The 144,179-nt window shown below is 39.1% G+C and overlaps 1 protein-coding gene across 1 annotated transcript; it reads right to left on the bottom strand.

Annotated features, from left to right (window-relative positions):
- Positions 1 to 6,165: 6,165 nt before the first annotated feature.
- On the bottom strand, positions 6,166 to 8,047 carry LOC117027912 (protein FAM133B-like). Its single transcript, XM_033116023.1, has 2 exons — positions 7,345 to 8,047; positions 6,166 to 7,182 (listed from the first exon to the last, which is right to left on the bottom strand). The coding sequence occupies exons 1-2, from the start codon at positions 7,970 to 7,972 to the stop codon at positions 7,088 to 7,090; spliced, it is 723 nt and encodes a 240-aa protein (XP_032971914.1). The 5' UTR covers positions 7,973 to 8,047; the 3' UTR covers positions 6,166 to 7,087.
- Positions 8,048 to 144,179: the final 136,132 nt, after the last annotated feature.

Raw genomic sequence — 144,179 nt, 5'->3', positions numbered from 1 at the left:
CTTGGGCAAGATTTAAATGGTTCCAGATTAACTGTTTCTTCGATGCCATCCTCTGTATCCACAAATTATGGAAGTGTGGGCTACTCCCAACACAGCAAACTCTTCCCAGCTACCAAACCTTCCTCCTGTGAGAGGTTTTTGGCATGAATTGGACACTGGGCCATTGTTTCTCCCTGAAATTCCAGGGAACACATTTTAAACACTCCAACTGGTACTTTTGAAACCCTATCATAGGCTTGAGGTGAATAACAGACACCCCAACTTATTTTTTGAGTGGTATACTAAGAACACAGTTATCTCTAGAAAAATTCTGTCTAAAATCCTTCTTTTCTTAATCTCCAATAATCCAAATCTTATGTCCACAATGAAGGTGAATCATCAGATTGGTTTTTGGAACCCATCTTGAAATCTCACAATTCACTTTCAATGGGGGTATGTATTGCCTTATGATTTTGGATGCAAATTTCCTTCGATATTTTGCTCCAGTAGATTATTTCGAATTTAGGGAAATGTTTTCTTCCTTAAAACTGTCACAGTTTGCAGTCCCTGGGAAGCAGATGTTGAGACAGAGTTAGGAGTACAGAAGTTTCACTGAGGAGTAATACATGCAAGGGAAAGGAGGAAGCAAGACTGGGCAGGGGGAGCCGTCAGATTGTGATAAGACCTCTCCCAACACGATAGAGAGTTCCAGGGCAAAGATTGCCCACTCCAGGAGTCCTGCATTGGTGAAGATGGCTAGGTCCTTTACCACCTATTTGCTCGGTAAGTTGCTGGGGGCTGCCCCAGAAGACTGAGCACTCAGCTACCACATCCTTACTCAGTAATTGACCACAGCCAATGATTGTCATACACTGAGAAAGGTATTACTTCAGCTTTGAAAGCCAAGGTGAACCCTGATTAAAGCTAACAGGTGGAGGCTGTCAGTTAACGACATTTTTCAAAACTGGACAGCATGTTCTTTCTTGAAAGGGAATCTGAGGGGCATATCTCTGTATCTGACATAAAACCCAATGTATGTAATCTGAAAATGAAATCAGATCTTTTGGAAATCTTACTCTGTCTCTCTCTCTCTCTCCCCCAGTTCTAGGATGCTTTCCTGTGATCCGAATGTGGCTCCCTCTCCCACTTCATTCAGATCTTTCTCAAAGTCACCTCCTCAGAGAGGTGCCCCATCATCCCTCTGTTTTAAATAGCACCCATTCTTCACTCTCTAGTTCCTCACTTAAGTTTGTTTTTTTTCTACACTATTCATTCACTACCTACAATTATATTGATTTCATCATCGTCTTTTCACCACAATGTGGGGTAGGGACCTTATCTGTTTTTTTTTCCTCAGTACTTACACATGATAGGTGTTCAATAAATATTTTTGAAAAAATAAATAAATGAATCTGGATCACTTGACCCTCTTCTTGTCTGGTCTCCTTGATCTGGCACATAATGGAGAGGGGTCTCCGGTCACATGGCTGAGTTCTTCACACAGTGCTGCTGCTCTGGGGGTCTTACCTCTACCCATGGCTTTCAGTTCTTCCAGCACTGGTCTTCAGCAGGAGTTCCTGAACACAGTCTGTTTTATAATATGCTACTTTCTCTGCCTCGTGGTGTTAGCAAAGTGGTAAACATAGGGAAGACCTCACTTTTTTTTATTCTCAACACTATCAAACAATGTTGATCAGACTTTTCTGAAGGCCCAGGCATAAGGAGGAAAAATAAGAACTGAAATATTTCATGTATCTGTCACTGTGATCCAAAGGAAAATATCTTAAGTCCTTTGTTATGGTCTGACTGGGTTCCCCCAAATCCATATGTTCAAGTCCTAAACCCCAATACCTCACAGAGTGATTGCATTTAGAGATAAAGCTTTAAACATGGAATTAAGTTAAGTGAGATCATTATGGTAGGCTCTAATTCAAGATGACTGAGATTAGGACACAGGAACAGAGGGGTGACCATGTGACAGCACAGGGAGAAAGCAGTCATCTATAAGTCAAGGAGAGAGTCCTCAGAAGGAATAGCCCTGCCCAGCTGACACCTTGATGTAGGACTTCGAGCTTTCAGAAGAGTGAAAAAATAAATTTCTGTTGTTTAAGCCATCTAGTTTGCGGTGATTTGTCATGGAAGCCTGAGCAAACTAATACACCCTTCAAATAAAGAGAAACCCCAGTTCCTGGCCTCTCAGGGACACATTCCAGTTCCTGGCCATCTTTCTCTGTTCTCAGGTCTGTCCTTCTGAAAGAAAAGCTTCTTCAACTGCACCTGTACATGCTGCACCTGTACTGTGTGAATTTCCATCCCTTTTAGAGGCCCTGCCAGGCGTTTGATCTTGACTTTGGATTCATCCCCTGCCCCTACCATGTGTTCTCTAGGACATTATAATGTGCAGCAGCACACTTCTGTTTTTTTCCAATAAAATTTTATTTATGGTCACTAGAATTCAAATTGTGTATAATTTTCATGTGTCACAAAATATTCTTCTTTTGATATTTTTCATCCATTTAAAAATGTAAAAACTTTTTTTTAACTTACTAGCTGTACAAAAAAAAACAGACAGCAACCAGATTTGACCTGTGGGCAGTAGCTTGCTGATCTTGAACTAAGCTATCAATTAAGTATAAAAGTAGAACATGCTTATTTTCAGACACAGAAGAACTGACTCAGAAGGATGACCTACACACCCTTTCCTAGGAAGTTACTTGATGATGTACCCTAGCAAAATAGGGAGTAAACCGAATGATAGAAAAGTTAGAATTCAGGAAAGAGAAGACCCTGCCCAAGAGTACAGTGAAGGGATGCCATTAGGCAGCTGGCCTAGACAGCAAAACATCAGACTGGGGCATTAGAGGAGAAGGCACCAAAAGCAAGGTTTCTGGGGTGGTGGTAGAAATAGGGCCACAGAGTGTGGTACTGTCCTTGAAAATATGGAGGAACTTAAGAGGGCAATAAAGGCAATGAAAAAGTTGTAAAGTAATTAGAAAACACCAAAAAATTTAAAACAGTAAAAGAGCTGAAATATAATTACCCTATATTAGTTGGCTGTAAGTAATAATTATATAGTCATAACAGTGCAATACTCACAACTGATTTTCAACGTTGAGAATCAAGGTATGGAGAAAATACGTAAAATTATAAAAGACCATAAATAAACCTTGACATTACAAAAGTTAAAGTATGCTGGCCTGTATAATATGGAAGCCATTAATTAACTACTGAAATTTAAATGTTAGTTAATTAAAATGACATGAAATTAAAAAATTCAGTTCTTCATAATCTGGGGAATCACTGCATAAATTCTGTAAATGTGTAACCACTATACACCTGAAACTAATATAATATTGCATATCAGCTGTAATTGAAAAATAAAAAAATTTTGAAAAGAAAAAAAAAATTCAGTTCTTCAGTCACACTAGCCACAATTCAAGTGCTCAATATCACTTGTGTCCAGGGGCTACCATCTTGGACAGCACAGATATGGAATATTTCCACTAATGCAGAAAGTTCCATCAGAGAGCACTAGAGAATTTGGGAAGTAAATAGAGAGGTTCAAGGTACTAACTGACTCGGTAAGGAGTCAGGAGATGTATAAGCAAGAAACCAAAGTGTAAGCATATTGTTTACAAAGTCACCCAAGTAACTGACAGAAGCACTAAAACTGAAGATTTAATTATAACGGGAAGAGGATGGAGATGAGGGTGTTCTCAAGTGAGCCAAATCCTCATCTCTTGTTCTCTGAGGTTAATGTCTGAAATTGACAAAGAAAGAAGAGCGTGAATACAGTGTATAGAAATCACAAGAAGGAGTAAAAACAGAGAGCTAAGTTGAAAGCTGTGATCAGGTCAGAGTGGAGAATGTGGCAGCAGGGGAGCTGCTTTACCCTTAGCCTCCCTTACCTATATCATCCCAGCTTCCCCAACTGTCTGTCCTTCCTCAAGGAAGCATTCCCCATCCCTCAGACTAAGCTATTCCCTCCTCTGCTAGCACAGTATTCTGTACATATCTCTATAGGAACTTACCATATTTCATTATAATTATGTTTATAAGCACATGCTCATGTGCCTTTTCAAGTCCTTGTCCTTAGAAGGGCCCATGTTTGGTTTAATGCTCTGGTGTCACCCTTTCAAAATTTTTAATAATCCAAGAATGAGGGCCCCATGTTTTCATTTTGAACTGGACCCTGCAACTTACACGACTGTCCTGTTTATAAGTTTGGCTCCTAATTGGACTGTCAGCTCTTGGAAAGCAGGAATGGAACATTTTTGAAATTTATATCCCAATGAACCAGTATAGGGCCCTCAGTAAAGGGCTGTTTGCCTAACAGATGCTTATACTTGTGAGGGCTATAATTTTATACTCTAAGATCCAAGAACATAATTCATCTTTCAGAAAAGCTATGATTTGTGCTATGCCAGAAGTCAAACACCAACTATAAAATATCTCTGACCCTCTCTGGTGCCTGAAATGCCATAATAACAGTTTTATTCTTTTTTTCTATCATGTCGGTTTATATTTTTTGATATTTTTTTATTTTTCAATTACAGTTAACATACAATATTATATTAGTTTCAGGAGTGATCACCCCAATAAATCTAGTACGCATGACACCATACATAGTAATTACAATATTATTGACTATATTCCTCATGCTATACTTTATATCCCCATGACTATTTTGAAACTACTAATTTGTACTTCTTAATCCCTTCAATTTTTTCACCCATGCCCCTGAACCACCCTCTCATCTGGCAACAATCAGAATGTTCTCTGTAACTATGAGTTTGTTTCTGTTTTGTTTGTTTGTTTATTTTGTTTTCCAGATTCCCCATATAAGTGAGATCACATGGCATCTTTCTCTGTGTGACCTTTTCCACTCAGCACAATACCTTCTAGGTCCATCCATGTCACTACAGATAGCAAGATTTCATTCTTTTTCATGGCTCAGTAATGTTCCATTGTACATATGTACCATCTCTTCTTTATCCATTCATCAACTGATAGACACCCAGGTTGTCTCCATATCTTGGCCATTGTAAACAATGGTGCAATGAACATATGGATGCACGTGTCCCTTCAAATTAGTGTTTTGGGTTTTTTCAAATTAACACCTAGAAGTGGGATTACTGGGTCCTTCTTTATTTCTTGTTATAGCCTTTGTTTTAAAGTCTATTTTGTCTGGTATAAGTATTGTTACCCTAGCTTTTCTTTCGTTTTTCATTTCCATTTTCATCAAATATCTTTTTCCATTCCTTTATTCTCAGTCTGTGTGTGTCTTTTGATATGAAGTGAGTCTCTTGTAGACAGCATATGTAAGGGTTCTGTTTCTTTATCCATTCAGCCACCCTGTGTCTTTTGATTGGAGCACTTAATCCATTTACATCGAAAGTAATTGTTCATAGATATGTAGTTACTGCCATTTTATTATTCATATTTTCACTTTTTTTCTACTTCTTCTCCTTCTTAAAAAATTCCCTTTAACATTTCTTGTAATATTGTTCGGTGGTGATGAACTTTTTCAGTTTTTTATTTTCTGGGAGGCTCTTTATCTTTCCTTTGATTCTTTTTTTTTTTTTAAGTAAAATAGGTATTTATTCAGCCTCTTGTCATGCCAAAATGTTTTGTGCATATATCACTATAATTAGCACACCCTCTGTAACAGGCAAAATTGTACATCAAATTATATGTCATGTTACCTGATTGTATAAAAATGTAAAGTGAAAATGATTTATCAATTCCTTATAACATTACTAGTAAACAATTCAGCAGGAGATATGAGGCACAAAATCTTAGTAAAATGACAGAAAGCGCAATAATGTAATTCTTATTTAAGTTTAACTTGTCATAATTTGTTATGATATACAAAGACAAACTTTTAAAACGTTATATTTACTAAGATTCTGGCAACAGCTTTATGTAACAAGACACAACATACCAGGCCTGCCTCTGAACTTGTTTATGGTAAATAAGTTGCAGCTTCAATATGAAGCTGTTCCAAAAAAAAAAACAAACAAACAAACAAAAAAAAACCCAAAAAGGCAAAAACCTGCTTTTCACATGCTAAGGTTATCTTGGCAAGAATGCCATTAAATGCAGTAAGGAATTTAAGATAGCAAGAATAAAACATTAACAAAAGCTAAACATTACAGCCTAAACAAAATTCATACAAAAAATAACTATTACTGGTTACATAAAATTTTCTTGACTGGTTACAACTTAACAGTATAAAACATGCATTTTAAGAATCTTCAGCTATCAAGTTCAAAAAAGTACCAGTGTCTATTTGAAATGACTCCTCTCCAAAGCCAAAGTGTAGTCAAAATTAATTCAAATGTTTTAACACATTCTAATGCTAAAAATCATTCAGTATTATTGAAGTGGAGGTAAATCCCAGAGCTTCTGGGGCTTTCTCCTGCTGCAGAGGCTATACCTCTGGTTTACTCAAGGCAGCATCCGACAGGGTCCAAGGATGTCACTAAGCTCAATAAAAGGCAAGACTGCTGTACCCAGCTCTTACCTCCCTGTGAAGCATGGCTACTGTGTCTGCAAAAACAGGATGTGTGAGGATAAAAGGCACGCTATTCTGCTAGCTAAAGAAATAGCAAACCAGCCCCCCAACCCTAAAAGCTCCTTCCCCAGGTAAGTATACAAGGGAAAAAACATTAAAATACACTTATCTACAGAGTAAGGATTTTCAAATATCAATGTAATCCCTACTTCAAAAATGTTAACTAGTCATCTAGTCATATCTGATGATATCTTAATGATATATCCAGATTCAATATCTGACGATTTATCATTACATTACTTCTAGTCAAAAATATTAACTTTATTCCCAAATATGAACCACTAGTACGACTGCAGTGTATTATCTCCCAGAGTTATTAAGCAATGGAAGAGAAAAAGACAGATATTCAAGCAGCAGGCAACTATTATGGCCCTTTCACACAGCGGCATCTGAATGGCTACTGAATAGTCCAGGAATAATTCTAAAAACAAGAAAATTCATGCATTTTAGTAAATATGCCATAATTTTCACAGTTGAAATCTCCTCAGACATTGCACTTTCTTTATAAGAGAATCCTGATTTTTCTTAATGTTACGATGAGCTAGGACTTGAACTAGCAGTCTTCTTTTTCTTTTTCTTACTGTGTTTCTTATGCTTCTTTTTCTTTCTTGTTTTTTCCTCACTGCCGAATATCACTACGGTCACCTTCGAAGTGCCCCCTTGGGAAGCCATGCACTGACGCCAGCGCCTAAGCCACCCTTCAAAGCAATTTTGGAACTCTTTTTCTGGAATGGCCATCAGAGTTGTCGTCGTATTACCCTTGATGTCCTGAATGTCATCAAAATGTCTTCCTTTCAATATTTCCTTTATCTCCTCAATATAATCTGATTCTGATGACTCAGACGATATATGTTTATCTTCAGGATACATCTTTCTCTTTTTGCCGAGTCCTTTAATGTCCTTTTCTCTCTCAGTTGCATCCTTTGACTTCTTTTTCTTTTTAAAGCTATCCTTACTGTCTGATTCAGTGTGTGACATGGAGCTTTCAGAAGATTTATGGGAACGGTTCTTCTTTTTCTTTTTCCTTTTTCCTTGTTTCTTATCCTCATCTTCAGAATCTGAAGAACTGCTGGAAGAATCAGAGCTTGATGAAGAAGAAGATGAATACCTACCAGATTTCTTCTTTTCTTTTTTCTTTCTCTGTCTTTTTTTGGATGAGCTCTCACTTCCATTTAATAATTTCTCTCGGTGTCTTTCTAGTTCTTTCTTCCAGTTCTCATTCATTTTTTCTTCAAATTCAGCCAATGCCTTGGAGCCTTTCTTTTTCTTTTCTAGTTGTTCTTTCACTTCTTCCCAGGTAGGCCTTGGTCGATTCAGATAATCTTGGATCGTTGGCCCTGAAGACTGGATTGGACCCCTTGATCTGGCCATTGCTATTGGGTTCATATAGGCCACCCGATTGTCCCGCTTCCCCATAGTGCTGGACTGAGCGCACAATCTGGTACCGAGGGAGACCAGGCCAGTGGAGCGGCCGAAACGGGCCCACACAGGTCCTTCTGTCGACTCCTCCTTTGATTCTTAAATGATAGCTTTTCTGGGTAGAATAATTTTGGTTGTGGGTCCTTGCTTTTCATCACTTTAAATATTTTGTGCCAATCTCTTCTGGCCTGTAAAATTGCTGTTGAGAAATCAGGCGACAGTCTTAAGGGAGCTCCCTTCTAAGTAACTAACTGCCTTTCTTTTTTTTTTTATTTTTATTTATTGGGGTGACAATTGTTAGTAAAATTACATAGATTTCAGGTGTACAATTCTGCATTACATCATCTATAAATCCCATTGTGTGTTCACCACCCGGAGTCAGTTCTCCTTCCATCACCATATATTTGATCCCCCTTACCCTCATCTCCCACCCCCACCCCTCTTACCCTCTGGTAACCACTAAACTATTGTCTGTGTCTATGAGTTTTTGTTTCTCATTTGTTTGTCTTGTTCTTTTGTTGTTTTTGGTTTATATACCACATATCAGTGAAATCATATGGTTCTCTGCTGTTTCTGTCTGACTTGTTTCGCTAAGCATTATACTCTCAAGATCCATCCATGTTGTCACAAATGTTCCTACATCATCTTTTCTTACCGCTGAATAATATTCCATTGTGTCTATATGCCACAACTTCTTTATCCATTCATCTATGGAAGGACATTTTCGTTGTTTCCATGTTTTGGCCACCGTAAACAAAGCTGCAATGAACATTGGAGCACATGTGTCTTTATGTGTAGATGTTTTCATTCAGATTTTTTGGGTAGATACCCAGGAGAGGGATTGATGGGTCATATGGTAATTCTATTCGTAATTTTTTGAGGAACCTCCACACTGCCTTCCATAAAGGCTGCACCGGTCTGCATTCCCACCAACAGTGTATGAGGGTTCCTTTTTCTCCACAGCCTTTCCAAAACTTGTTACTATTTGTCTTGTTGATGATATCTCATTGTGGTTTTTATTTGCATTTCTCTGATGATTAGTGATGTTGAGCATTTTTTCATATGTCTATTTGCCATTTCTATGTCCTCTTTGGAGAAATGTCTCCTCAGGTCCTCTGCCCATTTTTCAATTGGGTTGTTTGTTTTTTTTGTTGTTGACTTTCATGAGTTCCTTGTGTATTTTGGATATTAGCCCCTTATCGAAGGCACTGTTTGCAAAAATCTTCTCCCATTCAGTTGGTTGCCTCTTTATTTTGTCGATGGTTTCTTTTGCTGTGTAGAAGCTTTAAGTTTCATATAGTCCCATTAGTTTATTTTAGCTTTTACTTCCATTGCCTTTGGAGTCAAATTCAAAAAATGCTCTTTGAACCCAAGGTCCATAAGTGTAGTACCTATGTTTTCTTCTATGCAGTGTATTGTGTCAGGTCTTATGCTTAAGTCTTTGCTCCATTTTGAATTAATTTTGGTACATGGTGACAGATAGCAGTCCAGTTTCATTCTTTTGCTCGTGGCTTTCCAATTCTCCCAGCACCATTTATTGAAGAGGCTGTCTTTCCTCCATTGTATGTTTTTAGCTTCCTTGTCAAAAATTATCTGTCCATATTCATCTGGTTTTATTTCTGGATTCTCAATTCTATTCCATTGGTCTATGTGTCTGTTTTTCTGCCAATACCATGCTGTTTTGATTATTGTAGCCCTGTAGTACAAGCTAAAGTCAGGGAGTGTGATACCTCCAGTATTGTTGTTTTTTCTTAAAATTGCTTTGGCTACTCGACGTCTTTTGCGGTTCCAAACAAATCTGATGATTTTTTGTTCTATATCTTTAAAAAATGCCATTGGGATTTTGATGGGGATTGCATTAAATCTGTATATTGCTTTGGGTAATATAGCCATTTTAACTATCTTGATTCTTCCAATTCATGAGCACGGAATGTCTTTCCATTTCTTTGCATCTTCTTCAATTTCTTTCAAAAATGTCTTATAGTTTTCAGCATATAGGTACTTCACATCCTTGGTTAAGTTTATTCCTAGGTATTTTATTCTTTTTGCTGCAATTGCAAAAGGAATTGTTTTTTGTGTTTCTTTTTCTGAGATTTCATTGTTAGTATATAGAAAAGCAATGGACTTTTGTACGTTGATTTTGTAGCCAGCAACTTTACTATATTCGTTGATTGTTTCTAATAGCTTTTTGATGGAGTCTATAGGGTTTTCTATATATAGCATCATGTCATCTGCAAAGAGTGATAATTTAACTTCTTCATTCCCAATGTGGATGCCTTTTATTTCTTTCTCTTGCCTGATTGCTCTGGCAAGGACTTTCAACACTATGTTGAAAAGCAGAGGTGATAGGGGACAGCCCTGTCGTGTTCCTGAACGTAGAGCAAAGGGCTTCAGTTTTTCACCATTAATTATGAGATTAGCTGAGGGCTTGTCGTATATGGCCTTTATTATGTTAAGGTTTTTTCCTTCTATACCTATTTTATTAAGTGTTTTAATCATAAATGGATGTTGTATCTTGTCAAATGCTTTTTCTGCATCATTTGATATAATCATATGATTTTTGTCCTTTATTTTGTTTATGTGATGTATCACATTGATGGATTTGCGGATGTTGAACCATCCTTGTGCCCCGGGGATGAACCCCACTTGGTTGTGATGAATGACTTTTTTTTTTCTTCCTGCTATGAGATTATTTCTGATCATCACATTTTTTTAAGACTTCATTTTTCAGAGAAGTTTTAGGTTCACTGCAAAATTGAGAAAAAGGTACAAAGATTTCCCATATACCTCTGTCCCCACACGCATAGCCTCCTTGCTCCATGATCAACATCCTTCACCAGAGAGTACATTTGTTAGAACTGACGAAACTGCACTGATACCTCATAATCACCTAAAGTTTATGGTTTATCTTAGGTGATTATCATATTTTAAGAGATACAAACTGGAGTATAGCCAGAGATGAAACACCAAAGAGGTGATAGAAACCAAATAACTTGAGGATTAGTTTAAGAAATTAATTTATCCTAAAGAATAGAAGGTTCATGGGATACATGTTGTCATATTAATATACTTTGAAGATCTTTAAACCAAAAGGAAGATTGCATTTTTCTTTATGGTCCCAAGTGGCAGAACTGAGGTCACTGAAGTAGCTCTGAATACACAGACTTTGCCTATTTGTAAGGAAGAGCTGTTTTTTTGTTTTGTTTTGTTTTGTTTTTTAATTTATTGGGGTGACAATTGTTAGTAAAATTACATAGATTTCAGGTGTACAATTCTGTATCACATCATCTATAAATTACATTGTGTGTTCACCACCCAGAGTCAGTTCTCCTTCCATCACCATATATTTGATCCCCCTTACCCTCATCTCCCACCCCCCCAACCCCCTTACCCTCTGGTAACCACTAAATTACGTTCCCCAGATTAATTTTCAAAACCCCGTGGCCATCTTGTGGTTACTAATTGTTTTCTAATCCACTCACCTTCCCCCTTACCCCCACCCCCCCCCCGCCCATCTAGCAACCCTCAGTTTTTCCTCTTTGTCTCCAAAACCGTTTCTGATTAGTTCATTCACTTATTCTTTTCTTTAGATTCCGCATATAAGTGAGATCATATGGTACTTATCTTTCTCTGTCTGACTTATTTCACTTAACATAATGTTCTCTAGGTCCATCCATGTTGTTGCAAATGGTAAGATTTCTTTCTTCTCTATGGCTGCGTAGTACTCCATTGTATAAATATACCACAGTTTCTTAATCCAGTCATCTACCGATGGGCATTTCGGTTGTTTCCATGTCTTAGCTATTGTGTATAGTGCTGCAATAAACATAGGAGGCATAAAGATTTTTGAATTGGAGTTTTGGATTTCTCCGGATACCTAGGAGTGGAATTACTGGATCATAGGGTAGTTCTATTTTCAGATTTTTGAGATACCTCCATACTGTTTTCCATAGTGGCTGCACCAATCTGCAATCCCACCAACAGTTCACAAGCATTCCCTTTTCTCCACATCCACGCCAGCACTTGTTGTTTGTTGATTTATTGATGATAGCCATTTTGACTGGGGTGAGGTGGTATCACATTGTGCTTTTTATTTGCATTTCTCTGATGGTTAGTGAGGTTGAGCATTTCTTCATATGTCTGTTTGTCATCTGTAAGTCTTTTTTAGAAAAATGTCTCTTCAAGTCCTCTGCCCATTTTTTAATTGGATCGTTTGTTTTTTTGGAGTTGAGTTGAGTGAGTTTTTCATAGATTTGTGATATTAATCCCTTATCAGATATATCATTGGCAAATATCTTTTCCCATTCAGTAGGATCCCTTTTTGTTTCATTGATGGTTTCCTTTGCTGTGAAAAAACTTTTTAGTTTGATGTAATCCCACATGTTTATTTTTTCTCTTACTTCCCTCGAGCGAGGGTGTATATCAGTAAAAATCTTACTCCGGGTAATGTCTGAGAAGTTTCTTCCTATATTTTCTTCTAGGTATTTTATGGTTTCAGATCTCATATTTAAGTCTTTAAGCCATTTTGAATTTATTTTTGTATATGGTGTAAGAAGGTGATCCAGCTTCATTGTTTTGCATGTGTCTGTCCAGGTTTCCCAGCACCATTTATTGAATAGACTGTCTTTACCCCATCGTACATTCTTGCTTCCATTGTCGTAGGTTAAATGGCCATATAGGCATGGATTTATTTCTGGACTCTCCATTCTGTTCCATTGATCTATGTGTCTGTTTTTATGCCAGTACCATGCTGTTTTGATTACTGTAGCCTTGTAGTATAATTTGAGTCAGGTATTGTTAAACCTCCCACTTTGTTCTTATTTCTCAAGATTGCCTTGGCTATTCAGGGTCTTTTATGGTCCCATATAAATTTTAGGATTGTATGTTCTATTTCTGTGAAAAACGTCGTTGGTAGTTTGATAGGAATTGCGTTGAATATGTATATTGCCTTAGGCAGTATGGACATTTTAACTATATTAATTCTTCCTATCCATGAACATGATATGTGTTTCCATCTATTTATATCTTCCTTCATTCCTTTCTTCAGTGTCTTATAATTTTCTGAGTACAGATCTTTTACTTCTTTGGTTAAATTTATTCCCAGGTATTTTATAGTCTTTGGGGCAATTGTAAATGGGATTGTTTTTTTAATTTCTCCTTCTGATGTTTTATTATTGGTATATACAAATTCAACTGATTTGTGAATATTAATCTTGTATCCTGCTACTTTACTAAATTCATCTATCAGCTCTAATAGCTTCTTGGTGGAGTCTTTAGGGTTCTCTCTATATAGCATCATATCATCTGCATATAATGATAATTTTACTTCCTCCTTACCAATTTGGATGCCTTTTATTTCTTTTTCTTGTCTGATTGCTGTGGCTAGAACTTCCAGCACTATGTTGAATAGAAGCGGAGATAGTGGGCAACCTTGCCTTGTTCCTGATCTTAGGGGGAATGGTTTTAGCTTTTCCCCATTGAGTATGATGTTAGCTGTGGGTTTGTCATATATGGCCTTTATTATGTTGAGATATGATCCCTCTATTCCCACTTTCTTAAGGGTTTTTATCATAAATGGCTGTTGGATTTTATCAAATGCTTTTTCTGCATCTATCGATATGATCATGTGATTTTTATTTTTCAATTTGTTAATGTGGTGTATCACATTAATTGATTTGCGGATGTTGAATCACCCTTGCATACCAGGGATGAATCCCACTTGATCATGGTGTATGATCTTTTTAATGTATTGCTGAATTCTGTTCGCTAATATTTTGTTGAGGATTTTTGCATCTATGTTCTTTAGAGATATCGGCCTGTAGTTTTCTTTTTTTGTGGTGTCTCTGTCTGATTTTGGGATCAGGGTGATAGTGGCTTCGTAAAAAGTGTTTGGGAGCCTTCCCTCCTTCTGGATTTTTTGGAAGAGCTTGAGGAGAATAGGTATTAGTTCTTTTTTGAACGTTTTGTAAAATTCACCTGTAAAGCCATCTGGTCCAGGGCTTTTGTTTGTTGGGAGATTGTTGATTACTGATTCAATTTCCCTGGTGGTAATCAGTCTATTCAGGTTTTCTGTTTCTTCTTGAGTTAACCTTGGAAGGTTGGACGCCTCTAGAAAATTGTCCATTTCTTCCAGATTGTCAAATTTGTTGGCATATTGTTGCTCATAGTAATTTCTTAAAACTTTTTGTATTTCTGCGGTGTCCATTGTCACTTCTCTTTCATTTCTGATTTTATTAATTTGGGTCCTCTCTCTCTTTTTTTTTAATGAGTCTGGCTAAAGGTTTGTCAATTTTGTTTGTCTTCTCTAAGAACCAACTCTTGGATTCATTGATCTTTTTTATTGTTTTTCTGGTTTCTATTTCATTTATTTCTGCTCTGATCTTTATTATCTCCCTCCTTGTGCTCCCTTTGGGCTTATTTTGCTGTTCTTTTTCCAGATCCCTTAAGTGTGAAGATAAGCTGTTGATTAGTGATGTTTCTTGTTTCTTTAGGTAGGCCTGCAAAGCTATGAATTTCCCTCTTTTACTGCTTTCGCGGCATCCCATAGATTTTGGGTCATCGTGTTTTCATTTTCGTTTGTCTCCAGATATCTTTTGATTTCTTCCTTGATCTCCTGCTTGACCCATTCATTATTTAGTAATAAGTTATTCAGCCTCCATGAATTGGTGTGTCTTCCAGTTTTTTTCCTGTAGTTCATTTCTAATTTCATAGGATTGTGATCAGAGAAGACATTTGGTATGATTTCAATTTTCTTAAATTTATGAAGACTTGTTTTGTGGCCTAACATATGGTCTATCTTGGAAAATGTTCCATGTGCGCTTGAGAAGAAGGTGTATTTTGCAGCATTGGGGTGAAATGTTCTGAAAATATCGATTAAATCCAAGTGGTCCAATGTATCATTTAAGGCTGTTGTTTCCATATTGATTTTCTGTCTGGAAGACCTGTCCCTTGTTGTCAGGGGTGTGTTGAAGTTCCCTACTATGATAGTGTTACTGTTGATCTCTGTCTTTATGTCAGTCAGTAAATGTTTTATATATTTAGGTGCTCCTATATTGGGTGCATAGATGTTTACTAGGGTTATGTCCTCTTGTCGGATCGATCCCTTTATTATTATATTGTGCCCATCTTTATCTTTTAATATGTTCTTCATTTTAAAGTCTATTTTGTCAGATATAAGGATTGCAACTCCAGCTTTTTTCTCATTTCCATTTGCATGAAATATCTTACTCCAACCCTTCACTTTCAGCCTGTGTGTGTCTTTTGTTCTGAGGTGAGTCTCTTGTATACAGCATATACAAGGGTCTTGCTTTCTTATCCACTCAGCCACCCTATGTCTGTTGATTGGAGCATTTAATCCATTTACATTTAAAGTGATTATTGATAGGTACAGAGTTATTGCCAGTTTTAAATTTGTAGTTAGGTTGTTTTGATCTTTCTTGTATTTACAGAAGTCCTTTTAGTATTTCTTGCAATGCTGGCTTGGTGGTAATAAATTCCTTTAGCTTATTTTTTTCTGGAAAGCTCTTTATCTCTCCATGAACTTTCAATGATAGCCTTGCTGGATAAAGCAATCTAGGTTGTAGGCCTTTGTTTTCCATTACTTTGAGTATCTCCTGCCACTCCCTCCTGGCCTTCAATGTTTCTTTAGAAAAGTCATTTGATAGTCTTATGGGAGTTCCCTTGTATGTAACCCTCTGTCTTTCTCTTGCTGCTTTTAGGATTCTCTCTTTGTCTTTAAGCTTTGCCATTTTAACTATAATGTGTCTTGGTGTGGACCTGTTTGGGTTTATCCTGGTTGGAACTCTCTGCACTTCCTGGGCTTGTATGTTGGTTTCCTTCATCAGGCTGGGGAAGTTTTCGGACATTATTACTTCAAATATGTTCTCAATCCCTTGCTTCCTCTCTTCACCTTCTGGTATTCCTATGATGCACATGTTGTTGCTCTTGATGTTATCCCAGAGGTCTCTTAAGCCATCTTCATTGTTTTTTATTCGTTTTTGTTTCTGTTGTTCTGTTTGGGTAATCTCTGCTACCTTGTCTTCTAATTCGCTGATTGGATCCTCTGCTTCATCTAACCTGCTGGTAATTCCTTCAAGTGAGTTCTTTATTTCGGTAATTGTGTACTTTAGTTCTAACAGATTGTTCATTATGATTTCTCTATCCTTCTTTATGTCACCTCTAAGCTCCTTAAACATTCTTATCATCAGTGTTCTGAACTCTGTCTCTGATAGGTTAGTTACCTCTGTTTCATTTGGTTCCATTTCTGGAGGTTTCTTCTGTTCTTTTATTTGGGACATGTTTCTTCGTTTCCCCATTGTGGCTGACTCTCTGTGTTTGCTTCGATGTATTAGGTAGATCCCCTAGAGTTCTCAGTTCTTGCTGAGTTATCTTATGTGGTATGAGTCCTTCATATTTGACTTGCATACTTCGTTCTTCTCCTCTTCGTGTGCTGCAAAGGTGACTCTTGTGTTGTGTATATTGTCCTGTTAAAGAAGATCTTTAATTGCTTTTCGCTTTTGAGTAGGTGGGGTTGACTCCTAGGCTGACTAATTGTGAGACTTGCATCTGCTCACTGCATGGCGTTCTGCCGCATGAGGGTTGACCCCTAAATGTGGTTTGGCCTCTATGGGCTCTTGTGCCTGTAGAGAATTCCCTCTGGGTGTGTGACTTGTAGGTCAAACCCGGTAGTACTCTGGTTTGGTCTGGAGTTAGCCTCTGGGTGTGTTGAATCTTGTGCCTCTTAAGCTGGGCCCTGGTAGGGCAATTTCAGAACAAAGCAAATCACCAAGCACAACAACAACAACAATGAAGAAAAAATGAAATACATTCACATGTAAAAACAACCGGCAACCCACACTCAACACAGGCAAATATATCAAAGATATAAAGATAAAGCAAAACAAAAGAAAAAAAAAGCAGCACCAGTCTTGGCTTAAGCCCACCAAGTAACCTCCAGATTGTCCTCTGCTGTACCAAAGAGTCCTCTGTGTATTGTGCAGGTAGAGCCGGTCACCTGGTGGTCACAGTGACATTGGGACTGCAGATTAGATGAGTGGGGCTGAGGGGTATGGATGGTAGTTTCTACAAAGTCAGTGCAGTTTCTGCCCTTGCCTGCACATATGTGCACTGAGAGTAGCACCACCAGCCCTGTGTCCAGTTCTCCTGAGTCTTAGGGCACTTCTTCCGTGTTTGTGTGTGTGTGTGTGTGTGTGTGTGTGTGTGTGTGTGGCGGGCAAGAGATTTCTGAGGTGCTGAAAGCCCAGAGCTGCATCTGCTGCCTACTGCTGATCCCTGGGAGTGCCTCTACAGTTGTAATTGCCCTGCCCTAGGCAGGCCAGAAAGGGTGGGGGCTGGGGATGGAGGGATTTTCTCTCTCCCAGGCCAGCCGTGTCACACTCTTCCCGCAGGCCAGAAAAGGTGGTGGCTGTGGGCTGAGGAGTCTCTTCTCTCCTAGCCCAGGAAAAATCGCACTCTTCCCAGCCTCTTCCCTGGTTCAGACCTGCACGCCAGTCTTCCCAAAGCCTGAGCACTAAGGCTGCTCTGTAATCTGACACTACTCCTCAATTCAGGGGCCAGTTTAAGTCTCTCAAAGGGCGGGGATATGATTGGAAGAGCAGGGGGAGGGGCCCCGTGTGGAGTTTGTGTCCTTTGTCTGGCCTAGGGCCCAACTGGAGGTCTCAGCTGAGGTTATTGCCTCATATGCTGGATATGCTGCTCCCTCAGCGGGAGAGATCAGCTGTGGGACGCAGGGAAAGAGCCCACTTCCTGGCTTTTGTGTTCTCTGTTCCGTCCTGGGATCCCCTGAGTCTCTGCAGCTGCGGATGCCGGCTGCGTTTTCACCGCCGCAGATGCGGGCGTGTTTCCACAGCCGCAGATGCAGGCCGCGTCTCCACAGCTGCAGATACGGACCGCCTCTCCACTCTGCTCCCTTCCCTCTTCCCATGCTCACCCAATTTGCCCACCTTCAAGTAATCCTTGCATGAGTCTCTTAGCTGTTCTGGGTGAGGAGCAGAGAGTCCTTTGATGGGTTATAGATGTCCGTGTTGTGATAAGATCCAGAGGAGAATTGAAAAAGTGCGCCCCACTGCCGCCATTCTTATGACGTCACCTAGAATCATTCATTATTTTTTCCTTTATTTGGTTGAGTCCATTTGCATTTAGGGTGATTGTTGCTATGTGAGGATTTCCTGTCATTTTATCTTTAGTTTTCTGGTAAGGCTGTGTCTCCATTGTTTCTTTGCCTTTTTGTTGTTGTCTATTATTTCTGTGTGGTGGTATTCTGTGATGTTTCCCTCTGTTTCTTTTTTTTATTACAGTATATATTTCAGTTCTGGATTTTTTTTGAGTGGTTACCCTTAAATTTATGTAAAAGAAAGTTTGATATTTAGAGTATGCCATTTTCTTCAGCACACTTACTTTGTCCATTCCCATATTCCGCTTCAGGCCTTTACTCTCCCCCTTTTTATGTTGTGGTTGCCATAAATTGTCCCTGTTGATGGTGGTCGAATAGCCTCCTTTAGTATTTCTTGTAGAGCAGGTCGTGTATTAGAAAATTCCCTCAGCTTCTGTATGTCTGGAAAGGTCTTTATTCCTCCTTCATATCTAAAGGATACCTTTGCTGGATATATTATTCTTGGCTCATAATTTCTCTCTTTCAATAGTTTGAATATTTGGTTCCACTCCCTCCTGGCTTGTAGAGTTTCTGCTGAAAAATGTGATGATAATCTAATGGGATTTCCTTTGTAGGTTACCGTCTTCTTTTCCCTGGCTGCCTTGAGGATTCTTTCTTTGTCATTGATTTTAGACAGCTTCAATACAGTGTGCCTTGGAGAAGGCCTTTTGGGATTGAGGTAATTATGTGTTCTATTTGCTTCTTTGATTCGAGGATCCAGTTCTGTCCACAAGTTTGGGAAGTTCTCATCAACAATTTGTTTGAATATATTCTCTGTTCCCTTCTCTCTTTCTTCTCCTTCTGGTATGCCCATTGTTCTTGTATTGCTCTTTCTGATGCAGTCAGAAAGTTCTTGTAGAGTTCTTTCATTTTTTTTAAGTCTCAAGTCTCTTTCTTCTTCCATCTGTGTAATTTCCAGGTTTCAATCTTCGATGTCACTGATTCTTTCTTCCATCTGGTCAACTCTACTACCTAAGCTGGCTATTTCATTCTTAATTTCTTCTATTGAGTTCTTAATCTCCAGAAATTCTATTTGGTTCTTTTTTAAAATTTCAATCTCTTTCGTAAAATGTTCATGTTGTTTTTTGATTGCGTTTCTGAGTTCATTAAACGGACTTTCTGTGTTTTCTTGCATCTTGTTGAGCTTTTTCAGAACTGCAATCTTGAATTCTCTGTCATTTAAGTCACATATTTCCATATCTTTAAGTTCCTTTTCTGGAGAGTTTTCACTTTCTTTCTGAGCTGTCTTGTGGCCTTGGTTATTCATGGCAATTACTGATTTATTATTTCTCTTCCTAGACATCTACAGGAGTGGCTTCTGCAATAGGTTGATAGGAAGAAGTCTTTCTTTTGTTTTCCAGTATTTGTTGGTAGAATGTTTTATTTTTCTCTCCGACAGCAGCCTTCTTTTCTCTCTCACATGGTAGTGCTATGTTTTCTCTGCACTATTCCAGCTTCTCACACATTGGGGGATTCCCTGGAAGACGGGCTTCTCGTCTGTTATTAGTTCTCATGGGTCACAGGGTGCATTTTCCGTGGGTAATGCGGAGGTGGGTATGCAGAGAGCTTTTGAAGTTCCAATGCTCTTCCTGAACCAGTGTAGTGCAGGGGATCCTGCCGACTTCGCCAAGTGTCGTGCGGGGTGTCAGGCGGGGTCTCTGGTCCCACTCCCCACATAAGAACGCAGGACATGGTGAGGCCAAAAAGGAACACCCACGGAGCCATAGGTAGGGGAGTCATACCACTATACTCTCACTGGTGGCTGGGTTGGAGACACAGGAACCAGGAGCAACACAATTCTCAACCCTCACTGTGCCGCTTGCAGACTCAGCCACCATCTTCTTGCTAGCTCCCCCTTCTTTTTTTTCCTGCTAGCCTAGCCACGGCAGTTATATTCGTGGCCAATGGCTCACTGGTTACAGCTGACGGCCAACTAGCCACAGCTGCTGGCCATTTGATCACAGTCGATGGCCATTTACTACCTGAGCCAGCACCTTTCTATGTGAGGCCGAGAGCCTGGAAACTGCTTTTTGGGGCTCTGTCCCCACACTCCACCCCTACAGGGTCTCGCCTCACAATCTACGCGACAAGCGTCTTCCGCGAGGGGCCCTGTGCGAGGAGCCTGGAGGTGAATGCTATTTCCTGGACACAGCCAAGCTCTCTGGTCACAGCCAGGGTTTCTCAGGGCACCACCAGTACTTCTGGGCACAGCCAGACTTCCTGGACTTCTTAGGGTACCATTAGTCTCCCCGGGCACAGCCAGGGTTTCTCAGGGCACCACCAGTACTTCTGGGCACAGCCAGACTTCCTGGACTTCTTAGGGTACCACTAGTCTCCCCGGGCACAGCCAGGGTTCTTAGGGCACTGCCACTCTCTCTGGACACAGCCAGACTTCCTGGACACAGCCAGGGCTCTCAGGGCACTGCCACTCTCTCTGGACCTCTCAGGGTACCGTGCTGGAACAACAGCGGCTCACAGTCAAGGTGCTTACATATTCTCAATGGTGGCCGGTCAAGACACAAAAGCAAACATCCGCCAGTTCCACTACATGGTGGTATGTTCCCAAACAAACAGTCAAGTGGTCAATTAAATTAGGGATGGAAGGCAATTCCCCATAGTCCGTAGTCATTTGCCAGGGCTGTCCTGGGGGTGAGGGATGACCTTGACCTCACCCTCAGCTCCCACGGAGGACTCAGCAAGCCATTCCTCCTGGGACTACAAGTCCTGCATCCGGGCTGCCTCAGCAAGCACTTCCCAGCCCACAGGGCCGCAAGGACCTTCGCTTTCTCCGGCCTCTGCTGGTTGGGGAACCATCCACGTCTTCCCACCCCTCCACAGGGTTCCAGCTCTCAGGCAGCTGCTCCTCCTGGTCTTCCTGCAACTGAGTGTTCGTACGCAGAAACTGTTCCACCGCCCTTCGGAGGGCTTCGGCCGACACCGTACCCTGCTCGCTGCGCCATGTGTAGTGCAGGGGATCCTGCCGACTTCGCCAAGTGTCGTGCGGGGTGTCAGGCGGGGTCTCTGGTCCCACTCCCCACATAAGAACGCAGGACATGGTGAGGCCAAAAAGGAACACCCACGGAGCCATAGGTAGGGGAGTCATACCACTATACTCTCACTGGTGGCTGGGTTGGAGACACAGGAACCAGGAGCAACACAATTCTCAACCCTCACTGTGCCGCTTGCAGACTCAGCCACCATCTTCTTGCTAGCTCCCCCTTCTTTTTTTTCCTGCTAGCCTAGCCACGACAGTTATATTCGTGGCCAATGGCTCACTGGTTACAGCTGACGGCCAACTAGCCACAGCTGCTGGCCATTTGATCACAGTCGATGGCCATTTACTACCTGAGCCAGCACCTTTCTATGTGAGGCCGAGAGCCTGGAAACTGCTTTTTGGGGCTCTGTCCCCACAACCAGATTCAGAGTCCATATGTTTCAACAGTTCTGTTTACTCCTGCATGGATCCGCCCAGATAGGTGGGGTCAGGGGCGGGGTGAGTTGTGAGAGGTGGCCCAGAGCAATGGCGGCGACCACCACCACAGCAGGTCCTGCTTCCACAGCTCCCTCCCCTTTGCCGGAACTAGTTGGGCTGCGAATCTGTTTCTGCGGTCCACAGTTCTCAGAACAGCAAATATTCTGTTCTTTTGATCTGACACTGCCACTGTTCCCCTTCTAGCACTGGGCATGTGGGGGCGGCGTGAGCTCTGGTAGGGTAGGATGTGCGCGGCTAGTCTCAGTGCCTAAGGCTTCCGTTCTCTGCGGCAGTGAGGGCTTAAAGCACTGTTTTCAGCCTTCTTCCCTCAGTCTTTTCTCCGAGGTCTCTGGTGTGAGCGTTGGGTTCAGCCGTGTTATATGCTGTTCCCTCAGCCCTGTGGGCCATAAACAGAGCCGTAGCAGTTCGAGTTCTTCCCTCTCCCGCAGCTGTGGTAGTTCTGGGATGCAGTGAGCTCAGAGCACTGAGCTAGGTCTGCGTCCTTAGCCCGCGTGGCTCCATCTCCACACTTTTCCCTTCCCTCCTCCCCCGCTTGTGTGATTCGCCCACGTTTAGGTGAATTCAATAGTGGGCCTCTTCGTCTTGCCTGTCTGCTGTTCAGGGAGTCCTTTGTGGAGTTATAGTGTTCCATTTGTTGTAAATTCCAGGGGCGATTTACAGAGGCTCACCTCACACCGCCATTTTGATGACGTCTCTTTTTTTCTTTTTTTGGAATAAATTGATTGGAGTGACATTTGTTAGTAAAATCATATAGGTTTCAAGTGTACAATTCTATAATATATCATCTACTCGTATATATTGCATTGGGTGTTCACTACCCAAAGTCAGTTCTCCTTCTGACACCATATATTTGACTCCTGGTGCCCTTTTCTACCTTCCTACTTCCCTCCATTCCCTCTGGTAACCACTAACTGTTGTCTGTGTCTATGAGTTTTGTTTGTTTATTTATCTTGTTTGTTTGTTGCTTTAATGTTTATAGTCTACATATGAGTAAAATCATGTGGTTCTTGACTTTTTCTGTCTGACTATTTCTCTTAGCATGATAATCTCAAGACCCATCCATGTTGTCATAAATGGCAGTATTTAATCTTTTCTTATGGCTGAGTATTAATTCCATTGCATATACAATGGTCTGACAATTAAGTTTGCGAACTTGTTGCAATGAGTTGCTAACCTTTTTTGATATCGGATGGATTATTCATTATGAATTTGTACTAACTGGACAGTTAACCAAGTTTACTATTTTGAAGTGCTGAAAAGGCTGCGTTAAAAAGTTAGACGAAAATGACCTGAATTTTTTTCAACAAAAAAGGTAATATGATGATAGCTCTGATCACCATTCCAGAAAAAGAGTTCCAAAATTGCTTAGAAGGGTGGATTTGGCGCTGGCATTGGTGCATAGCTTCTAAGGGAAGTACTTCGAAGGTGACCATAGTGCTATTCAGCAATGAATGTAGCACTTTTTCTAGGAGGAGTTTGCGATCTTAATTGTCACATCTCATATGACAATTTCTCAAGTTCTGATGCCCATTCCAGAAAAAGAGCTCCAAAATTGCTTTGAAGAGTGGACTAGGCACTGGCATCAGTGCATAGCTTCCCAAGGGGAGTACTTTGAAGGTGACTGTAGTGATATTCCGCAATGAAGTATGTAGCACTTTTTCTAGGATGAGTTCACAATTATAGTTGTCAGACTTAATTGTATACACACACACATACACACACATTCATCATTCATCTATTGTTGGACACCCATTTTGCTTCCCTACCTTGGCTATTGTAAATAATGCTGCAATGAACATCAGGGGTTAAAGTACAACATGGAGAATGCAGTCAATAATATTGTAATAATTTCGCATAGTGACAGATGAGTACTAGAGTTATCGTGGTGATCACTTCATAGATAAATAAATGTCAAATCACTATTGTTGTGCACCTGAAATTAATATAATATTGTATGTCAACTATACTTTAATAAAAAAGAAAATAAAAGAGTCTTAAAGACAAAAAAAAAGAGAAGAGATAGCAAGCTCCAATGCACAAATGCTTTTTTTTTTAATTTTTTTATTTATTTATTTTTTAATTTATTGGGGTGACAATTGTTAGTAAAATTACATAGATTTCAGGTGTGCAGAATTGCACACAAATGCTTTTGAAGTCTCTCCATGTGTCACATATGCTAATGTCCCATTGTCCAGTGCAAGTCATGTGACCAACCTAGATTTAACAGGTGGAAAAATAGACTCAATCTCTGGATCTCAGGATCTGTAATGTACCTTTCAGGGGCATGGATGCTGGGAGCAGAAAAAATTCATAGTCCTATTTCTAATCTACACACTATACTATTCATTCCCTGGAACCCCCTTAATAGGAAACAGTAATCAATAGCTACTGGTATAAATTTTAAATTAGATTTCAATGCATTGTAGGATTGGGTGTTCATTTATTCTTTTGTGAAAATGGAGTCATTTTAAAGAAGTCTGAATCAAATATATAGAAGATCAAACAGCTCATTTTTGGGGTGCCTAAACAGATAGTTTGACAATAACAACAAAATACGTACATACATACATACAACCATATATTTTTCAGTATAGGTAAAAACATAAAAATTCAAATTTTGTCTGAAAATTGGTAGATGTACTGGCAGACCCCACTGGAACTCTTTTAACTTTTTCTGACTAGCCAGAACTATTAATAAAGCCTGTTTATCTATCTTGTACTTTTTCTTTTAGTTGGCTATTGTACCATATCATGGGTTCTTCTCACTACTCAGACTTGAAATATGGAGCAAAAAAAGCAGCCTTTTTTTTTTTTTTACAGCTTTAACAGAAGAATTAAAGTTACACAGGATGAGTGTTGTCCCCTGAGTATTTAAGTTTTTAAAGAAGCAGAACTTCACATCTCTAAAATCGCCTTCAAGGATCTTAATTTGTCCATGCAAACACCCACACAATGGGATTTTGATGCTTTTACTGTCAATGAAGTTTAAAAATATGTCTTCCAATTCCAATAAGGCTTCTGATTGCTTTTCCTTCTTCCTGTAAATTACATGGATTCAATGACATGTGATCTCCCTCTTAGAAACATTTAGTACTCTGGCACAGCAGCCTATGCCTTGGCACAGAAGGCCAGAGAGAGCACTCTCAGGGAGAGAGGACCCCTAACTTCTGTCCTTTCCAAGGCAGAAAGCATCCTAAGAGGGATCTCTCCATCCAGAAGCCTGGAAAACCAGGCCTGCAGCTTCTGTGGCCAGTTGCTGGTGGCTCTGGGGTCCTTCCCAGGGCTTGGTGGTCATGCTGAATTGAAGGTCAGAGGGAGGGCATCAACTCCTGGTATGTACACTGCTACAGGCACTTTGTGAAAGGACTCACAAATGCTTTAACTTTAGTCCCTTGAGCAAGAGCTCTATGGAAGAAGTTATTTTAATCAGCTTGGCCTGCCATAACAAAATACTGTAGTCTGGGTGGCTTAAACAACAGAAACTTATTTTCTCACAGTTCCGGAGGCTGAAAGTCTGAGATCAGGGTGCCAGCATGGTTGAATTCTGGTGAAGGCCCTTTTCCTGGCTTACAGAGAGCACCTTCTCACTTTGTCCTAACATTGTCTTTCTTTGGTGTATGCATGTGGAGAGAGAACATTTTCATGTCTCTTCTTCTTATAAAGGCACTAATTCTACCCTCATCACCTCATCTAAACCTAAATACCTCTCAAAGATCCCACCTCCAAATAATACAACAGAGCTTTAACATAGGAATTTGGGGTATACAATTCAGTTTGAAACAGAAGTGTTAATCTGGGGTGGGTTAGGAGGGATCAGAGCTTCTGGGGGTTGGGAATCATCACTCTGTAGAACAACACTTTGCTCCCCGTACCCACCTCCAAGTCGTTCAGATTCTGAGGACCAGCCTAAGGGCACTCAGGACTTCAGGCCCTTCCTCCTGCTCAGAACTTCTATCCATGTGCCCCTTCACAATACCACAAGACAGCTACCCAGGAGCCCCAGGGAGGCTGGAGGCCACACTGAGAAGAGAAGGCTCTCCACATTCCTTCTCACTTTCTCTGGAGACACCCCATTATTCATTATTCAGTGACTGTGGCAGACTGTATTTTCCAAAGATGGCTGAAACAATATCTTTCACCCCATGCCCTCTTCTATACCCTGCTCCTTCCCCTTGAACCTGGTGGACATTTTTGACTGCTTCAACCAATAGAATGTGAAGAAAATGATACTGCATGACTTCCAAGGCATGATTATAAAACTGCTCTGCACTTCCTTAAGTCTCTTGGCATGCTCATTCTTGGAACCAGCCATCATGCTCTTAGGAGACTCAAACTAGCCCATGTAGAGACCACATGGAGAACCACGGAGAAGAGTTCTGGGTGACATCTCAGCTAAGATTCCAGCCAATAACCAAGTCTCCCCCAGCCTTTGAGTTTTCCCAGTGGAGGCTTCAGAAATTGGGGAGCAGAGACAAGATTTCTCTGCTGTCTTTTGTCAAAATTCCTGACCCATAGACTCCATGAGCAGAATAAAATGCTTGTTTACATCACCATGTTTGGGAAGGTTTATTATACAGGAATAGTGACTGGACCAGGGATCCTTTCCTGGGATCCAGAATCTGAAGAAAATGTACAGTCCTCTTGCAGAGAAGCAGCATGCTAAGTAGGGTGACCAACCATACTAGTTGCCTGAGACTGAGTAGTTTTCTGGGATATGGGACTTTCAGTGTAAAATCCTGGAAAGTCCTGGGGCAAACAAAGATGAGTTGGTCATCTTAATCGAGGATTAAGCCCCTCCAGGAAAGAATGTTCAGTGCAGCAGATGGATCTTCCCAGGGGCTGGAGGACTTTTTTCCAGCTTTACTGAGATATTTGTGTAATTTTAATGTGTACAATGTGATGATTTGATACATATATATATTGCCAAGTAGTAACCACAATAAGTTTAGTTAACACATCATTCACCTCACAAAATTATAATTTTTGTATGTGGTGAGAACATTTAAGATCTACTCTCTTAGCAACTTTCATGTATACAGTACAGTATTGTTAACTATAATCACTGTGCTGTACATTACAGCCCTGGAACTTATTCTTCTTATACCTAGAAATGTGTATCCTTTGACCAGCATTTCATTTCCCCCGCCCTGTAGGATTTTAAAATGCACAGAAACTGCATTTGGAGCCTTATTTGATGAATGGAAAACATTAAAAAAAATTATTAACCCCTAGGGATTAAGAATCTGGATTGGAGAGTGAGAAAGGGGAGGAATTTAAGGGTGCATTTGTGTGTGTGTGCTGAAGGGGGTAGTTGTCATGGGACAGGAATCTTTGCATGTACTCACTTCTCAGGAAGTTGTTACTCACCTAAGACTAGGGTGAGGCAGGTTGGCACTTACGTGGGTGCAAAATTTAAGGGGGTGTCAAAACACTTAGCAATCAAGATATATAGTATTTAAATGCAATATTTAAAAAAATCAAATTGGCAAACTAGAGCCCAGAGGCCAGCCACCTGTTGTTGTAAATAAAGAACCAGGACCAGGATTAGAGTGAAGCAAATGAAGCAGAGTCAGATCTTGTCCTCGTGTAAGATAGTATTGCTATTTTCTTCATCATGGTGTGTTTTTTTTTGCACTAATTTTGATTTTTGACATTTTTCTAAAAGAGACATACAGATGGCCAACGGGTACCTGAAAAGATGCTCAACATCACTAATCATTAGGGAAATGCAAATAAAAACTACAGTGAGATATCACCTCATACCTGTTAAAATGGCTATTATCAAAAAGACAAGAAACAAGTGTTAGTGAGTATGAGGAGAAAAAGGAACCCTTGTGCCCTGTTGGTGGGATTGTAAATTGGTGCAGCCACTATGGAAACAGTATGGAGGTTCCTCAAAAAATTAAAAATAGAACTACCATATGATCTAGCAATTCCACTTCTGGGTATTTATCCGAAGAAAATGAAAATGCTAACTGGAAAAGAAATATGCACCCCCACACTCATAGCAACATTATTTACAATAGCCATGATATGCAAACAACCTAAGTGTTTATTGATGGATGAATGGATAAAGAAACTGGTATATATTTACAATGGAATATTACTCAGCCATAAAAAAGAATGAAATCTTGCCATTTGTGACAACATGGATGGACCTTGAGGGCATTATGCTAAGTGAAATAAGTATGATGTCTTTTATATGTGGAATATAAATACAACAACAAAATAAAAAAACCTCATAGATTCAAAGAACTGATGGGTAATTACCACAGGTGGAGGTGAAGGTAGCATAAATGGGTGAACTGTTTTTTTAGTTTTAATAAGTTGAATAGAAGAGGGTAAAGGGGATCAAATATATGGTGATGGAAGGAGAACTGACTCTGGGTGGTGAACACACAATGTGATATATAGATGATATGTTACAGAATTGTACACTTTAAACTTATGTAATTTTCCCAACCATTGTCACCCCAATAAACTTTAATTAAAAAAAATAATTTAAAAAGTCAAACTAGTAATTATCCTTGGGGTAGTACAGACTTTGGACAGATGTTTGGGGGTATAAAAATATTGCATTAAGATATTTACTTTAATTGCTGGGATTTTTGGTGCTCCCTTAAAGTTTTGCCCAAGGTGAGTGCCTCACTTGCCTCATCTTAGTCTCCTCTGACACCCTCTACTCCTGCCATTTTCATGTTGTTTAGCAAGTAGCTTGGGTTTATTTGGAAAACCCCATTTCCTTACTGTAGTGGAATGCTGTTCATGGTCCTCTTGAAGACCTCAGACTCCATTTCCTGGTATGATGTGCTTCTCCCCCACCTCTGTGGGCTTTGCTACTAATGACCTGCACCTGCGACCTTCTACAGAGGCCCCCACCTTGGGCTACTGGAGCCAGAAGTGCCTGAAGATTTACATCCCTGGGGTGACCCTTAGCCAATATCTGATAGCTACAGAAGTACAAAAGCCCGGCTAGCTTGACTCCAGACCTACCAAACTCTGAAGAGCAGTTTTTTGCCTCAGAGATTCCTGCAAAATCATCTGAGGCTGTGGCATCACCCAAACTCATGCAGTCTGGCTTGGCTCCTTTCCTGCTCCCTTACTAGTTTCTCCCAGAGGCCCTTCTGCATGAATCACATCTGCCTGAGTTCTCATCCCAAAGACTGCTTCTGGAAGAACGCTGCCACACAATAAAACTTAGGAGCCCTATAGAATTCTTTTTTTTGGGGGGGTGGGGGTGTTCTGCCTATGAAATTACATTTCCTTAACAACTGCACTCGTTACCATGGCAACTCTGAGTCATGGTTACCAAGGCAAAGTGGACTTTCTGAAAATCGGAGAGAGCCACATTCATTGAGTATCATGGTGGTTTGCTTTTCCCCTCTCATTTCTACTTTTTCTCTCCATGGCAGTTGTGTGTGGGCTATAGGGTTCTTTGCTTCTCTTAAAATGGTTCCTTTCAATGAAATTTGCATGAAGTGGATCAGGTGTGTGACAAGAGAGGCCACTGCTTGGCCGCTTCTTGGGTTGCTCAGGAGGGAGCTCCATGTGCCCAACTAGATGCCAGGGGGGCACAGTGCCCACAGATGCAGTTAGACTCTGGACTGAGGCCAAGATGTAAAACAGAACCCAGCACCACATAGCCAGTCTGCTCTGCCAGAATTTTCCCTAAAGTGCCCAGGAAAGGGATTGGCATAGAATGGGTGCAATTGTAGCACCTCAATATGTGAAGCTTTCAAAATGATGTTTCAATGAGGGATGTTGATTTTTCTCTAAGGCACATACATAATTTTTTTTTCAGTTGAAAGGACCTATAAAAAGCATCTAGCTCTTTGCATAAGGCTTTGTCCTCCTTGGTGGTAACTGTTTTTGTTTTTTTCCAGAACATCTTTCTCTCTTCAGGGCAGACACTGTGTGGTCTCCTGCTAAATCAGTCCGCCTTGGCTGGTGGGGAGGCGTGGTGGGTGGGCAGATGCCCTCTTGCCATTTTGTTCCACTGTCGACTGGCTTCTCCAGAGAATAGTGCAGAGGTCAAGGCTGAGAGAATGGAGGCACCTTGCTGGCTTTATTTTTAAAAAGCAAAACACAACACAAACCCCTCTATTATTCTAAAAAGCCTTTCGTTTTTCTGTTCTGCTCTCTGTTTCCATGGAAATGGAGCTAGTCACCAGCCAGTAAGTCAATGGCTATAATGGTTATATATTGTTCTTTGTTCTCTTCTCCAGGGAAGAAAAACACCTTGATTTCTATTTGTCCTTTTTGTCAATGGGGAAGGTACTGTCATTGTAAGGCCCCCATTAGACATTGAGTCATGAATGGGGCCAAGCAGAGGGGAATGTACCCTTTTCTTTCTCACTGTCACCAATCCCTGGAATACATGCATCTAGGGGAGCAGATAGGGCTTGGGGGCAGAGTTGATATAGTCCCCTTAACCTCCAAGTTCAGCCCGGAGACTCAGTAATGCAGGTGCTCCCTGGCTTGATATCCAGCCTTAGCTGTTTGGCTTGTTGTTCTCTTGGGGAAGAAATAACTCAGGGCAGGCCCACATTGAGGCAGAGTAGATTTGTGCTGGTGTAGTGAATACTATAGAACACTAAACCCACCTAGATCCCCTCCATTCTTTTAATGAATGTTGTGTGCCCATCTCTTAGCATCTGTAGGCTTTGCTGCTAATGACTGGCACCTGTAACATTCAGAGGATTGTCCTCGGGCACAAGAGTCACCTCATTTGTACAGCGTTGGTAAATGTTTAGTAACTGGCTCCATAAAAACAAACAAAAAAACCAAATAAAAACCCCAAACCAAAGTCCTGGTTTGTATCATTTACCATTTTCCATGGTGTAAATGCTGCCACTATGGCTCATTTCAAGCAACCAACCTGACAGTACTGAATTCTAAGTTGCAATAATTACCTCTCAGGAGCCAGTACAAACTGGCTCCAGCACACCATTAATTGGAAGGGCCTGGGATTTCAATTCCCATCCCAAGTCCACTGCCAGGCAGCCAATGACAGACTGGTGTGGGAAAACAAAACCCAGCTCCCTTGTCTCCAGGAGGAACTAACTCTGAGGTGCAATTGACACTCCAGAGCTCCTTCTGGGGTTCAGGCTGAGTCTGAGACTTCACATGAAAGTGTATACCTTTGCATGGTTTCCTCCACTCCCTTATTGGCTTCTTCTGGGAGTAGTTCCTTAATGAGTCATTAGCACACAAATCCTCATCTCAGGGTCTGCTTCTAGGAGAAACTGATCTAAGCTGATTGATTATACTTGATGCCAAAAACAGAGAAAGACGCTCCTTTTTAAAAAAATTTTGGTTAAAAGGTGGACAGTGACAGAAAGGAATATTATGGTTACTTTTGGGACTTGTATTTATTGAATTTTAGGGTTCTATGGACTAGGAATTGGAGGATATAATGTAAAGAAAATAATTGGAATCCTTCCTTGGTATTCTCTGAGTGAATCCTGCCATCTTGAGGAAGTAGAGAGAATCAAAAGACTGAAGGCTGGTAAACTAGGGAGTTATATGTGAAGAACATATATCTGAGGGAAAGGGGCTTAGTGGGAATGATGAAAGCAACAACAATAATCAGTATCATTTACTGAGAACTTACTGTGTGCTAAACACACACTTAGTGCTCTACTGACATTATTCAGTAATATGTCTACATAACAAGTCTTTATTGAGCACTTACTATGTACCAGACACTGTTGTAATCACTAGTAATCACAGCAGTAAATAAAACAAAGTACCTGCTCTCCTGGAGCATATACTACTTTTGGAGAGAGAGACAATAAACAAACGTAGCTATAATATGTTAAGAGATACAAAGAAAAATAGAGCAGGTAAAGAATATATGTATATATATATTCTGCTCTATATATATATATATACACACACACATATATATACACATATATATGTGTATATATATGTATATATGTATATATATTTATTTATTTATTTCGAAAGAACCTTCTCTTTTAAAAGTGATATCACACTAACTAACGTCAAAGTGACACAGCTATGTTAGAGTTTGTTTTTTTACACTAACATTAAGTTCATATGTAACTTCATATGACAGAATAAAGCTGACAATCAAGCTGTTAAAAAAAAGAAATGCATTGACTGGGATGAGGGTGCATATTAGTTTCCTAGAGCTGCCATAATGTTACCATAAACTGGGTGGCTTAAAACAAGAATTTATTCTCTCACAGTTTTGGAAGCCAGAAGTCTGAAATCAAAGTATTGGCAGGGCCATGCTCCCTCTGAAGGCTCTAGAGGAAAATCTGTTCCAGGCCTTTCTCTTAGATTCTGGTGTTGCCAGCAATCCTTAGTGTTCTTTGGCTTGTAAACACATCCCTCCAATCTCTGTCTCTATTGTCTCACGACATTCTCTTTGTGTGTTTCCATGGCTATTCTCTTTTTATATGGGCACCAGCTATATTGGATGAAAGCCCAAACTAATGGCATAAGACCTCATCTTAACTTGGTTACACCTGCAAGACCCTATTTCCAAGTTAGGTCATACAGATCTTGAGGGTTAGGACATCAATAAATCTTTTAGGAAGACACAACTAAACTCACAACAGGGTGCTATCTTTACATAGGTGGATATTCTTTCTGACAAGGTGACATTTGAGCAGAGATCTAGAAAGAGTGAAACAGTGAGCCAGAGTGAGCCATGTGATTATCAAGAGGAACAGTAAGTGCAAAGGCCCTGAAGCATGAGCAGGCTTGGTAGAGGCCAGGAGCATAAAGGAGGCTGGTGTTTCTGGAGTAGAGTGAGCAAGCGGGAGGCTGTAGGAGACAAGATTAGAAAAGTAGCAGAGGGCTAGATTGATACAGACCATGGAGAGGACTTTGTCTTTGACTCTGAGAAAGATGGAAGCTATTGCAGGGATCTGAGCAGAGGAAAAATGTGATCTGACTTCCATTTTTAAAAGATCATTCTGGCTTTTGGGTGGGGAATAAACTTAGAGAAGTGATGGGGGAAGCAGGGAGGCCAGTGAGGAGGCTGTGGCAAAACCCTGGATGAGAGCTGATACTAGCTTATACCAGAGTGGTGGTTGGGAAGGTGGTGAGAAGTGGCTGAATTTTGGACAAATTTGGAAGGAAGAGCCCAGCATAGCATCTGCTCATTTAACCCTCTCAGCAACATGGTGAGGTTAGCACTTATTATCCCCATTTTACAAACAAGAAAACCAAAGCTCAGGGAGGTTAATAAGCTTGCCCAGTGTCACTCAGCTTCTAGTAGGAGGTAGAGTGAGGCCTGACGCCTAGTCTGTCCAACATTGGCACCAGTGATCTTAACAACCATGCTAAAAGTTTAACATCCCCTTTGACTTCACCCTGCCTGGCCACGGGTTGGCAGTGTGGACAGTGGGTGGAATAAAGTCTGTAGTGGGCTGAATGGCATGTCCATGTCCTAACTTCCAGAACCTGTGGTTTGACCTTATTTGGAAAAAAGGTCTTTGCAGATGTAATTAAGTTAAGGATCTTAAGATGGGGAGATTATCCCAGATTCTACAGGTGGGCCCTAAATCCAGTGACAAGTGTCCTTATAAGAGTCAGAAGAGAAGAAGACAGACACAGAGGGGAGGAGAAAGACACATGGAGAGAGATTGTAGTGCAGTGCCTACAAGTGAAGGAACACTTGCAGGCACCAGATGCTGGAAAAAATAAGGAAGGAGTCCACCCAGAGCCTCCAGAGGGAGCGTGGCCCTGCTGACAACTTGACAACTTTGTTTCAAATTTGGCATCCAAAACTGTGAGACAATACCTTTCTGTTGTTTTAAGTCACCGAATTTGTGGTCATTCATTACAGTAGTCCCAGGAAACTAATACAGAGTCAGACAGAAGTGAGTTCCTCTTTAGCTCGACTAGTAATGGCTGGGGAACCTGGAGATTATCTAACTCTCTGAACTTTATTTTTCTCATCTCTACATTGCAGGGGATTATCTTCCTCGTCAGGCTCTTGGGAGGGTTAAGTTAAATAATATCTTGAAGTGCTTGTAGGGCTGAAGGACAGAGCATGCTGGACACAGGCTTGGGGTACTGCCCTGTTAGGACTAGGCTGAAGACCGAGCAGATGTCCTCAGAAGGAACAAAAAACTGAACTGAATTGAGATCAAATGAAGTAATCTTAGAGGCCATTTAAGTCTTAGTCTGTTTTCTTGCCACTTTAAACCAACTGTTATTGGAATATATATTAATGATATGCGCTAGTAGAATTAATTACTTCTTTTTAGCTTAAGCAAATTAGTGTGCATTTATATGACAAACAATAAAAAAGTAAGAGTTTTATCTGGATGATACCTGAGTCCCAGTTGTGTGTGCCTGGAGTGGCTGTGATTTGAGGTGATGTGGAGCGTATGAGTCTCCCTGTGCTAAACTGCAAAATCTCAAAAAGTGCCAACATCTCATTCCTTAAAAGCTTTGTGAAGACTGTTGCACATTCATTTGACTGAATGGTCACAGGGAGAGAAGGTTGTCAGCTAAGATGCTGCTGTTAGGAGTCAAATGATTTGATTGGCCTGCTGCCATCTATCAGGAAGCAAGGTCCCCATGAGACTGGGTAAGATGATAGGGTGGTGGTTAGCAAACATGTCCACAAATACATTAACCCTCCTCCCATCAAGAGGTTGAGTCTAACTGCCTTCCCCTTGAATATCGGCTGGCTGTAGTGACTTGCTTCTATGGAACTGGATGCAGTGTTACTTCCCAGTCTAAGTCATAAAATTCAATACGGCTTCTGTGTAGCTCTCTCTCTCTCTCTTTCTGAGGACATGCACCTTTGGATCTCTGAGCCATCATGCAAGAAGCCCAGCTACTTTGAAGCCACCATGCTGGAGAGACCATGTGGAGAAAGAGAGATATGTTTGAGGAGCCCCAGCTGTTCCAGGCCCCAGTTATTTTCAGCCCAGAAGCAGACCCGTGAGCGAGGAGGCCTTTGAGATGCCTTTATTTCCAGGTATCACCTGATTACATTAGAGGCCCTGAGCAAGAAAACACCAAGCTAAGTTCAGCCAAACCCCAGATTGGGAGAGATAAAAACAAATGATTGTTGCTGTTCCACACTACTACGGCAGGGGTAGTTTGTTATGCAGCAATAGATAACTGGAACTGAACAGAAGAGTGTATTTAGGTGATGATTTGGGGGAGCAGTGGAAGGGGAAAGAAAATAAATGGACTATAGGAGTAGAGGGGTTAGGTGGGATGTAGTGCTGCAGGGCATTGCAGCTGGAAAGCTCTGGTTGGACAGCGAAATCAACCATGTTTGTTATTCATTTATTCCTTCCTTGCCTTTCTCCCTCCTTCCCTCCCTCTTTCGCTCCCTTCCTTCCATCCTCCCTCCTTGTCTCTCTCCCTCCCTCCCTTCTCCCTTCTTTCCTTCCTTCTTTCCTTCCTTCTTTCCTTCCTTCCTTCCTTCCTTCCTTCCTTCCTTCCTTCCTTCCTTCCTTCCTTCCTTCCTTCCTCTATGTTTATTGAGACCTTACTTTGTTAGGCACTGAGGATATAGAGAGAAACAAGACCCAGTACCTTCCCTTAAGAAGTTTACAATCTAGTGAGGTAAACTAGGATAACTAACACAATAACCAAGATGTACATGATGTAGAAGTAGCACAGGAAATGAATACTCATTTTTATCTGGGAGGAGGAAAGGGATGTCAGGGAGCCAGGGAAGTCTTTTTTGAAGATCAGAGTTTTGAAGGAAGAATATAAGTAGAGGTAGATTTACTGTGAAGCTAAAGAATCTTAAGTTCTAGGTTGTATGCGATGTCAGAGGGGTAGTAGATGGGGTGAGGGCATTATCACTGTGCTAGGGATATAAATGATAAATGTTTAACTATTACATTGTTTTGTACACCTGAAACTAATAAAAAAAAAAGTTAACAACAAGAACAACAAAAGAATCTTAAGTTCTAGAGGCCCTCGTGTGCATGGACAATTTCCAAGGCCCTAAGATGGGCCCTAGTAATATACTCATATGGTTATATATTTTTGTAAAATTTGAAAGTGTAAGATATTTTAACTATAATTAGTTAAGACCTTATATTAGTCAGGGTTCTATGGAGAAAGTTTGTTTGTTTATTTATTTATTTTAAGGAATTGGCTCATGTGATTATGGAGGCTGAGAAGTTGGCAGGTGGAGACCCAGGAGAGCTGGTGGTATAGTTTCAGTCGGAGTCCAAAAGGCCTGAGAAACAAGAGAACTGATGGTGTAACTTCCACTCTGAAGTCAGGAAAAGGCTGATGTCCCAGATCAAGGATCAGGCAGACAAAGTTCCCTCTTACCCAGCCTTTTTTATTCAGGACTTCAATGGATTGGATGCAGCCCACCCACATTAGGGAGTGCAAGCCGCTTTATTCAATCTGTGGATTTCAAGTGTTAATCTCATCCAGAAACACTCTCACAGACATACCCAGAATAATGTTTGACCAAATGTTTGGTACCTTGTGGCCAGTCAAGCTGACACATACATTTGACCATCACAGACTTCTGTCTCATTTCATTCTGACTTTTACTTTATGACACTTCCTGTCATGTTAGGTGGTGTTAGACAGTGTTGGGGTAGTGTTGAAATTCTGAAGATTCAAGTAAGAGGAAGTTGAGTTGCGGTTACATTTAGTTTGGGTTTAGTGGGATAAAAGTTGATGAGTGGTATAAAGTCACTTCTGTGTATAACTAAGTTACTGCTGTCATCCTGATATAGAAATGGCTTCAAAAAGGACCTATATACAGAATTGCACACCTGAAATCTATGTAATTTTACTAACAATTGTCACCCCAATAAATTAAAAAAAAAAAAAGAATGTAAAAAAAAAAAAGGACCTATACCATCCACTGTATAGACTTCCTTGGCATTGTGATATGGAAGTTCAGGCACTGAGGTTGTATCATGATATGAACATATTCTGTACTTGGCACCAGAATTATGTGAGTCATGTAGGGAAATATTTGTGCTTTGATAGATAACTATGCATTATCTAGGGGACACCACTCTGGATGACCAGTTTCTGATTCTATGGGATAAATTGTAGATAACCAACAGCAAGGTAAAATAATCCTTGCCTAACAACATGCAAATTCTCTCCTGTTTGGTGGTAGTTCAACTGAATTTCATAACCCTGGTAGAAAAACTGGATTATAAAATCTCTTAAATTAAAGCACCTCTGTTCTGATTGGCTCATAAAGATAAAAACAAGCACTTATGTAAACTGAATATTCCTCAAATTACCAGAAAAAAAGGAAATTGAACCTTTAAAACTTAAATGTGCTAGGATAAAAAATTCTTATACTAACTCAAAAATGTTTAAGAATCCAATTTCTTTTTTTTTATTTTAATTAAAGTTTATTCAGGTGACTGTTAGTAAAGTTACACAGATTTCAGGTGTACAATTCTGTATTACATCATCTATAAATCACATTATGTATTCACCATCCAGAGTCAGTTCTCCTTCCATCACCATACATTTGATCCCCTTTATCCTCATCTACCATCCGCCTCCCCACTTACCCTCTGGTAACCACTAAACTATTGTCTGTGTCTATGAGATTTTGTTTCTCATTTGTTTGTCTTGTCTTTTGTTGTCTTTGGTTTATATACCACATATCAGTGAAATCATATAGTTCTCTGCTTTTTCTGTCTGAGATATTGGTCTGTAGTTTTTATTGTGTGTGTGTTGTCCTTACCAGGTTTTGGTATCAGGGTAAAGTTAGCCTCACAAAATGAGTTAGAGAGTACTGTCTCTTCTTCAATTTTTTGGAAGAGTTTGAGCAGGAGTGGTATTAGATCCTCTTTGAAGGTTTGGTAGAATTCACTAGTGAAGCCATCTGGTCCCGGACTTTTGCTTTTGGGAAGGTTTTGGATGACTGATTCAATATCGTTACTGGTGATCGGTCTGTTTAGATTTTCCAGTTCTTCATGGTTCAGCCTTGGAAGGCTATATGTTTCTAAGAACTTGTCCATTTCTTCTAGGTTGTTGAATTTGGTGGCATATAGTCCTTCATAGTATTCTTGGATGATCCTTTGTATTTCTGTGGTGTCCGTGATAACTTCCCCTTTTTCATTTCTGATTTTGTTAATTAGTGTCTTCTCTCTTTTTATCTTAGTGAGTCTAGCCAAGGGTTTGTCAATTTTCTTAATCTTTTCAAAGAACCAGCTCTTTGTCACATTAATTCTTTTCTATTGTCTTTTTGTTTTCTATTTCATTTAGTTCTGCTCTGATTTTTGTTATTTCCTTTCTTCTGCTGACCTTGGATTTCACTTATTCTTGTTTTTCTAGTTCTTTAAGGAGTAACATAAAGTTATTTATTTGGGATATTTCTTGTTTCTTGAGAGGCCCGTAATGATATAAATTTCCCACTTAAGACTATTTTGCAGCATCCCAAAAATTTTAGTAGGATGTATTTTCATTGTTATTTGTTTCTATGTATATTTTGATCTCGCCTCTAATTTCTTCTTTGATCCAGTCGTTCTTTGTTTTTTTTTTTCTTTTTTTAATTAAAGTTTATTGGAGTGAAAATGGTTAGTAAAGTTACATAAGCTTCAGGTGTACAATTCTATAAGGCATCATATATATATCATATTGTGTGTTTACCACCCAGAGTCAGTTCTCCTTCCATCACCATATATTTGATCCCTTTTACCCTCATCTACCACCCCCAATCCCCTTATCCTTAGGTAACCACTAAACTAATGTAGACCCAGTCGTTCTTTAAAAGTATGTTCTTTAATATCCATGTAATTTGTTTTTTCCTGCTTTCTTTTTGCAGTTGATATGCAATTTCAAAGTCTTGTGATCAGAGAATATGCTTGGTATGATTTCAATCTTCTTAAATTTGATGAGGCTGATTTTGTCCCAATATATGATCTATCCTTGAGAATGTTCCATGTACACTAGAAAAGAATGTATAGTCTGATGCTTTAGGATGAAGTGCTCTATGTATGTCAATTATGTCCATTTCATCTAATGTGTCATTTAGGGCTGCTATTTCGTTATTTATTTTCTGTTTGGATGATCTATCCTTAGCTGTCAGTGATGTATTTAAGTCCCCTAGTATAATTGTGTTTTGGTCAATTTCTCCCTTTAGTTCTGTTAGTAGTTGCTTGGTATATTTCGGTGCTCCCTGATTGGGGCATAAATATTGATGACTGTTATGCCTTCTTATTGTATAGTCCTCTTTACTGTTGTGAAATGTCCATCTTGGTCTCTTGTTACCTTTTTCACACTGAAGTCTGTCTCATCTGATATCATTATGGCTACACCTGATTTTCTCTGGGTACCATATGCTTGGAGTGTCAATTTCCACCCTTTCACTTTGAGTCTATGCTTGTCCTTGTACCTGAGATGTGTCTCTTGGAGACAGCTTATGATTTGGTTTAGTTTTTTGATCCAATCTGCTACTCTGTGCCTTTTTATTGGTGAGTTCAGTCCATTTACATGTAGGGTGATTATTGATATGTGCGGATTTCCTCTCATTCTATCTTTAGTTTTCTGGTAAGGCTGTGTCTCCATTGTTTCTTTGCCTTTTTGTTGTTGTCTATTATTTCTGTGTGGTGGTATTCAATGATGTTTCCCTCTGTTTCTTCTTTTATTACAGTATATATTTCAGTTGTGGATTTTTTGAGTGGTTACCCTTAAGTTTAAGTAAAAGAAAGTTTGATATTTAGAGTATTCCATTTTCTTTAGCACGCTTACTTTGTCCATTCCCATATTCTGGTTCAGGCCTTTACTGTGCCCCTTTTTATGTTTTGGTTGCCACAAATTGTCCCTGTTGATGGTGGTCGAATAGCCTCCTTTAGTATTTCTTGTAGTGTAGGTCGTGTATTAGAAAATTCCCTCAGCTTCTGTATGTCTGGAAAGGTCTTTATTCCTCCTTCATATCTTAAGTATATCTATGCTGGATATATTTTTATTGGCTCATAATTTCTCTCTTTCAATAGTTTGAATATTTGGTTCCACTCCCTCCTTACTTGGAGAGTTTCTGCTGAAAAATCTGATGATAATCTAATGGGCTTTCCTTTGTAGGTTACCATCTTCTTTTCCCTGGCTGCCTTGAGGATTCTTTCTTTGTCGTTGATTTTAGACAGCTTAGATACAATGTGCCTTGGAGAAGGTTTGTTGGGATTGAGGTAATTAGTTGTTCTATTTGCTTCTTGGATTCCAGGATCCAGTTCTGTCCATAAGTTTGGGAAGTTCTCATCAACAATTTGTTTGAATATATTCTCTGTTCCCTTCTCTCTTTCTTCTCCTTCTGGTATGCCTATTATTCTTATATTGCTCTTTCTGATGGAGTCAGAAAGTTCTTGTAGAGTTCTTTCATTTCTTTTAAGTCTCAAGTCTCTTTCTTCTTCCGTCTGTGTAATTTCCAGGTTTCTATCTTCGATGTCACTGATTCTTTCCTCCATCTGGTCAACTCTACTACCTAAGCTGGTTATTTCATTCTTGATTTCTTCTATTGAGTTCTTAATCTCCAGAAATTCTATTTGGTTCTTTTTTAAAATTTCAATCTCTTTCGTAAAATGCTCATGTTTTTCTTTGATTGTGTTTCTGAGTTTATTAAATTGCCTTTGTGTTTTCTTGCATCTTGTTGAGTTTTTTCAGAACTGCAATCTTGAATTCTCTGTCATTTAAGTCACATATTTCCATATCTTTAAGTTCCTTTTCTGGAGACTTTTCACTTTCTTTCTGAGCTGTCTTGTGGCCTTGGTTATTCACGGCAATTACTAATTTATTATTTCTCTTCCTAGACATCTACAGGTGTGGCCTCTGCAACAGGTTGATAGGAAGAGGTCTTTCTTTTGTTTTCCAGTACTTGTTGGTAGAATGTTTTATTTTCTCTCTTACTGCAGCCTTTTTTTTTCTCTCTCACATGGTAGTGCTATGTTTTATCTGCACTATTCCAGCTTCTTGCACAATGGGCGGATTCCCTGGGAGATGGGCTTTTCCTCTCTTAATAGTTCACCTGGGTCACAGGGCGCAGTGTCCATGTGGGTATGCAGAGAGCTTTTGAAGTTCCAAAGCTCTTCCTGCACCAGATTCAGAGCCCATATGTTTCAGCAGTTCTGTTTACTCCTGCAGGGATTCACCCAATTAGGTGGGGACAGTGGCGGGGTGAGTTGTGAGACGTGGCCCAGAGCAATGGCGGTGACCATCACCACAGCTGGTCCTGCTTCCACAGTTCCCTCCCGTTTGCCAGAACTATTTGGGCTGCGAATCTGTGTCTGAAGTCCACAGTTCTCAGAACAGCAAATATTCTGTTCTTTTTATCTGACACTGCTACTCTTCCACTTCTAGCACCAGATAGGTGTGGGTGGGGCGAGCCCTGGGAGGGTGGGGAGGGGGTGGCTAGTCTCAGTGCCTAAGGCTTCCATTCTCTGTTCGGCAGTGAGGCCTTAAACCACCATTTTCAGCCTTCTTCCCTCAGTCTTTTCTCCGAGGTCTCTGCTGTGAGCATTGGTTTCAGCCGTGTCATATGCTGCCCCCTCATTCTGTGGGCCATGAGTGGAGCCCTAGCAGTCTGAGTTCTTCCCTCTTCTACAGCTGTGATAGTTCCGGGATGCAGGGAGCTCAGAGCACTGAGCTAGGTCTGTGTCCTGCGCCCGCGCAGCTCCATCTCCACACTTCTCCCTTCCTTCCTCCCCTGCTCGCGCGATTCACCCACCTTTAGGTGAATTCAGTAGTGGGCTTCTTCGTCTTGCCTGTCTGCTGTGCAGGGAGTCCTTTGTGAGTTATTGTTGTTCGATTTGTAGTAAATTCCAGGGGAGCTTCACAGAGGCTCACCTCACACTGCCATTTTGATGACGTCACTCCTCTGCCTTGATCTTTACATATCATTCTACCTGTGTTTCTCTGTCTCCAAATTTCCCCAAGGACACCAGTCATATTGTATTAGGGACCCACACTACTCCAGTATACCTCATATTAACTAATTACATCTGCAATAACCCCGTTTTCCAAATAAGGTCACATGCGTAGGTGTAGGGGTTAGGACTTCAACATGCAAATGTGAAGGGCACATAATTCAATCTATAACAGGAACTCAAAGAAAGCAATGGTCAAAGAGCATTTTATGAATTTGACTCCAAAGGCAAGGGAAGTTAAAGCTAAAATAAATGAATGGGACTGTATGCAACTTAAAAGCATCTGCACAGCAAAAGAAACCATTGACAAAATAAAGAGGCAAGCAACTGAATGGGAGAAGATTTTTGCAAACAGTGCCTCTGATAAGGGGCTAATATCCAAAATATACAAGGAACTCATGGAACTCAACAACAAAAAAAACAAACAACCCAATTGAAAAATGGGCAGACGACCTGAAGAGATATTTCTCCAAAGAGGACAAACAAATGGCAAATAGACATGAAAAAATGCTCAACATCACTAATCATCAGAGAAATTTAAATAAAAATGGCAATGAGATATTACCTCACCCCAGTAAGAATGGCTATCATCAACAAGACAAATAGGAAAAAGTGTTGGAGACGCTGTGGAGAAAAAGGAACACTCATACACTGTTGGTGGGAATGCAGACTGGTGCAGCCGCTATGGAAGGCAGTGTGGAGTTTCCTCAAAAAAACTATGAATAGAATTACCATATGACCCAGCAATCCCTCTCCTGGGTATCTACCAAAAAGAAATCTGAAAACATTTATCCATAAAGACACGTGTGCTCCAATTTTCATTGCAGCTTTATTTACGGTGGCCAAGACATGGAAACCACCCAAATGTCCTTCGATAGATAAATGGATAAAGAAGTTGTGGTATATGTACACAATGGAATACTATTCGACGGTAAGAAAAGATGAAATAGGACCATTTGTGACAAGATGAATGGATCTTGAGAGTATAATGCTAAGTGAAATAAGTCAGACAGAAAAAGCAGAGAACCATATGATTTCACTGATATGTGGTATATAAACCAAAAACAACAAAAGAACAAGGCAAACAAATGAGAAACAAAAACTCAGAGACACAGACAATACTTTAGTGGTTACCGGAGGGTAAGGGGGGAGGAGGGTCAGAGACGACGGTACGAGGGATCAAATATGTGGTGATGGAAGGAGAACTGACTCTGGGTGTTGAACACACAATGGGATTTATAGATAATGTAATACAGAATTGTACACCTGAAATCTATGTAGTTTTACTAACAATTATCACCCCAATAAGCTTAAAAGAAAGCAATGGTAATGGTACTTCAGAAGCAGTGTCATGTGGGGTCTCTGGTCCCGCTCCCCTCACAAGAACACGGAATATGGTGAGGCCAAAAAGGAACACCCACGGAGCCATGGATAGGGGGTTCATACCACTATATTCTTGCTGGCGGGTGGGTAGGAGACACAGGAAGCAGGCTCCACACAATGCGTAATCTACTGTTTGCTTCTCTGTCAACCTGCCAGCATAGCCACAGCAGTTATGTTAGTGGCTAATGGCTAATCAGTTACAGCTGATGGCCAACTAGTTACATCTGATGGCCATCTGATTACAGCTGATGGCCATCTAATAACCGAGCCAGCACCTTTCCACGTGAGGCAGAGAGCCAGGAAACTGCTCTCCTGGTTCTGTCCCCACAAGCAGTCATTTTAAAAGTCTTGCTGTTGGTAGAATACTCCTAAGGGAAGTGAGCTGGAATGCAGAGTTATCTTTGAACAGAAAGGACACAGCTGAATGAATGAATGAATGAATGAATGAACAAGTTAGCTTTGTCTTTGATGTTGACATGATGGATTTACCAGGGACCTGCACTTGGGATGTTATTCCAGGTGGCCTCTAAATATGCTGTTTCAGCTACAATTCCTTCCTTTAGTTCTCTTTGTGAACAATAGCACCCCTCATGAGAGCAGTGACCAGAATGCAATGGGTAGTCTGAGGGATGACGTGCTTACCCAGGGTCAACTGCTGAGCTTGGGGCTGGTGAGCTCCTGGCTCCACTGGCTTAGGCAGGTGGAAGAAAGAGGTCCCAACCTATGAGTCTGCAGGTAAGATTGTTGTTGAAACGCTCATGTTTTCCACAGAAACAGTGTCTCACGTGGTTGTGATTCCACAGTGAGCCCTATTAGCACTATAAGCATACCTGTTAACTAAACTATGGCACTAAAGTAAATACAGTAAGTCTGAAAGGACAGAAAGCCATGGGGGGGGGCGGGAAACAGGAGCTAAAGGCAGAGTATGAGGGTCCTTTCATTTTGCTGGATATGGAGATGGCCCAAGGCATTAAAGATATTGGCCTGGAATTTGCAACAATATGGATAGGCCTACAGGATATTATGCTAAGTAAAATTAGTCAGAGAAAGACGAATACCATGTGATTTCACTTATATGTGGAACCTAAAAAATAAAGCAAATAAACAAACAAAACAAAACAGAAACAGACTCATAGATACAGACAACAAACAGGTGATTGCCAGAGGGGTGGAGGTAGAGGGACAGGTAAAATTGGTGAGGGGGAATAAGAGGTAAAAACTTCCAGTTATAATATAAATAAGTCATGGGGATGTAATGTACAGCATAGGGAATATTGTCAATAATATTGCAAGAACTTTGTATGGTGACAGATAGTAACTAGACTTATTGTGGTGATCATTTTGTAATACATAAATATATTGAATCACTATGTTGTACACCTGAAACTAATATTGTATGTCAACTATAATTCAGTAAAAAGAAATATTGGCCTAGAACACCTTTAATACCTTCCCTGCAACCCCTGACACCTCCTAGTCCCCTTCCCTTTTTCTTCAGCCCAGCACGTGTTCCCACCAGTCTTGCCCTTCTCCTAAGAATGCTTCTTAAATAAAAACTGTCTTTCCCCCCAATTAAATCTCCCAATCCCTCAGTGAATGAATAGCAGAGCCTCAAACAGGGGTTAGGATTAATACAGTTGGATGAATATACTCAAATGCAGCGATTCTCAATATTGGCTGCACATTGGAGTCTCCTGTGGAGTTTAAAAAATTCTGATACCTGGGTTCCATTCAGAGATTTTGATTTAATTGGTTTGGAGTGTGGCTTGGGTTTCAAAATTTATAAAGCTCTCCATGTGATTCTAATGAACAGCCAGAGTTGAGACCACTGCTCTAATGTGAGAACCTTAAAAGAAGATTATTAATGCCTATGAATCTAAATAGGATGAAATGTTAAACTGTGTGACAAAGTGAATTTGATTTTGTTAGCCTTGATATACGATTTGCTGGGGAGAGGGTAGGCAGGGTACTTTGTGTCAATGGGAATCTCATGTGGGTGAGTCAGTGGGGCATTTGGGGTCACTTATTGCTGGAGCAGTGTTCTTAATATATCCCTACATTGCATGGCTTTCATTCTGCCTGTGTTTCTGAATCTGATAATTTCTTAGACCAGCTTTTAGGTGAGTGTGGGGCTGTGGGGACAGAGCCAGGAGTGCAGTTTCCAGGCTCTCAGCCTCATGTGGAAAGGTGCTGGCTCAGGTAGTAAATGGCCATCAACTGTGATTGGATGGCCATCAGCTGTAACCAGTGAGCCATTGGCCACTAATATAACTGCTGTGGCTACGCTAGCAAAAAATGGGGGCTAGCAAGAAGATGGTGGCTGATCTAGCAAGAGTGGATTGCAGTTAGCAAAGGGTTGGTTGGTTGGTTGTTGGTTGGCAGAGAAGCAGCCAGCAGATTGCAGATTCTGTGGCTCCTGCTTCCTGTGTCTCCAACCTAGCCGCCAGTGAGACTATAGTGGTATGACTCCCCTATTTATGGCTACGTGGGTGTTCCTTTTTGGCCTAGCCACATCCTGCAGTCTTATGTGGGGAGCGGGAGCAGAGACCCTGTAGGCCGCTCCACACGACAGGGGCTATACAAGTTTTGATGGGAAGTGTGAGTATATATGGTTGGGGAGCAGGTTTCTGTGGCTGGCTTGTTTGATAGCCAGATGTTTACATTAGGGACTTTTTGAGTAGCCTAAGTGAACAGTGGAGAATAATAAGCTGTATACCTCGGGAGTAAACCAGGGTGGAAATCCCCACTTGAAATCAGAGTCTATCAAATCACATGTCCAGCTATTGTGAAGAGTGAAAAATCGCATCCTCTACAAATGGAATTCAAACTGGATTGGAGCTGGGAATCTGGTAGCAACTACTAGGATAATAAGAATGAGACCTAGTAATGGCAGGTAGGAGCAGGAGGAGTAGGAGGATTAGATTTTCCTCTGCTTTAATTAGCCTCTTCTTCCTTGCTGTGAAGACGGGTTACCTGGGACATTAATTAAATTTGCAGCTGATACCAAACTGGGACTCATTCCAAGGGCTAATGAGACCTAGTATTAACACACAAGAGCTGAGAGAGAAAGAAAACAAGACTCCCCTGAAGAAATACATCCTTTCCCAGCTGGAAGCAGTGTAACCAGTGAATATAGGTCCCCACCAAGAGGACAAGTGAGAAAGGAACCAGGAGATGGTACTGAACAAAGTCTGAAATAAATGCCTGCTTCTAGAACTCTTTATTTTGAATATCTGTATTTGTTTTTATTTTAAAGAATTTCTTTGTTTTCTCCTAAATGTTACTTTTGATGGGCTACAAAGTAATAAGGTACAAAGTAGTGGTTCTCTAAGAGTGGTCCCTGCACCAGCTGCATTAGCATCATTTGGGGACTTGTTAGAAATGGACATTCTTGGGCTCCACTCCAGACCTAGAAAATCAGAAACTGCATTTTAATTGTATTTTAACAAGCCCAACAGGTGATCTCATACTCAGTCAAGTTGGAGAAACTCTGTAATAAGGTGTAATAAGGAATCATGACAGACACTAAAGAAGTAGGTCTTCTCTGGGGGCAGCTGTTTTCCTCAACTAAACATTTGTATTACTAGAACAGTTTCAAAGAATTTTGGGCCTCTTGATATGATATAGTGATTTCGTTATTCCAGCCCTGTCCATGGGGTCTTCCCCCAGAAGTCTGAAAGCAGGAATAGATGCTGATGTGATCTGTATTCATTTAATTGTGTCTGGGTCAGCCCTGATGGTAGAAGATCTAGAAGGGGTCTAGGAGATGACCTTGTACCAGCCTCCCCACCTTCAGGTGAAGGCACAAATAGTCAGTGTCTTGCCTGTAGTCATTGTAGTCATCTGTGAATGTAAAAGGGTGTCACCTGGAACTAATATAAGAACTTCTTACTTGGGCTGAGTTGAGACTGGAGTCCTTGTCTCTTGATACCTGGAGGTGTTTCAGGGGTCTCAAAGTATTTTCATTCCACATGGTCTGTGGCACATCAATGGGCTGATGCACAGGGAGATAAGAAAAAGGTGCTGCCCTACTCAGGCTCTGAGCTTTCCCTTGCTTTTATGACATGACAGATTTCCTCTATTCAGCAAAGGGGAAAACACACACACTTTAACAGAAATACTTAGTTCTGCAGCTTGTCATTACATGTTTATTGATCACCTATTCTGCCTGGCACTGTGGGAATTATATGGATGAATAAGGCTCAGATTCTACCATCAATATACTTATTAATAGGGTGACCATTTCATTTATAACCTAAACCAGGACATGTTCCCGCCCCCCCGGAAACCAGGACATATTTTGAAAGCTGAAGGAAGTGTTGATAATATTTACCCCAGGATAACAGATGTAAACTGAGTAAACCGGGATGTATTGTTACCTTGTTTATACACAAATGGGGAATGTTGAAAAATACAACATCGGTTTTTCAGAGTGTACATGAAATCTGTATGTAACAGGTATACAAAATGTTATGAAAACATGAAGAGGAGGAGAGTCAGGACAGGCTTCCCAGGAGAGTGGACATTTGAATTGGGATTTTAAGTTTGGATAAGATTTCAACTGATATAGTGTTTGAGTAAGTACATGTGCGTGTGTGTGCTTTTGTGCATGCTGTGCACAATGGCAATGAAGTTAAAAATCAAATGTGTGAGGAGAGTGGGGATGGTATGCTATAGCTTGAGAGGAGTTAATTGGTGCGTGGGATGGGACAGTAGAGGGAGTTGAGAAGTGTGAGTGGTGTGTGAGGTCACTGGAGTCTAAAATGTTGGATGGCCATCAACTAGATATAAACAATTTCCTCTAATACATGTAGCTCAATGACTAAGAATAATTGTACAGTGTGTTATTTATAGCTTTTATTTATTCCATGGTTTGGTTGAGGCACCCTCCCTGGTTGCCCTGTGTTTATATCTTTAGAGTGAAAGAAACTGAGTCTACTTTACAGAGCTCAGCTCTGTGTGGCACATGTTTAAGAACTTCATTGATGTCTCTCCATTCTAGCACTGAAGAGTGATCCTGAGCACTGAAGAGTGGGACAAATGAGCTGAACAGAAGGCGCATTTATCATCAGCTCCTCAAGGAAAAGGAAATAAGGACTATTCTTTTTAATGAAAAATTTCCCCTAAGTTGTGTTGACACCTTGGTTTGAAAAGGTGTTTAATCGGAGTAGATTTCTGAAAAAGATCCTTATATTGATGAATGTATCTTCTGATAAAGAGGAAGTAATAAATGGAAATTTAGAATCCCTTCTCTTTTCTTCCAATGATTTTCTCTTTTTCTTTTTCTTTTTAGCATGTATCAGTATTTTTTATTGCCAAAACATGTCAAAACATGTTACGTTGTATGTATATTCCATATTTTATTTACCCATTTATCGGTTGATGGACATTTCTGTTATTTCCAGCTTTTCTTTATTAAAGTTTATTGGGGTGACAATTGTAAATAAAGTTACATAGGTATTCTGTAATACATCATCTATATATCACATTGTGTGTTCCCCACCCAGAAACTGATTTTCTTTTTTTAAAATAATTTTTAAATTTTTAAAATTACAGTTGACATACAATATACTATTAGCTTCAGGTGTACAACATAAGGATTAGACATTTATAACTTACAAAGTGATCACCTCAATAAAACTCATCTGACACCATACATCAATATTACAATATTATTGACTATATTCCTTATGCTATATTTTACATCCCCATGACTATGTTGTAACTACCAATTTGTACCTCTTAATCCATTCCCCATTTTCACCCATCCCCAAGCCCCCGCCCATCTGGCAATTCTCAAAATGTTCTCTGTACCTATGAATTTGTTTGTTCATTTATGTCGTTTTTTAGATTCCATATATTAATGAAATCATGTGGTATTTGTCTTTCTCTGACTTATTTCACTCAGCATAATACCCTCTAACTCCATGCATGTTGTTGCAGATGGCAAGACTTCATTATTTTATATGGCTGAGGATTATTCCATTGTATATATGTACCATCTCTGTTTTATCCACTCATCTATTGATAGACACTTAGGTTGCTTCCAAGTTTTGGCCATTGTAAATAGTGCTGCAATGAATGTACGGATGCATATGTCTTCTCGAGTTAATATTTGGGGTTTCTTCAAATAAATACTAGGAGTAGAATTTCTGGGTCTTCTTTTGCCTCTTCTTATGGCCTTTGTTTTAAAGTCTATATTGTCTGGTATAAGTATTGCTATCCCAGCTATTCTGGTTTGTTTGTTTGTTTGTTTTCCTTTTATATGAACTATTTTTCCATTCCTTTACTTTCATTTTTTGTGTGTCTTTCAATCTGAAATTAGTCTCTTGTAGACAGAATATGTAAGGATTTTCTTTTCCTATCTGTTCAGCCACTGTATGTCCCTTGATTGGAGCATTTAATCCACCTCCATTTAAAGTAATTGTTGATAGATATGTAGTTATTTTCTTTTTATTATTCATATATACATATATTTTTTAGATTTTTATTGGGGAAGGGGAACAGGATTTTATTGGGGAACAGTGTGTACTTCCAGGACTTTTTTCAAGTCAAGTTGTTGTCCTTTCAGTCTTAGTTTTGGAGGGCGCAGCTCAGCTCCAGGCCCAGTTGCCGTTGTTAGTTGTAGGGGGCATAGCCCACCATCTCTTGTGGGAGTCAAGGAATCAAACCAGCAACCGTATGGTTGAGAGTGCACTGGCCCATGTGAGAATCAAATCGGCAGCCTTTGGCGTTAGAAGTACGGAACTCCTACCACCTGAACCACCGGGCCGGCCCTATTATTCATATTTTTGATCTATTTTTCATTGTCGTTCTTCTTATAGAAGTACTTTTAACATTTCTTATAATACATGTTTGTTGGTGATGAACTCCTTTAACTTTTTCTTATCTAAGAAGTATTTATCTGTCCTTCGATTCTAAATGATAATTTTGCTGTGTAGAGTAATCTTGGTTGTAGGTCCTTGCTTTTCATCATACTGGATATTTCGTGCCATTCCCTTCTGGCCTGCAAAGTTTCTGTTTATCTGACAGACTTACGGGAGCTCCCTTGTAGGTAACCAACTGTTTTTCTCTTGCAGCTTTTAAGATTTTTATTTGTCTTTAGCTTTAACATTTTTGTTATTATGTGTTTTGGTATGGGCCTCTTTGGGTTCACCTTGTTTGGGACTCTGTGCTTTCTGGGCTTATATGTCTTTTTCCTTAACTAGATAGGGAAATTTTCCATCATTTTGTTTGTTTGTCTGTTTTGTCTTTTTTAATTTATTGGGGTGACAATTGTTAGTAGAATCACATAGATTTCAGGTGTACAATTCTATATTACATCATCTATAAATCCCATTGTGTGTTCACCACCCAGAGTCAGTTATCCTTCTATCACCATATATTTGATCCCCCTTACCATCATCTCCCACCCCCCCCACACCCCTTATCCTATGGTAACCACTAAACTATTGTCGCTGTTTATGAGTTTTCGTTTCTCAGTTGTTTGTCTTGTTCTCTTGTTGTTTTTGGTTTATATACCACATATCAGTGAAATCATATGGTTCTCTGCTTTTTCTGTCTGACTTATTTCGCTTAGCATCATACTCTCAAGATCCATCCATGTTGTCACAAATGTTCCTATATCATCTTTTCTTACCGCTGAATACCACAACTTCTTTATCCATTCATCTATCGAAGGACATTTTGGTGGTTTCCATGTCTTGGCCACCGTACACAAAGCTGCAAAGAACATTGGAGCACATGTGTCTTTAGGTGTAGATGTTTTCAGATTTTTTTGGTAGATACCCAGGAGAGGAATTGCTGGGTCATATGGTAATTCTATTCGTAATTTTTTGAGGAAACTCCACACTGCCTTCCATAACGGCTGCACCAGTCTGCATTCCCACCAACAGTGTATGAGGGTTCCTTTTTCTCCACAGCCTCTCCAACACTTGTTAGTATTTGTCTTGTTGATGATAGCCATTCTGACTGGGGTGAGGTGATATCTCATTGTGGTTTTTATTTGCATTTCTCTGATGATTAGTGATGTTGATTTCTCATATGTCTATTTGCCATTTGTATGTCCTCTTTGGAGAAATGTCTCTTCAGGTCCTCTGCCCATTTTTCAATTGGGTTGTTAGTTTTTTTGTTGTTGAGTTTCATGAGTTCCTTGTATATTTTGGATATTAGCCCTTTATCGGAGGCACTGTTTGCAAAAATCTTCTCCCATTCAGTTGGTTACCTCTTTATTTTGTCGATGGTTTCTATTGCTGTGCAGAAGCTTTTAAGTTTCATAGAGTCCCATTCGTTTATTTTAGCTTTTACTTCCATTGCCTTTGGAGTCAAATTCATAAAATGCTCTTTGAACCCCAGGTCCATAAGTTTAGTACCTATGTTTTCTTCTATGCAGTTTATTGTGTCAGGTCTTATGCTTAAGTCTTTGATCCATTTTGAATTAATTTTGGTACATGGTAACAGATAGTCCAGTTTCATTCTTTTGCTCGTGGCTTTCCAATTCTCCCAGTATCATTTATTAAAGAGGCTGTCTTTCCTCCATTGTATGTTTTTAGTTTCTTTGTCAAAAATTATCTGTCCATATTTATGCAGTTTTATTTCTGAGCTCTCAATTCTATTCCATTGGTCTATGTGTGTGTTTTTCTTTCAATAATATGCTGTTTTGATTATTGTAGCCCTGTAGTACAAGCTAAAGTCAGGGAATGTGATACCTCCAGTATTGTTCTTTTTTCTTAAGATTGCTTTGGCTATTCAGGGTCTTTTGTGGTTCCAAACAAATCTGATGATTTTTTGTTCTATTTCTTTAAAAAATGCCATTGGGATTTTGATGTGGATTGCATTAAATCTGTATATTGCTTTGGGTAATATGGCCATTTTAACTATGTTGATTCTTCCAATCCATGAGCACGGAATGTCTTTCCATTTCTTTGTGTCTTCTTCAATTTCTTTCAAAAATGTCTTATAGTTTTCAGCATATAGGTCCTTCACATCCTTGGTTAAGTTTATTCCTAGGTATTTTATTCTTTTTGCTGCAATTGCAAAAGGAATTGTTTTTTGTATTTCTTTTTCTGAGATTTCATTGTTGGTATATAGGAATGCAATGGACTTTTGTACGTTGATTTTGTAGCCAGCAACATTACTGTATCTGTTGATTGTTTCGAATAGCTTTCTGGTGGAGTCTTTAGGGTTATCTACATATAGCATCATGTCATCTGCAAAGAGTGATAATTTAACTTCTTCATTCCCAATGTGGATGCCTTTTATTTCTTTCTCTTGCCTGATTGCTCTGGCAAGGTCTTGCAACACTATGTTGAAAAGCAGAGGTGATAGGGGACAGCCCTGTCGTGTTCCTGAACGTAGAGCAAAGGGCTTCAATTTTTCACCATTAATTATGAGATTAGCTAAGGGCTTGTCATATATGGCCTTTATTATGTTAAAGTATTTTCCTTCTATGCCTATTTTATTAAGTGTTTTAATCATTATTGGGTGTTGTATCTTGTCAAATGCTTTTTCTGCATCAATTGATATAATCATATGATTTTTGTCCTTTATGAAATGTCTATCTTTGTCTCTTGTTATCTTTTTCACCTTGAAGTCTGTTTCATCTGATATCATTATGGCTACACCTGATTTTCTCTGGGTATCATTTGCTTGGAGTGTCAATTTCCATCCTTTCTCTTTGTGTCTATGCTTGTCCTTGTAGCTAAGATGTGTCTCTTGGAGACAGCATATGGTTGGGTTTAGTTTTTTGATCCAATCTGCTACTCTGTGCCTTTTTATTGGTGAGTTCAGTCCATTTACATTTATGGTGATTATTGATATGTGAGGATTTCCTGTCATTCTATCTTTAGTTTTCTGGTAATGCTGTGTCTCCATTGTTTCTTTGCCTTTTTGTTGTTGTCTATTATTTCTGTATGGTGGTATTCTATAATGTTTCCCTCTGTTTCTTCTTTTATTACAGTATGTATTTCAGTTCTGGATTTTTCTTGAGTGGTTACCCTTAAGTTTAAGTAAAAGAAAGTTTGATATTTAGAGTATTCCATTTTCTTTAGCACACTTACTTTCTCCATTCCCATATTCCGGTTCAGGCCTTACTCTCCCCCTTTTTATGTTTTCGTTGCCACAAATTGTCCCTGTTGATGGTGGTCGAATCATACTAAATACTAAAGGCTTCCTGTAGTATTTCTTGTAGTGTAGGTCGTGTATTAGAAAATACCCTCAGCTTCTGTATGTTTGGAAAGGTCTTTATTCCTCCTTCATATCTAAAGGATATCTTTGCTGGATACATTATTCTTGACTCATAATTTCTCTCTTTCAATAGTTTGAATATTTGGTTCCACTCTCTCCTGGATGGTGGAGATTCTGCTGAAAAATCTGATGATAATCTAATGGGCTTTCCTTTGTAGGTTACCATCTTCTTTTCCCTGGCTGCCTTAAGGATTCTTTCTTGTCGTTGATTTTAGACAGCTTCGATACAATGTGCCTTGGAGAAGGCCTGTTGGGATTGAGGTAATTAGGTGTTCTATTTGCTTCTTGGATTCGAGGATCCAGTTCTGTCCACAATTTTGGGAAGTTCTCATCCACAATTTGTTTGAATATATTCTTTGTTCCCTTCTCTCTTTCTTCTCCTTCTGGTGTGCCCATTATTCTTATATTGTCTTTCTGATGGAGTCAGAAAGTTCTTGTAGAGTTATTTCATTTTTTTTAAGTCTCAAGTCTCTTTCTTCTTACATCTGTGTCATTTCCAGGTTCTATCTTCGATGTCACTGATTCTTTCCTCCATCTGGTCAACTCTACTACCTAAGCTGGTTATTTCATTCTTGATTTCTTCTATTGAGTTCTTAATCTCCAGAAATTCTATTTGGTTCTTTTTTAAAATTTCAATCTCTTTCGTAAAATGCTCATGTTGTTCTTTGCGTTTCTGAGTTCATTAAACTGCCTTTCTGTGTTTTCTTGCATCTTTTTGAGTTTTTTCAGAACTGCAATCTTGAATTCTCTGTCGTTTAAGTCACATATTTCCATATCTTTAAGTTTCTTTTCTGGAGACTTTTCACTTTCTTTCTGAGCTGTCTTGTTGCCTTGGTTATTCATGGCAATTACTAATTTATTATTTGTCTTCCTAGACATCTACAGGTGTGGCCTCTGCACAGGTTGATAGGAAGAGGTCTTTCTTTTGTTTTCCAGTACTTGTTGGTAGAATGTTTTATTTTCTCTCCGACTGCAGCCTTTTTTTCTCTCTCACACGGTAGTGCTATGTTTTCTCTGCACTATTGAAGCTTGTCACACAATGGGGGGAATTCCCTGGAAGACGGCCTTCTCCTCTGTTAAAAGTTCACTTGGGCCACAGGGCGCAGTGTCTGTATGGGTATGCGGAGCGCTGTTGAAGTTCCAAAGCTCTTCCTGCACCAGATTCAGAGCCCGTATGTTTCAGCAGTTCTGTTTACTCCTGCAGTGATCTGCCTAGATATGTGGGGCCAGGGGCGGGGTGAGTTGTGAGAGGTGGGCCAGAGCAATGGCGGCGACCACCACCACATCCGGTCCTGGTTCCACAATTCCTTCCCCTTTCCCGGAACTAGTTGGGCTGCAAATCTGTTTCTGCGGTCCACAGTTCTCAGAACAGCAAATATTCTGTTCTTTTGATCTGACACTGCTACTGTTCTGCTTCTAGCACAGGCCTGGTGGGGGTCGGGCGAGCTCTGGGAGGGTAGGGATGGGGCAGCTAGTTTCAGTGCCTAAGGCTTCTGTTCTCTGCTCGGAAGTGATGGCTTAAACCACCATTTTCAGCCTTCTTCCCTCAGTCTTTTCTCCGAGGTCTCTGCCGTGAGCATTGGTTTCAGCCGTGTTATATGCTGCCTCATTAGCCCTGTGGGCCATAAGCGGAGCTCTAGCAGTCCGAGTTCTTCCTCTCCGGCAGCTGTGGTAGTTCCAGGATGCAGCGAGCTCGGAGCACTGAGCTAGGTCTGCATCCTGCGCCTGTGCGGGTCCGTCTCCGCACTTCTCCCTTCCCTCCTCCCCTACTCGCACGATTCGCCCACCTTTCAGTGAATTCAGTAGTGGGTCTCTTCATCTTGCGTGTCTGCTGTGCAGGGAGTCCTTTGTGGAGTTATTGTTGTTCGATGAGTTTTAAATTCCAGGTGAGCTTTACAGAGGCTCACCTCACGCCGCCATTTTGATGACCAAAATCCATTTCTTTTATTTAGTTCTTTAGCTTCAGAATTTGTATTTGGTTCTGTTCTTTTTTAAAATTTTGATCTCTTTGCCTGTTGATTTTGTTTCTGCATTCATTAAACTGCCTATCTGAATTTTTTTGTGTCTTGTTCATTTTTTTTTTCCCACAACAGCAATCTTGAATTCTGTCATTTAACTTCAAATATTTCCATGCCTTTAGTTTATTCTCTGGAGAGTTTTCATTTTCTTTCTGAGCTGCCTTCTTAGCTTGATTGTTCACGGTAATTGATGGATTATTACTCTTCCTAGGCATATATGGGAATGAATTGTGTAGCAGTTTGTTACGAAGAGGTCTTTCCTTTGTTTTCCAGTAGGTAGTGCTGGAGTGTTTTATTTTTGTCTTCCTCCTTTCCTGCTTCTCACAGTGGAATTCCTTGGTTGGGGGGGAGTCTCCTCTGTGACTAGGTGTCCTCAGTTTCAGGGCACCACTCCCACGGAAGACTGTGGTGGGTGATGGGGTTATAAGTTCCTGAAATCCCTGTGCACTCCTGCTGCCAGACGCAGATCTGCACCGCCTTTGCAGCCCTGGGTACTCCCCTCTGGGATCAGCCACCAAAGGTGTGGGCAGTGTGGGGTTGGAGAGGCCATTAGTGTCATTTTGGCTTTGTTCTCCTCTGCATAATAGTGACAGTCAGACCACAGCTGACTTGCCCATATAGTTACTGCCTTGTCACTGGAATTAGCTTCAGTGTGTGTCTGCCATTTAGATACTGTCTGTCCAGTTCTCAGGGCTGTAGACATTCTGTTGTTTAACCCGACACTGCTACAGTTTTTTATCTGGGGTCTGCTGGTAGCTCTGGGAGGGTTGGGGTGATGGACAGTCTCTGTGGCTTTGTTTCTTACCTGGAAGTGAAGACTGCTAGACCACAGCTGTCATACTTCTGTGTTCAGTCTCTACCCTGAGGTCTCTGCTCCGATTGCTGTATTATATGCTGATCACTCAGGCAGGAATGCTTGGGGTTTCAGATAGTACACCTGCAGCTTGAATCCTCCCTTCTCTTGGGACCTCAGTGAACTCTGAGTTGTGTCCATGACAGTAAGCTCCAGGCTGTGTCTGCACACCCATTTCTGTTCTTCTCCCTTTCCTCCTCCCCTGTTTGCCCTGATTTGCCCACCTTCAAATATTTTTTTTTTAATTTATTTTTAATTTATTGGGATGACAATTGTTAGTAGAATTACATAGATTTCAGTTGTGCAATTCTGTATCACATCATCCATAAGTCACACTGTGTGTTCACCACCCAGAGTCAGCTCCCCTTCCATCACCATACATTTGATCCCCCTCACCCTCATCCCCCACCCCCCAACCCCCTTACGCTCTGGTAACCACCAAATTACGTTCCCCAGATTAATTTTCAAACCCCGTGGCCATCCTGTGGTCACCGACTGCCCTCCAATCCCCTCACCCTCCCCCCCACCCCCCACCCCTTCCGCCCATCTAGCAACCCTCAGTTTTTTCCTCATTGTCTCCCAAACTGTTTCTGATTAGTTCATTCACTTATTCTTTTCTTTAGAATCCGCAAATAAGTGAGATCATATGGTACTTATCTTTCTCTCTCTGACTTATTTCACTTAACATAATGTTCTCTAGATCCATCCATGTTGTTGCAAATGGTAAGATTTCTTTCTTCTTTATGGCTGCATAATACTCCATTGTATAAATGTACCACAGTTTCTTAATCCAGTCATCTACCGATGGGCATTTTGGTTGTTTCCATGTCTTAGCTATTGTGTATAGTGCTGCAATAAACATAGGAGTGCATAAAGATTTTTGAATTGAAGTTCTGGATTTCTCCGGATAGATACCTAGGAGTGGAATTACTGGATCATAAGGTAGTTCCATTTTCAGAATTTTGAGATACCTCCATACTGTTTTCCATAGCGGCTGCACCAGTCTGCAATCCCACCAACAGTGCACAAGCGTTCCCTTTTCTCCACATCCGCGCCAGCACTTGTTGTTTGTTGATTTATTGATGATAGCCATTTTGACTGGGGTGACCCACCTTCAAATATTTTGATGTGCAGATCTCTCAAACGTGTTTGTGTGTTGCACAGGGAATCTTCTGTTGAATTATAGCTGTTCAAGTTGTAACTTCAAGGGGAGAGATCAAATGGGACTCCTCACACTGCCATATTTCTGACATCACTCACTCTGGTGGCTTCTTCTTTATATCCTTAGTTATAGGATTTCTGTTCAGCTAGTCTTTGCATGGCTCTCCAGGTTGATTGTTCTATAATTTAGTTATAATTTTAATGTGGCCATGAGAGGAGGCAAGCACAGCATTAAACTACTCCACTATCTTGACTGGAACTCTCTATCTCCATTTTTATGTTTCCTATCTCTTTGTTGAAGTTCTCACTGAGATCATTGAGCATCCCGATAGCCAGTGTTTTGAATTTGGCATCTGGTAGATTGCTTATCTCCATTTTCTGTAGTTCTTTTTCTGGATCTTTGTCGTTATTTCATTTGGGACATGTTTCTTTGGGACATTTTGGCTGCCTCTCTGTGTTTGTTTCTATATATTAGGTAGTGTTCCTCTGTGTCCTGGTCTTGGTAGAACAACCTTATGTAGTAGGTGTCCTGTGGAGCCCAGTGGCACTGTCTCCCTGGTCACATGAGCCAGGTGCTCCAGGCATCTCTCTTGTAGTTGAGCCTTGATTGCTGTTGGCATGTCAGTGGGAGGAATTGACCCTCGCATTGATTGGTTATGAGGACTGGCTATGAATACAGTGGAGAAGCTGTTGTGCAGGGACTGATTCCACAGAGCCGGATTAGCTTTAGCAGGGTGCCTGTCAAGTCTGTACTTTGGGTGTGTCATTTGTGGAGGTGGTTGAGTGGTGCTCTGGTGTGGTCTGAAGCTGGCCATTGGGTGTGTTGGTTCTGGGGCCTCTTGGAACCATGTCTGGTGCAGGCCAGTGTCAGTTGCTGCCTATACTCTAAACGGGGCCACTTGGTATGAGCTTCAAAGTCATCTGCAGATGGTTGCTACTTGTGCTGAGGTGGGAGGTGCCTGGGAGAGCCTAACCTGGGAACTGAGGCTGGTTGCCACTAGAATGGGGCTTGGGGTTGCTTAGCTAGAGGTATGGGGCATGCTGAGGCAAGATGCTGCTTGTTTGGGGTTTGTGAACCTCTGAGAGATTTTAGGAAAGTCCTTAGCATGAGCCAAGAGAGACTGTTGGTATGGAAAAGCCACTGGAAGTGGCTTGGGTGGTCCCACACATTAGGTGGGGCAGGATCTCAGGGAATCACCAGGGCAGGATGAACTGTGTTGATGGATACTCAGATATGGCATTGTCTGTCTTTGTGAGCAGACTGAGTGAAGAGAGGGCTCAATAAAGGAACAATGATATCTGCCAGCACTTCTGTCTGGGAGAAAGCTGCCCCTCCTGCTCTCACCCTGAAGTCAGACAATTCAGTTCCTCCCAGTACCTCCCTGATGCTTTTGAGCAGCTGCCCCAGCACTGGAGTTCACAGTGAGTCTGTCAATGAATAAGTCTGTGTGTGGGCCCTTTAAGAGGAACTCCTGGGACTCTAGCCACCCTCCACCTCACTTAGCTACAGTCTCCACTGGTTTTCCAGTGGTTTCCATAGCTCCCCAGAAGTTATGGGGGCTTCTCTTCCTAGCACTGGAATCCTGGGTTGGGGGAGCCTGTGTGGAGCTGTGACCCTTGGCTCCTCAGGAGGGACCTCCACAGATGAGAGATCTCTCCTGACTTTTAATTTCCTCACATGGGTGTGGGACCAGCCAGACCCATGTCTCCACCCCTCCTACCAGTCTCAATGTGGCTTCTAATTTATATCCTTAGTTATAGGTCTTCTGTTTCTTCAGACTTCAGGTGGTTTTTGATGATTGTTCTGTAGTTTAGTTGTCATTTTGATGTGGTCTGGAATGAGGTGAGCACAGTGTTTCCCTACTTTGCCATGGTAACCAGAAGCCTCTCTTCAAATGATTTTTCTACACCACTGAAGTTCTCCACATTGCTACTTCTAATGATTGGTTCTTAGCCTTCATCTTTCTAGACCTGCCAGCATTATAGTTGCTCACATATTTTTTGCTTGGCTTCCAATACATCACACTCTCTTCACTTTTCTCCACCCTTAATGATTACTCCTTCTCTTTGTCCTTTTCTGGTTTCTCCTCTTCCCCAAAAAGTCTCAACGTGGGAATGCCCTGAACCTTGACTCTCTTCCATGTCTGTCTTCACTCCTTTGGTGACTTCATCCAGTTGGAAAGGTTTAAATACCATGTTGTCTCCCAACCAATTTTGTGAATACTAGGTTCTATTATCAACCATATTACTAGATAGTTCCACTTAAATGAATAGAGACATCCCAAGTTTAACATGCTGAAACACGAACTCTGTTCTTTCTCATAGATTCTCCATCCAATCCACTGGGTAATACTGGAAGTGTGTTTACCTTTAGAATGTCCCCAGAATCTGACAAATTCTCTCTACCTTCATGGTCACCTCCCTGAGCCAAGCCACTATCATCACTCACTCCTGGATTACTTTAATGGCCTTTTACCTATCCTCTTGCTTCCATATTACCCTCTACAGTGTATTCTCTACGCAGCAGCCAGGAGCTAGGATGATGATTTTAAATGTAAGTCAGATCATGTAACTTGTGAAAACCCTTCTGTGATTTTTCCATCTCATGTTGAGTAAAAACCAAAGCCCTCATTTCCTACTAATTCCTTTGAACTCACTCTGCTCCAATTTCACTGGCCTTCTTACTGTTCTTTGACCACCCCAGGCATGATCCTACCTCAGAGCCTTTGCCTTGGATGTGCCCTCTGTCTGGAATGCTCTTCCTTTTGTTATATGTATGGCTTAATCCACTCCTCCATCTCCTTCAAGCATTTGCTCAAATGCCACTGTTGTGGGTTGGGTTCTATAGGAAGTAGACTTCATGATGATGTTTTGCATGCAGGATATTTATTAGGCAGTGCTCTTGGTATCAGTGTGTGTGGAACGTAAGGTAAGGCAGCAGAAATGGTCAGAGGGAGGAGGTGAGTTGTGAAACAGGCCTACTGACAGCCTTGACATGTCCTACACTGAGCTCTGGAGCTAAAATGGCCTGTTTCAGAGTTGTCCTCCATTGGGCTGAAGAGACCAGTCTTTTTATGCCCCTATTTGATTGGAATTGAGTTTGGCTAAGGTGGCTTTCTGCAACTGAGGTAATCCCTGAAGTGGTTGTCAGCATTTCCAGAAGCTGGGGCAACAACTCTTTCCTTGAAGGGGATCTGGACATCCCACAGTTACAGTCTCAGTAAGTCTTATCCTCTATTTCTATTTACAAATTGTGCCCCAACCTCCATACCTCTAAATCTCCTTTGCCTTGCTCTATTTTCCATACCACTAATCACAGTCTAACAAATGATATAATTTATTTACTCTATTTTTTGTTTATAGTCTGTCTCCCTCAACTAGAATGTAGGCCCCATGAGGGCAAAGATTTCTGTCTTTTGTTCATTAATGTATACTGAGTGCCAAGAATTCTGTCTGGCACTAGAGGACTCTCAATAAATATTGGTGAATAAGTGATGTTTGATGAATTCTAGCTAATAATCGATGTAGTATTAAACATGGCCAGGAGTAAATGCTGAAAATAGGAGATAAATTTTGTCTTTAGAGTTCCTGGTATTCACCGATATGCAAAATAAGAGAGATATTGTGAGGTTTGTTATTTTGAATTTTCTACCACTATTCACAAACCTCTGGTGTTGAATGACCTGTTTCTGACCTATACTTGATTAACTCAGCTTTGGGACCCCACGGGGGAAAAATGAGTAATGACGTGTAGAATTCTGCTGACCCATATGAAGCATGCTTCTTCTAATATTTATGAAGACTGACATTTCATTTATATGAAGCTATTGTTTACAAAGTATATTTTTCATAATGTGCTAATGTTAACAGGCATGGCATGTTAAGATCAATAGATATCTTAACAGTTGGCTCATTAGCCCCTAATGGTCAAAATAATTTGGTAATATGGACAGCAGTTCAACAATAGCAGGGATTGTGATAGGAAGGAAAGAGCATTTAGCAAACCAAAGATATAAATTCCTTTTGCTACCACTGACTGAACTTTCAGATCAGGTCACACGAGGTTTTATTGCTCCTGGCTAAAAGCCAGTGCAAGATTTACAGAGCAAGGAAGAGGCTACCGGTGAGATCAGAGTGAATTACAGAGTTGGCAGGAGAAAGGAATGAAAGTAGAATGTGAGAGGTAATTTTTACAAAAGAAATCATAGCTATCAGTTTTATTTTAAAGTTTTGAAACATTTAAAATTATATGTTTATTTCTAATAGATTCATTAAAGAGATTTTGAAATCTAGAAAAGCACAAAAGATGAAAATTAAAATCGCCCATTAAAAGTCCTGTTAATATTCAATTATATTTGCTTCTAAACTTTTTTCTACATATATATTCAGTTATATTCTTACACTCATACACATACACTCTTAATTTTTTTCAAACCTGGAATGAAACTGGTGTATTTTGACATGATCCACTTTATTTACTTAATATTATATTTTTAGCATTTTCCTATATTATTAAATGTTTGTGAAAAAGACTTCTAATTTATATAGCATCATATGGCATAGCGTGTGTGTGTGTGTTTGTATGTTTGTATGTATCTATTTTTCTTTTCATCAGTCCTTTATTTGTACATTTATGCTGTTGTCAAATATTTGGTATTAAAAAATATTTCATACGTCTATTTGCCATTTGTATGTCCTCGTTTGCATCAAGAAATGTTCATGCTATGGGGTCTTTTGAGAAACACGACTTCTTAATATTAGTGTAATAAAATTTATGAATATTTTTATTGTCACTGTTTTATGTGACTTAGATATTTGATTTTATTTTATGCATCATATCATGTGCATCAACTTTCAACTTGCTTTTTTTTAAAATTAAAGTTCAAAGGGGTGACAATTATTAGTAAAGTTACATATATTTCAGGTGTAAAATTCTGTATTATATTATATATAAATCCCATTGTGTGTTCACCACCCAGAGTCAGTTCTCTTTCCATCAGTATATATTTGATCCCCTTTACCCTCATCTACCACCTCCCTCCCCCCTTACCCTCTGATAACCACTAAACTATTGTCTGTGTTTATGAGTTTTTGTTTCTCACTTCTTTATCTTGTTCTTTTCTTGTTTTTGGTTTATTTACCACATATCAGTGAAATCATTTTTCTGTCTGACTTATTTCGCTTAGCATTATAATCTCACGAGCCATCCATGTTCTCACAAATGGTCCTATTACATCTTTTCTAAACGCCGAATAGTATTCCATTGTGTATGTATACCACACTTTATCCATTCATCTAATGAAGGACATTTTGGTTGTTTCCATGTCTTGGCCACCGTAAATAAAGCTGTAATGAACATTGGAGCACACGTGTCTTTATGTATAAATGTTTTCAGATTTTTTGGGTAGATACCCAGGAGAGGGATTGCTGGGTCATATGGTAATTCTATTCGAAATTTTTTGAGGAACCTCCACACTGCCTTCCATAATGGCTACACCAGTCTGCATTCCCACTAACAGTGTATGAGGGTTCCTTTTTCTCCACAGCCTCTTCAACACTTGTTGCTATTTGTCTTGTTGATGATAGCCATTCTGACTGGGGTGAGGTGATATCTCATTGTGGTTTTTATTTGCATTTCTCTGATGATTGGTGATGTTGAGCATTTTTTCATATGTCTATTTTCCATTTGTATGTCCTCTTTGGAGAAATGTCTCTTCAAATCCTCTGCCCATTTTTCAATTGGGGTTTTTTGTTGTTGTTGTTGAGTTGCATGAGGTCCTTGTATATTTTGGATATTAGCCCCTTAACAGAGGCACTGTTTGCAAAAATCTTCTCCCATTCAGTTGGTTGCCTCTTTATATGGTCCATCGTTTCTTCTGCTATGCAGAAGCTTTCAAGTTTGATATAGTCCCATTCATTTATTTTAGCTTTTATTTCCCTTGCCTTTGGAGTCAAATTCATAAAATGCTCTGTGAACCCAAGGTCCATACGTACTATGTTTAGTACCTATGTTTTCTTCTATGCAGTTTATTGACTCAAGACTTATGCTTAAGTCTTTGATCCATTTTGAATTAATTTTGGTACACGGTGACAGATAGCAGTCCAATTTCATTCTTTTGCATTTGGCTTTCCAATTCTCCCAGCACCATTTATTGAAGAGGCTGTCTTTTCTCCATTGTATGTTTTTTGCTTCTTTGTTCAAAATTATCTGTCCATATATATGTGGTTTTCTTTCTTTGTTCTCAATTCTATTCCATTGGTCTACGTGTCTGTTTTTCTGCCAATACCATGCTGTTTTGATTATTGTAGCCCTGTAGCACAAGTTAAAGTCAGGGAATGTGATACCTCCAGCAATGTTCTTTATAATTAAGATTGCTTTGGCTATTCGGCGTCTTTTGCAGTTCCAAACAAATCTGATGACTTTTTGTTATATTTTTTAAAAAATGCCATTGGGATTTTGATGGGGATTGCATTGAATCTGTGTATTGGTTTGGGAAATATGGCCATTTTAACTATGTTGATTCTTCCAATGCATGAGCACGGAATGTCTTTCCATTTCTTTGTGTCTTCTTCAATTTCTTTTAAAAATGTCTTGTAGTTTTCAGCATATAGGTCTTTCACATCCTTGGTTAAGTTTATTCCTAGGTATTTTATTCTTTTTGCTGCAATTGCAAAAGGAATTTTTGTTTTTATTTCTTTTTCTGAGATTTCATTGTTAGTATATAGGAATGCAATAGACTTTTGTACATTGATTTTGTAGCTGGCAAATTGACTGTATTCGTTGATTGTTTCTAGTAGCTTTTTGATGGAGACTTCAGGGTTTTCCATATATAGCATCATGTCACCTGCAAAGAGTGACAATTTAACTTCTTCATTCCCAATTTGGATGCCTTTTATTTCTTTCTCTTCCCTGATTACTCTGGCTGAGACTTCCAACACTATGTTGAAAAGCAGAGGTGATAGACAGCCCTGTCGTGTTCCTGAACGTAGAGCAAAGGGCTTCAGTTTTTCACCATTAATTATGAGATAAGCTGAGGGTGTGTCATATATGGCCTGCATTATGTTAAGGTATTTTCCTTCTATACCTATTTTATTAAGTGTTTTCATCATAAATGAATATTATATCTTGTTAAATGCTTTTTGTGCATCAATTGATATAATCATATGATTTTTGTCATTTATTTTGTTTATGTGATGTATCAAATTGATGGATTTGTGTATGTTGAACCATCCTTGTGTCCCTGGGATGAACCCCACTTGATCGTGATGAATAACCTTTTTAACGCATTGCTGCATTTTATTTGCTAGAATTTTGTTTAGGATATTTGCATCTGTATTCATCAGACATATTGGTCTGTAGTTTTCTATTTTGTGTTTTCCTTACCAGGTTTTGATATCAGGGTAATGTTGGCCTCATAAAGTGAGTTAGGGAGTACTGTCTCTTCTTCAGTTTTTTGGAAGAGTTTGAGAAGGATTGGTAATATATCCTCTTTGAAGGTTTGGTAGAATTCACGAGTGAAGCCATCTGGTCCTATACTTTTGCTTTTGGGAATCAGATGACTGATTCAATTTTGTTACTGGTGATCAGTCTGTTTTGATTGTCCAGTTCTTCATGGTTCAGCCTAGGAAGGCTATATGTTTCCAAGAACTTGTCCATTTGTTCTAGGTTATTGAATTTTGTGGCATATAGTTCGTCATAGTATTCTTGGATGATCCTTTGTATTTCTGTGGCATCCGTTATAACTTCCCCTGTTTCATTTCTGATTTTGTTTATTAGTGTCTTCTCTCTTTCTATCTTAGTGAGTCTAGCCAAGGATTTGTCAATTTTGTTAATCTTTTCAGAGAACCAGCTCTTTGTCACATTAATTTTTCTATTTTTTTTTGTTCTCTATTTCATTTAGTTCTGCTCTGATTTTTGTTATTTCCTTTCTTCTGCTGACCTTGGGTTTCATTTGTTCTTCTTTTTCTAGTTCTTTAAGATGTAACATGAGGTTACTTATTTGGGATTTTTCTTGTTTCTTGAGATAGGCCTGTAATGATGTATATTTCCCTTTTAACACTGCTTTCCCTGCATCTCAAAAATTTTGGTAGGATGCATTTTCATTGTCATTTGTTTCTATGTATCTTTTGATCTCTCCTCTAATTTGTTCTTTGACCCATTTTTTCTTTAAAAGTATGTTGCTTAATCTCCATGTATTTGTGGTTTTTCCTGCTTTCCTTTTACAGTTGATATCCAATTACAAAGCCTTTTGATCAGGTAATATGCTTGGTATGATTTCAATCATCTTAAATATGCTTAGGCTAGTTTTATGTCTCAATATATGGTCTATACTTTAGAATGTTCTATGTACACTAGAAAAAAAATGTGTAGTCTGATGTTTTAGGATGAAGTGCTCTATAAATGTCAATTATGTCCATTTCATCTAATGTGTCATTTAGGGTTGCTATTTCGTTATTTACTTTCTGTTTGGATGATGTATCCATAGCTGTCAATGATGTATTTAGTTCCCCTAGTAAAATTGTGTTTTGGTGAATGTCTCCATTTAGTTGTGTTATTAGTTGCTTTGTATATTTCAGTGCTCCCTGTTTGGGGGCATAAATATTGATGACTGTTATGTCTTCTTGTTGTATAGTCCCCTTCTCCATTGTGAAACGTCCATCTTTGTCTTTTGCTACCCTTTTCATCCTGATGTCTTTTTCAACTGATATCAGTATGGCTACACCTGATTTTCTCTGGATACTATTTGCTTGGAGTGCCAATTTCCACCTTTTCATTTTGAGTCTATGCTTGTCCTTGTAGCTGAGATGTGTCTGTTGGAGACAGCATATGGTTGGGTTTAGTTTTTTATCCAATCTGCTACTCTGTGCCTTTTTATTGGTGAGTTCAGTTCATTTACATTTAGGGTAATTATTGATTTCTGAGGATTTCCTATCATTCTATCTTTAGTTTTCTGGTAACACTGTGTCTCCATTGTTTCTTTGCCATTTTGTTGTTGTCTATTATTTCTGTGTGGTGGTATTCTATGATCTTTCCCTCTGTTTCTTCTTTTATTACAGTGTATATTTTAGTTCTGGATTTTTTTGAGTGGTTACCATTAAGTTTATGTAAAAGAAATTTTGATATTTAGTGTATTCCATTTTATTCAGCATGCTTACTTTCTCCATTCCCATATTCTGGTTCAGGCCTTTACTCTCCCCCTTTTTATGTTTTGGTTGCCACAAACTGTCCCTGTTGATGGTGGTCAAATAGTCTCCTTTAGTATTTCTTGTAGTGCAGGTCGTGTATTAGAAAATTCCCTCAGCTTCTGTATGTCTGGAAAGGTCTTTTTTCCTCCTTCATATGTAAAGGATATCTTTGCTAGGCATATTATTCTTGGCTCATAATATCTCTCTTTCAACAGTAGGAATATTTGATTCCACTCCCTCCTTTGCTAGAGTTTCTGCTGAAAAATCCAATGATAATCTAATGGGCTTTCCTTTGTAGGTTACCGTCATCTTTTCCCTGGCTGCCTTGAGGATTCTTTCTTTGTCGTTGATTTTTTACAGCTTCAATACAATGTGCCTTGGAGAAGGCCTATTGGTGTTGATGTAATTAGGTATTCTATTGCCTCCTTGGATTCGAGGATCCAGTTCTGTCCACAAGTTTGCAAATTTCTCATCGAATATTTGAATATACTCTCTGTTCCCTTCTCTCTTTCTTCTCCATGTGGTATGCCCATTATTCTTATTTTGGTCCTTCTGATGGAGTCAGAAAGTTCTTGTAGAGTTTTTTCATTTCCTTTAAGTCTCAAGGTTCTTTCTTCTTCCATCATGTCATTTCCATGTTTCTATCACAATGTCACTGATTCTTTGCTCCATCTGGTCAAGTCTACTACCTAAGCTGGCTCTTTCATTCTTCGTTTCTTCTATTGAGTTCTTAATCTTCAGAAATTCTCTTTGGTTCTTTTTAAAATTTCAGTCTCTTTGTTAAAATATTCGTGTTGATCTTTGGTTGTGTTTCTGAGTTCATTAAACTGCCTTTCTGTGTTTTCTTGCATCTCGTTGAGTTTTTTCAGAACTGCAATCTTGAATTCTCTGTCATTTAAGTCACATATTTCCATATCTTTAAGTTCATTTTCTGGAGACTTTTCACCTTGTTTTTGATCTGTCTTGTTGCCTTGGTTATTCATGGCAAGTAATGATTTATTATTTATCTTCCTAAACATGTACAGGAGTGGGTTCTGTAACAGGTTGATAGGAAGAGGTCTTTCTTTTTTTTCCAGTACATGTTGCTAGAATGTTTTATTTTCTCACCGACTGCAGCCATTTTTTCCTCTCTCACAGTGTAGTGTTATGGTTTCTCTGCCCTATTCCAGCTTTTCAGACAATGGGGGGATTCCCCGGAAGGCGGGTTTCTCCTCTGTTAACAGTTTTATTGGGTCATAGGGCACTGCATCCCTGTGGGGATGCGAAGAGCTTTTGAAGTTCCAAAGCTCTTCCTGCACCAGATTCAGAGCACGTATGTTTCAGCAGTTCTGTTTACTCCTTCAGTGATCCGCATAGATAGGTGGGCAAGGGCAGGGTGGGTTGTGAAAGGTGGCCTATAGCAATGGCGGTGACAACCACCACAGCCGGTCCTGCTTCCACAACTCCCTCCTTTTTGCTGGAATTAGTTGGGCTGTGAATCTCTGTCACAGTTTTGAGAACTGCAAATATTCTGTTCTTTTGATCTAACACTGCTACTGTTCATCTTTAGCACTGGGCAGGTGGGGGCGGGGCGAGCTCTCGGAGGGTGGGGCGGGCAGCTAATCTCAGTTCTTAAGGCTTCCATTCTCTGCAGCAGTGAGGGCTTAAACCACCGTTTTCAGCCTTCTTCCCTCAGTCTTTGCTCTGAGGTCTCTGCCACGAGCGTTGGGTTCAGCCATGTTATATGCTGCCCCCTCAGCCCTTTGGGCCATAAGCAGAGCCCTAGCAGTCCGAGTTCTTCCCTCTCCCGCAGCTGCAGTAGTTCCAGTATGCAGCTGGCTTGGAGTTCTGAGCTAGGTCTGCGTCCTGCGCCCATGCGGGTTCGTCTCCACACTTCTCCCTTCCCTCCTCTCCCACTCGCGTGATTCGCCCACCTTTAGGTGAATTCAGTAGTGGGCTTCTTCGTCTTGCCTGTCTGCTGTGCAGGGAGTCCTTTGTGTAGTTATTGTTGTTCGATTTGTTGTAAATTCCAGGGGAGATTTTCAGAGGCTCACCTCACTCCACCATTTTGATGATGTCGAGCTGCACTTTTAACATTTAAATTTGACCTTTTCTTTCAGCTTCTATTTCTCTGCTGAAAACTTCCATCTTTCCATTCATATCAAATGTGTTTACCTTTATTTCGTTAAGCAGAGTTATAGTAGTTGCTTTATGTCTTTAATATTTTTATTATCAGGATCGTTGCAAACTTGGCATCTGTTAGCAACTGATGACATTTTAAAAATTCGTTGTATATTATGCAGTTTTCTATTTTATCCTTGACTTTTTGGACATTTTGTTGTGCAGCCTCTGGCTCTTGTTATAATTCTCTGGAGAAAGTTGATTTATTTTATCTGGCATGTAATTAACCCAGTTAGATTCAGACTACAAATTTTATCTTGCCACATAAGTGGGAGGTGATTATATTCTCAGTGTGGTTTACAAAGTCGTTGCTATGCTATTTTGCTCTGTCCCTCATATGTGCCACTCAGGGTTAGGTTGAGACTTAGCAGTGGATTTACTTGTACTTCAATTCTCAATGCCTTTACTCTGCTTCTTTGCATTTCTTTCGTGCATGTGCAATTCAGGTGTGAGCCCAGGACTTTTGTGGGCACATCCAGAGAATTAGGGAATCCTTTTTCTCCAGTTCTCTTCTCTCTGGGATTCCTTTCACACTTTCTGGTTCTCAGGGGTCCCTTTTCTGATTTTTCTGGCCAGAAAATTGGGATTTATCTCAGAGTTTTAGCTATCCATGCTGTCACTGAAGTGCAGATCTGTAACTGAGACCCACCCTCAGGACAAAGGCACAAGAGAAAAGAGAAAAAAAAGAAAATTTCCTCCACATTCTTTGGGCCACAAAACTCATTTTTTTCCTGGTTCCTCTGGCCAGAAAGATATATTTTCTATCTGAGTTTTAGCTGTTCACAGTGCTTCCTCTTCACAACTCCACAACTGAGGCCTGCCCTCAGAGCAATGCTGTAAGAGTAAAGAAAGAGACATTCACTCCTGCATGAATCACTTCTCCAAGTTTTGACTCATCTTTTAAAAATTTATCCTGCTTTTGTTTATTTTTTAGTCCTCAGTATTTTGTCCAGCATTTTTAGTTTTAATCAGTGAGAGAGGTTTTGGTGGACTTACTCCACCTTGGCTGGAATCAGAAACATCCTCATTGTGGTATTAATTTGCATTTCCCAGATAATTGGGAAATTGAGCATCTTTTCTTCTTGCCTCTTTTTCTGTCGTTTAAATATCTTCTGTAAAGAAGTAATTTTGACTAATTTACCTAATTTTCTATTAAGTTTTATGTCTTTTTCTTATTGATTAGTAGAAATCCTTTACATATTCAGAATGAGTCCTTTTTGGATTCATGCATTATGAATATCTTCTCCCATTTTGTGGATTGTCCTTTCACTCTGTTTATGGTCTGTTTTTGATAAATATAAGTTCTTAATTTTGAAATAATACTATTGATCTTTTTTTTTCCAAGGCCAGTGCTTTTTATGTCCTGTTTAAGAAATCTTTGCCAATTCCAAGATGTCCTCCTATATTTTTCTCTGGAAAGGCTTATTGTTTTACCTTTCACATTTAGATCTGCAATCCATCTGGACTTTTAAAAATAAGAAGTAATGTGAGAGTCAAATGCATTTTTTTCCCATTGGCTATCAAATTGATCCAGTATAGTTAGTTAAAAAGACCACCCTTTTCCACTGAACCGCAATGTTGAGTATTAGATAGTATTGAGCACTTTTATTTGGAAATAATTCCGTCTAATATAAGCAAACTGTGTAGAAATGTTATTTCTATTGAAGATTTTTTAGTTGAGGGGGGTAAATCTATATGAATTAACTTGTCATTTCTTAAATGAAATAGAAGTTGAGAAGTTTATAATATTTATTAATCCAGTCTTGTTGTTCTATGGGAAGGTATAACATAATTTTGATAGATGTTTCTAAATGTCTTTAAAGGCTTAAGGAAACAGTGACTTCTACAACCATATACCTTTATTTCAAATATTCTCCCCTGTTACCAGACCATGTGCCACATGCTTCCCTGTGAATTTGGTGCATAAACAGAATATTGATGTGGTTAATAAGTGAGAAAAGAAATGAAATAAATAGGCTATACGCTTGTATGCATGGGGGTCTGAAAGTCAGATTTATTTATTAATTTTTTTAAATTAAAGTTTATTGGGGTGACAGTTGTTAGTAAAGTTACATAGATTTCAGGTGTACAATTCTGTATAACATCATCTATAAATCCCATTGTTTGTTCACCACCCAGAGTCAGTTCTCCCTCCATCACAATATATTTGAACCCCCTTACCCTCATCTCCCACCTCCCTCCCACTTACCCTCTGGTAACCACTAAACTATTGTCTGTATCTATGAGTTTTTGTTTCTCATTTGTTTGCCTTGTTCTTTTGTTGTTTTTGGTTTATATACCACATATCAGTGAAATCATATGGTTCTCTGCTTTTTCTGTCTGACTTATTTCTCTCAGCATTATACTCTCAAGATCCATCCATGTTGTCGCAAATGTTCCTATATCATCTTTTCTTACCGCCGAATAGTATTCCATTGTGTATATATACCACAACTTCTTTATCCAGTCGTCTATCGAAGGACATTTTGGTTGTTTCCATGTCTTGGCCACCGTAAATAAAGCTGTAATGAACATTGGAGCACACGTGACTTTATGGAGAAATGTTTTCAGATTTTTGGGGTAGATACCCAGGAGAGGGATTGCTGGGTCACACGGTAATTCTATTCCTAATTTTTTGAGGAACCTCCACACTGCCTTCCATAGCAGCTGCACCAGTCTGCATTCCCACCCGCAGTGTATGAGGGTTCTTTTTTCTCTGCAGCCTCTCCAACACTTGTTACTGTTTGTTTTGTTGATGATAGCCATTCTAACCGGGGTGAGGTGATATCTCATTGTGGTTTTTATTTGCATCTCTCTGATGATTAGTGATGTTGAGCAATTTTTCATATGTGTATTTGCCATTTGTATGTCCTCTTTGGAAAAATGTCTCCTCAGGTCCTCTGCCCATTTTTCCATTGGGTTGTTTGTTTTCTTGTTGTTGAGATGCATGAGTTCCTTGTATATTTTGGATATTGGCTCCTTATTGGAGACACTGTTTGCAAAAATCTTCTCCCATTCAGTTGTTTGCCTCTTTAATTTGTCAATGGTTTCTTTTGCTGTGCAAAAGCTTTTAAGTTTGATTTTTGTCCCATTCATTTATTTTAGCTTTTAGAAAGTCAGATTTATTACCTGGAGTGGTCAAGCTCTGAGGGATTTATTTCCGTGACTCTGAACCATAAGCTGGCAAGTGAATGGAGTCATTAATGATGGGAAATATATTTGTGACAAATCACCAGCACGGGGCCTCCCACTTAGTGATAAGATCCACTCGGGAAGTTAAATCTGCTTGGGTGATTTCATGGAGCAGCAGGAACAGAAATCAGTAGTGCTCATCAATATCACAAATGTCTGACTTAAGACCTAACTGGGTTCTTGGGCCACAAAGCAGTACGTTGAAGTGCAAATGCAACTTAGGTAAGTGTGGTAGATGCAATTATACAGTGCTGGGCTTGAACTGTTTTTGCCTAAAGTTAATTTATTTGGTGTGGATGGTATATTTGTATTTTCTCACACTTTCAATCTTGTTCAAACAAACTTGCCATTTAATTTGGAGACTGTATAGTAACCCCTTGGTTCCTATTTGCTGACATTTTAAAATTGTAATCTAGATCATCTGTACCCAGAAAGAGGTGTTTCTCATCTTAGAGGAAAAAATAACCAAAATTGGTAATCTGGAGTAGGAGATTTGTTTAAACAATTCCTATTCTGGTAGCTTTAACTTTAATTTTGCTCCTGGTAACTGGGGTCTACTGAAGCTCATTTTGTTATGTGAATTAGAACATTTTAATATTTAACACGAAACTTATTGTAATAATCATATTATATATTATCATTTTCGTGTCTCATTTTATTTCAGATAGATGGAATGTTATTTTACAGTTGGACTTCACATTTTCCAATATGCCTTGTCTAAATTCTGGCTATTGTGTACTCAGTTTCCCATTTTGCCAACACCCCATAAGTGTAAGAGACCTTACAGCAAATCATCACTAATTGGGAATTAATTGGTGAAGTCAATCTGAATTAATGAAACATACAAATTATGCAATTAAAAATGTGTGATTAACTTCCTTGCTAAACAATCTAGATCAGTTGAACTTCTGAATGAGAGTGAAGGAAATCTGGAATGCATAACAGAATAGTGGGGTGATGAATATCAATTACAGCCTTGGGTCTAGTGGCATCATTAAGGTCCAAGCTCATTCCACTAACCCTTCTGTCTTAAGTCTTTTATTAGAGACTGAAGCTGGCTACCACTGGAAAGAGTCAGTGACAGAGTGTACCTTGTTTGGACCAATGCACCTTGTTTGGGTGGTGCAAGGGGTATACTAAACACATACCGTTTTGTACCCTGTTTCACATCTCCTTGGCACACTTGGTTTTGGCTACAGTGAACAGTTCCCATGCATGCCGCCTACTTCCCATCACATCCACCACAAAGTCCTTCAGCTGTTCTGCTTTAGAGTTTTCTCTGACGCCATAGGAGGTTGCTCATTCCATCCAGAGGTACAGTGGAGTTAACCCCAAGGGAGTTAAACAATGGGGATTGGGAGTTGGTAGATTAACACTTCAGCGTCTGTCCTTCAGTAAGATAATTCTAATACCATTATATATGGATTCTGAGAGAATCCCCAATGGTATTGAGCCTCAGTCACCCACAGAGAGTTTATAATGTACCCTTTATTGGCTTTTCCTTTTTCTTCATCTCACTGTCCCCACTCCCACATTCCTGATTCTAGGAATCATTCTTAAATAAACTGCTTTTTATTCCTTCTCTCAATCTCCACTTGTTTAAGTTTACCAACAAATCATGCACATTTTCTCAAGTCCTTAAAAAATTAAATTTTTTTAGTCATTGAAAAAATTACGAATATTGATTAATTAGCTTAGTGGTTTAATGACTGGACTATGGTCTTTAAAAATGCTTAACTTTCTTTACAAATACATTCTTCAAAATAGTGTAAATGTAAAATTTCAGACAATTCTAAATGGAATTATTAAAAATCACGCATTACTGGTATCCAAATGAATAAAATTTAAAATAAGATGATAATCATGAGGACAAAAATCCAACACTATTAAGAATGGTAGGGCATAAAGTTAAAATGGACCTATATCTTTAATGACATCACTGGGATACCAGACCATACAAGCCAGCTAGATTTCAAACCTTCTTAAGTACATAATAAATATCGTATGATTAAAAAAACAACAGCAACTATATTTTCTGGCCACATTGCACAAAGCAATATACAAGTTTAATACAATCCCCAACAAAATCCTAATGGCATTTTTTCAAGAAGTAGAACAAAAATCATCAGATCTGTATGGAATCAAAAAAGACTCCAAATAACCAAAGCAATCCTGAGAAAGAAGAACAAGGCATCACACTTCCTTACTTAAAATTATATTACAAACTGACCATAAGCAAAAAAGCATGGTATTGGCAGAAAAATAGACAAACAGACCAATGGAACAGAACTAAGAACCCAGAAAAAAACCTGCACATATGTGGGCAGATAATTTTTTTTAAATTAAAGTTTATTGGGGTGACAATTGTTAGTAAAGTACATAGGTTTCAGGTGTACAGTTCTGTAGTACATCATCTATATATCACATTGTGTGTTCACCACCCAGAGTCAGTTCTTATTCCATCACCATAAATTGATCCCTTTACCCTCTTCTACAACCCCCACCCCACTTACCCTGTGGTAACCACTAAACTATTGTCTGTGTCGATGAATTCTTGTTTCTTCATTTGTTTGTCTTCTTCCTTTGTTGTTTTCGGTTTTATATACCACATATCAGTGAAATCATGTGGTTCTCTGCATTTTCTATCAGACATATTTCGCCTACCATAATAATCTCGACATCCATCCAAGTTGTTGCAAATAGCATTATTTCATCTTTTCTTATGGCAGAATAGTATTCCATTAAGTACATATATCATATGGTCTTTATCCAATCATCTATCGAAGGACACTCTGGTTGTTTCCATGTCTTGGCCACCCTAAATAAAGCAGCAATGAACATCGAAGCACATATATCTTTATGGATCAATGTTTCCAGATTTTTTGGGTAGATACTCAGGAGAGGGATTGCTGGTTCATAAGGTAATTTTATTCTTAATTTTTTGAGGAACCTCTATGCTGCCTTCCATAGTGGCTACACCAATCTGCATTCCCACTAGCAGTATTTGAGGGTTCCTTTTTCTCCACAGCCTCTCCAACACTTGTTATTATTTGTCTTGTTGATGATAGCCATTCTAACTGGTGTGAGGTGATATCTCATTGTGGTTTTTATTTGCATTTCTCTGATGACTAGTGATGTTGAGCACCTTTTCAAATGTCTATTGGCCATGTGTATGTTGTCTTTGGAGAAATGTCTATTCAGGTCCTCTGCCCATTTCTTAAATTGGATTGTTTGTATTTTGTTTGTTGTTGAGTTGTATGACTTCCTTATGTATTCTGGATATAAGCCCCTTATCCCAGCCAAGGATGTGAAAGACACATACACTGAAAACTATAAAGGATTTTTGAAAGAAATAGAAACACAAAGAAATGGAAAGACATTTGATGTTCATGAATTGGAAGAATCAACATAGTTAAAATGGCCATATTACCCAAAGCAATATACAGATTTAATGCAATCTCCATCAAAGTCCCAATGGCATTTTAAAAAAAGAAATAGAACACAAATGAAACCCAAGGTCAGCAGAAGAAAGGAAATAATAACAATCAGAGCAGAACTAAATGAAATAGAGAACAAAAAGACAATAGAAAAAATTAATGTGACAAAGAGCTGGGTCTTTAAAAAGATTAATAAAATTGACAAACCCTTGGCTAGACTCACTAAGAGAAAAAGAGAAAAGACACTAATAAACAAAATCAGAAATAAAAGAGGGAAAGTTATCACGGATGCCAAAGAAATACAAAGGATCATCCAAGAATACTATGAAGGACTATCTGCCGCAAAATGCAATAACCTGGAAGAAATGCACAAGTTTTTAGACACATAAAGCCTTCTTAGGTTGAACCATGAACAACTGGAAAATCTAAACAGACCAATCACCAGTAACGAAATTGAATCAGTTATCCAAAACCATCCCAAAAGCAAAAGTCCGCGACCAGATGGCTTCACTAGTGAATTCTACCAAACCTTCAAAGAGGATCTATTATCAATCCTGCTCAAACTCTTCCAAAGAATTGAAGAAGAGACAGTACTCCCTAACTCATTTTATGAGGCCAAAATTATCCTGATACCAAAACCTGGTAAGGACAACACAAAAAAGGAAAATTACAGACAAATATCTCTGATGAATATAGACACAAATATCCTAAACAAAATTCTAGCAAATCGAAAAAAATCAATGCATTAAAAAGATTATTCATCACGAACAAGTGGGGTTCATCCCAGGGGCCCAAAGATGGTTCAATATACCATCCATCAATGTGTACAAATCCATCAATGTGTTACATCACATAAACGAAACAAAACAAAAACAACAAACAAAAAAACAAAATAAAAGACAAAATTCATATGATTATATCAATTGATGCAGAAAAATCAACATACAAAACGGCTACAAAATAAATGTACAAAAGTCCATTTCATTCCTATATATTTACAATGAAATCTCAGGAAAAGAAATAAAAAAAAAACCAATTCCTTTTGCAATTGCAGCAAAAAGAATAAAATAACCTTGGAATAAACTTAACCAAGGATATGAAGAACTATATGCTGAAAACCATAAGACATTTTTAAAAGAAATTGAAATGGAAAGACATTCCATACTCATGGATTGGAAGAATCAACATAGTTTAAATGGCAATATTACCCAAAGCAATATACAGATTTAATGCAATCCCCATAAAAATCACAAATCCCAATGGCGACTTTAAAAGAAATAGAACAAAAAATCATCAGATTTGAATGGAACCAAAAAAGACCCCAACTAGGCAAAGCAATCCTAAGAAAAAAGAACAATGCTACAAGTATCACACTCCTGATTTTAGCTTGTACTATAGGGCAACAATAATCAAAATAGTATGGTATTGGCAGAAAAACAGACACGCAGACCAAAGGAATAGAATTGAGAACCCAGAAATAAAACCACATAAATATTGACACATAATATTTGACAAAGAAGCAAAAACATACAATGGAGAAAAGACAGCCTCTTCAATAAATGGTGCTGGCAGAATTGGAGAGCCACGTGCAAAAGAATGAAACTGGACTGCTGTCTGTCACCATGCACCAAAATTAATACAAAATGGATCAAAGCCCTAAGCATAAGACCTGAAACAATAACCTGCATAGAAGAAAACATAGGTACTAAAATTGTGGACCTTGGGTTCAAAGAGCATTTTATGAATTTGACTCCAAAGGAAAGGGAAGTAAATGCTAAAAGAAATGAATGGGACTATATCAAACTTGAAAGCTTCTGCACAGCAAAAGAAACCATCAACAAAATAAGGAGGCAAACAACTGAATGGGAAGAGATTTTTGCAAACAGTGCCTCCGATGAGGGGCTAATATCCAAAATATACAAAAGATTCAACAACAGAAAAACAAACAACCCAATTGAAAAATGGGCAGAGGACCTGAAGAGACATTTCTCCAAAGAGGACATACAAATGGCAAATAGACATAGGAAAAAATGCTCAACATCACTAATCATCAGAGAAATGCAAATAAAAACCACAATGAGATATCACCTCATCCCGGTTAAAACGGCTATCATCAACAAGACAAATAGTAACAAGTATTGGGGAGGCTGTGGTGAAAAAGGAACCCTCATACACCAGTGGTGGGAATGCAGATTGGTACAGCCACTATGGAAGGCAGTGTGGGGTTTCCTCAAAAAACTAAGAATAGAATTATCACATGACCCATCAATTCCTCTCCTGGCTATCTACCCAAAAAATCTGGAAACACTTTTTTTAATTAAAGTTTATTGGGGTGACAATTGTTAGTAAAGTTACATAGATTTCAGGTATACAATTCTATATTACATCATCTATAAATCCCATTGTGTGTTCACCACCTAGAGTCAGTTCTCCTTCCATCACCAAATATTTGATCCCCTTTACCCTCGTCTACTAACTCCCACCCCCCTTAACCTCTGGTAACCACTAAACTATTGTGTGTGTCTATGAGTTCTTGTTTCTCATTTTTTTGTCTTCTTCTTTTGTTGTTTTTGGTTTATATACCACATATCAGTGAAATCATACGGTTCTCTGCTTTTTCTGTCTGACTTATTTCACTTAGCATTACATTCTCAAGATCCATCCATGTTGTCACCAATGGTCCTATTTCATCTTTTCTTACCACCAAATACTATTCCATTCTGTATATATACCACAAATTCTATATCCATTCATCTATTGAAGGACATTTTGGTTGTTTCCATGTCTTGGCCACCATAAATAAAGCTGCAATGAACATTGTAGCACACGTGTCTTTATGGATAAATGTTTTCAGATTTTTTGGGTAGATACCCAGGAGAGGGATTCCTGAGTCATATGGTAATTCTATTCGAAATTTTCTGAGGAACGCCCGCACAGCCTTCCATCACGGCTGCACCAGTCTGCATTCCCACCAACAGTGTATGAGGGTTTCTTTTTCTCCACAGCCTCTCCAACACTTGTTGCTGTTTGTCTTGTTGATAATAGCCATTCTAACTGGGGTGAAGTGATATCTCATTGTGGTTTTTATTTGCATTTCTCTGATGATTGGTGATGTTGAGCATCTTTTCATATGTCAATTTGCCATGTGTATGTCCCCTTTGGAGAAATGTCTCTTCAGATCCTCTGCCCATTATTCAATTGGGTTGTTTGCTTTTTTTGTTGTTGAGTTGCATGAGTGCCTTGTATATTTTGGATATTAGTCCCTTATTGGAGACACTGTTTGCTGAAATCTTCTCCCATTCAGGTGGTTGCCTCTTTATTTTGTGGATGGTTTCTTTTGCTGTGCAGAAGCTTTTAAGTTTGATATAGTCCAATTCATTTATTTTAGCTTTTACTTCCCTTGCATTTGGAGTCAAATTCATGAAATGCTCTTTGAACCCAAGGTCCATAAGTTTAGCAACTATGTTGGCTTCTATGCAGTTTCTTCTTTTAGGTCTTTGCTTAAGTCTTTGGTCCATTTTGAATTAATTTTGGTACATGGTGACAGATAGCAGTCCAGTTTCATTCTTTTGCACATGGCTTTCCAATTCTGCCAGCATCATTTATTGAAGAGTCTATCTTTTCGCCCTTGTATGTTTTTTGTTTCTTTGTCAAAAATTATCTGTCCATATTTATGTGGTTTTGTTTCTGGGTTCTCAATTCTATTCCATTGGTCTATGTGTCCATTTTTTCTGTCAATAGAATGCTGTTTTGATTATTGTTGCCCTGTAGTACAAGCTAAAGTCAGGGAGTGTGATACCTCCAGGATTGTTCTTTTTTCTTAAGATTGCTTTAGCTATTTGGGGGCTTTTGTGATTCCAAACCAATCTGAAAAATCTGGAATTATTTATCTATAAGGATATGTGCTTTAATGTTCATTGCAGCTTTATTGACAGGGCAACGACATGGGCACTACCAAAGTGTCCTTCGATAGATGATGAGATGAAGAAGTTGTGGTATATATACACGAATGGTATATATATTCGGTGATAAGAAAACATCAAATAGGAGGCGATGTCATCAAAATGGCGGCGTGAGGTGAGCCTCTGTAAATCTCCCCTGGAATTTACAACTAATCGAAAAACTGTAACTCCACAAAGGTCTCCCTGCACAGCAGATAGGGAAGACGAAGAGGCTCACTACTGAATTCACCTAAAGGTGAGCAAGTTGTGCGAGCAGGGGATGAGGGAAGTGAGAAGTGTGGAGACGGAGGCGTGCGGGTGCAGGATGCAAACCTACCTCAGTGCTCCGAGCTTGCAGCATCCCAGAACTACAGCAGCTGCGGGACAGGGGAGAGGGAAGAACTCGGACTGCTAGGTCTCCGTTTATGGCCCAGAGGACTGAGGAGACAGCATGTAACATGGCTGGACCCAATGCTCACGGCAGACACCTTGGAGAAAAGACTGAGGGAAGAAGGCTGAAAACCGTGGTTTAAGTCCTCACTGCCGAGCAGAGAACGGAAGCATTAGGCATTGAGACTAGCCGCCCCCTGCCTCCCCTCCCAGAGCTCGCCCCACCCCCACCTGGCCAGTACTAGAAGCGGAACAGTAGCAGTGTCAGATCAAAAGAACAGAATATTTGCTGTTCTAAGAACTGTGGACTGCAGACACAGATTCGCAGCCCAACTAGTTCTGGCTAAAGGGAGGTAGCTGTGGAAACAGGACCGGATGTGGTGGTGGTCGCTGCCATTGCTCTGGGCCACCTCTCACAACTCACCCCACCCCTGGCCCCACCTATCTCGGCAGATCCCTGCAGGAGTAAACAGAACTGCTAAAACATACAGGATCTGAATCTGGTGCAGGAAGAGCTTTGGAACTTCAAAAGCTCTCCCCATACCCACACGGACACTGCACCCTGTGACCCAAGCAAACCATTAATAGAGGAAAAGGCCGCCTCCCAGGGAATCCCCCCATGGTGTGAGAAGGTGAAATAATGCAGAGAAAACATAGCACTACCGTGTGAGAGACAAAAATAAAAGGCTGCAGTCAGAGAGAAAATAAAACATTCTGCCAACAAGTGCTGGAAAACAAAATAAAGACCTCTTCCTATCAACCTGTTACAGAAGCCACTCCTGTAGATGTCTAGGAAGAGACATAATAAGTCAGTAATTGCCATGAATAACCAAGTAAACAAGACAGCTCAGAAAGAAAGTGAAAAGTCTCCAGAAAAGGAACTTAAAGATATGGAAATATGTGACTTCAACGACAGAGAATTCAAGATTGCAGTTCTGAAAAACTCAACGAGATGCAAGAACACAGAAAGGCACTTTAATGAACTCAGAAACACAATCAAAGAACAACATGAGCATTTTACGAAAGAGATTGAAATTTAAAAAAAAAAAAAAACAAATAGAACTTCTGGAGATTAAGAACTCAATAGAAGAAATCAAGAATGAAATAACCAGCTTAGGTAGTAGAGTTGACCAGATGGAGGAAAGAATCAGTGACATCGAAGATAGAAACCTGGAAATTACACAGATGAAAGAAGAAAGAGACTAGAGACTTAAAAGAAATGAAAGAACTCTACAAGAACTTTCTGACTCCATCAGAAAGAGCTATATAAGAATAATGGGCATACCAGAAGGAGAAGAAAGAGAGAAGGGAACAGAGAATATATTCAAACAAATTGTCAATGAGAACTTCTCAAACTTGTGGACAGAACTGGATCCTCGAATCCAAGAAGCAAATAGAACACCTAATTACCTCAATCCCAACAGGCCTTCTCCAAGGCACATTGTATCGAAGCTGTCTAAAATCAACGACAAAGAAAGAATCCTCAAGGCAGCCAGGGAAAAAAAGATGGTAACCTACAAAGGAAAGCCCATTAGATTATCATCACATTTTTCAGCAGAAACTCTACAAGCCAGGAGGGAGTGGAACCAAATATTCAAACTATTGAAAGAGAGAAATTATGAGCCAAGAATAATATATCTAGCAAAGATATCCTTTAGATATGAAGGAGGAATAAAGACCTTTCCAGATATACAGAAGGTGAGGGAATTTTCTAGTAAACGACCTACACTACAAGAAATACTAAAGGAGGCTATTCAACCATCATCAACAGGGACAATTTGTAGCAACCGAAACATAAAAAGGGGGTGAGTAAATGCCTGAACCGGAATATGGGAATGGAGAAAGTAAGCGTGCTGAAGAGAATGCAATACTCTAAATATCAAACTTTCTTTTACATAAACTTAAGGGTAACCACTCAAAAAAAATCCAGAACTGAAATATATACTGTAATAAAAGAAGAAACAGAGGGAAACATCATTGAATACCACCACAGAGAAAAGATAGACAACAAAAAGGCAAAGAAACAATGGAGACACAGTCTTACCAGAAAACTAAAGATAGAATGACAGGAAATCCTCACATATCAATAATCACCTTAAATGTAAATGGACTGAACTCACCAATAAAAAGGCAGAGAGTAGCAGATTGGATTAAAAAAACTAAACCCAACCATATGCTGTCTCCAAGAGACACATCTCAGCTACAAGGAGATGCTATACTCAAAGTGAAAGGATGGAAATTGACACTCTGAGCAAATGGTATCCAGAGAAAATCAGGTGTAGCTATAATGATATCAGATGAAACAGACTTCAGGGTGAAAAAGGTAACAAAAGACAAAGATGGACCTTTTGTAATGGAAAAGGGGACTATGCAACAAGAAGACATAACAATCATCAATATTTATGCCCTCAATCAGGGAGCACCGAAATATACCAAGCAACTAGTAACAGAACTAAAAGGAGAAATTGAGCAAAACACAATTATACTAGGGGACATAAATACATCGTTGACAGCTATGGATAGATCATCCAAACAGAAAATAAATAACGAAATAGCAGCCCTAAATGACACATTAGATGAAATGGACATAATTGACATATGTAGAGCACTTCATCCCAAAACATCAGACTATACATTCTTTTCTAGTGTACATGGAACATTCTCAAGGACAGACCATACATTGGGACATAAAATCAGCCTCAGCAAATTTAAGAAGATTGAAATCATACTAAGCATAGTCTCTGATCACAAGGCTTTGAAATTGGATATCAACTGCAAAAAGAAAGCAGGAAGAAACACAAATACATGGAGATTAAACAATATACTTTTAAAGAACCACCGGGTCAAAGAAGCAATTAGAGGAGAGATCAAAAGGTACGTAGAAACAAATGACATTGAAAATACATCCTTCCAAAACTTTTGGGATGCAGTGAAAGCAGTTTTAAGAGGGAAATTTATATCATTACAGGCCTATCTCAAGAAACAAGAAAAATCCCAAATAAATAACCTCATGTTAAACCTTAAAGAACTAGAAAAAGAAGAACAAGTGAAACGCAAGGTCAGCAAAAGAAAGGAAATAACAAAAATCAGAGCAGAACTAAATGAAATAGAAAACAAAAAGACAATAGAAAAAATTAATAATTAATGTGACAAAGAGGTTGTTCTTTGAAAAGATTAACAAAATTGACAAACTGTTGGCTAGACTCAGTAACAAAAAAGAGAGAAGACACTAATTACCAATATCAGAAATGAAACAGGGGAAGTTATCACGGACACCACAGAAATACAAAGGATCATCCAAGAATACTATGAAGGACTATATGCCACAAAATTCAATAACCTAGAGGAAATGGATAAGTCCTAGAAACATATAGCCTTCCAAGTCTGAACCATGAAGAACTGGAAAATCTAAACAGACCAATTACCAGTAACGAAATCGAATCAGTCATCCAAAACCTTCCCAAAAACAAAAATCTGGGACCAGATGGCTTCACTAGTGAATTCCACCAAACCTTCAAAGAGGATCTATTACCAATCCTGCTCAAACTCTTCCAAAGAATTGAAGAAGAGACAGTACTCCCTAACTCATTTTATGAGGCCAACATTACCCTGATACCAAAACCTGGTAAGGACAACACAAAAAAAGAAAACTACAGACTAATATCTCTGATGAATACAGATGCAAAAATCCTAAACAAAATTCTAGCAAATCAATTACAACAATGCATTAAAAAGATTATTCATCACGACCAAGTGGGGTTCATCCCCAGGGCACAAGGATGGTTCAACATCCGCAAATCCATCAATGTGATACATCACATAAACAAAATAAATGACAAAAATCATATGATTATATCAATTGATGCAGAAAAAGCATTCGACAAGATACAACATCCATTTATGATTAAAACACTTAATAAAATAGGTATAGAAGGGAAATACCTTAACATAATAAAGGCCATATATGACAAGCCCTCAACTAATCTCATAATTAATGGTGAAAAACTGAAGCCCTTTGCTCTACGTTCAGAAACATGACTGGGCTGTCCCCTATCACCTCTGCTTTTCAACATAGTGTTGGAAGTCCTTGCCAGAGCAATCAGGCAAGAGAAAGAAATAAAAGGCACCCAAATTGGGAATGAAGAATTTAAATTGTCACTCTTTGCAGATGCATGATTCTATATGTAGAAAACCCTAAAGACTCCACCAAAAAGCTATTAGAAACAATCAACGAATACAATAAAGTTGCTGGCTACAAAATCAACGTAGAAAAGTCCATTGCATTCCCACATACTAACAATGATATCTCAGAAAAAGAAATACAAAACACAATTCCTTTTGCAATTGCAGCAAAAAGAATAAAATACCTAGGAATAAACTTAACCAAGGAGGTAGAAGACCTATATGCTGAAAACTATAAGACATATTTAAAATAAATTGAAGAAGATGCAAAGAAATGGAAAGACATTCTATGCTCATGGATTGGAAAAATCAACATAGTTAAACTGGCCATTTTACCCAAAGCAATATACAGATGTAATGCAATCCCCATCAAAATCCCAATGGCTAAAGAAAAGAATAAGTGAATGAACTAATCAGAAACAGTTTGGGAGACAATGAGGAAAAACTGAGGGTTGCTAGATGGGCGGGAGGGGTGGGGGGTGGGGGGAGGGTGAGGGGATTGGAGGGCAGTCGGTGACCACAGGATGGCCACGGGGTTTGAAAATTAATCTGGGGAACGTAATTTGGTGGTTACCAGAGCGTAAGGGGGTTGGGGGGTGGGGGATGAGGGTGAGGGGGATCAAATGTATGGTGATGGAAGGGGAGCTGACTCTGGGTGGTGAACACACGGTGTGATTTATGGATGATGTGATACAGAATTGCACAACTGAAATCTATGTAATTCTACTAGCAATTGTCATCCCAATAAATTAAAAATAAATTAAAAAAAAAATCCCAATGGCATTTTTTAAAGAAATAGAACAAAAAATCATCAGATTTGTTTGGAACCACAAAAGACCCTGAATTGCCAAAGCAATCTTAAGAAAAAAGAACAGTACTGCAGGTAACACACTCCCTGACTTTAGCTTTTACTACAGGGCTACAATAATCAAAACAGCGTGGTATTGGCAACTAAACAGACACAAAGACCAATGGAATAGAGTTGAGAACCGAGAAATAAAACCACATAAATATGGACAGATAATTTTTGACAAAGAAGCAAAAAACATACAATGGAGAAAAGACAGCCTCTTCAACAAATGGTGCTGGCAGAATTGGATGGCCACGTGCAAAAGAATTAAACTGGACTGCTATTTGTCACCATGTACCAAAATTAATTCAAAGTAGATGAAGGACTTAAGCATAAGACCTGACACAATAAACTGTATAGGAGAAAATATAGGTACTAAACTTATGTATCTTGGGTTCAACGAGCATTTTATGAATTTGACTCCAAAGGCAAGGGAAGTAAGAGCTAAAATAAATGAATGGGACTATATGAAACTTAGAGACTTCTGCACAGCAAAAGAAACCATCGACAAAATAAAGAGGCATAAATGGGAGGAGATTTTTGCAAACAGTGCCTCCGATAAGGGGCTAATATCCAAAATATACAAGGATTTTATGAAACTCAACAACAAAAAAGCAAACAACCCAATTGAAAAATGGGGAGTCGACCTGAAGAGACATTTCTCCAAAGAGGACATACAGATGGCAAATAGCCGTATGAAAAAATGCTCAACATTACTAATCATCAGAGAAATGTAAATAAAAACCACAATGAGATATCACCTCACCCCAGTCAAAATTGCTATCATCAACAAGACAAATAGTAACATGTGTTGAAGAGGCTGTGGAGAAAAAGGAAACCTCATACACTGTTGGTGGGAATGCAGATTGGTGCAGCCGTTATGGAAGGCAGTGTGGAGGTTCCTCAAATAATTACGAATAACAAGATGGCCACGGGGTTTGAAAATTAATCTGGGGAACGTAATTTAGTGGTTACCAGAGGGTAAGGGGGTTAGGGGGTGGGAGATGAGGGTAAAGGGGATCAAATATATGGTGATGGAAGGAGAACTGACTCTGGGTGGTGAACACACAATGTAACTTATAGATGATGTGATACAGAATTGCACACCTGAAATCTATGTAATTTTACTAACAATTGTCACCCCAATAAATTAAAAAAAAATTACGAATAGAGTTATCATATGACTCAGCAATCCCTCTCCTGGGTATCTACCCCAAAAATCTGAAAACATGTATACGTAAAGACACATGTGCTCCAATGTTCATTGCAGCTTTGTTTACGGTAGCCAAGACATGGAAACTACCAAAATGTCCTTCGATGGATGAATGGATAAAGAAGTTGTGGTATACATACACAATGGAATACTATTCGGTGGTAAGAAAAGATGATATAGGAACATTTGTGACAACATGGATAGATCTTGAGAGTACAACGCTAAGCGAAATAAATGAGACTGAAAAAGCAGAGAACCATATGATTTCATTGATATGTGGTATATAAACTGTAAAGAAGAAAAGAACAAGACAAACAAATGAGAAACAAAAATTCATAGACCCAGACAATTGTTTAGTGGTTACCAGAGAGTAATGGGGTTGGTGGGTGGGAGATGAGTGTAAAGGGGATCAATTATATGGTGATGGAAGGAGAACTGACTCTGGGTGGTGAACACACAATGGGATTTATAGATGATGTTATACAGAATTGTACACCTGAAATGTATGTCACTTTAGAACAATTGTCACCTAAACTTTAATTTAAAAAAAATAAATTAATTAAAAAATAAATACTTTCAAAATCAAAAGTCAAATAAGCTAATTTTCTAGAATCTATGGCATGAATTATTTCTTGTTCTTTAATGTATTATCTATTTGCATTTTTTTCCTTTCAAAGATTTAGCTTATTATCAGACTCTTATTTCAGACCCTTATGAATGGTTTCCCCACTGTTCAAGGAGCAGCTTATTACTCCTGTGTTTTTCTCTGTGGGAACAGAGTTTCCTGCAGTCTGCTGAGAATTGCTGTTTAGTTGATGGTATTTTCACTTCTGCTTGGGTCTTGCTTCATAATGCCAAGCTGAAAATAACCACTCAGCTTGAAGTCATCGGTTTAAGAATTTGATATTTCCAGAAAAATCCTTCCCAACACCACTTTCTCCCTCCTCTTCTCTCCCTAGGTCCCTTTCCTGCATTCCCACTTTGTAGATTAGAGCCTGTCAGTTGCAAGAAACTTTGGTGTTCAAACTTTATATCACAAGGAAGTGTTCTTTTGATTACACGTTCGAGGTCCTTCCTCCTCTCCATAAATCTAGCATTTTATACTCCCTCTTCAGCATGTCCTTTTATATAGATCAGTCTTTGTTCAGTGAGATTTATTCCAAATTTGTGTGCTTAATATGGATATTCTTCAATACATATGAATTTCAGATAGAATTCTAAATGTAAGAAAATAGCTTCAGTAATTATGGCAGTCAGAGAACAGTCAGGAAAAAGAAATTACACGGGGTAGTTTAATTATAGGAATTTAATAGTGGAAATAATTTAATCCAGAGAGCAAATGGGAGAATCATCCCTAGGGCTTGAAGGGACAATGGACAAGAGGTTGTTAGCAGTGCCTAAGAGCCAGGGTCACCTGAGGGGCTGGAATCATGGCAGGGGCTGCCCAACAACAGCTTGGGCCATGGCCATGAAGGGACACAGCTACTGCTGGAAATACCACTCAAAGTACAGCGAGAGAGAGAGAGAGAGAGAGAGAGAGAGAGAGAGAGAGAGAGAGAGAGAGCGCGCGCGAGAGAGAGAGCGCATGGGAGAAATACATTGCTTTCCCCTTTTTTTCTCCAGTCTTTTGCCAGAGCCTCCCCCTGATTGAATCTAACCAGAAGCCTGGGAAGTGCAATTTTCATGGTTCGAACCACCATAATACAAAGCAGAACAAGGCAAGTGGGGAGTGGAAAAAATACACAGTAATGACTTTGTGAAGGATACCCTATCTATATACATTGTTACTGAAGGGGAGGAAAGAAGTGTCTTGCAGTTGAGGGAGATCATGGGTAGGAAAAGCACCATTCCCTTTAGAACAGAATACCTATCATGTGCTGTTCACTGTGAATGGGACAGGAAATACAATGAGCAGTCCTTGCATTTATAAAACTTATAGCCTAGCAGGAGTGTCAGGCAACTGAAATCTGTAATAAATTACAACATATGTATGATATTATATATGTAATAATTGTAATATATATGCAAATTAAATGCATATATAATTTATATGATATGTGACATATTCAGTATATATTATTTATATTTATACTGTTATATAAATATAATAATACATAATATAAAATATGTTATTATTGCATATATTTATTATAAATAAGGTCATGTGGAAAGGTACAGCTGGAAGGCCCAATCTCCGTGGCAGTCAGGGAAGGATTCCTGAAAGAAGTAATATTTAACGATGAATAGGAGTTAGAACCAGAAGAGTGAAGAGATGAATCCAGACCAAGGAGCATCATGCACACCATGGTGTAAAGAGAAGAAATGCTGTGACAGGACAATGACGATGGGGAGGAGCAGGGGATGTTGCTGGAGATGGAGCTCGAGAGGAAGGCTGGGTGAGGTCACAAAGGGCTTTGTAGGCCATGTTGAAAATTTTAGACCTAATTCTAAAGGCACTGAGAGGTTACTGAAGGGATTTAATAAGGGAAATAGCAATCACATTTATGGTTTAGAAAGCTTACTCCAGACTGGTGGTGGGGAGAGTAGGTAGGACAGTGAGCAACAGTCCAGGTAAAAGAGGATGCTGCTCTGGACTGATGTAGTAAATACAGATGGGGGAAAGTTCTAGAGATATTTGAAAGGTTGAAGCAGCAGTGATTGATTGACAAATGTGGGTGAAGCTGAGAGGGCCTCTTGATGGATAGCAGTGCCAGCTGTTAAAATGAAGAACATGGTCAGTGGGCCAATTTGGATGGTTAAGATTCTAGGACTTGGCAAACTTTTTCTGAAAAGAGCTAGATAGCAAATATTTTTGGCTTTGTGTATCAAACTGACTCTGAAACTCCTCAGCTCTACTATTGTAGTGTGAAAGAAGTCATAGACATTATATAAACAAATGGGCATGGCTATGTTCAAATACAACTTTATTTTCAAAAAATATGTAGCGGTCCACATTTCATCTAAGAGCCATAGTTTGCCCACCCCTGGTTAAGACATGAGTTTTCTATTGGACATTTTGCATTTAAAGGGCTAGAAGACATCCAAATGGAGGTGTTGAGTAGGCACTAGGTGTGGGAGGGAATCCCCCCATTCCTCTTTTTATCTTGCCTGCCACCCTGTTCAAAAAAATGTAGCTACAAAAGTTCAGAACAAGTCTTCACTGTGAAGTGGTTATCTTTCTATGGGATAGCTATTTGGAGTTTGGGAAGGAGCAGGCAAAGGAAAGGTTGACTGTTAAGGAATATAAAACCGTACCTTGTTTTATAGTTTGACGTTTTGTTTTTTTTAAGGTCCAAGATTTTGTTTACTATGATCATGAAAATCCAGAAAAAATCATGAAAATTTATCATGAAAGTCATAAGTAATAAGCTTTTGGGGATTTTTTTAAAATTAAAGTTTATTGGGGTGACAATTGTCAGTAAAGTTACATAAATTTCAGGTAATCAATTCTGTATTACATCCTCTATAAATCACATTGTATGTTCACCACCCAGAGTCAGTTCTCTTTCCATCACCATATATTTGATCCCTTTTACCCTCATCTACCACCCTCTCCCCCCTTACCTTCGGGGATTTTTATATGGAAAACTACCAAGGTTTCAACTCCATTTCATGAATCAACAAAACTTCATTTACTATCCACTTGCACTATAGCTTCTGTTCATCTTACTCTTAGCATTGACTTTCTTCCCACTTTTTTGTTTGTTTTTATTGAGATGAAATTCACATAACATAAAATTAACTGTTTTAAAGTGAACAATTCAGTGGCATTTATTACATTCACAAGTTGCACAACTATCACCTCTACCTAGTTCCAAAACATTTTCATCATCCCAAAAGAAAATCCCATAACCACTAAGCTTCACTCCCCATCCTCTTCTCTCCCTTCAAGCCCTTGGCAACCACCAGTGTGCTTTCTGTATCTATGGAGATAATTATTCTGGACATTTCATGTAAATGGAATCATACAGCATGTGACCTTTGTGTTCGACTTCTTTCATTTAGAATAATGTTCATCCTCATTGTTCCATTGTATGGATATTCCTTATTCTGTTTATCCATTCATCTATTGATGGACACTTGCTTTATTCTCACCTTTGGGTTGCTGTGAATAATGCTGCTATTACTATTTGTATACCAGCAAGTGTTTGAACATCTGTTTTCTTTTTTGATTTTGTTTTTATTAATTTTTTAATATTTTAATTAAAATATAGCTAACATGCAATATCATATTAGTTTCATGTGTACACCATAGTTAGTCAACATTTATATACCTAAAGAACTGACCACCATGATAAGTCCAGCAACCATCTGACATCATATCATGCTGTCACAATATTGACTATATCTCCTATGCTGTATATTCCATCTCCAAGACTTCTTTGTTTTATACCTGGAAATTTGAACCTTTTATTCCACTTCATCTTTTCCCCCTTTAAAATTTTTCAATTATGGTTGACATTGAATATTATTCTATATTAATTTCAGGTGCACAGCATAGTGGTTAGACATTTATATAATTTAAGAAGTGATCCCCGATACTAGTTTAGTACCCACCTGGCACTATACACAGTTATTGCCATATTCTTTATTATATTCATTATGCTTTAGTTTATATCTCCATAACTCTTTTGTAATTACCTATTTGTATTTCTTAATCCTTCCACCTTTCTCACCCTACTTCCCAAATACCCTGCCATCTATCACCCTAATAAATCTAGTAACCATTTTACATCATATATAATTACTGCAACATTATTGACTATATTCCTTATACTATACCCTACATCACCATGACTACTGTGCAACAACCAATTTGTACTTCTTAATCCCTTCAACTTCTTCACCCTCCTCCAACCGTCCTTCCATCTGGCTACCATCAAAATGTTTTCTGTATCTATTTGTTTCTGTTTTGTTTGTTTATTTTGTTCTTTAGATTCCACTTATAAGTGAAATCATATGACATCTGTCTTTCTCTGTCTAACTTATTATTAAACTCAGCACAATGCCCTCTAGGTCTATCCATGTTATTGCAGACAGCAAATGTCATTGTTTTTGTTTATGGCTGAGTAAAATAAGACTTAGCCAGACAATCAGTTCCCATGCGTCTTTTGGAGCAAAAATTAATATGAGCTGGTATTATATTATATTATATTATATTATATTATATTATATTATATGACTGGGTCTTACAGATAATAGTTTAGTGGTTACAAGAGGGTAAGGAGGGAGGGAGTGGTAGATGAGGGTAAAGGGGATCAAATATATGGTGATGGAAGGAGAACTGACTCTGGGTAGTGAACACACAATGGGATTTATAGATGATGTAATACAGAATTGTACACCTGAAATCTATGTAACTTTACTAACAATTGTCACCCTAATAAACTTTAATTAAAAAAAAAAGACTGAGTCTTATATTATAGTAAAATAAGACCAGGTCTTATATTAATTTTTGCTCCAAAAGATGCATTAGAGCTGATTGTCCAGCTAGGTCTTCTTTTTTGGGAAGCATGGGATATATACATATATATATATATATATATATATATATATATATATATATATATATATATATATATCACCTCTTCTTTTTCCATTCATCCTTTCAGGGACACCCAGGTTGCGTTCATATCTTGGCTATTGTAAATAATGCTGCAATGAACATATGGATGCATGCATTCCTTTGAAGTAGTGTTTTGGGTTTCTTTGGATAAATACCCAGAAGTGGGATAACTAGGTCGTTCTTTGTCTGTTGTTATAGCCTTTGTTTTAAAGTGTACTTTGTCTAGTGTAAGTATTGCTACCCCAGCTTTTTTTGTTTCCATTTTCATTAAATTACTTTTTCCATCCCTTTACTTTCAGGTTTTGTATGTCTTTTGATCTGAAGTAAGTCTCTTGCAGGCAGCATATATAAGGTCTTGTTTTCTTATCCATTCAGCCATCCTATGTCTTTTGATTGAATCATTTCATCAATTTACATTGAAACTAATTATTGATATGTAGTTATTGCGACTTTATTATTCATATATTTTATCTTTTTTTTTTCTTTCATCTTAATGAAGTCCCTCTAAGATTCCTTGTAATACTAGTTTGGTAGTGATGAACTCCTTTAGGTTTTCTTGTCTGGGAAGCTTTTTATCTGTCCTTTGATTCTAAATTATAACTTTGCTGGGTAGAGAAATCTTGGCTGTAGGTCCTTGCTTTTATTGCTTTGAATGTTTCCAGCCAATCCCTTCTGGCTTACAAAGTTTCTGTTGAGAAATCAGCTCATAGTCTTATGGGAGCTCCCTTGTAGGTAACTAACTGCTTTTCTCTTGCTGCTTTTAAGATTCTCTTTGTCTTTAACTTTGGCATTTTAATTATGATGTCTCTTGGAGTGTAGGCCTCTTTGGGTTCATCTCATTTGGGGTTCTCTTTGCTTCCTGGGCTTGAATATCCATTTTGTTCACCAGATTTGGAAAGTTTTCCATCATTATTTCATCAAATAGATTTTCAATTCCTTGGTTTGTCTCTTCTCTTTCTGGTACCCCTATGATGCAAATGTTGGTACATTTGATGTTGTTCCAGAGGCTCCTTAAACTATCCTCATATTTTTGGATTCTTTTTTCTTTTTGCTGTTCTGATTGGGTATTTTCTTCTACCTTATCTTCTAAATTGCTGATTTGATCCTCTGTGTCATCTAATCTACTGTTGATTCCCTCTAATGTATTCTTCATTTCAGTTCTTGTATTCTTTATTTCTGACTGGTTATTTTTTATGTTATCTATCTTCATTTTTATGTTTCCTATCTCTTTGCTGAAGTTCTCACTGAAATTATTGAGCATCTTTATAACCAGTGTTTGAAACTCTATGCCTGGTAAATTGATTGTCTCTATTTTGTTTTGTTCTTTTTCTGGAGCTTTGTTCTGTTCTTTTATTTGGGACATGTTTCTTTCTTTCCTAATTTTGGCTGCCTTGCTGTGTTTGTTTCTATGTATTATGTAGGGCTGCCATGTTCCTCAGTCTTAGTAGAGTGGCTTTATGTAGTAAGTATCCTGTAGGACCTAGTGGTGCATTCTTTCTGGTCACTGGAGCAGGGGGCTCCCAGTGGTTCCCTTGTGTGAAATGTGTATGTCCTCCTTTTGCAGTTGAGCTTTGATTGCTTTTTGCACATCAATGGGAAGGGCTGACCCTCAGACTCATTGGTTATGAGGACTTGCCCTGACTCTAGTAGAGGTATTGTGGTACACAGGCTGACACTACAGAGTAGGATTTGTTTTAGCAGGGCTCTGGTGCCTGCTCAATCTGGCCTTTGGGTGTGTCATCTACAGAGGCAGCCAGGTGGTACTCTGACATGGTCTGAAACTGGCTACTGGGTGTGTCAGCCTTGGGGCATCCTAGGATGGGACCCACTGCAGTCCAAGTTTAGCTGCAGCCTGTGCCCTGCCCAGGGCCACCTGGCAAGAGCCACAAAGCAATCTTCACATGGATTCCCCCTGAATTTTGCCAAGAGGTACCTTGAGAGTCCACGCTGCGATCCAAGGTTGGCTGTCTCTAGTGCCAGGCTTAGGGCTGCATATCCAGAGGTACCGGCCATGCCAAAGCCAGATGCTGCTTGTTTGGATTTTGTGAACCTTTGAGGGACTTTAGAAAATTCTGTAGCATGAGCCAAGTCTGGCAGTTTGTATGGAAAAGCCATTGGAAGCAGCTTGGGTGTGCCCAGATTTGGGTGGTTGTGGATCTCAGAATCACCAGGGTGGGGTGAACGAATAGTGATAACCAGGTTGATGGAAACTTAGATACGTTATCTGCCTGCATCTGTACACTGGGAGGGGTTGGGATTCAACAAAGATATAATGGCTTCTGACAGCACTTCTGTCTGCATGAAAGCTGCCCCTACATTCCTTGCCCTGAAGCCAGACAACTCAGTTCTTCCATATGGCCCCGGTACTTTTCTAGCTGCTGCCCTAGCACTGGACCTCAGACCAAGTTAGTCCATTGGAGAGTAAGTCTGTGCATTGGCCCTTTAAGAGGAGCACCTAGGACTGCAGTTGCCCTCCATCTCACTCAGCCACAATCTCTGCTGGTTTTCACTACCAGAAACTATGGGGACTTTCATCCCTGGCACTGGAACCCTGAGCTGGGGAGCATGTTGTGGTGCTGGGACTCCTTACCTTTGGCAGGGGGAAGACCTAGGCAGCCAAGACATTCCTCCAGATTTTTAATGGTCACATGTGTGTGTGGGACCTGCCCGTTCTGCCTCTCTGCCTCTTCTACCCGTCTCGAGGTGGCTTCTTCTGTATGTTCTTAGTTATAGGGCTTTGGTTCAGCTAGACTTCAGGCAATTCTCAATGATGGTTGTTATGTAGTTTAGTTGTAATTTTGATGTGGTCATGAGAGAATGCAAGTGCAGCATTTACCTACTCTACCATCTTGACTGTAAATAAGCCTTGTGCTTTTTATTTTTTTTGCCATCTTTCTGTTTTTCCCTCCAGTCCCGTACTAGATGTTTTAATTATGTACATTGTTTAGTGATTGTGCTAATAGTATTTTCCCTGTTGGTAAGACAGCATTGTCTTCCAACATATATGTCCATTTTCTGTGGAACACTGAGACGGTCTGTCAAGATACCCAAATGAATAAGATGGTACCTGAAGGTGCCCACACTCTAAAAAGGGAAAACTACATTAAAAATCATCCTATGATGTAATGTGATGAAAGTACCAAGAGAATGTTGGTTGTCATCTTCTGAAAAAACACAAGAAGAAGCATCTTATTATTACTGTAGAGGCTAAGTGGGTGAATGGGAGGTTTCTTGAATGAAATACCTTGAAACATAGGGTGGTAATTCAACAAGCAAACTATAATGTTGATGGCAGTGGGAGGGGGCTGGGGGTGGTGACAGTTCACACTGAAGAAAAATAATGGAGAAAGGCATGGAAGTGAGAGAATGCATGGTAAATTCAGGGGTCTGCTGAAACCCTGGCACACCTGGAAAGGCCAAGAATATTTCTCAGGTAGAAAGGTTTCTGCTATTGGATTTGCACTTGCTCTGCCTTGAGTTGGAGAGAGGGAGTGCACATGCCCAGTAGGATAAGTGCTTTGTTAATGCATTTGGGGGTCTGGGGGTTCAGTGGGACCCTTAGTTGGTCCATTGGCTTGCTGCCATGAAGCCTGCCCACCTGTATCTGGGAGGCTGAATCATGTCCTGTGTTTCTGGTTGGTCCCTTGAAAGTAGGATTTTATAATGGTTCTCAGAGGATTTTATTTTTTATTTTTTTTATTTTATTTTTTTTTAATTTATTGGGGTGACAATTGTTAGTAAAATTACATAGATTTCAGGTGTACAATTCTGTATCACATCATCTATAAATTACATTGGTTGTTCACCACCCAGAATCAGTTCTCCTTCCATCACCATATATTTGATCCCCCTTACCCTCATCTCCCACCCCCCACCCCCCTTACCCTCTGGTAACCACTAAACTATTGTCTGTCTTGCCTATGAGGTTTTTTCTTTTTTTTTTTCTTAGACGTTTATCATTTATATCCCTAAAACTGTGAACCCCCCTCCCCCCATCCACTATCTCTCTGACATCACACCGAGCCATCCCATTTCCACTATCTTCACTCCCAATGCTGTACTCTGCCTCTTGTAAATGTGTGTGTATATATATATATATATATATATATATATATATATATATATATATATATATATATATAATATTATAGTTGGCATTCATTATTGTTCAGCTTCAGGTGTACAGTGCAGTGATCAGGCATCTACATCTTCCCTGAGATGGTCTCCAAAATGGGACATATGTCTATTGGATACCCTACAAAATCTTTACAACATTATTGATTACGTTCCCCAGATTAATTTTCAAACCCCATGGCCATCTTGTGGTTACTGATTGTTTTCTAATCCCCTCACCTTCCCCTTACCCCCACACCCCCGCCCATTTAACAACCCTCAGATTTTCCTCTTTGTCTCCAAAACCGTTTCTGATTAGTTCATTCACTTATTCTTTTCTTTAGATTCCACATATAAGTGAGATCATATGGTATTTGTCTTTCTCTGTCTGGCTTATTTCACTTAACATAATGTTCTCTAGGTCCATCCATGTTGTTGCAAATGGTAAGATTTCTTTCTTCTTTATGGCTGCGTAGTACTCCATTGTATAAATGTACCACAGTTTCTTAATCCAGTCATCTACCGATGGGCATTTCGGTTGTTTCCATGTCTTAGCTATTGTGTATAGTGCTGCAATAAACATAGGAGTGCATAAAGATTTTTGAATTGGAATTTTGGATTTCTTCGGATAGATACCTAGGAGTGGAATTACTGGATCATAGGGTAGTTCCATTTTCAGATTTTTGAGATACCTCCATACTGTTTTCCATAGTGGCTGCACCAATCTGCAATCCCACCAACCAACAGTGCACAAGCGTTCCCTTTTCTCCACATCCGCGCCAGCACTTGTTGTTTGTTGATTTATTGATGACAGCCATTTTGATTGGGGTGAGGTGGTATCTCATTGTGCTTTTTATTTGAATTTCTTTGATGGTTAGTGAGGTTGAGCATTTCTTCATATGTCTGTTTGCCATCTGTATGTCCTTTTTAGAAAAATGTCTCTTCAAGTCCTCTGCCCATTTTTTAATTGGGTCGTTTGTTTTTTTGGAGTTGAGTTGAGTGAGTTTTCCATAGATTTGTGATATTAATCCCTTATCAGATATATCATTGGCAAATATCTTTTCCCATTCAGTAGGATCCCTTTTTGTTTTATTGATGGTTTCCTTTGCTGTGAAAATACTTTTTAGTTTGATATAATCCCACATGTTTATTTTTTCTCTTACTTCCCTCGCGTGAGGGGATATATCAGTAAAAATCTTACTCCAGGGAATGTCTGTGATGATTCTTCCTATATTTTCTTCTAGGTATTTTATGGTTTCAGATCTTACATTTAAGTCTTTAAGCCATTTTGAATTTATTTTTGTATATGGTGTAAGGAGGTGGTCCAGCTTCATTTTTTTGCATGTGTCTGTCCAGGTTTCCCAGCACCATTTATTGAATAGACTGTCTTTAACCCATCGGGCATTCTTGCTTCCATTGTCGTAGATTAAATGGCCATATAGGCGTGGACTTATTACTGGACTCTCTATTCTGTTCCATTGATCTATGTGTCTGTTTTTATGCCAGTACCATGATGTTTTGATTACTGTAGCCTTGTAGTATAATTTGAAGTCAGGTATTGTTATACCTCCCACTTTGTTCTTATTTCTCAAGATTGCCTTGGCTATTCGGGGTCTTTTATGGTCCCATATAAATTTTAAGATTATATGTTCTATTTCTGTGAAAAACGTCGTTGGTAGTTTGATACGAATTGCGTTGAATATGTATATTGCTTTAGGCAGTATGGACATTTTAACTATATTAATTCTTCCTATCCATGAACATGATATGTGTTTCCATCTATTTATATCTTCCTTCATTCCTTTCTTCAGTGTCTTATAATTTTCTGAGTACAGATCTTTTACTTCTTTGGTTAAATTTATTCCCAGGTATTTTATAGTCTTTGGAGCAATTGTAAATGGGATTTTTTTTAAATTTCTCCTTCTGATGTTTTATTATTGGTATATACAAATGCAACTGATTTCTGAATATTAATTTTGTATCCCGCTACTTTACTAAATTCATCTATCAGCTCTAATAGCTTCTTGGTGGAGTCTTTAGGGTTCTCTATATATAGTATCATATCATCTGCGTATAATGATAATTTTACTTCCTCCTTACCAATTTGGATGCCTTTTATTTCTTTTTCTTGTCTGATTGCTGTGGCTAGAACTTCCAGCACTATGTTGAACAGAAGCGGAGATAGTGGGCAACCTTGCCTTGTTCCTGATGTTAGGGGGAATGGTTTTAGCTTTTCCCCATTGAGTATGATATTAGCTGTGGGTTTGTCATATATGGCCTTTATTATGTTGAGATATAATCCCTCTATTCCCACTTTCTTAAGGGTTTTTATCATAAATGGTTGTTGGATTTTATCAAATGCTTTTTCTGCATCTATTGATATGATCATGTGATTTTTATTTTTCATTTTGTTAATGTGGTTTATCACATTAAATGATTTGCGGATGTTGAACCACCGTTGCATACCAGGGATGAATCCCACTTGATCATGGTGTATGATCTTTTTAATGTATTGCTGAATTCTGTTTGCTAATATTTTGTTGAGGATTTTTGCATCTATGTTCATTAGAGATATCGGCCTGTAGTTTTCTTTTTTGTGGTGTCTTTGTCTGATTTTGGGATCAGGGTGATAGTGGCTTCGTAAAAAGTGTTTGGGAGTCTTCCCTCCTTCTGGCTTTTTTGGAAGAGTTTGAGGAGAATAGGTGATAGCTCTTTTTTGAACGTTTTTTAAAATTCACCTGTAAAGCCATCTGGTCCAGGGCTTTTGTTTGTTGGGAGATTGTTGATTACTGATTCTATTTCCCTCGTGGTAATAAGTCTATTCAGGTTTTCTGTTTCTTTTTGAGATAGCCTTGGAAGGTTGTACCCCTCTAGAAAATTGTCCATTTCTTCCAGATTGTCAAATTTGTTGGCATATAGTTGCTCATAGTAATTTCTTAAAACTTTTTGTATTTCTGCGGTGTCCGTTGTCACTTCTCCTCTTTCATTTCTGATTTTATTAATTTGGGTCCTCTCTCTCTTTTTTTTAATGAGTCTGGCTAAAGGTTTGTCGATTTTGTTTGTCTTCTCTAAGAACCAACTCTTGGATTCATTGATCTTTTGTATTGTTTTTCTGGTTTCTATACCATTTATTTCTGCTGTGATCTTTATTATCTCCTTCCTTGTGCTCCCTTTGGGCTTATTTTGCTGTTCTTTTTCCAGATCCCTTAAGTATGAAGATAAACTGTTGATTAGTGATGTTTCTTGTTTCTTTAGGTAGGCCTGCAAAGCTATGAATTTCCCTCTTTTACTGCTTTCGCGGCATCCCATAGATTTTGGGTCGTCGTGTTTTCATTTTCGTTTGTCTTGAGTTATCTTTTGATTTCTTCCTTGATCTCCTGCTTGACCCATTCATCATTTATTAATAAGTTATTCGGCCTCCATGAATTGGTGTGTCTTCCAGTTTTTTTCCTGTAGTTCATTTCTAATTTCATAGCATTGTGATCAGAGAAGACAATTGGTATGATTTCAATTTTCTTGAATTTATCAAGACTTGTTTTGTGGCCTAACATATGGTCTATCTTGGAAAATGTTCCATGTGCGCTTGAGAAAAAGGTGTATTTTGCAGCATTGGGGTGAAATGTTCTGAAAATATGGATTAAATCCAAGTGGTCCAATGTATCATTTAAGGCTGTTGTTTCCATATTGATTTTCTGTCTGGAAGACCTGTCCCTTGTTGTCAGAGTTGTGTTGAAGTCCCCTAGTATGATAGTGTTACTGTTGATCTCTGTCTTTATGTCAGTCAGTACGTGTTTTATATATTTAGGTGCTCCTATGTTGGGTGCATAGATGTTTACTAGGGTTATGTCCTCTTGTCGGATCGATCCCTTTATTATTATATAGTGCCCATCTTTATCTTTTAATATGTTCTTCATTTTAAAGTCTATTTTGTCAGATATAAGGATTGCAACTCCAGCTTTTTTCTCATTTCCATTTGCATGAAATATCTTACTCCAACCCTTCACTTTCAGCCTGTGTGTGTCTTTTGTTCTGAGGTGAGTCTCTTGTATACAGCATATACAAGGGTCTTGCTTTCTTATCCACTCAGCCACCCTATGTCTCTTGATTGGAGCAATTAAACCATTTACATTTAAAGTGATTATTGATAGGTACATAGTTATTGCAAGTTTTAAATTTGTAGTTAGGTTGTTTTGATCTTTCTTCTATTTACAGACGTCCTTTTAGTATTTCTTGCAATGCTGGCTTGGTGGTAATAAATTCCTTTAGCTTATTTTTTTCTGGAAAGCTCTTTATCTCTCCATCAACTTTAAATGATAGCCTTGCTGGATAAAGCAATCTAGGTTGTAGGCCTTTGTTTTCCATCACTTTGAGTATCTCCTGCCACTCCCTACTGGCCTGCAATGTTTCTGTAGAAAAGTCATTTGATAGTCTTATGGGAGTTCCCTTGTATGTAACCCTCTGTCTTTCTCTTGCTGCTTTTACGATTCTCTTTTTGTCTTTAAGCTTTGCCATTTTAACTATAATGTGTCTTGGTGTGGACCTGTTTGGGTTTATCTTGGTTGGAACTCTCTGCTCTTCCTGGGCTTGTATGTTGGTTTCCTTCATCAGGCTGGGGAAGTTTTCAGACATTATTACTTCAAATATGTTCTCAATCCCTTGCTTCCTCTCTTCACCTTCTGGTATTCCTATCATGTGCATGTTGTTGCACTTGATGTTATCCCAGAAGTCTCTTAAGCCATCCTCATTGTTTTTTATTCTTTTTTCTTTCTGTTGTTCCGTTTGGGTGATCTCTGCTACCTTGTCTTCTAAGTCGCTGATTCAATCCTCTGCTTCATCTAACCTGCTGGTAATTCCTTCAAGTGAGTTCTTAATTTCGGTAATTGTGTTCTTTAGTTCTAACTGGTTGTTCGTTATGATTTCTACATCCTTCTTTTGGTCTTCTCTAAGCCCCTTAAACATTCTTATCACCAGTGTTCTGAACTCTGTCTCTGAAAGATTGGGTATGTCTGCTTCATTTGGTTTCAGTTGTGGAGGTTTCTTCTGTTCTTTTATTTAGGACGTGTATCTTTGTTTCCCCATTCTGGCTGACTCTCTGTGTTTGTTTTGATGTATTATGTAGATCCCCTAGAGTTCTTAGATCTTGCTAGGTTATCTTATGTAGTATGTGTCCTTTATATTTGACTTGCACTACGTCATTCTTCTCCTCTGCGTGTGCTCCAAAGGTGACTCTTGTGTTGTTTATATTGTCCTGTTCAAGGAGATCTTTAATTGCTTTTTGCTTGTGAGTAGGTGGGGTTAACTCCTGGGCTGACTCGTTGTGAGACTTGGCTCTGCCCCCCGCAGGGCGTTCTGCTGCGTGAGGGTTGACCACTTAAATGTGGTTTGGCCTCTATGGGCTCTAATGCCTGCAGAGAATTTCCTCTGGGTGTGTGACTTGTAGGTCAAACCCGGTAGTACTCTGGTTTGGTCTGGATTTGGCCTCTGGATATGTTGAATCTTGTGCCTCTTAAGCTGGGCCCTGGTAGGGCAGTTTCAGAACAAAGCAAATGACCAAGCACAACAAGAACAACAACAACAAAGAAAAAAATCAAATACATTCACATGTAAAAACACCCGATAACCCCCACTCGACACAGGTATCAAAGATGTCGAAGATATAAAGACAAAGCAAAACAAAACAAAGCAAAACAAAACAAAACAAAGCAAAACAAAAAGCAGTGCCAGTCTTGGCTTAAGCCCACCAAGTAATGTCCAGGTTGTCCTCTGCTGTACCAAAGAGCCCCCTGCTTATTGCGCGGGCAGAGCCATTCATCTGGTGCCCAGAGTGACTTTGGGACTGTGGATTTAAATGTGTGGGCCTGAAGGGTCTGGATGATAGGTTTACAAAGTCAGTGCAGTTTCTGCCCTTGATTGCTCATATGCACACTGAGAGTAGCACCACCGGCCCCGTGTCCAGTACTCCTGAGTCTTAGGGCACTTCTTCTCTGTGTGTGTGTATGGGTGGGGGTGCGGGCGTGAGATTTCTGAGCTGCTGAAAGCCCAGAGCTGCGTCTGCTGCTTACTCCTGATCCCTGGGAGTGTCTCTGCAGTTGCACTTGCCCCGCTCTATGCAGGCCAGAAACGGTGGGGGCTGGGGGTGGAGGAGTCTCTTCTCTCGTAGCCCAGCCAAAATCACACTCTTCCCAGCCTCTTCCCTGGGTCAGGGCTGCCTGTCAGTCTTCCCAGAGCCTGAGCACTACTACGGCTCCTCTGTAATCTGACACTACTCCTCAATTCAGGGTCCAGTTTAAGTCTCTTGAAGGGCGGGGTAGGATTGGAAGAGCGGGGGGGAGGGGCCCAGGTATGGAGTCTGTGTTCTTTGTCCGCCCTAGGGCCCACTAGCCGCCCTCCTGGCAAGAGAAATCAGCCATGGGACGCAGGGAAAGAGCCCACCTCCTGGTGTCTGTGCTCTCCTTCCGCCCTGGGATCCCGTGTTTGCCCGGAACTGCGGGTGCCTCCGCGGTTTTCGCCGGCGCCACCATCGGCCGAGACCCCGCCGCGGGCCTACGCGTTTTTACTCCGCTCCCTTCCTTCCTTCCCCTGCTCGCCTAATTAGCGCACCTTCAAGTAATCCTTCCACGAGTCTCTTAGCTGTTCTATGTGATGAGCAAAGAGTTCTTTGATGGGTTATAGGTCCCGTTTGTAATAAGATCCGGAGGAGAACTCAGAAAGTGCGCCCCGCTGCAGCCATTCCTATGACGTCCCTATCTCAGAGGATTTTAAATGGGAGCTCAGCTCTCAGGGGTATTTGTCGATATCATCACCTGTGCTTTTTTGTGGAGCCCAGCAATTCTAATAGTGTGGCTTCTGTGAACTGTTCCCAACAACTAGAGACAACAGCGTATTGTAAACACAAACAAACAAATAAAAATTACTTTCATACTGTGATTATTGTCAAAAAAGATACATATATTTTAGGAGGAGCCATCATTTATAAAAAGGAGTCCATTGTGCCCTCTCAAAACTATGTCATTGTCCTATAGTCTGAATTTTTGCTGTGAAGACTGAAGAAAGTGTTTAGCAAATGGAAGTCACTGTGCTATGCAGCAAAATTCCTAATCATGCTTCGCATTTTTTCCTAAAGTCAGAGGCACTGAAAGAAATAGAACATGCCTCAAGATGGAGCCCTTGAACCACTAAGTTTTGAAGCAAAATCAGTGAATTTGTAAACTTGCCAGGTACAGGCAAAGTTAGAGCCACTGTTGAAAGCTGCTGGCAATTCTAGTGTGGAAAGCGGAAAGTGGGGAGAAACTGTGTCCCCCATCCTTTAAAGCTTTCATGGGGCCAGGCAGGGCTTAGGGGCAGTCTTGTGTGGAGATTCTCAGACTTAGGCTCCATTGGCTTCTAGGGTTAAAAGTTTAAATCAACAGGATAAATCATTTTATTTGTATATTCCACTAACAAAGTATACATTTCTCTCTTCTTAAGCCTATCTTAAATGCTGGAAACACAACTTGGAAACTTGATAATCTTTTTTGAGCCCTAATAAGCTCTTATTCTGAAATACAAAGAGAGCCTCTACCAAGACTCTACTGCAATACCCAAATGAATAGAATGCTCCTCTCAGTAGGACAGTCTCCCCTAGAGAGGAAAGCAGCACAGTGTAGGGGGAATGAGAAGAGCTAGGGTCTTGGCATCTGTCCTCTTTAGGATTGAATTCTGTCTCCATCCCTTCTTAGATATATGCCCTTAGGCCAGCTTCTTAATCCAATAATAGGTGTTCCAGGTTGTTGAGGATTAGAGATCATGTATTAAAGTGCTTGGTGTTTGTTCCTACAAATAAAGTGCTTACAAATGGTTACTGTCGGAGCCTCCATCTGTGGGTGTTCAGGCTGTGCACTGAACAAAGCATTATGTTTATGGGTGTCATTCACACTGTAGACATATGATGCATAGGAAATCATGTGAGCCCTAATTCAGGGTAACAGAAAAATGCCTTCCTCTTACATCAACCCACACTGGTCCATGCAGTCACGTGCTCATTGAGGCTAAAACACAGACAGGCATGAACTATTATGACTGTTTGCAAAGCTGTTCCCTGCCATGACTGTACCTACTCTTCCCACCCAACAAGAACCTGATACACTTGCCCCTCCTGCTTTGGTGGTGGAGGTGCAGGGTACCAGCTGTTATTACCAGGGGCCCACATGACCCAGGTGGGCAGGTAAGGAGGTGAAGCTTCTTGGATAACAGTTCAAACTGTGCAGCATTATTGCCTGATTCCTCACAGGCCTCTCATGCTCTAGCCAATGACTTAAAAAGGATCCACAGAACTGCCACTGGGACAAATTTCAGCTTGATGACAGTGCTTCTCCCAGCATCCCTCTCCACTCCTTGCCCCTCTCCCGCTTCTACAAATGGGTCGTGGGCCACATAAAGTGTTGTATGCCACACTTTCACTGACCTAGCTGTGTAACCTTGTTCAACTTGGCTTTTACTAAGGAACATGGGGTCCATCAGATATCTATGACACAGATTCTTGTTTGCTGATATTCATTCTTGTTAATTACATTTAGTTGCACTTTGTACCATTTAAAAATATTGTCACACCTCTGTTCTTTCTATTTCTCATCTCTTCATTTTTTCCCTTTTCCCTCAAATAACCCTCTTTACCATTTCCCCTTTCTTGCTTGGAAGTCTCATTCTCTTCCTCAAGACTTTTGCCTCTCTTCCCTCTGTCTTCTTTGCATACCTCATGTCAGCTTCTATCCCCCGTCCTATATCTCTTTTATTCTCATTTTCTTCTTTCTTTTCTTGTTCATTTTCTTCCCCTCTCACCATGCCTTCCTTCCCACCCAGCTTTTTCTCTCTTTCAGCTTTATTTCCTCCAAACCCTCACAGGCACCCCCTCCATTTCCCTTTATTAAATCATTCCATTTCTCCCTTTGGCACTGGAGTCACAGAGTTCTGCGAAATGGAAAGTCACAGTGGTGGGGGTGCTGGGAGCCCATTTAGTACAAATTAGGTCTTGCATATGTCCATTTCATGTTGTATCCTTAGAACAAAGAATAATGGAGTCCAGAAAAGTCACTATCATGGATCTAGATGTATAGATACCATATAAATTCCTTCTGGAACAGGAGCTGTGAGTTTAGAACTTGCTCAGGTTGAAATTCAAGTTTATGGCTCATTTCCCCTTGAATTATGAGAGCAGAAGGGTCATAGAGTATCTATAGGACTAGTCTAATGGTCCTGACCTTTTTGAGGGTCAGGGTCATCTTTGAAAATCTGATGGAACTTTTGGACCCCTTCTTATAAAAATGCATATGAACTCAAAGTTTCATTTACAATGTTAAAAAAATCCCCTAAAGCCCATTCATGAGCTCTCCAGGAGCCCTTTGGCTGGAGGTTGGACAATATAAATTCAGACTCCAAAGGAAGCATTGTCTGCTTTGCCAAATAATTTGTGTGGCAAGTTATAAGGTTGTGAAATAAAGCAGAATTTTGCATTTTGATAGCAGAGCTAAAGACTATGGCAAGAATTTTCTAGACTGAGGAGATATTTGTCAGGTTCTGCCTACCCTATGAGTTTCCCACATCTTTCAGAGTGTCTTTTCTTGGACATTTGGAAACCTGGATGTTTTAACTGCATAAACTTCCAGCTGGGGCCTGAGCAGTGAGCAGAATGGAATATTCATCATGACATCTGTTGCTTTCTACAGCTTCCTGCTTTAGTCAGCTTCAGATTAATATATGTTTTGGGGGAGGAGTAAAGTAAGGAGGTCACTTTCTTTATCCAAACTTTCTCACTCAAGGTTGCTTTTTCCACATGAACAATAAATGTGGGAGGGAAGAATCCCATTTATTCATTTTGGAAAATAATTTATTTCAGCAGTGTAAACTCTGGGGTACATTTTATTTAATCAGTGTGGCCCCATGAATTATTACCGTGTGGTTTTATTTTAGTGGTGGTTCTTATGTTCTGCTTATATCTTTATTGTAAATTTAGTGCTTTCCAATGAATTAGTTTCCTTCTCTCAGCTCATTAGGTCTTTCACATTTATAAGCAGAATCAGATTTTCAAGAGCAATTTACTTCTTTCTCTGTTCCACTAGGTGTTGTTTGCAATGGCTTTTCTTCAATGAATTTAATTAACAGGTATTGTGACCATTTTTATGTAAAATCTTGGTTCAAGGGAGAGCAAGCTAAAGAGAACAACACAAGACCTCTTTTATAGTGTGTGTGTGTGTGTGTGTGTGTGTGTGTGTGTGTGTGTGTGTGTATTAGTGGGAAGAGGAGAAAGTCACCAGGTCTAGAGTCTGGCCCCTATGCTGGCAGATAGAGATCAGATGTGCCCAGTCCAAAGGGGTTGGGTGAAAGCCAAAAGTGCTGGGAAATCTCAGTTTTACAGCCAGAGACACCAGGATGTTAGACTAATGGTTACACCAGTGACTTCTGGTTCACTTGTTGGCAGAGATTCCCATTGTTCTCTGGCTGGGAATGCAGCAAGACTGAGTGATGGTCTCCCAGGCTCACACCGAAAAGTGCTGAGGGAGGCAGAAGGTAATAGTGGCTAATACCATTAAGAGACTTGGGGAACAGTGGAGGAGAAGGAGGTGTGAGGGAAAATTGTGAGCTGCACAGAGCACATTAAAAAAAAATTATGAGTAATGGATTATTCATGTTTCACCAAGAGGAATGTAATATCCTAGAACTTTTCACAATTGCCCTCAGTTATCGTCATCAAAACAAGTATAGTTTTCTCCTTGTAACTGTCTACTAACATTTGTCAAATTGAATCAGGTGTGTTTAAATCCTGATTGCAAATGCCAGTGTCATGTGAGTCATTCTGAGTATAGAAAGCAGTGTGGAGAAAGACCTTCTTAGCTAACAGCAGAACTTTGGGGTCTGAGATTTTTGGAGAAAGTGATTTCCAGAAGATTTCAGACTAATAAAGATGCTATCATGCTTTTGGGAGGTTGTTGGTTTTGATGGAATATTTCTCTTCAGAAATTTTCCCAGTAATGGGTACCTATCTTTGCATCAGTAGCAAAGAACAGAAATATACCTTCTAATAGTAATAATAATAATAATAATAATAATAACAAAGCTGCAACATAGTAGGTTCCAAGTTTATGAAGTATTTGAAGAAGAGATGGTCTTATTCGAACAGAAGAAATGGGAACCAAGGACTATGGACAAGAATGGAGAAATGGGAAAGCAGGACCCCAAATCATTTAGATCTAGCTAAAGTGATCACATTTCCCAGTATGAATCTCTTTTCTAGGACCATCCTCTTCCGAGGATCATGAGGTCAGATTACAATGAAGGATTCTGGCTTAAATTCTCACCAGGGTCTTTGAGCCTTCTCAACTTGTCTCTTCTTCAACTTCTACCATGTTTTCTCATATAAATGTATTTTTCTGTCTACAGAGTGAGAAAGACCAAAAGGCCAAGTACCACTACTTCTGAATGTCAAGAAGAGTCAGGTTTGCTAGAAACAGCAATGGATTAGCAAGACCCCCCTCTTATTTTCCTCTCCTCCCTGAATCAGTGTCTCTCCTGCTTTGCCCCAGAAAAAAAGAAACCGTAGCAGGGACTCCAGAAGACATCTCTTAGCACCAGTCACTCTTAAGATTGGTACTAACTGTCAGAATTTCCCTCCATAAGCAGTAACCACTTTCCCATACTTCTCCTTGTCAGCAGCAGTGTATAAACCTAGAAACAGCTATCTCCACAAGCTTTTTGTATTAGAGATGATAACTAGGATGAGCATATAATTTATTGTCCAAACTGAAATGTGTTTTTTTAAAACCTAGACATTAGAAGACTTTTTAAAAAGTTTTTATTTTGAGATAACTCCATATTTACATGCAGTTGTAGCACATAATACAGAGAGATCTCATGTTCCCTTCACCCAGTTTTCCCCAGTGGTAACATTTTGCATAACTATAGTACAATATCACAACCAGGAAACTGGTATTGATACAATTCACCGATCTTGTTCAGATTTCACCAGTATTACAGGGATTCCTGTGTGTGTGTTTTGTTCTATGCAATCTTATGTGTAGAATACTATGAGCACCACCACAGTCATGATACAGAACAATGCCATCACAAGGATCCCTCATATTGCGCTTTCATAGCACTCTCACCTCCCTCCTACCCCTGCCTAACTCCAAGCTCTGGCAACAACTAATCTGTTCTCCATCTCTATAATTTTGTCATTTCAAAACTGTTATATAAATGGAATCGCACAGGATATAATAGTTTGGGATTGCCTTTTCTCCCCCTCACAATAATTTCCTTGAGATCCATTCAACTTACTGCAAGTATTATATTAGGGTTTTCCTTTTATAGAATTCCATGGTATGGATATACCACATTTTGTTTATTCATTAATCATTTGGTGGACATTGGTTGTTTCCAGTTTGGAGCTATTATGAATAAAAATGCTTTGGCTATTTAGTACAAGTTTTGTGTAGAAATACATTTTCATTTCTCTGGGATAAGTGCCAAGAACATAATATCTAGGTTGTGTAGTAAGCACATATTTAGTTTTAAAGAAACTACCTTACTCTTTTTTATAGTGGTTGCATCATTTTATTTTATTTTATTTTATTTTATTTTATTTATTTATTTTTTAATTTATTGGGGTGACAATTGTTAGTAAAATTACATAGATTTCAGGTGTACACTTCTGTATCACATCATCTATAAATTACATTATGTGTTCACCATCCAGAGTCAGTTCTCCTTCCATCACCACATATTTGATCCCCCTTACCCTCATCTCCCACCCCCCAACCCCCTTACCCTCTGGTAACCACTAAATTACGTTCCCCAGATTAATTTTCAAACCCCATGGCCATCTTGTGGTTACTGATTGTTTTCTAATCCCCTCACCTTCCCCCTTACCCCCATCCCCCCCGCCCATCTAGCAACCCTCAGTTTTTCCTCTTTGTCTCCAAAACTGTTTCTGATTAGTTCATTCACTTATTCTTTTCTTTAGATTCCGCATATAAGTGAGATCATATGGTACTTATCTTTCTTTGTCTGACTTATTTCACTTAACATAATGTTCTCTAGGTCCATCCATGTTGTTGCAAATGGTAAGATTTCTTTCTTCTTTATGGCTGCGTAGTACTCCATTGTATAAATGTACCACAGTTTCTTAATCCAGTCATCTACCGATGGGCATTTCGGTTGTTTCCATGTCTTAGCTATTGTGTATAGTGCTGCAATAAACATAGGAGTGCATAAAGATTTTTTAATTGGAGTTTTGGATTTCTCCGGATAGATACCTAGGAGTAGAATTACTGGATCATAGGGTAATTCCATTTTCAGATTTTTGAGATACCTCCATACTGTTTTCCATAGTGGCTGCACCAATCTGCAATCCCACCAACAGTGCACAACCGTTCCCTTTTCTCCACATCCGCGCCAGCACTTGTTGTTTGTTGATTTATTGATATTAGCCATTTTGATTGGGGTGAGGTGGTATCTCATTGTGCTTTTTATTTGCATTTCTCTGATGGTTAGTGAGGTTGAGCATTTCTTCATATGTCTGTTTGCCATCTGTATGTCCTTTTTAGAAAAATGTCTCTTCAAGTTCTCTGCCCATTTTTTAATTGGATCGTTTGCTTTTTTGGAGTTGAGTTGAGTGAGTTTTTCATAGATTTGTGATATTAATCCCTTATCAGATATATCATTGGCAAATATCTTTTCCCATTCAGTAGGATCCCTTTTTGTTTTATTGATAGTTTCCTTTGCTGTGAAAAAACTTTTTAGTTTGATATAATCCCACATGTTTATTTTTATCTTACTTCCCTCGCGCGAGGGGATATATCAGTAAAAATCTTACTCCGGGTAATGTCTGAGAAGTTTCTTCCTATATTTTCTTCTAGGTGTTTTATGGTTTCAGATCTTACATTTAAGTCTTTAAGCCATTTTGAATTTATTTTTGTATATGGTGTAAGGAGGTGATCCAGCTTCATTTTTTTGCATGTGTCTGTCCAGGTTTCCCAGCACCATTTATTGAATAGACTATCTTTACCCCATCGTGCATTCTTGCTTCCATTGTCATAGATTAAATGGCCATATAGGCATGGACTTATTACTGGACTCTCTATTCTGTTCCATTGATCTATGTGTCTGTTTTTATGCCAGTACCATGCTGTTTTGATTACTGTAGCCTTGTAGTATAATTGAAGTCAGGTATTGTTATACCTCCCACTTTGTTCTTATTTCTCAAGATTGCCTTTGCTATTCGGGGTCTTTTATGGTCCCATATAAATTTTAGGATTATATGTTCTATTTCTGTGGAAAACGTCGTTGGTAGTTTGATACGAATTGCGTTGAATATGTATATTGTCTTAGGCAGTATGGACATTTTAACTATATTAATTCTTCCTATCCATGAACATGATATGTGTTTCCATCTATTTATATCTTCCTTCATTCCTTTCTTCAGTGTCTTATAATTTTCTGAGTACAGATCTTTTACTTCTTTGGTTAAATTTATTCCCAGGTATTTTATAGTCTTTGGAGCAATTGTAAATGGGATTGTTTTTTAAATTTCTCCTTCTGATGTTTTATTATCGGTATGTACAAATGCAACTGATTTCTGAATATTAATTTTGTATCCTGCTACCTCACTAAATTCATCCGTCAGCTCTAATAGCTTCTTGGTGGAGTCTTTAGGGTTCTCTCTATATAGTATCATATCATCTGCATATAATGATAATTTTACTTCCTCCTTACCAATTTGGATGCCTTTTATTTCTCTTTCTTGTCTGATTGCTGTGGCTAGAACTTCCAGCACTATGTTGAATAGAAGCGGAGATAGTGGGCAACCTTGCCTTGTTCCTGATCTTAGGGGGAATGGTTTTAGCTTTTCCCCATTGAGTATGATGTTAGCTCTGGGTTTGTCATACATGGCCTTCATTATGTTGAGATATGATCCCTCTATACCCACTTTCTTAAGGGTTTTTATCATAAATGGCTGTTGGATTTTATCAAATGCTTTTTCTGCATCTATCGATATGATCATGTGATTTTTATTTTTCATTTTGTTAATGTGGTGTATCACATTAATTGATTTGCATATGTTGAACCACCGTTGCATACCAGGGATGAATCCCACTTGATCATGGTGTATGATCTTTTTAATGTATTGCTGAATTCTGTTTGCTAATATTTTGTTGAGGATTTTTGCATCTATGTTCATTAGAGATATCGGCCTTTAGTTTTCTTTTTTTGTAGTGTCTTTGTCTGATTTTGGGATCAGGGTGATAGTGGCTTCGTAAAAAGTGTTTGGGAGACTTCCGTCCTTCTGGATTTTTTGGAAGAGCTTGAGGAGAATAGGTGATAATTCTTTTTTGAACATTTTGTAAAATCCACCTGTAAAGCCATCTGGTCATGGGCTTTTGTTTGTTGGGAGATTGTTGATTACTGATTCAATTTCCGTGGTGGTAATCAGTCTATTCAGGTTTTCTGTTTCTTCTTGAGTTAGCCTTGGAAGGTTGTAAGCCTCTAGAAAATTGTCCATTTCTTCCAGATTGTCAAATTTGTTGGCATATAGTTGCTCATAGTAACTTCTTAAAACTTTTTGTATTTCTGCGGTGTCCGTTGTCACTTCTCCTCTTTCATTTCTGATTTTATTAATTTGGGTCCTCTCTCTCTTTTTTTTAATTAGTCTGGCTAAAGGTTTGTCAATTTTGTTTATCTTCTCTAAGAACCAACTCTTGGATTCATTGATCTTTTTTATTGTTTTTCTGGTTTCTATTTCATTTATTTCTGCTCTGATCTTTATTATCTCCCTCCTTGTGCTCCCTTTGGGCTTATTTTGCTGTTCTTTTTCCAGATCCCTTAAGTGTGAAGATAAACTGTTGATTAGTGTTGTTTCTTGTTTCTTTAGGTAGGCCTGCAAAGCTATGAATTTCCCTCTTTTACAGCTTTCGCGGCATCCCATAGATTTTGGGTCGTCGTGTTTTCATTTTCATTTGTCTCGAGATATCTTTTGATTTCTTCCTTGATCTCCTGCTTGAAGCATTCATTATTTAGTAATAAGGTATTCAGCCTCCATGAATTGGTGTGTCTTCCAGTTTTTTTCCTGTAGTTCATTTCTAATTTCATAGCATTGTGATCAGAGAAGACAATTGGTATGATTTCAATTTTCTTGAATTTATCAAGACTTGTTTTGTGGCCTAACATATGGTCTATCTTGGAAAATGTTCCATGTGCGCTTGAGAAAAACGTGTATTTTGCAGCATTGGGGTGAAATGTTCTGAAAATATGGATTAAATCCAAGTGGTCCAATGTATCATTTAAGGCTGTTGTTTCCATATTGATTTTCTGTCTGGAAGACCTGTCCCTTGTTGTCAGAGTTGTGTTGAAGTCCCCTAGTATGATAGTGTTACTGTTGATCTCTGTCTTTATGTCAGTCAGTACGTGTTTTATATATTTAGGTGCTCCTATGTTGGGTGCATAGATGTTTACTAGGGTTATGTCCTCTTGTCGGATCGATCCCTTTATTATTATATAGTGCCCATCTTTATCTTTTAATATGTTCTTCATTTTAAAGTCTATTTTGTCAGATATAAGGATTGCAACTCCAGCTTTTTTCTCATTTCCATTTGCATGAAATATCTTACTCCAACCCTTCACTTTCAGCCTGTGTGTGTCTTTTGTTCTGAGGTGAGTCTCTTGTATACAGCATATACAAGGGTCTTGCTTTCTTATCCACTCAGCCACCCTATGTCTCTTGATTGGAGCAATTAAACCATTTACATTTAAAGTGATTATTGATAGGTACATAGTTATTGCCAGTTTTAAATTTGTAGTTAGGTTGTTTTGATCTTTCTTCTATTTACAGAAGTCCTTTTAGTATTTCTTGCAATGCTGGCTTGGTGGTAATAAATTCCTTTAGCTTATTTTTTTCTGGAAAGCTCTTTATCTCTCCATCAACTTTAAATGATAGCCTTGCTGGATAAAGCAATCTAGGTTGTAGGCCTTTGTTTTCCATCACTTTGAGTATCTCCTGCCACTCCCTCCTGGCCTTCAATGTTTCTTTAGAAAAGTCATTTGATAGTCTTATGGGAGTTCCCTTGTATGTAACCCTCTGTCTTTCTCTTGCTGCTTTTACGATTCTCTCTTTGTCTTTAAACTTTGCCATTTTAACTATAATGTGTCTTGGTGTGGACCTGTTTGGGTTTATGCTGATTGGAACTCTCTGCACTTCCTGGGCTTGTATGTTGGTTTCCTTCCTCAGGCTGGGGAAGTTTTCAGACATTATTACTTCAAATATGTTCTCAATCCCTTGCTTCCTCTCTTCACCTTCTGGTATTCCTATGATGCGCATGTTGTTGCTCTTGATGTTATCCCAGAGGTCTCTTAAGCCATCCTCATTGTTTTTTATTCTTTTTTCTTTCTGTTGTTCCGTTTGGGTGATCTCTGCTACCTTGTCTTTTAAGTCGCTGATTCGATCCTCTGCTTCATCTAACCTGCTGGTAATTCCTTCAAGTGAGTTCTTAATTTCGGTAATTGTGTTCTTTAGTTCTAACTGGTTGTTCGTTATGATTTCTACATCCTTCTTTATGTCTTCTCTAAGCTCCTTAAACATTCTTATCACCAGTGTTCTGAACTCTGTCTCTGAAAGTTTGGTTACGTCTGCTTCATTTGGTTCCAGTTGTGGAGGTTTCTTCTGTTCTTTTATTTGGGACGTGTATCTTTGTTTCCCCATTCTGGCTGACTCTCTGTGTTTGTTTTGATGTATTAGGTAGATCCCCTAGAGTTCTTAGTTCTTGCTAGGTTATCTTATGTAGTATGTGTCCTTCATATTTGACTTGCACTACGTCATTCTTCTCCTCTGCGTGCTCCAAAGGTGACTCTTGTGTTGTGTATATTGTCCTGTTCAAGGAGATCTTTAATTGCTTTTTGCTTGTGAGTAGGTGGGGTTAAGTCCTGGGCTGACTCTTTGTGAGACTTGGCTCTTCCCCCCGCAGGGCACTCTGCTGCGTGAGGGTTGACCACTTAAATGTGGTTTGGCCTCTATGGGCTCTAGTGCCTGCAGAGAATTCCCTCTGGGTGTGTGACTTGTAGGTCATACCCGGTAGTACTCTGGTTTGGTCTGGAGTTGGCCTCTGAATATGTTAAATCTTGTGCCTCTTAAGCTGGGCCCTGGTAGGGTAGTTTCAGAACAAAGCAAATCACCAAGCACAACAGCAACAACAACAAAGAAAAAAATCAAATACATTCACATGTAAAAACACCCGATAACCCCCACTCGACACAGGCAAATATATCAAAGATATAAAGACAAAGCAAAACAAAACAAAACAAAGCAAAACAAAAAGCAGTGACAGTCTTGGCTTAAGCCCACCAAGTAATGTCTAGATTGTCGTCTGCTGTACCAAAGAGCCCCCTGCTTATTGCGCAGGCAGAGCTGTTCACCTGGTACACAGAGTGACTTTGGGACTGTAGATTTAAATGCATGGGCCTGAGGGGTCTGGATGATAGTTTTTACAAAGTCAGTGCAGTTTCTGCCCTTGCCTGCACATATGCACACTGAGTAGCCCCACCAGCCCCGTGTCCACTACTCCTGAGTCTTAGGGCACTTCTTCAGTGTGTGTGTATATGGGGAGCCGGTGCGAGTGGGTGATTTCTGAGCTGCTGAAAGCCAGAGCTGCATCTGCCTTACTGCTGATCCCTGGGAGTGTCTCGGCAGTTGCACTTGCCCCGCCCTAGGCAGGCCAGAAAGGGTGGGGGCTGGGGATGGAGGGGTCTTCTCTCTCCCAGCCCAGCTGCGTGTCACACTCTTCCTGCAGGCCAGAAAAGGTGGTGGCTGGGGGTGGAGGAGTCTCTTCTCTCGTAGCCCATCCAAAATCACACTCTTCCCAGTCTCCTCCCTGGGTCAGGGCTGCCTGTCATGCTTCCCAGAGCCTGAGCACTACTATGGCTCCTCTGTAATCTGACACTACTCCTCAGTTCAGGGGCCAGTTTAAGTCTCTTGAAGGGCGGTGGTAGGATTGGAAGAGCGGGGTGGGGGAGGGGCCCAGGTATGGAGTCTGTGTTCTTCGTCCGCCCCAGGGCCCACTGGCTGCCCTCCTGGCGGGAGAGATCAGCCGTGGAACGCAGGGAAAGAGCCCACCTCCTGGTCTCTGTGCTCTCTGTTCCGCCCTGGGATCCCGTGCGTGTTTGGAACTGTGGGTGCCACCGCGGTTTTCCCCGCCATTGGCTGAGACTCAACCGCGGGCTGGGATTTCGCCGCTGCTGCTGTCGCCGGCCACACGTTTTCACTCCGCTCCCTTCCTTCCTTCCCCTGCTTGCCCAATTAGCACACCTTCAAGTAATCCTTAGCTTCAAGTAATCCACGAGTCTCTTAGCTGTTCTGTGTGATGAGCAAAGAGTTCTTTGATGGGTTATAGGTCCCGTTTGTAATAAGATCCGGAGGAGAACTCAGAAAGTGCGCCTGCTGCCGCCATTCCTATGACGTCCTCCAACCGGTTGTATCATTTTACATTCCCACCAGCAATGTATGAGTGATCCAGCTTCTCTGCATCATCGCCAACATTTGATATTATCACCATTTTTAATTATAACCATTCTGATAAATATGTAGTAATATGCTGCATAATCCTGCTCATAGCAACGATTGTTTCATGGTTGCCTCATGGAGAGTGGAATCAATCCCCTACCACAAATTGGTTCAGATGTTGAGACTGATGACACCACACACAGTAAGAGGGTATAGAAATAGGGTATTGTTCACATAATGGGACTTCCTGGGGGGAGAGCAGGTGAGGTACCTCATGGCTTGAATGAAGGGAGGGATAAGGGGCTTCAGATTTTCTTGTGATTAGGGAGTTGGGCTGCAGTGAAGATTCACATGTGTGGGCAGGAGTTTTCATAGTTTGATCTTCCCTGGAGGTACCAAAGGAAGGAGTGCTCAGGCTTTCTTATTAGCTTGCCCAGATATAGGGTAAAAAGGGAAGAGGTAGAGGTGAAATCTGAAAGCTGTCAGCAGTCAAAAATCAAAAATTGATTCAGACATTTCATTAGAAATTTCTTTTGAACTTTTGTCAAATATCATTTGGACATATTTGTGGAGGACCATTTCTGGCTCCTCTGTGTTGTTTCATTGTACCACGTGTCCATTCTTCTGCCAATATTACATTGTCTTGACTACTGTAACTACATAGCCTTAGCATGAAGTATAGTGGTTCTACCCACTTTATTCTTCTCTTTCAAGATTGTTTTAACTATTCTAGGTTCTGTGTCATTCCATATAAAGTTAGAATATGCTTCTCTATGTCTACAAAAATTCCCTGCTAAGACTTTGATAAACGTTGCATTAATCTATAGATCGATTTAGGGAGAATTCACATTTTTACTATGTTGAGTCTGCCAAACCATGAACACAGTATGTCACTCCTTTTATTTGATTCTTTGATTTCTTTCATCAGCATTTTCAGAATACAAATGCTGTATATGTTTTGTTAGATTTATACCTAGGTATTTCATTTTCTTTGGAGTAATTATAAATGGTATTACATTTTAAATTTCAGTGTCCACATGTTTGTTGCTAGTAAGTAGGATAGAAATTGATTTTGTGTTGATTCTGTACCCTGAGATTTTGATAAACTCACTTATTGTTTCTAAAAGTTTTTATTTTGTCAATTCTTTGGGATTATCTATGTAGACAACATGTCATTTGCAAATTGGGACAGTTTATGTCTTCCTTTCAAATCTGTATGCTGTTATTTCATTTTCTTGCTTTATTGTGCTGACTAAAACTCCCAGCCACGTGTTGAGTAAGACTGGTGAGAGTGGGCATCCCTCCATTGTTCCTAAACTATAAAAAGTAAAATACTTAAAAAGACTATAAATAAGTCAAGATAAAAACCTAAAAACTGTTCAGCTAATCCACTGGAAGGCTAGAAATCATAAACAGAAGGATGAGACATATGGGAAATAAACAAAAACAGATAAAATGGCAGTGTGAGTGCTAACATGTCAATAATTACCTTAAATATAAATAGTATAAAAGATAAATTCAAAAAAACTCACTAGCAGAGTAGATTTAAAAAAAAAAAACATGAAAAAGAACTAGAAAAGAAGAACAAATGAAACCCAAAGTCAGCAGGAGGAAGGAAATAGTAAAAATCAGAGGAAAACTAAATGACATAGAGGGCAAAAAGACAATAGAAAAAATTAATGCAAAAAGAGCTGGTTCTTTGAAAAGATTAATAAAATTGACAAACCCTTAGCTAGACTCACTAAGATAAAAAGAAAAGACACAAATAAACAAAATCAGATGAAAAGGGGGAAGTTACCACACATGTCAGAGTATCATGCACACAAAGTATGAGATGTCAGAGATACCACACAAAGTATGTCAGAGATACCACACAAAGTATCATGCAAGAATACTATGAAGGATTATGTACCAGCAAATTCAATAACCTAGAAGAAATGGACATGTTCTTAGAAACATATAGCTTTCCTTGGCTGAATCATGAAGAACTGGACAATCTAAATAGACCGATCAATAGTAAGGAAATTGCATCAGTCATCTGAAACTTTCCGAAAAGCAAAAGTCTGGGACCAGATGGCTTCACTAGTGAATTCTACCAGTCAAAGAGGATCTAATATCTGTCCTACTCAAACTCTTCCAAAAAACTGAAGAAGAGACAATACCCCCTAACTCATTTTATGAGGCCAACATTACCCTGATACCAAAACCTGGTAAGAATAACACACAAAACAGAAAATTACAGACCAATATCTCTGATGAATGCAGATGCAAAAAATCCTAAACAAGATTCTAGCAAATCAAATGCAACAATGCATTAAAAAGATTATATGTCACAACCAAGTGGGATTCATCCCAGGGGCACAAGGATAATTCAACGTATGCAAATCAATCAATGTGTCGCACCACATAAACAATATAAAGGACAAAAATCATATGATGCAGAAATAGCATTTGCCAAGATACACTATCCATTTATGATTAAAATGCTTAATAAAATGGGTTTAGAAGGAAAATACCTCAACATAATACGGGCCATATATAACAAACCCTCAGCTATAATAATATCATAATTAACGGTGAAAAATTGAAGCCCTTTGCTCTATGTTCAGGAAAATGAAAGGGTTGTCCCATATCACCTGTGCTCTTCAACATAATATTGGAAGTCCTAGCCAGAGGAATCAGGCAAAAGAAAGAAATAAAAGCCATCCGAATACGGAATGAAGAAGTTAAATTGTCACTTTTTTCAGATGACATGATGCTGTATGTAGAAAACGCTAAAGACTCCACCAAAAAGTTATTAGAAACAATAAACGAATTCAGTAAACTTGCCAGTCACAAAATCAACGTAAAAAAGTCCATTGCATTCCTATATGCTAAGAATGAAATCTCAGAAAAAGAAATTAAAAAAAAAATTCCTTTTGCAATTGCAAGAACAACAAAAAAACTAACACCTAGGAATAAAATTAACCAAAGATGTGAAAGACTATACGCTGAAAATTATAAGATATTTTTAGAAGAAATTGAAGAAGACACAAAGAAATGGAAAGACATTCCATGTTCACGGATTAGAAGAATCAACATAGTTAAAATGGCCATGTTACCCAAAGCAATATACAGATTTAATGAAATCCACCTCAAAATCCCAATGGCATTTTTTAAAGAAATAGAATAAAAAGTCATCAGATTTGTATGGAACCACAAAAGACCCTGAATACCCAAAGCAATCCTAAGGGAAAAGAACAATGCTAGAAGTATCACACTCCCTGACTTCAGCTTGTACTACAGGGCAACTATAATCAAAACTGTATGGTATTGGCAGAAAAACAGACACACAGACCAATGCAATAGAATTGAGAACCCAGAAATAAACCCACATAAATATGGACAGATAATTTTTGACAAAGAAACCAAAAACATACAATGGAGAAAAAACAAACTCCTCAATAAATGGTGCTGGGAAAATTAGAAAGCCACATGCAAAAGAATGAAACTAGAATTCTATCTGTAACCGTGTGCCAAAATTAACTGCAAATGGATCAAAGACCTAAACGTAAGACCTGAAACAATAAACTGTATAGAAGAAAACATAGGTACTAAACTTATGGACCTTGGGTTCAAAGAGGATTTAATGAATCTGACCTCAAAGGCAAGGGAAGGAAAAGCAAAAATGAATGAGTGGGACTATATCAAACTCATAAGCTTCTGCACAGAAAAAGAAACCATGGACAAAATAGAGAGGCAAGCAACCAAATGGGAGAAGAGTTTTGCAAACAATGACTCTGATAAGGGACTAATATTCAAAATATATATGGAATTCACACAACTCACCACCAACAAAAAAAACCAAATAATCCAATTTAAAAAGGGGTAGATGACCTGAATAGACATTTCGCTAAAGAAGACAAATGGGCAATAGACATATGAAAAAGTGTTCTACATCACTAATCAAAGATGCAAATAAAGACCACAATGAGATATCACCTCACCCCAGTTAGAATGGCTATCATCATCAACAACACAAATATAACAAGTGTTGGAGAGGCTGTGGAGTAAAATAAACCCTCATACACTGTTGGTGGGAATGCAGATTGGTGCAGCCACTATGGAAGGCAAGGTGGAGGTTCCTCAAAAAATTAAGAATAGAATTACCATATGACCCAGCAATCCCTCTCCTGGGTATCTACCCAAAAAATCTGATAACATTTATCTGTAAAGACATATATGCTCCAATGTTCATTGCAGCTTTATTTATGGTTGCCAAGTCATGGAAATAACCAAACTGTTCTTTGATAGACAGATAAAGAAGTTGTGGTATATATACACAATGCAATACTATTCCGCTATTCATGTGACAACATGGATGGATCTTGAGATTATTGTGCTAAACAAAATAGGTCAAACAGAAAATATAAAACTGAAAACAACAATAGAAGAAGACAAACAAATGAAGAATTAAAAACTCCTAGATGATGAAAATGGCAGCATGAGTTGAGCCTCTGGAAATCTCCCCTAGAATTTACAACAAATTGAAAAACTATAACTCCACAAAGGACTGCTTGTACAGCAGACAGGCAAGACGAAGAGTCTTACTACTGAATTCAACAGGTGGCCAAATTCAACAAGCAGGGCAAGAGGGAAGGGAGAAGTGTGAAGACGGAGTCACGCAGGAACAGGATGCAGACCTAGCTTAGTGCTCACAGCTCACTGCATTCCAGAGCTATTGCAGCTGTGGGAGAGGGAAGAACTCGGCGTGTTAGGGCTCCGCTTATGGCCCACAGGGCTGAGGGGGCAGCATATAACACGGTTGAACCCAACGCTTACCGCAGAGACCTCGGAGAAAAGACTGAGGGAAGAAGGCTGAAAATGGTGGTTTAAGCCGTCACTGCCGAGCAGAGAATGGAAGCCTTAGGAACTGAGACTAGCCACCCCCACCCTACCCTCCCAGAGCTCGCTCCGCCTCCACCTGCCCAGTGCTAAAGGTGGAACAGTAGCAGCGTCAGATGAAAAAAAAACAGAATATTTGCTGTTCTGAGAACTGTGGACCGCAGACACAGATTCGTAGCCCAACTAGATCCGACAGAGGGGAGGGAGCTGTGGAAGCAGGACCGGCTGTGGTGGTGGTCACCGGGCATTGCTTTGGGCCACCTCTCACAACTCACCCCGCCCCTGGCCCCACCTATCTGGGCGGATCCCTGCAGGAGTAAACAGAACTGCTGAAACATACAGCCTCTGAATCTGCTGCAGGAAGAGCTTTGGAACTTCAAAAGCTCTCCGCATACCCACACCAACACTGTGCCCTGTGACCCAAGCGAACTATTAACAGAGAAGAAGCCTGTCTCCCACAGAATCCCCCCATTCTGTGAGAAGCTGGAATAGTGCAGAAAAAATATAGCACTACCGTGTGAAAGAAATAAAAGGCTGCAGTCGGAGAGAAAATAAAACATTCTACCAACAAGTACTGGAAAACAAAAGAAAGACCTCTTCCTATCAACAGGTTGCAGAGGCCACTCCTGTAGATGTCTAGGAAGAGAAATAATAAATCAGTAATTGCCATGAATAACCAAGGCAACAAGACAGCTCAGAAAGAAAATGAAAAGTCTCCAGAAAAGGAACTTAAAGATATGGAAATATGTGACTTCAACGACAGAGAATTCAAGATTGCAGTTCTGAAAAAACTCAACGAGATGCAAGAAAACACAGAAAGACAGTTTAATGAACTCAGAAACACAATCAAAGAACAACATGAGCATTTTACAAAAGACATTGAAATTTTAAAAAAGAACCAAATAGAATTTCTGGAGATTAAGAACTCAATAGAAGAAATTAAGAATGAAATAACCAGCTTAGGTAGTAGAGTTGACCAGATGGAGGAAAGAATCAGTAACATCGAAGACAGAAACTTGGAAATTACACAGATGGAAGAAGAAAGAGACTTGAGACTTAAAAGAAATGAAAGAACTCTACAAGAACTTTCTGACTCCATCAGAAAGACAATATAAGAATAATGGGCATACCAGAAGGAGAAGAAAGAGAGAAGGGAACAAAGAATATATTCAAACAAATTGTTCATGAGAACTTCCCAAACTTGTGGACAGAACTGGATCCTCGAATCCAAGAAGCAAATAGAACACCTAATTACCTCAATCCCAACAGGCCTTCTCCAAGGCACATTGTATTGAAGCTGTATAAAATCAACGACAAAGAAAGAATCCTCAAGGCAGCCAGGGAAAAGAAGACGGTAACCTACAAAGGAAAGCCTATTAGATTATCATCAGATTTTTCAGCAGAAACTCTACAAGCCAGGAGGGAGTGGAACCAAATATTCAAACTATTGAAAGAGAGAAATTACGAGCCAAGAATAATGTATCCAGCAAAGATATCCTTTAGATATGAAGGAGGAATGAAGACCTTTCCAGACATACAGAAGCTGAGGGAATTTTCTAATACAGGACCTGCACTACAAGAAACACTAAAGGAGGCTATTCGACCACCATCGACAGGGAAACTTTGTGGCAACGAAAACATAAAAATGGGGAGAGTGAAGGCCTGAACCGGAATATGGGAATGGAGAAAGTAAGAGTGCTAAAGAAAATGGAATACTCTAAATAGCAAACTTTCTTTTAGTTAAACTTAAGGGTAACCACTCAAGAAAAATCCAGAACTGAAATACATACTGTAATAAAAGAAGAAAGAGAGGGAAACATAGAATACCACCATACAGAAATAATAGACAACACAAAAAGGCAAAGAATCAATGGAGACACATCATTACCAGAAAACTAAAGATGGAATGATAGGAAATCCTCACATATCAATAATCACCTTAAATGTAAATGGACTGAACTCACCAATAAAAAGGCACAGAGTAGCAGATTCGATCAAAAAACTAAACCCAACCATATGCTGTCTCCAAGAGACACATCTCAGCTACAAGGACAAGCATAGACTCAAAGTGAAAGGGTGGAAATTGACACTCCAAGCAAATGGTACCCAGAGAAAATCAGGTGTATCCATAATGATATCAGATGGAACAGACTTCAGGGTGAAAAAGATAACAAGAGACAAAGATGGACCTTTCATAATGGTAAAGGGGACTATACAACAAGATATAACAGTCATCAATATTTATGCCCCCAATCAGGGAGCACCAAAATATACCAAGCAACTACTAACAGAAGTAAAGGGAGAAATTGACCAAAACACAATAATACTAGGGGACCTAAACACATCACTGACAGCTATGGATAGATCATCCAAACAGGAAATAAAGAACGAAATAGCAGCCCTAAATGACACATTAGATGAAATGGACATAATTGACATATATAGAGCACTTCATCCTAAAACATCAGACTATACATTCTTTTCTAGTGTACATGGACCATTCTCAAGGATAGACCATATATTGGGACATAAAATCAGCCTCAGCAAATTTAAGAAGATTGAAATCATACCAAGCATATTCTCTGATCACAAGCCTTTGAAATTGGATACCAACTGAAAAAAGAAAGCAGGAAAAAACACAAATGCATGAAGATTAAACAACATACTTTTAAAAACAACTGGGTCAAAGAAGAAATTAGAGGAGAGATCAAAAGATACATAGAAACAAATGACAATGAAAATACATCCTACCAAAATGTTGGGAAGCAGCGAAAGCAGTTTTAAGAGGGAAATTTGTATCATTACAGGCCTATCTCAAGAAACAAGAAAAATCCCAAATAAATAACCACATGTTACACCTTAAAGAACTAGAAAAAGAACAAGTGAAATCCAAGGTCAGCAGAAGAAAAGAAATAACAAAAATCCGAGCATAACTAAATGAAATAGAGAACAAAAAGACAATAGAAAAAATTAATGTGACAAAGACCTTCTTCTTTGAAAAGATTAACAAAATTGACAAACCCTTGGCTAGACTCACTAAGATAAAAAGAGAGAAGACACTAATTTAAAAAATCAGAAATGAAAAAGGGGAAGTTATCACGGTCACCACAGAAATACAAAAAATCATCCAAGAATACTATGAAGGACTATATGCCACCAAATTCAATAACCCAGAAGAAATGGACAAGTTCTTAGAAACATATAGCCTTCCAAGGCAGAACCATGAAGAACTGGAAAATCTAAAAAGACCGATCGCCAGTAATGAAATTGAATCAGTCATCCAAAACCTTTCCAAAAGCAAAAGCCCGGTACCAGTATGGCTTCACTAGTGAATTCTACCAAACCTTCAAATAAGATCTAAAATCACTCCTACTAAAACTCTTCCAAAAAATTGAAGAAGAGACAGTACTCCCTAACTCACTTTATGAGGCCAACATTACCCTGATATCAAAACCTGGTAAGGAAAACACAAAAATAGACAACTGCAGACCAATATGTCTAATGAATACAGATTGAAAATCCTAAACAAAATTCTAGCATATCGAATACAACAATGCATTAAAAAGATCATTCATCACGACCAAGTGGGGTTCATTCCCGGGGCACAAGGATGGTTCAATATATGGAAATCCATCAATGTGATACATGACATAAATAAAATAAATGACAAAAATCATATGATAGTATCAATTGATGCAGAAAAAGCATTTGACAAGATACAACATCCATTTATCATTAAAACACTTAATAAAATAGGCATAGAAGGAAAATACCTTAACATAATAAAGGCCATATATGACAAGCCCTCAGCTAATGTCATAATTAATGGTGAAAAACTGAAGCCCTTTGCTCTACGTTCAGGAACACGACAGGGCTGTCCCCTATCACCTCTGCTTTTCAACATAGTGTTGGAAGTCCTTGCCAGACTAATCAGGCAAGAGAAAGAAATAAAAGGCATCCAAATTGGGAATGAAGAAGTTAAATTATCACTCTTTGCAGATAACATGATGCTATATATAGAAGACCCTAAAGACTCCACCAAAAAGCTATTAGAAACAATCAACGAATACAGTGAAGTTGCTGGCTACAAAATCAACGTACAAAAGTCCATTGCATTCCTATATACTAACAATGAAATCTCAGAAAAAGAAACACAAAAAACAATTCCTTTTGCAATTGCAGCAAAAAGAATAAAATACCTAGAATGAATTTAACCAAGGATGTGGAAGACCTATATGCTGAAAATGTAAGATATTTTTGAAAGAAATTGAAGAAGACGCAAAGACATGGAAAGACATTCCGTGCTCATGGATTAGAAGAATCAACATAGTTAAAATGGCTGTATTACCCAAAGCAATATACACATTTAATGCAATCCCCATCAAAATCCCAATGACATTTTTTAAAGAATAGAACAAAAAATCATCAGATTTGTTTGGAACCACAAAAGACCTCGAATAGCCAAAGCAATTTTAAGAAAAAAGAACAATTCTGGAGGTATCACACTCCCTGTCTTTAGCTTGTACTACAGGGCTACAATAATCAAAACAGCATGGTATTGGCAGAAAAACAGACACATAGACCAATGGAATAGAATTGAGAACCCAGAAATAAAACCACATAAATATGGACAGATAAATTTTGACAAGGAAGCTAAAAACATACAATGGAGGAAAGACAGCCTCTTCAATGAATGGTGCTGGGAGAATTGGAAAGCCACGAGCAAAAGAATGAAACTGGACTGCTATCTGTCACCATGTACCAAAATTAATTCAAAATGGATCAAAGACTTAAGAATACGACCTGACACAATAAACTGCATAGAAGAAAACATAGGTACTAAACTTATGGACCTGGGGTTCAAAGAGCATTTTATGAATTTGACTCCAAAGGCAATGGAAGTAAAAGCTAAAATAAACGAATGGGACTATATGAAACTTAAAAGATTCTACACAGCAAAAGAAACCATCGACAAAATAAAGAGGCAACCAACTGAATGGGAGAAATTTTTGCAAACAGTTCCTCCGATAGGGGTCTAATATCCAAAATATACAAGGAACTCATGAAACTCAACAACAAAAAAACAAACAACCCAATTGAAAAATGGGCAGAGGACCTGAAGAGACATTTCTAGAAAGAGGCCATACAAATGGCAAATAGACATATGAAAAAATGCTCAACATCACTAATCATCAGAGAAATGCAAAGAAAAACCACAATGAGATATCACCTCACCCCAGTCAGAATGGCTATCATCAACAAGACAAACAGCAACAAGTGTTGGAGAGGCTGTGGAGAAAAAGGAACTCTCATACACTGTTGTTGGGAATGCAGACTGGTGCAGCTGTTATGGAAGGCAGTGTGGAGGTTCCTCAAAAAATTACGAATAGAATTACCGTATGTCCCAGCAAGCCCTCTCCTTGGTATCTACCCAAAAACTCTGAAAACATCTACACATAAAGACACGTGTGCTCCAATGTTCATTGCAGCTTTGTTTACGGTGGCCAAGACGTGGAAACAACGAAAATGTCCTTCGATAGATGAATGGGTAAAGAAGTGTTGTATATATACACAAGGGAATATTATTCGGCGGTAAGAAAAGATGAAATAGGAACATTTGTGACAACATGGATGTATCTTGAGTTTATAATGCTGCGCGAAATCAGTCAGAAAGTAAAAGCAAAGAACCTTATGATTTCACTGATATGTGGTATATAAAGCAAAAACAACAAAAAACAAGACAAATGAGAAACAAAAACTCATAGACACAGACAACAGTTTAGTGGTTACCAGAGGGTAAGTGGGTAGAGGGGTAGTAGATGTGGGTAAAGCGGATCAAATATATGGTGATGGAACAAGAACTGACTCTGGGTGGAGAACACACAATGGGATTTATAAATGGTGTAATACAGAATTGTACACCTGAAATCTATGTAATTTTACTAACAATTGTTACCCCAATAAATTTAAAAAAAGAAAAGAAAACCAACAAAGAATGTTGAGCCATTCAGATATTAGTGTCGGTGGAAAGCCATTATCACTCCTAAGCCTGAAGAGGCAATGGGAAAAAAACCGTGTTATTGGAGCCATGGAATAAGGTGGAGGGGAAAGCTTCCCAGCAGAACCTATAGCCTTATAGGGGCACAATCGTACCTGAAATGTGCCACCACTGAATAGAGAAAGCAGAGAAAGAAATACCGTCATGTCTCGTTCTTAGAACTTTTCAACCCCCCCATAACTGTTTCCATGGAAATAGCCCAAGCAGAAATCAGCTGGAAAGGAGGCTTGGCTAATAAAGTCCATAAGGTCCCCTAGGACAAATAGTAGGGTAGAAAAGGACATATAATATACATGATAAGGGTGAAAATGGAGAAAACTTAGTCAAAAACCTGTGCCCCTTTCCGGATCTCAGCTGCTATGTTTGGTCATTTCTTAATTGCTATAGGTTACCAATACAGTAAGACTAATAATTGAGCTAAGCTGTCATTATGCTATTTTTTCTTTATTATCCACAGAGATTTTTTTTTTTTAATTTAAGCAGCAGCTAAATTATTTGGGGTGATGTTTTAAAAATTATGTTGGATTTTTCAGTTTTAATATCTTCTAGTATAAAATAGTTTTTCTAATGCAGTCTGTGATACATGCATATCTCTATCTTAAAAAGGCCCATGAGTTGGTATGGTATGAGTCTACATTCACTAACCACTCCAATTTTAACTTCTTTTAATGTTCAAAAACAAACAAAATCCCTGAGTGCTCTTGTTGTCAGGGCTTTGTTTTTTAAAAACACTTCCTCAGAACACCACAGTTATTTGAAGGATGTGTCATACAGTCTAATACTGGCTTAAGAAAACATGCGATGGAGGACAGTCTGTTGCTTTTTTGAACTTATTTATTCAATTTTTAGAAAGAAGTGCATGACAAAAGGAGCTTTGATTGTATAAGCTGAGAGCCCATGTACAATTTCCAAACATTTGAGTTTTAATCTCCTCTATTCCTCTGGAGTGAGTGGTTGTCTGGGCTGATATGGATTCCTCCACCAAGGCTGGCAACCTTAGCAGTATGTATAATACTTCAACCCATTTCGACCTCAGTCTCAATTTCAGGAACTTCTGAGAGAGTAATCCTTGTACCACTGCAGTTCACGTGCATTCCACATGGACGGATTGAACCACTACAATGTATCAGGCATTGTGCCTGATACTGGGGGGGTCAAAGATAAACAAGATATGGAACCAACATGAGGGAAATGGGCACATAAGCAGACTCCTCCAATACCATGTGGTAGATGAGGTTACAGGGGTAGACATGGAGTATTTAGCTCACCTGAGTCATGGGAAAGCTTCCTGGTGACTAATAGATTTTTTTTTTAAGGTTTCTATATTTCACATCCAAAGGGGAAATGAAGATGGAAAGGATGGTCCATGCAAGAGAACATCACAACTAAAGGTATAGAGGCATGAATCAGCATGGTGAGTGTTAGGAACTGTATCAATCATGAATAACAAAGAAAGGAATGGTAAGGGATTAGGCTGGGATAAATCAGCACAGTTGAGGTTCAGGAGAGTAAAATTGCTCAGAAGATTGAACAGTATTAGTATTTTGAGAGAAGTTACCAAATATGGCTGTAAGTAAATATAGGAGAAGGAATTAAGTCTAGGAGGGAACAACAATGGGGACAGTAGTGCAGGGAGAGTGGGTAGAAAACCAGCTGTGTGATGCTTTGGTCTTCTAGCCTTCTATGAGGAACATGGATCAGATATCAGGAGCAACTGAACCATGTGATTCATGTAATTATCAGATGATACATAAAAAAAACTCCTGGCCAGTAATCTGATTGGCAGTACAAAAAAATATAATCCCATAGGTTAAATAGAAGTCAATTCTATTTGGCTTTGCAATCCTCATGTAAATGAGAATAAGGAAAATGTTGACCTATATCCTCATTACCCAAGAGCACTTTCTACCCAAAGGCTTGCCAGTACCCTTCTCCTCAGAGGGTCATCTGCACAGCAAATACTCAGTTGTCTAGAGGTAGACATGATTTTCTTATGTTTGGAGAAATTTTTTAAAGATTTTTATTAAAATATAGCTAATATTATGCAATACTATATTAGTTTATACAATATTGTATTGGTTTCAGGTATACACCATAGTTATTCAACATTTATATTCCTAGAGAAGTGATCGCCATGATAAATCCAGCAACCATCTAACACCGTACCACAGTATCACAATATTATTGACTATATTCCCTATGTTGTACATTACATCCCCATGACTTATTTGTTTTATACCTATAAATTTGGATCTCTTATTCCGCTTTACCTTTTCCCCCACTTGGTATATTTTTCAATTACAACTGACATTCAATATTGTTTTATATTAATTTCAGGTGTACAGCATAGTGGTTAGACATCCATATCATTTAAGAAGTGATTCCCCTAACTAGTCTAGTACCCACCTGTCACTATACATAGTTATTACCATATTATTGACTATATTCCTTATGCTTTACTTTGCACCCCTGTCACTATTTTATAACTACCAATTTGTACTTCTTAATCCCTTCACATTTTTCACCCTGTCCCTCAACCACCCTCTTATTTATCACCCTAATAAATCTAGTACCTGTCTTACACCATATGTACGAGTTATTACAATATTATTCACAATATTCCTTAGGCTATACTCTCATCCCCATGACTATTTTGTAGCAACCAATTTGTACTTCTTTTTTTTTTTCCAATTTGTACTTCTTAATACCTTTTGATTTTTCACCCATTCCCCCAAACCCCTGTCCCATCTAGCAACCATCAAAATGTTCTCTGTATCTATGAGGTTTTTCTGTTTTATTTATTTCTTTATTTTGTTGTTTAGACTCCACATATAAGCAAAATCACATTGCATCTGTCTTTCTCTGTCTGACATATGAGATCTGACAATTAAGTTCGCAAACTTGTTGTAACGATGTTGCTAATTTTTTTCGGTATCAGAGGGATTATTCATTATGAATTTGTACCAACTGGACAAACAATTAACCAAGTTTACTATTTGGGAGTGCTGAAAAGGCTGTATGAAAAAGTTAGACGACCTGAACTTTTCGGCAGCAATTCATGACTGTTGCATCACGACAATGCACCAGCTCACACAGCACTGTCTGTGAGGGTGTTTTTAGCCAGTAAACAAATAACTGTATTGGAACACCCTCCTTATTCACCTGATCTGGCCCCCAATGACTTCTTTCTTTACCCAAACATAAAGGAAATATTGAAAAGAAGACATTTTGATGACATTCAGGACATGAAGGGTAATACGATGATAGCTCTGATTGCCATTCCAGAAAAAGATTTCCAAAATTGCTTTGAAGGGTGGACTAGGCATGGCATTGGTGCGTAGCTTCCCAAGGGGAGTACTTCGAAGGTGACCTTAGTGATATTCAGCAATGAGGTATGTAGCTCTTTATTCTAGGAGGAGTTTGTGAGCTTAATTGTCATACCTCTTATAGTTGTCAGATGGGAGGGGGATTATGGGTGGGTGAAAAAGGGGAAGGAATTAAGAAATACAAATTGGTTGTTACACAGTAGTCATGGAGATGAAGGGTATAGCATAAGCAATATAGTCAATAATATTGTAATAACTATGTATAGTGCCAGGTGGGTGCTAGACTAGATAGGGGAATCACTTCTTAAATTATGTAAAGTAATGTAACTATGTAAACTATATGTAAGTTTCATATAGTCCCATTCGTTTATTTTAGCTTTTACTTCCCTTGCCTTTAGACTTAAATTCATAAAATGCTCTTTGAACACAAGGTCCATAAGTTTAGTACCTATGTTTTCTTCTATGCAGTTTATTGTGTCAGGCCTTATGCTTAAGTCTTTGATCCATTTTGAATTAATTTTGGTACATGGTGACAGATAGCAGTCCAGTTTCATTCTTTTGCTCGTGGCTTTCCAATTCTCCCAGCACCATTTATTGAAGAGGCTGTCTTTCCTCCATTGAATATTTTTAGCTTCTTTGTCAAAAATTATCTGTCCATATTTATGTGGTTTCATTTCTGGGTTCTCAATTCTATTCCATTGGTCTATGTGTCTGTTTTTCTGCCAATACCATATTGTTTTGATTATTGTAGCCTTGTAGTGCAAGCTAAAGTCAAGGAGTGTGATACCTCCAGTATTGTTCTTTTTTCTTAAAATTGCTTTGGCTATTCAGGGTCTTTTGTGGTTCCAAACAAATCTGATGATTTTTTGTTCTATTTCTTTAAAAAATGCCATTGGGATTTTGATGGGGATTGCATTAAATGTGTATATTGCTTTGGGTAATATGGCCATTTTAACTATGTTGATTCTTCCAATCCATGAGCATGGAATGTCTTTCCATTTCTTTGCGTCTTCTTCAATTTCTTTCAAAAATGTCTTATAGTTTTCAGCATATAGGTCCTTCACATCCTTGGTTAAGTTTATTCCTAGGTATTTTATTCTTTTTGCTGCAATTGCAAAAGGAATTGTTTTTTGTGTTTCTTTTTCTGAGATTTCATTGTTAGTATATAGGAATGCAATGGACTTTTGTACGTTAATTTTGTGGCCAGCAAATTTACTGTATTCGCTGATTGTTTCTAATAGCTTTTTGGTGGAGTCTCTAGTGTTTTCTATATATAGCATCATGTCATCTGCAAAGAGTGATAATTTAACTTCTTCATTCCCAATGTGGATGCCTTTTATTTCTTTCTCTTGCCTGATTGCTCTGGCAAGGACTTCCAACACTATGTTGAAAAGCAGAGGTGATAGGGGACAGCCCTGTCGTGTTCCTGAACGTAGAGCAAAGGGCTTCAGTTTTTCACCATTAATTATGACATTAGCTGAGGGCTTGTCATATATGGCCTTTATTATGTTAAGGTATTTTCCTTCTATGCCTATTTTATTAAGTGTTTTAATGATAAATGGATGTTGTATCTTGTCAAATGCTTTTTCTGCATCAATTGATACTATCATATGATTTTTGTCATTTATTTTATTTATGTCATGTATCACATTGATGGATTTCCATATATTGAACCATCCTTGTGCCCCGGGGATGAACCCCACTTCATCGTGGTGAATGATCTTTTTAATGCATTGTTGTATTCGATTTGCTAGAATTTTGTTTAGGATTTTTGCATCTGTATTCATCAGAGATATTAGTCTGTAGTTTTCTTTTTGTGTGTTGTGCTTACCAGGTTTTGGTATCAGGGTAATGTTGGCCTCATAAAATGAGTTAGGGAGTACTGTCTCTTCTTCAATTTTTTGGAAGAGTTTGAGCTGGATTGGTATTAGATCCTCTTTGAAGGTTTGGTAGAATTTACTAGTGAAGCCATCTGGTCCAGGACTTTTGCTTTTGGATAACTGATTCAATTTTGTTACTGGTGATCCTTCTGTTTAGATTTTCCAGTTTTTATCATATTTATAATAGCTGCTTTAAAGTCTCCGTATAGTGGGTTCATCAATCGGGCTTCCTCAATGACAGTTTCTATTGACTGCTTTTTTTCATATGTATGAGCTATTCTTTCCTGTTTGTTTGTGTGGCTCATAATTTTTTTGTCAAAACAGGGTATTTAAAATACTACAATGTGGAAACTCTAGTAATCAGATTCTCTCCTCCCACAGTTTATTGTTGTTTTTGCTGTTTGTTAGTTTAAAGACTCTCCTGGATGAATTCTATAAAGTCTGTATTCTTTCTTGTGTACTTGACTAAAATCATTGCTCAGTTAGCTTTTTAGTCAGCTAATATTTGAACAAAGATTTTCTTAAATCTTTGAACCAATATGTCTTTTACCCTTTGCCAAAGTGCTCTGTGTGAGTGTTGGGGAACAATTTCTATGTTCTAGCAGTTTAAAACTCTGCCTGAGCCTTTATTTCTTGCTTTCATAGAACATCAACGTCAGCGAGAGGTGAGAGATTGAGGCCTTCTTAATTCTTTCCTGAGCATGCATGCAGCTTTTTAGATCCCCAGAAATATGTCAGAGGTTTTCAAACTCCCATGTAACACTGTATTTTCAAGATTTTTCTTTTAAGTTGTTGGTTACCCCTTTGTTTGCCCCCAATTTGTGTCACTGCCTCAGATGACTGTGCTGTTAAACAATTGCCACTGATTGTTTTTGACAAACTCTTTCAGGATAGGGCTCTCCTTGTTGAATGAGCTGAGTCAGGTTATATAAAGACAAACTCTGTGAATGGAGCTTTACCAGGGAGCTCCCAGGCAGGTCACATAATAATAATTCTCTGGGGATGGATCTTTTGGGGAAACTCCAAACCTGTTCTGCACCATTCAGTTGCTGCTACTGGTTTCCACAGCTGCTATGATTGTAAGGCTGCTGCTTTTCAAAGACTACTGCAAATCTGGGGAGATGGGGATGGGTATAAGTCAAGTTAAGATACCACGAATTTCACTGTTTTTACTTAGACTCAGCCATATTTCTGAAATCAATGGTACTCATTTGTTGCAAGCTTTGGGTTAATTTCCAGAGTTGTAAAATAATTGATTTTGACATTTCTTTTTTGCTAGTATTCTCACTGCTTTTGTGGAAAAGCATTTTTGATGGTCTTTACTCCATCATTCCAGAAGTGCTTCTTTAAGTGCAGATTTTAGTAGAAAGACAATGAGGTCAATTTTGAACTAACTGAATCAATTTTGCCTTTGAGACACCTAAGAGGAGATGTCCAGTAGACAGTAAAATATACGTATTACTTAACAGATGCAATTGTTAATATTTCTTTTTGGGCTTCAGTTGAAGAGGATTGAGTTATCATATTTCTCAGTCCATGGCATGTAACATCATTAGTTCATGCAAAGACCCTCTCAAGTATGTATGAGTGTGTATGCAAGTATGTATGTGTGTATGTATGTATGTATGTATGTATGCTTATATACATACCATTTCTATTCATCCTCTCTTTCCATAGGCAATCATTCTGATTTGTTTAATATGCATTTTTAGTTCATTAAGTGTTCTCCCAAAATGTGTATTATTGTTTTGCGATCATGTTTTGTGTGCAATTAAGAAAAATTTTATCTTACACATACACACATACAAACACACACACATGCACATACACACACACACACGTGATGGGTTACCAAACTTGGCTGAAGATTGGCATGTAACTTTAATCTGATGGCCAACTTGTAGCCCATACAAAAAAAGCCTGGCATACAGTAGGTGTATCATACAAAGAAGAAGTCAGAATCTGTGGGGTAAGACCCAGGCATCATAAGTTTTAAATTACTCCAGTTGATCCCAATTTACAGCCAATTTTGAGAACCAGTGATATACAGAGGGTGTCAATATATATATATATATATATATATATATATATATATATATATACACACACACACACACATTTTAAGAAAGAAAAACTGTATTAAAATTGTAATATTCAATATATACCGATAACAAAAGATAAATACAAGTCATGTTTGCCTTCTGCAATTACAAGAGGTGCTCAAAGTGGTTACCATCAGTGTCCAGACACTTCTGATTATGACGAACTACTGCTTGAGCAATGTTAACCAAATGTCTACTTGTATACTTTTTTTTGGCATCCCATATATATATTTATGTTTCTTACTTTTTAAACACAGAAATATGTTTTTAAAATCTGTCCATGTCTCTATATGTGCATCTAGTCTAGAGATCAGCAAACATTTTCTTTGAATAGTCAGACATTAAATAATTTGGGCTTTGCCAGTCATATGATCTCTGTTTAACTCAACTCCACTATTGCAGTGTGAAAACAGCCATAGACAATACATAAACAAATGGACCTGGCCATGTTCCAATAAAATTTTATTTACTGAAAAACCAGGGGTGGGTCATATTTGGCTCATGGGTCATAGTTTGCTGACTCCTCACCTAGTCATTTGCTTCCAACTACCATGGAATATATCTACCACATTTTTCCTATACTTTCTTTTAATTAGAGGCTGTTTTGCAACTAACTCTTCACTACCACAAGTAATATTGCAATGAATATGCATGTTTCTCTCCATATCCTTATTCCTTTTATTTGGGAATTTCTGGAAAATATAGGATAAGTACAATTACTTTGATCATATACTTCTAGGTCTCCCAGAATGACTGTACCAGTCTACATTCCCACCATCAGGATATAAGGATTCCTAGATCTTCACATCCACACCAACAGTTGGCATTATCTAACTGTCTAAATTTTCCCAGTTTAATAGTTTCCTTTGCATTTCTGATTTTTTTAATTTTGTATTGTTATCTTGTTAATACCTGTCTCTCATACAACTCTATGCATACTCCCTGATGGCAGGGACCTTGTCTAGTTTTGCTCACTATTCTATTTTTAGCACCTAGCACAATCCTGGCATATAGTAGGTGTTTCATAAATATTCATGTAACAGATAGATATATGAGCACTTCTGTATTAGCCATACAAAAATACTCAGTTTTTATTGATAGATTTAAGCTGGTGACCTGAGGTGAGTAAAATGAATGTGCTTAGTTTGAGTATCTGGATTCCTGATCTCTAGAGGACTTATATCACTCCATTTATTCACAAAATATTTTGAGCACTTATCATGCTATGTGCCAGACATTATGCATAACGGTGAGTAAGATAGACACAGCCCTGCCCTCAGGAAGCCCACAGTATGATGGAGATGTCAGCAGGTTGAACAAGTAATTCTCATACAGTGAGAGGAATGTTACAGGAGAATATCAGATTCTCTGTAGGCTCTTAGTAAATGTCTCCTAACCTAATCTATTGGGAGTAAGGGAAAATAAGTATGGTAATTATATAAGATGACTCCAGAGTTTCCCTGGCAATGGGATGTTGAAGGAATTCAGGGATTCATAAGAGAGAACAGTAATATTCTAGCATTATACAAGCAAGGTTAGGTATATCTTCAAGCTGTTCTGCAAATAGTGGAGTGATTTAAAGGAATTTAAAATAATTATGCTTAAATCTCCTCTTCTCCAGTTATTCTATTTTTGACTGCTAGAGAGGAATTGCTGGACTGGTTCCCTTTTACTTCATTAATTGTAAAATAAACAGATATCCATGTTCTCAGAAATGGAAGGGCTGTCTTACTTCTTTGGCCAATGGCTGATATGATCAGTAATGAATAAAAAAAAAAATCCTCAGTAAACTATCATTGATCTCGTGCAATTTTGAAGGTTTAACTGCTTTAGGAGAAATTCTGGATTCCTGGGAAAAGTAGAGTTGAAATTTAATGGCTTGAATTTACTTAACGAGCACTCCCTACCCCTTCCCCACCACATACACATCCAGAAGACTTTTTCACTAAGTGTTATCAGAGATTTAAAAGCTCCATAAAAAGCTTCACAGTTCCCAAAAATTACTTTAGCTATGATCTTTGTTTATTTTTCCTTCCTTTTCAATATATTTTTATCTCCCCCTCCCCATTTTCTCCTTTTTCTTCCTTTAACAATCTTAAAAGCAAGAACTGGTTGAGTTTTTTTTTTTTTTTTTTTTTGCTTTTTTTTCCATTTGGAAGAAACTTGGGGGCATCCGGTCCATGTACCATATTGTTAGAGACAAAACTGAGGTCCAGAAGGTTGACCAACGTGTCCATGGTCTGGGCTCATTCTCAGTGGGGGATCAGTACAAATATCAAAAAACAGTTCTATATGAGGACGGGTTAGGAAAACAAAGACTGGCACAGAAGATTAAAATCAACAACAAAGAGCACACAGATGCCACTATTCCATCAACTCTCTCTCTTCTCTTGCTTTTCATTGATGACTGCCTTAGAATAGGTCTTGAGCCCTATTACACTCAGAACACTGTGGTGTGAGTGGCTAAGCACAGAAAACACTGAAGTCTTTACTAGTGTAAGGGTTATTGTTCATTACCACCTCCACTTCCTACCCCATTCCATTCTCTACCTTTCTCTGCCCTGCTCTCTGGTCTGGGAGGAAGCTCCCCATTGACTGTATGACTAGATTTCCTTACCCCAGGATCTGGTTGGGTTTGGCCTACGGGAGGCACAGACATGAGATAGGAGGACAAAAGGAGAACACGTAGAGGTATTCCTTCTGCTCCCTCCATTCTCTAACAGTGGCTGAGATCTTCCATGATCATAGCTCCCACTGAATGGTCTTGCTCTCCTCCATATGCCAGCTCCAACAGGGTTCCATTTCTTTCCCATATTTTCCTCAGGCCTACAGATGGTAAGGGATTCTTGCCGTGCTAATCTCTGGATGTCTCAACATCCCTTATTTGTCCTCATAACCCAGTAGGTGACCCCTTTATTTGTCTCTTCATTTGAATCTTATGAGTTAGATTTTGTTTCCTACTGGGATCCTGACTGATCTGTTGATTCCTCTAGGTCTTACAGTGCTTTTGTGAACAGTACTAGGTGTATAACAGTACTGTGGAAATTTAGAGGAAGGAGAACAAAAATGCTGATCTTACAACCTCATTGCCGAAATGGGAAAAAAAACACAAAACACACACAGGGACATTTGTCCCAAAACCTAATAAACAAGAGCCATATCAACCCCATATGTACAGAGACAGGTGCAAGATGCACATAAGTAAGGAAGTGGGGAAGATAAATATGCCCCTCTAAAACCTCTGTTCTTACCACAATGTGCCTCACAAATGCTTGCCTGTGCTGTGAGCTCTCTCATCTGACAAGATGATCATAATGCAATGTCACCCCAGAGGGACCTACATGTTAGCTTGCCAGGCCCTGGGGAAAGGTCTTGCTGCTTTGTGTGAAAGTAATGTGGTGAAAGTAATGCTTCCTTATGGGAAAATCATTCAGTTCTAAGGTATTTTATGTTTTCCTGTTTCTCTAAAGTCTGTCATTTCCTAAGCAGTGTGTATCTTTTTCCCTTTATAATAACCCAGAGGAAATAGGAGCACATTCCATTTCGGAGATGGAAAAACATCAGTTTTAACCTTATAAGTATTTTGATGTTGTTGTTGTTGCTTTCTTAAGCTAATGAATCTCATGCATGATGAGCAAATGCCCCTCTCTCTGCAGCTTGCCAGGCTTGTGCCCATGAGCTGGGCGATGAGCATCTTTGTAGACTGAGATGACTCTTTCATCAAATCTTGGATGAATATCTTCAGCTACTTGAAGCCTTATACAGTTTTTGTCTTGTTTCAGCCACTATGGTAATCTAAAGCACAAAGGACCTTCCATAATTTCTTCCTGTTGTGTTTTTGTTTTTGTTGTTGTTAAAGAAAAATTCTTTTCTGTGACTGTAATCTAGACATGCCCAATAAAAGAAAGCTGAGAGGGTAAAGGCTCTTCTAAAGGCACCTCTTTTTAATTCTCTAGGCAATATAAATGAGAAGGAAACTTTGGGAGGCCTGAAAGGTAGGGTCTCTCTTGTTACTGTATTGTAAACAAATTTAATCTAAATGTACTTCAGAATTCATTTCTCTGTTTAACAAAATATATATCAAGTCTTTATTATGTGCAAGACACTAAGCAAGATATGAGCTACATTTAAAATGAAATGGAATGGTCTTGATTCTCAAGAAATTTACAGCCTGGTGGCTTATGTGTTCACTACCATTTAAAGGCAACCTCAGAAGACAAATAATCTTTTTAGACTTATTTCTTAAGTTGTTCTGTTTGTTTTATCACAGTGCATAATAGAAGGTATTATAACTTGCAATTTTCTCTTCTTTATCTTATTTAATCATTACCGGTGCTCTGTGAGGTCAATAAGGTTAGTATAATATCCCTCATTTTATAGTTGAGGAAATCAAGATACTATATGTCAAGGTTTACCCTGCAATCACTCAGCTGGGGGAAGTCAGGCCCCAGACCTCATTTGGAGAAAAGCCTTTGCTTCTTTCACATCACTACTGTCTGCACCTAGCCTCTGTTATAATTTTTTGCATGCATTAATCTTATCGATCACCCAGAAGACTTTAAGCTTCTGAAGGCTCAGTGTCATATATTTTTTGAACTACTCCAAACATTTAACATAATGCTGAAGGTATTGTTAATCCATATGGATTAAGTATATTGACTTAGTGAGATTTAAGTTAAAATTTGAAATGTGCTTGAAAGAACTCAAAAGTTAATTTAAACTCACCTCTCCAGGACCTGCATATTTAAAAGGATATTGGTATGGAATTCTTCCTTTCCAAATGACATTCTTCTGGATGGGTTTAATTTACTGTGGGTTAGGATAATTGGGAAGGGATGAGACCATTACCTGAGAGATGTAATGGCTGAAGATCTTACTTCATTGGAAGTAAATGGATGAGTAATTCTCGCATGGTTTAACTAGGCCCTGGACTTCACTTGGGAGATTATGATTTTAATTTAACATATCCTGCTGTACAGTGTGTGAAATATGCAGTCAGCAGCGATTGCTGTGAGATGAAAGCCCAGTTGTGTTTATTTTAAGAGACTTGCGGTTCTTTGCCAAAGCCAACATTCCTGGGCAATGAATAGCTGGGAGTGAATCATTCAAAGTAGGTAAGAGGTCAGAAGCCTGAAAGAAAGAACTGAAAGCTGAAAGGTTTTCCTCAAATGGTGGCATTTGAGAAGGCATTTATAAAGTAGAAGCTATTATGGAAACAGGTCTTTCTTTTCCAAGATGAATATTCTGCAGGTATATCACAAAGACTTCTCCCTTGGCTCCAGCTAATTAGTCCTGCTGTTGTTCACCTTTCCTGAAAATTATAGTAGAGAAATACTCTGGTTTCTCTCTCTCTCTGACTCTGGACAATAGCCTCATTGGGGAACAAAACAGTAGCCATGTTCTTGAGGGCAAGGTAGACACATTCTCTGTTAGAAGCAGGCTGGCATGCTGCTCATGTGGCATGACTTGGGTGAGTGTCCAACAAACCTTCATAACCATCACTGGATTCCTTATGTATCAAGCATTATGGAATATAAACAAGCATTACATTAAACATTGAGGATATGGCAATGTTTTATTGAGCACCTACTGTGTAGCAGGTACCTACTATTTAATCCTCACTCACCCAATAATGTGGGTATTTTAAATTCCCATTTAATGGATGAGGAAACAGAAGCTTATGAAAGTGAAGTCACTCAGGTAGTTAGTGTTCAAAACAAGATTCAAAGCTGAGTAGGATGGAAGGAACCCCTTCTATTACCACCAGCTGTAATAGCTGTAATAAAAATAGCTGTAATAAAAAGAGTTCACTCTCTTACTACTCTGTATGAAATTCTACTTCTATCTTTCAATGAAAGACAAACAACAAACAAACCAATTCATGCTATTCACTATAACCTAGAGTATCAGGAAAGAAACTACCCTCTGTGAGCCCAGATTTATGAGAAACTAAATGAAAACAAATCACAAAAGATACCAAAGCTGGTCCTAGTCTCTGTCCTCAGGGAATAAACAGGGGATGAAATGTGAACAGGGCCTGAAACTTGGACACCAGCAACATGCCAGGGATAGCAGCAATTAATCCTGGTGATCCCTTGAGATGTTCATTGAGATAAAGTGATGGCATCTCCAGAGGCCCTAATTTTTAATGCAGGGCCTCTGGAAGGGAAACCAAACAGGCCATATCAGATTTTCCTTAAATTGTTTCATTTAGCAATTGGCCATCATCTCATAGAGCTGTAAAAGCCTGGTTCAGAGAACATGGGACACAGACTGGGACACCTTGCTGAGGCTGGTTATGATGAATAGTTCTGGGGCAGAAACACTTCAGGCAAAGCAGTTCCAGGGAGAAGGGCAGTCCCTGGGAAGCAGGAAGGCTCCCTCTGAGTGCTGGGGTTTAAAGCTCAAGGAGCGAATCCTGGGTAGAGAGATGGACATTAAATTACCTGAGCTCATTAGATCAAAATGGCGGTGTGAGGTGAGCCTCTGTAAATCTCCCCTAGAATTTACAACAAATTGAAAAACTATAACTCCACAAAAGACGCCATGCACAGCAGACAGGCAAGACGAAGAGTCTCACTAATGAATTCACCTAAAGGTGGGCAAATTGTACGAGCATGTGAGGAGGGAAGGGAGAAGAGTGGAGACAGAGACGCGCAGGCACAGGACACAGACCTAGCTCGGTGCTGCGAGCTCGCTGCATCCCAGAACTACTGCAGCTGCGGGAGAGGGAAGAACTCGGACTGCTAGAGCTCCATTTATGGCCCATAGGGCTGAGGGGACAGCATATAACATGGCTGAAACCAATGCTAATGGCAGAGACCTCGGAGCAAAGACTGAGGGAAGAAGGGAGAAAACGGTGGTTTAAGTCCTCACTGCTGCAGAGAACCAAAGCCTTAGGCACTGTGTCTAGCCACCCCCTCCCTACCTTCCCAGAGCTCGCCCCGCCCCCACCTGCCCAGTGTTAGAAGCAAAATAGTAGCAGGGTCAGATCAAAAGAACAGAATATTTACAGTTCTGAGAACTGTGGTCTGCAGATGCAGATTTGCAGCCCAACTAGTTCCGGCAAACGGGAGGGAGTTGTGGAAGCAGGAGCGGCTGTGGTGGTGGTCGCCACCATTGCTCTGGGCCACCTATAACAACTGAACCCGCTCCTGTCCCCACCTATCTGGGTGGATCCCTGAAGGAGTAAACAGAACTGCTGAAACACACGGGCTCTGAATCTGGTGCAGGAAGAGCTTTGGAACTTCAAACGGTCTCCGCATACCCACAGGTATACAGTGCCCTATGACTCAACCCTACTGTTAACAGAGGACACGCCTGCCTTCCATGGAATCTCCCCATTGTGTGAGAAATGCAATACTGCATAGAAAACACAACACTACAGTGTGAGAGAGAAAAAAAGGCGGCAGTCAGAGAGAAAATAAAACATTCTACCAACACCCGCTGGAAAACAAAAGAAAGACCTCTTCCTATCAACCTGTTGCAGAACCCACTCCTGTAGATGTCTAGGAAGAGAAATAATAAATCATTAAGTGCCAAGAATGGCCAAGGCAACAATACAGCTCAGAAAGAAAGTGAAAAGTCTCCAGAATATGAACTTAAAGATATGGAAATATGTGACTTAATGATACAGAATTCCACATTGTGGTTCTGAAAAAACTCAATGAGATGCAAGAAAACACAGAAAAGCAATTTAATGAACTAAGATACACAATCAAAGAACAACATGAACATTTTACCAAGAGATTGAAATTTTGGAAAGAACCAAATAGAATTTCTGGACATTAAGAACTCAATAGAAGAAATTAAGAATGAAAAAGCCAGCTTAAGTAGTAGAGTTACCAGATGGAGGAAAGAATCAGTGACATCGAAGACAGAAACATGGAAATGACAGATAGAAGAAGAAAGACACTTGAGATTTAAAAGAAATGATAGAACTCTACAAGAACTTTCTGACTCCACAGAAAGAGCAATATAAGATTAATGGTCTTACCAGAAGGAGTAAAAGAGACAAGGGAATAGAGAGTATGTTCAAACAAATAGTCGATGAGAAATTTCCAAACTTGTGGAAAGAACTGGATCCTCAAATCCAAGAAGCAAGTAGAACACCTAATTACCTCAAACCCACGGGAATTCTCAACACACAGTGTATTGAAGCTGTCAAAAGCCAATGAGAAAGAATCCTCAAGGCAGCCAGGGAAAAGAAGATGGAAACCTACAAAGGAAAGCCCATTAAATTATCATCAGACTTCTCAGCAGAAACTCTACAAACCAGGAAGGAGTGGAACCCAATATTCAAACTATTGAAAGAGAAAAATTATGAGCCAAGAATTATATACCCAGCAAAGATATCCTTTACATATGAAGGAGGAGTAAAGACCTTTGCAGACATACAGAAGCTGAGGAAATTTTCTAATACACGACCTGCACTACAAGAAATATTAAAGGAGGCTATTTGACCACCATAAACAGGGACAATTTGTGGCAACCAAAATATAAAAAGAGGGAGAGTAAAGTCCTGAAACGGAATTTGGGAAGGGAGAAAGTAGGCATGCTGAAGAAAATGGAATACTCTAAATATCAAACTTTCTTTTACATAAACTTAAGGGTAACCACTCAAAAAAAATCCATTACTGAAATATACACTGTAATAAAAGAAGAAACAGAGGGAAACATCACAGAATACCATCACAGAGCAGTAAAAGACAATAACAAAAAGGCAAAGAAACAATGGAGACACAGTCTTACCAGAAAACTAAAGAAGAATGATAGGAAATCCTCACATATCAATAATCATCCCAAATGTAAATGGACTGAACTCACCAATAAAAAGGCACAGAGTAGCCGATGGGATAAAAAAAACTAAACCCAACCATATGTTGTCTCCAAGAGACACATCTCAGCTACAAGGACAAGCATAGACTCAAAGTGAAAGGGTGGAAATTGACACTCCAAACCAATGGTATCCAGAGACAATCAAGTGTAGCCATAATGATACCAGATGAAACAGACTTCAGAATGAAAAGGTTAACAAGAGACAAAGATGGACATTTCATAATGGTAAAGGGGACTATACAACAAGAAGACATAACAGTCATCAATATTTATGTCCCCAATCAGGTAGCACCGAAATATACCAAGCAACTACTAACAGAACTAAAGGGAGACATTGACCATAACACAATTATACTAGGGGACCTAAACACATCATTGACAGCTATGGATAGATCATCCAAACAGAAAATAAAGAACGAAATAGCAGCCCTAAATGACACATTAGATGAAATGAACATAATTGACATTTATAGAGCACTTCATCCTAAGACATAAGACTGTACGTTTTTTTCTAGTGTACATGAAATATTCTCAAGGATAGACCATATATTGGGAGATAAAACTAACCTCACGGCGGCGGCGGCAGCGACGACAGCGAAAACTGCGGTGGCACCCGCAGTTCCGGGCTCGCACGGTATCCCAGGGCGGAACAGAGAGCACAGAGACCAGGAGGGCCCAGCTTAAGAGGCACAAGATTCAACATATCCAGAGGCCAACTCCAGACCAAACCAGAGTACTACCGGGTTTGACCTACAAGTCACACACCCAGAGGAAATTCTCTGCAGGCACTAGAGCCCATAGAGGCCAAACCACATTTAAGTGGTCAACCCTCACGCAGCAGAACGCCCTGCGGGGGGCAGAGCCAAGTCTCACAACGAGTCAGCCCAGGAGTTAACCCCACCTACTCACAAGCAAAAAGCAATTAAAGATCTCCTTGAACAGGACAATATACACAACACAAGAGTCACCTTTGGAGCACACGCAGAGGAGAAGAATGACGTAGTGCAAGTCAAATATAAAGGACACATACTACATAAGATAAACTAGCAAGATCTAAGAACTCTAGGGGATCTACCTACTACATCAAAACAAACACAGAGAGTCAGCCAGAATGGGGAAACAAAGATACACGTCCCAAATAAAAGAACAGAAGAAACCTCCACAACTGAAACCAAATGAAGCAGACATACCCAATCTTTCAGAGACAGAGTTCAGAACACTGGTGATAAGAATGTTTAAGGGGCTTAGAGAAGACCAAAAGAAGGATGTAGAAATCATAACGAACAACCAGTTAGAACTAAAGAACACAATTACCGAAATTAAGAACTCACTTGAAGGAATTACCAGCAGGTTAGATGAAGCAGAGGATCGAATCAGCGACTTAGAAGACAAGGTAGCAGAGATCACCCAAACGGAACAACAGAAAGAAAAAAGAATAAAAACAATGAGGATGGCTTAAGAGACTTCTGGGATAACATCAAGTGCAACAACATGCACATGATAGGAATACCAGAAGGTGAAGAGAGGAAGCAAGGGATTGAGAACATATTTGAAGTAATAATGTCTGAAAACTTCCCCAGCCTGATGAAGGAAACCAACATACAAGCCCAGGAAGAGCAGAGAGTTCCAACCAAGATAAACCCAAACAGGTCCACACCAAGACACATTATAGTTAAAAAGGCAAAGCTTAAAGACAAAGAGAGAATCCTAAAAGCAGCAAGAGAAAGACAGAGGGTTACATACAAGGGAACTCCCATAAGACTATCAAATGACTTTTCTACAGAAACATTGCAGGCCAGTAGGGAGTGGCAGGAGATACTCAAAGTGATGGAAAACAAAGGCCTACAACCTAGATTGCTTTATCCAGCAAGGCTATCATTTAAAGTTGATGGAGAGACAAACAGCTTTCCAGAAAAAAAGAAGCTAAAGGAATTTATTACCACCAAGCCAGCATTGCAAGAAATACTAAAAGGACGTCTGTAAATAGAAGAAAGATCAAAACAACCTAACTACAAATTTAAAAATGGCAATAACTATGTACCTATCAATAATCACTTTAAATGTAAACGGATTAAATGCTCCAATCAAGAGACATAGGGTGGCTCAGTGGATAAGAAAGCAAGACCCTTGTATATGCTGTATACAAGAGACTCACCTCAGAACAAAAGACACACA

Source organism: Rhinolophus ferrumequinum, chromosome X, assembly GCF_004115265.2.
Source record: "Rhinolophus ferrumequinum isolate MPI-CBG mRhiFer1 chromosome X, mRhiFer1_v1.p, whole genome shotgun sequence".
In the NCBI taxonomy this organism is placed as follows: domain Eukaryota; kingdom Metazoa; phylum Chordata; class Mammalia; order Chiroptera; family Rhinolophidae; genus Rhinolophus; species Rhinolophus ferrumequinum.
Note: the sequence above shows the minus strand (reverse complement) of the source record. Positions and strands in the feature narration are given on the sequence as shown.

What these genes read in the sequence shown, in the direction of transcription:
- LOC117027912 (XM_033116023.1), bottom strand. Translation starts at nt 7,972, where the DNA reads ATGGGGAAGCGGGACAATCGGGTGGCCTATATGAACCCAATAGCAATG. An exon ending in AAAGGAAATATTGAAAGGAA is followed by an intron (nt 7,183 to 7,344) that starts GACATTTTGATG and finishes TAGTGATATTCG; the next exon opens with GCAGTGAGGAAAAAACAAGA.